Source organism: Manis javanica, chromosome 7 (genome assembly GCF_040802235.1).
Source record: "Manis javanica isolate MJ-LG chromosome 7, MJ_LKY, whole genome shotgun sequence".
In the NCBI taxonomy this organism is placed as follows: Eukaryota; Metazoa; Chordata; class Mammalia; order Pholidota; family Manidae; genus Manis; species Manis javanica.
The window spans coordinates 78563134-78702022 of record NC_133162.1 but is presented as its reverse complement, the minus strand read 5'-3'; the positions used below and the strand labels follow the sequence as shown (position 1 = coordinate 78702022).

The 138889-nt window shown below is 42.5% G+C and overlaps 3 protein-coding genes, 1 non-coding gene and 2 pseudogenes across 7 annotated transcripts; 2 read left to right on the top strand and 4 right to left on the bottom strand.

Annotated features, from left to right (window-relative positions):
* Positions 1–6532: 6532 nt before the first annotated feature.
* Positions 6533–16534, top strand: GDF2 (growth differentiation factor 2). Its single transcript, XM_017658444.3, has 2 exons — positions 6533–7076; positions 9616–16534. Exons 1-2 carry the CDS (start codon positions 6734–6736, stop codon positions 10560–10562), a joined length of 1290 nt encoding a protein of 429 aa, XP_017513933.1. The 5' UTR covers positions 6533–6733; the 3' UTR covers positions 10563–16534.
* A 16589-nt stretch (positions 16535–33123) lies between these two features.
* Positions 33124–48753, top strand: RBP3 (retinol binding protein 3). The gene is made up of 4 exons (XM_017658445.3): positions 33124–36511; positions 38716–38906; positions 40582–40724; positions 42352–48753. The coding sequence occupies exons 1-4, from the start codon at positions 33398–33400 to the stop codon at positions 42786–42788; spliced, it is 3885 nt and encodes a 1294-aa protein (XP_017513934.3). The 5' UTR covers positions 33124–33397; the 3' UTR covers positions 42789–48753.
* A 1924-nt stretch (positions 48754–50677) lies between these two features.
* ZNF488 (zinc finger protein 488) lies at positions 50678–59810 on the bottom strand. Of its 4 annotated transcripts, none has more exons than XM_036999331.2 (3): positions 59678–59810; positions 53461–53599; positions 50678–52953 (listed from the first exon to the last, which is right to left on the bottom strand). In XM_036999331.2, the coding sequence occupies exon 3, from the start codon at positions 52798–52800 to the stop codon at positions 51838–51840; it is 963 nt and encodes a 320-aa protein (XP_036855226.2). In that variant the 5' UTR covers positions 52801–52953; positions 53461–53599; positions 59678–59810; the 3' UTR covers positions 50678–51837. The 4 variants fall into 4 exon arrangements, with proteins under 4 accessions (XP_036855226.2, XP_036855227.2, XP_073097302.1 ...); XM_036999332.2 differs by having other exon boundaries at positions 53520–53599; XM_073241201.1 differs by having other exon boundaries at positions 50678–53599.
* Positions 59811–61364: 1554 nt separating this feature from the next.
* LOC118968580 (U6 spliceosomal RNA) lies at positions 61365–61471 on the bottom strand. Its single transcript, XR_005056314.1, has one exon. It is a non-coding gene; the product is annotated as a U6 spliceosomal RNA (small nuclear RNA).
* A 30687-nt stretch (positions 61472–92158) lies between these two features.
* LOC108396526 (cAMP-regulated phosphoprotein 19 pseudogene) lies at positions 92159–134972 on the bottom strand (annotated as a pseudogene).
* LOC140850443 (CGG triplet repeat-binding protein 1-like) lies at positions 92925–135039 on the bottom strand (annotated as a pseudogene).
* Between the last annotated feature and the right edge of the window lie 3850 nt (positions 135040–138889).

Below are 138889 nucleotides of genomic sequence, written 5' to 3'. Positions count from 1 at the left end.
AGGATGTGAGGTGTCGGGGTTCCCAGGGAGGAGGCACGGAAATGGCTCCCCTAGGATGAAAGAGCTGGAATCAGCTTGTGGCATGAAGACATTACAGGTATTATGCAAAATGTATTTGATGGTAGCACATGCCAAGGAGGGCTGGAGGGGGTTCGGGTGGGGGCACTAGGAGGGCAGAACCGGCTTGCCAGCTTTGGCTATAAATTTTGCACCAAAACACTGAAGTTAGAGTTCAAGGCAATTGCCTTTTACCAAAAGCTGGAAACATAAAATACTTCACCAATAAAGAGATGCTTCTGAGATTTCCATTCCCACTTCCTCTTCTACTCCCTGATACAATGATGCTCATTCAACCTCAGGCACTTTTCCCTCTTACTCAAGTCTAGTCCAATCCTAAATTCCTCTAATCTCTCCCAAGAGTCTTGTTTGTGTGAGTAGATGGGTGAACAGACAAATGGACCTGTTTATGATTCAATTATTTAGCATCTACTGTGTGCCAAATACCATACTAGGCAGTATATAGATACTTTAGCTTCTGGAAGATGCTCATATTAATTTCCTTTTTTATCAAAACCAATGTGCAAACTTGTATGTGTATAAGAATCATCCGGAGACCCTGACAAGATCGTTGCGCTTTTCCCCTAGAGTTTCTGACTCAGGCCAAGACTTTGCATTTCTAACTAGTTCCCAGGTGCTGCTGCTGGTCCCGGGACCCCACATTAAGATCCACTGTCCTAGTAAGTTTGCTGACCACCTGAGCACAGTCCTGAGACAGAAAGCCCACACAGGTTGACAATCTAACCTGTGCCATGTGGAAGCAGGACCTCAGGGAAGGTAGGCCCAGAGCTGGGAAGTGACAAACCTGCTGCTCTGCTGAGCTCATGATGTCTCCATTCAGTCCCAAGGTGGCTCCAGTTTTCACTCCTCTGAGCAGTGTGTGGGTAAGCGTGGAGCTCACAGAGGACAGGTGTCCTCATAGCCATGCCTCTTAGGACAGAAGGGGTTCCTGGCCCCCTGGAGGTAGCAGGACCACTGAAATCCAGGCAGATCCTGCCTGCCTCCATAACTGAAGGCTGAGGTCACTGTCTGTGGGAGAGAGAAGCTTCAGCAATCCTTGAAATAAATGAATGAGTCAGATGTGCCTCTCTGTTCATTAAACTATATTTCTCCTACAGCAATCCATGGGGTGGCTCTATTTCTGTAATTCAAGAGCCCTGGGAGAGATGACGCTACAGAGGCCCTGGTTAAAAATCACCACAGCACAGTAATGCCAAACTGTCTCAGCATCAGGTATAGAAAGGGGGACAAGGCTGAGCTGGTAGCCAGATCAGAGCCAGCCTAACTAACACACCCCCCCAGAGCATCATGAGGTATTCAAGGACATATGCATGGAGGCCTTCCCCGGGAGGGGCTTCAGATATGCTGTGAACATAAGGCCAGCCTGCTGGGTACATCAAATTACCATATCAAAGGAAAGACACTTTTTCCCAAGCCAATAGCAGACAGCAGTCCTAGGGCCCTTTGTAATGGTTGTCAGACAAATCAGACAGGGTGCCACTGCTCAGGGCACAGACACTGCATGGTGGAAGAGAGTCTTAAACTGCTGCTTAAAGGTGGGCAGGATGGGCCTAAGTGGAAGACAGTAGGGAGGAACACGAGGCGTCCCTAACAAAGAGCACTGCCAAAGCATGGGCTCTGTGGAGGGGAAGGGCAGAGCTACCCCAGGCCTGATAGGAACACTGATAGATTAGAGATCAGACACTGTATTGACAAGGACAATAACGAATGCTTGAGTATTTACCATGGGCCAGGCTTTGTGTTAAAGGCATTCAGTGTTCCTAAAGAGCACTCAGGTATCTGTGAATCCATCTGGCTCTGTGCTTCAACACATAGTGTGGTACCGAAGATGATTCCTGATCATGGCCCTGGGCAGGTGCAGGTAAGAGGTGGCTACTGCTATACCTTCTCAAAGACTGAAGTCCAGACACTCGGGTGTGGCTCATCAAAACATAGGAGAAACAATAGTCCAGCTCAGCTAGCAGTACAAATTAACACTTTTTTGTTCATCAAAGTACCAAAGACTAGAAAGAACAACTGGTGAGGAGGTGACCTTAAGCTCTGCTACTGGGAGTGAGTATTTAAAAAGTATTTCTGAAAAGCAACTTCACAATATTTACCAAGAGCTTTAAAAACATGTATACTTTGACTTAGTCCCTTTCTGATGAACCATCTTTAGAAAATAATATAAAATATAGACTGTAATAATATGCCTTGCAACATTATCTTAATAAATAGTCTAATTGTCTTACAGTTGGAAAAATGTTGAATATATTATGATCGGTCCTATAGATGTTTGGTCACTCAAAATAAAGTATATGAAGATACTTACACAATCCTTTAGAGGCATCTCCTGGTAACCAGATCGCAACCCCTTCTGGGGAATCGGCCCAATCTAACTTTCATTTCTTGCTGCCAGCCACAGCACCCCCACTTAAGCCAATCAAGGCATTGCATTCTTCTAGCCACAGTGATTGGCTGGGCAGATGACAAGTCAGGACCAAGGAAACACCCTGAGATTAACTGGGACTTCCTGGAAAAGAGGCTTCTGTTCCTCGCCCACTGTATATGAACTGGATGAAGACCTGCTGTAGCCATCTTGCCAAGATGCAGAGAGGGAACCTGAAGACCACACAGTGGAAGCCAGCTCTGAGAAAGGAGAAAGCATCACTATAGCTTTGTCTGCACCCTGGACTGCCTGGGCTAAAGGGAACCTCTGCTGAACTTGTCAGCTTTCATTAGTCAGCCACACTTCATTTTGCTTGTTTGGAGTCTGCATTTCTGCAACCTGCAAAAAAGGAATTCTAAATGAAACACGTTTCTCAGTTCATTTTGAAACTGTAGTAAAATATGTGTAACATAAAATTTACCAGTTTTAAGTGTGCACTCAGTGGCATTCAGTACATTTACTTTGTTGTGTAACCATCACCACCATCCAGCTCCAGACCTCTTTTCATCTTGCGAAACTGAAATTCTGTGCCCATTGAATAATAACTCCCCATTCTTCCCTTCACCACCACCCACCAGCCCTAACAGCCACCATTCTACTTCCTGTCTCTATGCATTTGACTACTCTTGGTGCCTCATGTAAGTGGAATCATACAATATCTGTCCTTTTATGACTGGTTTATTTCATTTAGCATGTCTTCAAGGTTTAACCATCATTTTGTGGCATATGTTGGAATTTTATTTCTTTTTAAGGCTAAGTATTACTTTGTATGCATATACTACATTTGTTAATCTATTCATCTGTCAGTGGACTCTAGGGTAGGGTGGCTTCTACCCTTCAGCTATTGTGAATAATGCTGCTATGAACATAGCTGTACAAGTATCTTTATGAGCAAGACCTTGTTTTCAATTCTTTTGGGCATATATGAGGAAGTCATGTGATATACTGTTTGGGGAGGAGAAAAAGAGGAAGGAGGGGTGAACAGATCTTTCATAGTTCAACTAAGGCAAGCTCCCCCACTAGAGGTCCCAGCAACAGAGAGCTGCTGGAAGGAGAGGGTGGGAATCCTTTTGCATAAAGACCCCCGTGTCTTCTGAGACAGACAGAACAAGACCCAAACCTCATTCCCTAAGACCCAGAGTTAAGGAGATCTGTCCAAATGAACCAAGGCCCTTGTGTAGAGAAAGGTTTCAAGGTCTCTGAAATCACACCTCCTTCAGGAAAGTGAGTCCAGGCTCTTAGAACCCAGAGATTTCTGAGAGGGCAAGATGGGATCAGAATGTGACCACAGGCGGTTTTTTCTCTAGACCCAGCCACCTGCCTCAGGGACATGCCTTCTGGAGAATGGGTAAGTCTGAAAGGGTGCCTAAGAAAGCTGTTACCCCTAGTGCTCAAAGATGGCATCATGAAGATGTGGGCAGAAACATGGACCAGCTAGGGCCTTCCAGCAGTTGTGCATAAGCAGCTGTGAGATGTGTGGGACCCACCACAACAGCAAAACCTGGTGTCATTGAGGAATCAACAGCAAATAGGACCTGCTAGGACCCCTTTCTCCCATCCCGTTTCCAGCCTTAAGAAGCTGGACCAATCCCTTCCCACCTTCATTTCCTTTGGGCTAAGTCAAAACTGAAAGGGCTCTTGGACAATTCAGAAAAGGAATGCCCTATGAGGGGAAACCCAGACTTCCCAATAGTATGCATTAGGGAGCCTCACGAACTTACTTAAAAACAATAAAGGAGATTCAGACATATGGAAACTCTGAGTTTGTTGGGGGCAGATAATTCCAGAAATACATAGATAGGCATGTTGCATTGCACAGCCCTGGGGGGTGCCATCCACATCATAGCCTACGTGACCAGAGCCACCAGGCGGTGTTCACGTGCAGGTTCCATGGCCAAATGTGGTGACCCCATATGTAAACAGGTCCACAGTCCTTCATCTGAGATCCCCAAATCCAAAATGTCAGAAAACCTGAAGTTCATTTTAACTCCTTTTATGGCAAAACTTGACCCAAATGGATACTTGAGTTTTTATTTGCTTTGTTGCAGAAATATGAATATGTTTGATTAAAGGGTGTTGTCTCCAATCCCATTAGGGATAATACAGTATATACATCATATCAAATTCCAAAATCTGAAGCTTTCTGAATCTCTAAACCCTTCTAGTCACAAAGGTTTTAAATAGGGGATTATGGAGATGAATATATCTCAAAGCTTTAATGGGCATCACTGGATAGTGAGGTTGTAGATTATTTTTATTTCTTTTTCTTACAGTGTCTTGCATTTACCAAATTATCTGCACTATATACTACTGTTATAATCAGGAAAAAAATCTATGATTTTTTAAAGAAAACATCAGGTAGAAGCCGCTTGAGTTCCCCTGAGCACATTCCGGCCACCCCATGTATCCCTTGGTTTTGCCTCTTGAACATGGCAGGTTTCTAGGCTGCCTCCAGGGACTGGAGCATCACGGAGGATGCCTGCCTTGCTCTCCAGCTCTCCCTGCCCCTCCCTGCTGCTCACTGCTGCTCCATTTCCTGGGCTTTGCACCTACTCATCTTTTCCTGCCCCTTGGAGTTCTTGCACTGAGCTGGCTCAGTGCCCAGCATGCTTCCTGCCCTCTCTCCAAGAAGTACTTCTGAAGCTGCCCCCTCCTCTGACAGTGACCTCAGAGGATGAGGACAGCAAGTTCTGTCCAGGCCTAGCCACTCGGGAGCTCCTGGTTTCACCCTGTCCCCAGTAGGGATGGGAAAAACGCTGGGCTGGGTGCACACTGGGTTTGCTGACCCCAGCGTGCCGCAGCCCCTCCTACATCTTTCTGAAGCTGCCCAGCTCACAGCACACCCTCACTGGGAGCCCTGCCAATGTGGAAAACCTTCTTGTTCAAATCCTCCTCCAAGTAGACTGCTATCAGATTCTTACTACTCTCATTCTTTGCCTCGGTTAAACCCACATGTAATGGAAACAGACAAAGTCTAAGTATGGTCATGTTGCTCTTACAATAACACAGACCCTGGGGCCATGCACACCCCTATGGGCCCAGAGCTTGTCAGCTTCCTCAGACCACAGGGATGTCTCCTGGGTATGCAGTGGCCTCAGAGCTCTTCTTCCCCTCTGTTGTCACCCAGATTGCATGGTTCTCCTGAATGATGAATGTGGCCCAGGCAGCCACCCAACTGACATAAGCAAGACCACCCCCACCCCAGTGACAGAGCTCTTCTGGGGTCTCAGGGCCAACAGGCTCAGTGTGTGTGTGTGTGTGTGTGTGTGTGTGTGTGGTGTTCCTAGAAAGCAGATTGAGGAAGTGCAGGGTTTCCTCCCCAGCTCCCAGCTCAGTACGCCCCAGGCGGAGAAGTGACAGCCGGAATGCAGCCATCCGTCTGACCGAGGCTCGCAGTGACAGCCATGACATCTAGCACACAATCATCCTAAATCCTCACAAGTCTCTTCTGAATGGCAGGCTCAAAGAGGTGAAGCAACTTGCTCCAGGTCACATCTGTGGGGAATAAGTGAGGGAGTTGGGATCTGAACCCTTGTCTTGTCTGACCTCAAAGTCTTCATCACATCATTAAATTACAGTTGCCACAGTAACACATGATCTCTAATGCTCAGGAACTTGTTTGACAGATGAGAAACCAAGTCACGGAGTGCGTGCATGCACACGTGCTCTACAGGGAGCCTCTTCCTAACCCCATTGTGGTCCCCACCCCAAACACCCACCCCCAGCCCACAGTTTGCTGGAATATTCTGGGAATTTTGTGTTATTTATTTGGAGGACTTTTTGGTTTTGTTTGTTTCCTGGATTCTTTGTTTCCATGGCCCAGAAGATGGAGTATATGTCACCCTGCCTCAAGATTCTTCTAAACAGAACTGGCTAGGAAATGGAAAAGGACCCTAATTAGGGGGCAATAACCCCCTGGAGAAATTCGGGTTCTTTGCATCAGGCCGTGTCCTTCCCACAAGAGCTGTGTGTCAGATGTTTATAGAGCCTTCATTAACGGAGAGCTCCCTTAGATAAGAGGTCGAGCACTGCATAGAGGGCCAGATAAGAGGAAGTGGAGGACACTCTGGGGACGGTGGCTGAGATTCTGTGAATTGGCCAGGGAGCTCCACGCAGAGTGGTCAGCAGGACAATGCGGGCCCGCTCTTTCCCAGCCCCTAACCACGCCAGCTAACTCACCGGGGGTCATCTGCATTCTACTGTCTTGGACTAGAACACCAACCCAAGATGTGCCTCTGGACGCTATGGGTGGCCCTGTCTGTATTCTCCCTGCTGGCCTGCTCCGGGCAGGGGAAACCACTGGAGAGCCGCGGGCAGATGCCTGCTGGGGCAGACGCTCGCCGCATGCTGGGAGGGCCTGGAGGTGAGCAGGGGGCCACCTTCGACCTGAGGATGTTGCTGGAGAACATGAAGGCGGATTTCCTGTGCAGCCTCAACTTGAGTGGGGTCCCTTCCCAGGACAAAACCCGAGTGGAGCCGCCACAGTACATGATCGACCTGTACAACAGATACACCATGGACAAATCGACCATCCCTGCGTCCAATATCGTGCGCAGCTTCAGCATGGAAGGTAGAGTCGGCCCCAGCAGGGTGCCCTTGGGGGGGACTCAGTGGTCCACAACTGCACTGCCCAATGTGGTGGCCACTGGGCACATAAAGTTCTTTAAGTTTCTATTTAAATTAATGAAATGAAATAAAATTAATACCTTAGTTCTTTAGTTTCACTAGGTTCGATTCAAGTCTCAGCAGTCATGTGTGGTTAAGAGCTTAGGACAGTGCAGCTTATAGAATATTTCCACCATTGCAGAAAGTTCTACAGGATGGCTTTGCTCTAAAAGATTCTTTTTCCTTGGGCCCAGTGCCACATTTAACACAGTAGCTGCTGCAGGAAAGCCAGTTCTCTTTCTTCCATCCTTTCCCTTCCCCCTCTTGGCTTACTGCCCCCTTCCTACTTAGAAACAGACAACCTATTTCGCCTCCAGCCAACTGCTATATTTTTAAACTTAGCGAGAATGTCTATTTCTCTTTTATCTAAATGTGTCTAAAATTCAGATAAATTCTTCTGAGAGAGAAATATTGAAGGAATGTTTAATTATTTTCTAAATATGAAATAATTTCCCTGGTTTAGGAGGAATTGAAGATAAGTATCAACTTAGGGTTTATGTCCATTGATTCTCACAATGTTGGTGAAATGGTTTTGCAAGCAGGGAAGCCAAGGCTTGCTGGTATTGAGGAAACTTGCCCAGGTCATGGATCAGTTAAGCAGCTGGATTCTGACCCAGGCCCACCTGTAGGCTCAGCTCTGGCTTTGTCAGCTGCAAGAGGCCCTTGCTGAAGGCCTGGCCCACAGAGGTCATCCCCCCCTCGGCTTGAGACCTGAAGGCTTTTAACAGGCCCTGATTGAGCAGAGGGGGATGCTATGGTTACGATGCATGCCCAGAAGTGCTGGATTTTCTGAATGTCCAAAAGAAGAAAAATGTGGATTTTGTGTAAACTTGTCTGATTTTTAAAACAGTGGCTTAATTAAAAAAATATAAAAAATCTTCAGGTGACCCAGATGCTGCCAGCATCTAATCGTGCCCACAGGGCATGTCTAACCTTTGCTTTAGGAGAAGATGGGCTTCTTTTGCTGAACCTAATCACCAAATCCCCTGGTCTTGGAGTCCAGTGTTCAGAGTCATCTTGATGGGGGGTCAACATTGTCCATGTCCAAGAAACAAGTGCTTGGATCCAATCCCAGCCCCTCCTGTGGCCAGCACTCCTGTGGAAGCAATTGTGCTCCCCTTTACAGATGGCCTGTGTGTAGCTCAGGGAGAGAGGACACCTGTTTTCTTGATGCCTGAATCAGTCCTATGGCTATTTTCAAGGCATGCCACAGTGAGAGCACAGTAGGTCATTAATGCACAGCTCATTGACCCTACTCACTACTTACATATGCCACAACAGCTCAACATATTCTGAAGAAGCTACAGTGGCTCATCCACACTGGATGAGGAACCACAGAGAACTGTGTGAAAAGCCCCCTGATTTGGGGTGTGTACAGGACAGGAGGAGGGCCTAGGGGGACACAGTAATATTAAGCATCTGCTATGAGCCAGGGACAGTGTTGGTAAGTTCCATGTGCCATCTTGTTGAAGGCTCACACCAATCCTGGAAGGCAGGTAGGATGAGCCCCATTCTACAGATGAGGAAACTGAGGTGCAGAGAAACTCAGAACTTCTCCAAGGTCATAAGCCTAGGAAGGAACCATCAGGATTAGCACTTCAGTTTATCAAACACTGCTGAGTTGCACAACAGCACACAGTCTCCTGTCACATTCGCACATAGTAGGTGTTCAAAAATTGCAACTTCCCTTCCCTCTGTGACTGAGCCATGGTATATTAGATGTGCTAATTGCCTTTTATCAGCCAGGAGAAGTGGGAAACTGAGATAGTTGTGTGGCTAAAAGCCCCATCTGTTCTTGCCTAACATTTTTTTGTCTTCAAACATTACAAATATCCACTTTCACTCTGCTTGGAAGTTACAATTCTGAACAATTTCTACACTATTCAAATGTTGAGATTTTTAGCATTGTCTTAATGTTAGCTTCACCATGCTCTCCCAGGATCTCACCTTTAAAATCATACACTCAGGATCTGCATTTCAAGGCTGAAGTGAGCTTTGCTGTGGTATTTAGTTTTTTTTTTCAAATGAGAATCTTCATAGGATGTGTGCACTTGGTCAGTTAAATACTTTAAATCCAAGTCTCCATATCTGTAAAAGATGTAGCAATATTAATTAGATCCTCCCAGGGTCAGTGTGAAAAGCAAAGTGAAATATAGTATGCAAAGCTCCTAGTACCTTGCTGAACAAATGATAGATGCTCAGTGAACAGTTGGACCTGTCAGCTCCAATTCAAGGCATTTTCTGCCTCTGTTCTCTTTGGAAGATCCTAAATGTACTTTTTAAAAATACTCTTCTACATTAAGGGCTTAAGTGAAACCAAACAGACATTTGGTTGAGACAATGTCATCCCAGATGCCCTGTCCTGCAAGCAATGAGACTCAGCTTTGGTGTGATGAAAACAGACTCTCCCAGCAGATGACCATCATCATGTATTTGCATTGCAGATGTTGTCTCTCTAACTGACACAGAAGACTTCCCCTTCCAGAAATACATCTTGGTCTTCAACATCTCCATTCCCAGGCATGAGCAGATCACCAGGGCTGAGCTCCGACTCTACATCTCCTGTCAAAGTCACATGGACTCTTCTTATGACCTGAAAGGCAACATGGTCATTTATGATGTTCTGGATGGAGCAGACACGTGGGATGCTTCTGTGGGAACCAAGACCTTCCTGGTGTCCCAGGATATTCAGGACGAGGGCTGGGGGACCTTTGAGGTCTCCAGTGCCGTGAAGCGGTGGGTCAGGGCAGACTCCACCAAGAGCAAAAATAAACTGGAAGTGACTGTGGAGAGTCACAAGCAGGGCTGTGATAGGCTGGATATCAGTGTCCTCCCAGGCTCCAAACACCTGCCCTTCTTTGTTGTCTTCTCCAATGACCGCAGCAACGGGACCAAGGAGACCAGGCTGGAGCTCAGGGAGATGATCAGTCATGAGCAGGAGAGTGTGCTCAAGAAGTTGTCCAAGAGCAGCCTGGCAGAGGCAGGTGAGAACAAGGATGAGGAGGAGGACATGGAAGGCCACGTGGCCATGGGGTCATCTTTAGCCAGAAGGAAGAGGAGTGCTGGAGCCAACAACCACTGTCAGAAGACCTCTCTGCGGGTGAACTTTGAGGACATTGGCTGGGACAGCTGGATCATTGCACCCAAGGAGTACGATGCCTACGAATGCAAAGGTGGCTGCTTCTTCCCCCTGGCTGATGACGTGACCCCGACAAAACATGCCATTGTGCAGACACTGGTACATCTCAAGTTCCCCATGAAGGTGGGCAAAGCCTGCTGTGTGCCCACCAAACTGAGCCCCATCTCAATCCTCTACAAGGACGACATGGGGGTCCCCACCCTCAAGTACCACTATGAAGGGATGAGTGTGGCAGAGTGCGGGTGCAGGTAATGCTGGCCCACGGGCGGGAGGCAGGGTAGAGGCATCCTGATGAGAAGTCCTGTGTTCCTGTGGGCATGACCAGGACCAAGCCCATCTGCATGCCAACCTGGAGCAGGAAAGGGAGCCCCCACATCCTGGAGGTAAAGGCCTGCTTTCCCTCTCATGGCCCACCCCAAGCACATAGCACATGTGCAGAGGAAGGTGATGGCAGGGACAGTGGGGGCTCAGGGAGAAGAGGAAAGCCTGGAAGCATTGTTGGACAGGAAGGGGAGATGATGAAAAGGGAACAAGCGAAAAATAATTCAGAGTCAGCAGAAAATTGAGCAGAAGTGAGGCAGAGGGGCATAGACAGTTGATGAGCAGAGATGCATGGATATTAAAGGAGATGAGAAGGATGGGACTCATTCAAACAATCTCAGGGAGAGAGGGGGCCAGGAACAGCTAAATACTCCTCACCCATTATATCATGGGTTCCCTCAGCCCAGAGAGATGGGCGTTAGGACTCCCATATTACATATGCAGGAACCGAAACTCAGTCAGGTCAAATGACACTAGCCATGGTATGATCCCAGCCCACAGGCCTCTGTAGGTCTGCCAACCACCAAAGCCCAGGACCTTCCCAATTACCCCATTGCTATTTAGCAGCACCTTGCAGCTAAAGAACAATTAGACATTGAGAGGTGGGGTGTGTGGGGCAGCTGGGCTCAGACCTGGCCAGTACCCACCAGGAGGGCTGGTCTGCTTGTCACTTCCAGGGCACGTTCTTATTGCTTGGGGCTTGTGCTGATTCAGTGTCCAAATGCTTTTTAAGATGATCCCTGAGTTACTGAAAAACTACCCCCAAAGCCAACTGCAGGATGGAAAGAGCACAAGAAGTCCTCAGGCCCACTGTGCTCTGTGGCAGTACTTTGACCACCTGGCACATTGCTTGTATGGTCAGCAATTCACAAAGGGCCATGCACTGCCCATGGACTCAAACTGCAAGATAGCTTGGGAAGAGCGGGCATAATTTACCATGAGGGAAGGGGCAGTGTATGGCCCACATCTCTCCAGCTACTTACTCAGTGTGATCAGCTCACCAGCATGACACACCTGTGGGCTTCCCTCCCACACGGACTCCACAGGAGACAAGACCTAGGTTTGAATTGGTTGGAATAAATATGGTCTTGCTTTCTTATTTGAAACATTCCTATTTTTATTCCCTGATGACATGTACTCAAGTGACAACAGCCATCCTTCCTGGGCAAGGGCTCCCAGACATGAGGAACTCAGGTCCCTGTTGGGCACAGCCAGCTCTTCCTACATTTGTCAGCTGTCCTGAGAAGTGTGCATTCAGCCCCTGTCCTGGGCATGGACTTCCCAACTGAACTCAGCCCCCATCGTCCCCAAGAAAGGACAGAGTTCCTGTTTTCCTCTGCATTTTCTCTTTTTTTCTTACTCTCGAGATCATACATGGAATGGGCTAGAGTGAGGAAGAGTCTAGAGGTGTTAAAAATTCTACTCTGTGGCCCTTCTGACCACTCGCCAGAGCAGAGCCTATAGGAGGCCTAGAGATACCTGGGCTTTTCACACTAGTTGAAGCTCCCAGTATATTAAAAAAAAAGAGAGAGAGAGTTGGGGAGTGGTTTGTGTTAAATGTTTACATGGAACCAATGAACAGCCAACTGCTCATGGCCAATCATTAACACAAAAATACAAGGGAATATTACTGTTTAATTACTGGAGTTACAGAAAATGTTAATTGCTGGTACAACAATGTTAGTCATAAAGATGGATGGCATTTTAGCCCTGGTAGTATACTTCTGTGCCTGCATCAAAGTTTCACTTGGAAATAAAGTCAAATATCTAATTTGTGGCCTTTCCTGGACATGATGGCCCACCAGCGCCCCACCCATCCCACCCCTCCCTAAAGGGCCTTCTTTTCCCTTGGGGTCTGTGGAGGGGAGGGGCATGGAAGCTGCCACAGAGGTGGGTGAGCAGTGTCTCTGCATATTGAGGTGAGCGGACATGCCTATATGAGGGCCTGTGTGTGGGTGTGTGGATGTGCATGTGCGTGAGTGTAGATATTTGCAAGCGGATGGCAGTTAGCCCCATGCTTTCCTTGACCTCCCTACATGTAAGGGGAGGGAGGCCTAGGCTCTTGCTAAGAGACACATCCGTCCCTAAGTGATCTCTGCCTGGTATCCTGGAGCCTGCACAACCCTACCAGCATCCAACCCCACTACACCCCTGCTCGGACACCCAGCTCCAGCCAATACCCTCAAGGCCACTCCCTGCTCTCAGCCCCCCAGCAATTGCCCTGGCTGCCCCACTCCCAGGTCCACAGGCCGTCTACCTTCCAGGAAGGGACTGCTCCAGGGCCATGCCCTCAGGCCTCTCTCCTGACTTTGTGGTTCTCATCTTCCTGGCACAGAGGAGCACTACCATGCTTCTGTCTCACAATAGTCACAGACCTGGCATGGGGACCTCCTGACCTCTTGACTTAGGTTTCTGGGGACAAGGCTTGTGAGCTGCTGACCTGTCATGCTCAGAGGGCTGACACGGCCTATGGCTCAGGGTAGACTGATTTGGACGGATGTGCTGGGACAGATCATGACAGAGTGTCCCAAGAAATGCTCTCTGGCTTCTGTGTCTCTGGGCTATTCTTCCCACCACATTCTCAGAGCTTGTTTACCCTTGCCAGAGAATGAAATTCAACAGTGCCATCCTCTGGACACCCTGTTATGCAGCCAGTTAGCCCTCTGCCTAACCACCACCACTGCACTTGTAATATTTGTTTCTGTCATATCGGGGCAGTGTTATCACTATCACACATATGAACAAGCTGAAATCCATCAAAGTGACAAGTTAACTGGGTTGACAGACTAGCCTCTCATTGTCATGTGACCTACTCTCTGGGTCAGCAGCCAGGTGAGAGGAGGGCTCAGGGATGCCACACAGAAAGCCACAGGCAGACACAGAGAGACAGTGGGGTGGGGAGTGGCATGGAGTGCCTGTAAGGAGAGTCAGAGGCTTGTGGGGGTGGCAGTGGTCCAAACACCAGGTAAGGCTTGGAACTTGCATTCGGTGGCTCAGACAACAACCAGAGAATGATGGACATTTTTATTCATACTTTTACAAATGAAGGGTAGATGGAGGCCCATGGAGCCTCACATTTTGCTCAGAGACACAAGCCAGCTACTGCTTGAGCCAGGATTTGAACCCCAGCTGTGCTGCCAAGCCCATGCTCTCTCTGTGGGACTGGACTCTGTCCTGATGCCTTCGTCAAGGTGAAAGTGATAGTCACATTAGCAAGAAGAGTCACAGCTGCAGCATGAACCAGGTGACCCACACAGCACCTGTGCTTTCCTGGGCAAAGGCTGCCCCACCATGAGCTCTGCCCTCTTTGGTCACTGCCTCTGGGGCCCCAGTCTGTAGGGGTCTCTGGGCAGCCAGACACCCACTGATGGGGCACTGGGCACTGGTGAAGGTGGAAAATGATGGCTTTCTCCACTTTGATGAATGCCCTATGTCTTGCCAATGGGTTTCAGCTCCAGGCAAGTTCACTAGGGATTCAGTGTGACCAAAGAAATGACAGTAGAACTTCTTGGGGTGAAATGGTTATACCTAACTTTATGTCCACAGTGGCAGGTCAATCACTAAAATCTCATTCACCCAGAGTGAGTCTGCATGCAGAAAGCTGGTTTCTGCCTCTGGGCCTATCTTCCCACACAGCCATCCTCTGGGCCTCTGTCCTCAGCTTTGTCACCACTCTAGCCTCTGCTCTGCTCTCCTGCAGCCTTGCAGCCATGCCACCATATACCCCAGAGCACTGGGCAGAGCTCTTTATATAGAGTCAATAGCAACATATTGCCCACACGTGTGTAGTGAGTTAGCCCACCAGGGCCAGGTGAGAATCCTGACCACAGGAACTGTCATTTTATCCACACCCTATTAATACAGTCACTAAACACTGTGGCTTGTACCTCTTCCAGAATTCTACCACCAGTGCAAGATGGAAGAATCACTGGGTCACTTCTTGCTTGCAGCCTTTTCTTTCCCTAGCCTTATTTAATTCCCATGCAGTCTGGGCCTACACAGGTGGGAGTAGAGGTCTCATCCCTCTGAACTCAGAAACTCTTCCTCCTCTGTGTACTAAGCTTTGTCTCCATGCCCAGCCTGTCTGACCAGCTCTCTCTGCCCCAGGCATCAGTTCTTCCTGGCTCTTCCCTAGACTTCTGCTGTGCCTGCGCATGGGTCTGCTTCATCTGGACCCCTGAGATGAGCCCACATGGCCCTGGGCGGCACTTATACCATCACTTCAGTGGGCGTTAGAGCAGCCCACAGAGGAGGGGTTGTGGAGGCCCAGTGTGGTGAATGTGCTGGGACAGGGCATATAGTGAAGAGCCTGGGGCAGCCCACCTCTGTGGGCACTCCCTCTGCCCGTCAGCTCATGCAGCAGATCCCCCACCCACAGCTTTGACAGCACCAGGCACCATGAGGAGAGGCCGACAGGGCTGTGCGGCTCCTACCCACAGGGCACCTGTCCTCCCTTTGTGCATACAGATGGGGGTGTGGCCTGAGCAGTAGCACACAGCCTGGTTGACTTAATGCCCTGCTGTTGCCATCTTGAGATTCTCAGTTATTTTTTAACAAGGGCTCTGCATTCTCAATCTGAACTTGGACCCACACTTGGTGTAGCTGGTTCTGAATGCATGTGTGTGGCTGGCAACCTGGGTTCCCAAGTCCCAGGGACACTCTGCAGGCTGCTTCAGGCCTCAACTCTGACTTGATCCTGGTGGGACAGAGAGTTGGAGCTTTGCTGCTGAGAGCTTGTCCCAGGGTCTGAGTGAAAGACCCCCCCATCCCCCTCCTCCCTCCCTGGTGCCCACTGAGGAGGCCCAGAAGCTTTTCCAATCTGCTCCCAAAGGCCAGTCTATTACATCCATATGGCAGCTCCTTGGAGGGGCCTGTGTTCCTGGGAAAAGCAGAATCACCTGACCTGAAGGGGTCTGGCTTTTCACAGACTCGACTTAACATAAGAGACAGGAGACTGTGCACCAGGCTTGTAGCACAGCTCGCAGGCAGCTTGTGTCAGAGACTGAATAAGCCTTTGGGGACCTCTTTCCTTTTCAAATCGGAGCATCCACCCCAGGCAGAAGACTCACCTCAGAAGCCACAGCTTTCCTGAATGCTTCCCACTCAGATCAGGGAGGCCATTTCATTAGTGGACAACTCTGCTCATTGGAAAGATGTCCCTGAGCCAAGGCCAAATTCACCTCCTCTCAGCTCCCTCCCCTAAGCTTTTGTCCCACCTGAGAGCCCCCTTCACCCCAGAGAGCCCTGACTCAGGAGCCATCTGGATGGGGCTCCTGTGGGAGGTGTGGCCAGCACAGGCCTACAGTGGCCAGGGATCTTCTCCAGTCTGGATCAAAGTGAACAAAGTAAGGGCGATCGAGTATAATTCACAACAGCCAAATACCACTCTAAAGACAGCTTTGCACATAGGCAGAGAGGCATGCTCAGAGGTTGTGGTGAAATCACGAAAAAGTGGTGATGGCCTTACAGTGTGTGCTGGTGCCTGCCTAGTTCCCCCTTCAGGACTGCCAGCTGGTAGCTTGCCTCTCCCCAGGAGATTCCCTTGACTGCCTACAGGGAGTAACGCACCCAGGTTTGTGCCCTCCTCAGGGACAAACTCCATCCAATGATAGGTATGAAGGCCTGGCCCCTGGCTTCAATTTGGGGTAAGGGACTGGCTGTCCCACTCAGAGTTCCCCTTGAAGTTGGCTGAGGCCCCATTGCAGTTTATAAATGAATTATTAGGACACACAGCACATGGCAGGAAGGCGAGGGATGTCAAAAAGGCACTTTGCTGTATCTATAAAGGTCTTGTTCTCCTTTCTGTGATTTTTTAAAAAAAAAACACATACCCAGGAATAAGAAATAAAAGTGAATAAACTGGTGTTGAGAGTGTCAGTTTGGGGTGGTTAAAATGTGGGTGATTGTTTTGTTTGGGTTTTGGGATAATTTTTAGTATTTTTTAAATTAAAAAAATAAGAAAACACATTCAGTTGTCATGGTTCTGAATGGGCAGAGGACTCCGCTGTTCCCCTCTGAACTGCGGCACCCCCGGGCATGGCCCTATTTGGTGGGCTCGCACAAACTGGGTTTCTCCTCTCCTCTCTTTAAGGCTTCTAAATCCTGGGGTCTCCAGCTTCCCCATAATGAGTCTTCCACGTGCCCTAGCTCTGAAGACGAGGGCTTGAAAAGGCTTTAATTTCCCTAATACACTTACCAGTTAGTAATGTTCTCAGCTCTAGGCTTTAGAAAGCAATACTCAGCTGCTAGGTGACCTGCTTGGCTCCCACGACATGGTTCTGAAAATGGGCAGCCGCTGGTGTCAGGCCGGAGCTAGATGGTGTGAGTGCTGGCACTGCGGCCAGGCTCTGGTGATGGCTCAGGTCTCTCTCCTTGTGGCCACAAGCAACAACCATTGTTCCCACTGATTATGCTGCCATTAGGGCAGAATGTGAGCTACTTTTGAACTCCTTATATATTCTGTCTCTGACTATTCTTCTCTTTTCCTCTCTCTCTTTTTGTTTAAATATACATAATCTGTTAGGAGAGGTAAAACTAAATTATCAAATACATGGGATCTGGAGGAGGCAGGTGGCATCACCAAGAAGACAGCAATCAGGGCCACTGGAGGACGAAAAGGCAGAGGGGTCCCCTGGGGAGACAGACCCAGACTTCAGTGAGAGACCTTGCCTGGGACCCAGAGGACACAGGGTGGAAAGGCTGTTGGCTTTATCTAGTAGCATCTTAGCCCTGTGGTGGGCTGAATATAGGCCCCCAAAACATATGTCTACAACCTAATCCCTAGGACCTGTAAGTGTGACCTTATATGACACAGAGTGACTATTACCTTAAGGACAAAGGATGTGATGAAGGATCATGAGAGGAGGAGAGCATTCTGGATATCCAGGTGGGCTCTAAACACAATTACACATATCCCTATTAGATAGACACACAAAGAAGACGGACAGAAGACAACGAGGCTATCTGAGCGCAGAGGCAGAAATTATAAGGGTGCAGCCACATGCCCACAGCCACCAGAAGCTGGAAAGGGTGAAGAACGGGTTGTCCCCTCGAGCCCCCAGAGGGAATGGGGCCCTATCAACATCTTCTCAGACTTCTGACCTCCAGAGCTGAGAGGAAGTAAATTTCAGTTGTTTTAAACTACCCAGTTTGTGGTAATTTGTAAATGAGCCATGAGAAAAGAACACCTTGCACTGTTCTGCCCTGATGGCCTGTGAGCTGGACTTGTATGGACCAGCTTCCAGATTGTTCCCAGGTCCTAGGGTCAGTCTGTGGGGCAGAAAATGCTCCTGAGCAGGGAGTGTAGGCTCAAATGCACAGTATGGTCTAAAACACACACAAATGTGAGCATACAAATGTACACACATTTCTGTGCTCACACACATATTCTCACTCATAGCACACAGAGCCCAGCACAAACTGGTAGTTTTTATGGAGTTAGCCCAGCCCATGCTCTGGGCTGAACCCCTGAATTTCTGAGTCCCAGAGATGGAGGGTGACAGTATATTGTCAAAAACTGAAGATAGGAGATGATAAAGCAAGCTCTCAAGAGGAGAGGTTATTCTAACCTAAGCAGGATCCCCAGAGGCCCTGGCAGAGCGGATGGAGCAGCAGACTCAAGCCATTCTGGACATCTGCAGAAAGCAGGTTGAGAAAGTTTACATCTCATTTCATATTTTGTGAGAAGCAGGGTACTGTTGTGGCTAAGAGTTCAGAGGCAATGGGATGAAGAATTACATTTTAGAGAAATTCAAGTCATTTATGCATGCGTGTGTTTGTGGGCAATGAAACAATTTTTTCTGGAACCTTTCTGCAGTCCTGAGAACTCATGTATTCTCTGAACCTGGACTATTCTCAGAACAGACAGAAAGGCCTCATGTGGGTGTGAGGACTGAATGCCTTTTGGAGCTAGTTTTCAGTCTGACACAGGGACGGGGCTTAGAGTAGGGTAAGGGCCTCCCCCAAAAAACAAAGCAGGTTAATCAGAGTCAGAACAACATAAAAATGTACAAAGAAACCCCCACCCAAACTGTTAAACATTAAGTCAGAGTCACATTAATTCTCTAGGGTACAAATATCAAACTAGGAATATAGGCATTCTTCAATGAAATTAGTTAAAATTTAAAAAGCCAGGAGTAACCTGGCCTGGAATGTTTGAATATCCCCCAGATAAGAAAATACCTCAGCCTAGCCCATGTCTTTATTGTGTCAGTTGAATCATGCTATTGTGGGATTTGCTTTGGCCTGCTGGGGGGCCCAGCTTATTTTATTATTTTTTTAAATTAAGGTATCATTGATATACACTCTTATGAAGGTTTCACAAGAAAAAAAATGTGGTTATTACATTCACCCTTATTATGGAATTCACCCCCATACCCCATTGCAGTCACTGTCCATCAGTGTAGTAAGATGCCACAGAATCCTTATTTGTCTTCTCTGAGCTACACTGTCTTCCCCATTTCCCCCCACACACCATGTGCACCAATCATGATACCCTACAATCACCTTCTACCTCCCTTCCTACCCACCCTCCCCAACACCTCCCCCTTGGTAACCACTAGTCCCTTCTTGGAGTCTGTGAGTCTGCTGCTATTTTGTTCCTTCAATTTTGTTTCCCCACAAATGAGGGACCAGCTTGTTTATTTGACTTTACCCAGGTGCTGCTTTTCCTCCTCAGCCCTAAGAAGTGATTTGCAACCTGGGCAATTGATTTAGAAAGCAAGTCCAGTCATAAACAACTTTGTAAAAACAGGAAGGATTCCATCTTAAAGATAAGATTGTATTAAAACCCAATTAGTTAAAAAGTAAGTTTCTTCACATACTCTTTAATAAACAGACAATAACTCAGCTCACCTTGGGAGCAAGGCAAGCAGTCTTGATTGATTGAGTTGCCCAGAACAGGAAGCTGCTAACCTGGGAGGGAATTAGAGCAGTAAATTTCTTGTAAATAACCCGGAGGATTTATAAAAAACTTAATGTCTCTTCAAAGATAAACATTTTGACACCACTTAGCAGGTCTGCATCCCTAGCCCTTTGCCTCTCAAACCACCTATAAATGCCCTAGACAACGCACCACCCTGGGGCTCTGTTGTCACCTGGCGTGAGCCAGGAGCTCTGTCCTCTCACTCTCTCTCTAAATAAAAGTCTCTCCCTGGCTCTCCCACGTTGAGCGTTTGCAAAGTTCATTCTTTGACTCCATGAACAAGAACCCTGGCATCAAGTTCAAATCTCAACTCGGCTGCTTACTGTGCCCTTGGAGAAGACTTTTGACCTCTGTAGGCTTCAGTTTCTTTACTTATAAAATGGGAACAAGACCACCTGTGATGATTAATTTTATGTTAACAAAGCTAGGCTATGCTATGGTACCAAGCTGCTCAGCCAAACACGAATCTAGATGTTGCTGTGAGGTATCTGTGGATGTGATTAGCATTTACTATTACTTGACTTGAAGTAGCAGAGGATTCTCTATAATGTGGGTGGGCCTCATCCAATGACTTGAAGGTCTCAAGAGGAAAGACTGAGTTTTCCTAAGGAAGAAATTCAGCCTCAAGACTGCAACATAGAAATGCTGCTTGAATTTCCACCTGCTGGGGCCTGTGCTATGGGTTTCAGACATGCTGTCCCCCACAACTGCATGAGCCAATTCCTTAAAATTAACCATTATCTAGCTAGCTACCCATCCATCTATCTATCTGTCCATCCCTAATTTGGTTCCCTGGATCCACTACTGATTTTGTCATATTATAAAGATTAAATGAGAAAGTGCTAGGACAACTGAATTTCCAAATGCAAAAGGATGATGTTTAACCGTACTGATAAGGAAAATATTCAACACAGCTGTCAAGGTCAGCAAACTGCTCTTCTCCTCCAGGCAAAGCACTCCCAGCTCCTTCCTCCCCTCCTCCAGGCTCCTCTTTTGTCCTGTGCATGCCAAAATGCTACTGTCTTGCCAATGGGTTTCAGCCCCGGGCAAGCTCACTATGGATTCAATGTGACCAAAGAAATTGACAGCAAAATGTTCTTTGGGGTGAAAGGGTTTATTACGTGGCTTGTTCTCTGCCGGTAGATAGAGCACTAGCGTCTCTGCCTCCACCCCTCTATCTGCACAACCATCCTCTGGGCCTCTCTGCCTGCACAGCTGTCCTACACAGCTGTCCTCTGGGCCTCTCTGCACAGTCGTCCCACACAGCCATCCTCTGGGCCTCTATCCTCGGTGCTGCCACCACTCCAGCCTCTGCTCAGCTCTCTTGCAGCCTTGCAGCCCTGCCACCATGTCGCGCCCAGAGCACTGGGTGGAGCTCTTTTTATAGAGTCAACAGCCATGTACTGCCCACAGGTGTGCAGTGAGCTAGTCAGCCAGGGCCAGGTGAGAATCCTGGCCACAGGACCTCTCATTTTATCCACAGCCACTTATCAAAATAATATAAATTGCTCCCCTTGCTTGTGCTCAGGGCTCAGACCTTGGGAGAGTACTCCCCTCTGAGCCCACCAGTGTAAAATAAACCTCAAAACTCCAAGACCTCTGAGTGCCGCTTGGTTCTTCCATCAGTGATCCAGTCTAGGTTTCTCCAGTATTTTCCATAATAGTACCTCACATTATATATAAAAATTAACTTGAAATAGATCAAAGACCTAAATATAGGAACTGTGGGGAAGTTGGGGTTCCTATGGCCAGGATCCTCACTGAACTTAAACCACCTGTAACTGGCCTGTTGCTAAGATACCGCTTCCACACCCTAGGCAATAAGCTATTGCGCTATATAGAGAGCTCAGCTCAGTGCTCTGGGCAGAGGCAGAGATGCTAGTGCTTGACCTACTGCCAGGAGAACAAGCCGGGTAGTAAACCCTTTCATGCCAAATAAACATTCTACTGTCATTTCTTTGGTCACACTGAATGCATAGCGACTCTCCTGGGGGCTGAAACCCATTGGCAAGACAGAGCTCACTATAAACTCTTAGAAGAAGCATAGGTAAGTCTTCATGCTCTTGTACTTGTCAAAGGATCTTAGATATGACACCATAGCAAGAGCAACAAGAGAAAAATTAGGTAAACTGGACATCATAAAAATTAAAATTTTTGTGCTTCAAAGGACACCATCAAGAAAGTAAAGAGACAACCCACTAAGTAGGAGGGACTATTTGCAAATCATATATCTGATAAGGGACTTGTATCTAGAATATAGAAAGAACACTTAATAAAAATGAAATACATGAAAAGGAAAACAACCCAATTTAAAAATGGGCAAAGAATCTGAACAGACATTTCTCTAGGGAGGATATACAAATGGCCAATAAGCACATGAAAGATAGTTGACATTGATAGTCATTAGGGACACGCAAATCAAAACTAATTCACACTCACTAGGATAGCTAGAATCAAATACTCAGGTGATAACCAGTGTGGGTGAGGATGTAGAGAAATCAAAAACCTCATACATTACTGATGGGAATGTAAAATGGTGCAGCCCCTTGGATAATAGTTTGACAGTTCCTCAAAAAATTAAACAGTTACCATATGACCCAACAATTCCCCTAAGCATATACCCAAGAGAAATGAAAATGTACATCTGTACAAAACCTTGTACATTAATGTTAATAGCAGCATTTTTCATAATAGCCAAAAGATTGAAATAACCCAAATGCCCATTAACGAATGAATGGATAAACACAATGTGATAGGTATATACATCCAATGGAATTTTATTCAGCCATAAAAAGAATGAGTACTGATACATACTACAACATAGATGAATCTTGAAAACATTTATGCTGACAGAAGTCCATCAGAAAAGACCACTTATTTCATGTCCAATCATATGAAAGTCCAGAAAAGGGGAATGTATGGAGATAGCAAGTAGATGAGTGGTTTCTTAGGGAAAGCGGGCAGAAATGAAGGGGGAGGGGGAGGGAATAATAGCTAAAGGCAGACTGGGTTTTGTTTCAGGTGATTAAAATGTTCTAAAAATACTGACTGTAATGATAGCTGCACATTTCAGTGAAGACACTAAAAAATGTAGAATTGTGCACTTTAAATGGGTGAATTGTGTGCATATGAATTATATCTCAATAAAGCTGTTTTCAAAACAAAGATTAAATAAGACAGTGTTTGTGATACAACATGGAACAAATGGAGTAGGTGATTATTTTTTCAAATCCATTTTGCATTCAAAAGCCTTTCTGTCTCTATCCCCTTGTGACTCCAAGCATCTTCTCCAATTCCTCCTTATTAGTCTGCCCTCACAACCTAGAGCCGAGCTGTCCCTCTCAGAGCTGGGCCTACCAGCCGAGAACAGATGCCCCTGCAGCCAAGCCTCCCTGAAGCCTGGCTCTGGCCACATAGCTTGAGTGTCCCAAGTGCAGGAATCTCTACTAAGCCACCAGAAGCTCTTTGGAGTGCTGATGGAAGGAGACATATGGGACAAATATGACTTTCAGGGTGCTTTTTGTTTTTAACATTTTTTTTGTTTTTTATCATTAATCTACAATTACATGAAGAACATTAGTTTACTAGGCTCCCCCTTTCAGCAAGTCCCCCCCGACAAACCCCATTACAGTACTGTCCATCAGCATAGTAAGATGCTGCAGAACCACTACTTGTCTTCTCTGTGTTGTACAGCCCTCCCCGTGCCCCACCACCACATTATACATGCTAATCGTAATGCCCCCTTTCTTTTTCCCCACCCTTATCCCTCCTTTCCCACCCATCCTCCCCAGTCCCTTTCCCTTTGGTAACTGTTAGTCCATTCTTGGGTTCTGTGATTCTGCTGCTTTTTTTTTTCCTTCAGTTTTTCTTTGTTCTTATACTCCACAAATGAGTGAAATCATTTGGTACTTGTCTTTCTCCACCTGGCTTATTTCACTGAGCATAATACCCTCTAGCTCCATCCATGTTGTTGCAAATGGTAGGATTTGATTTCTTCTTATGGCTGAATAATATTCCATTGTGTATATGTACCACATCTTCTTTATCCATTCATCTACTGATGGACATTTAGGTTGCTTCCATTTCTTGGCTATTGTAAATAGTGCTGCGATAAACATAGGGGTGCATATGTCTTTTTCAAACTGGGCTCCTGCATTCTTAGGGTAAATTCCTACAAGTGGGATTCCTGGGTCAAATGGTATTTCTATTTTGAGCTTTTTGAGGAACCTCCATATTGCTTTCCACAATGGTTGAACTAATTTACATTCCCACCAGCAGTGTAGGAGGGTTTCCCTTTCTCCACATTCTCGCCAACATTTCTTGTTGTCTGTTTTTTGGATGGTGACGATCCTTCCTGGTGTGAGGTGATATCTCATTGTGGTTTTAATTTGCATTTCTCTGATGACTAGCGATGTGCAGCATCTTTTCATGTGTCTGCTGGCCATCTGAATTACTTCTTTGGAGAACTGTCTGTTCAGCTCCTCTGCCTATTTTTTAATTAGATTATTTGCTTTTTGTTTGTTGAGGTGCATGAGCTCTTTATGTATTTTGGATGTCAACCCTTTATTGGATCTGTCATTTATGAATATATTCTCCCAAACTGTAGGGTACCTTTTTGTTCTATTGATGGTGTCCTTTGCTGTACAGAAGCTTTTCAGCTTGATATAGTCCCACTTGTTCATTTTTGCTTTTGTTTCCCTTGCCCAGGGAGATATGTGCATGAAGAATCACTCACGTTAATGTCCAAGAGATTTTTGCCTATGTTTTTTTCTAAGAGTTTTATGGTTTCATGACTTACATTCAGGTCTTTGATCCATTTCAAATTTACTTTTGTGTATGGGGTTAGACAGTAATCCAGTTTCATTCTCTTACATGTAGCTGTCTAGTTTTGCCAGCACCATCTGTTGAAGAGACTGTCATTTCCCCATTGTATGTCCATGGCTCCTTTATCATATATTAATTGACCATATATGTTTGCGTTTATGTCTGGAGTCTCTATTCTATTCCACTGGTCTGTGGCTCTGTTCTTGTGCCAGTACCAAATTGTCTTGATTACTGTAGCTTTGTAGTAGAGCTTGAAGTTGGGGGGTGAGATCCCCCCCCACCACTTTATTCTTCCTTATCAGGATTGCTTTGGCTATTTAGGGTCTTTGGTGTTTCCATATGAATTTTTGAACTATTTGTTCCAGTTCGTTGAAGAATGCTGTTGGTAATTTGATAGGGATTGCATCAAATCTGTATATTGCTTTGGGCAGGATAGCCATTTTGACGATACTAATTCCTCCTAGCCAAGAGCATGGGATGAGTTTCCATTTGTTAGTGTCCTCTTTAATTTCTCTTAAGAGTGTCTTATAGTTTTCAGGGTACAGGTCTTTCACTTCCTTGGTAAGGTTTATTCCTAAGTATTTTATTCTTTTTGATGTTATTGTGAATAGAATTCTTTTCCTGATTTCTCTTTCTATTAGTTCATAGTTAGTGTATAGGAAAGCCACAGATTTCTGTGTGTTAATTTTGTATCCTGCAACTTTGCTGAATTCCGATATTATTTCTAGTAGCTTCAGGGTGCTTTTTAAGGACCTCCTTATCTTAGACAATCCTGCACCAGCATCCCCACCCACCATGATCAGCCCCACACCAGGCACCCTGGATGAGAGATGGGGGAAGGGCGTACCTCCTACAACCTTCTGGCGCAGCCCCTGTCTCTATGTTTTGGCCTGGAACAGTCTTAACATCAAGCCAGCGTCCTGTTCAGTGGTCCAGCCTTAATCCCTAGACCTGAACCAGCCCTAAGACCCAGGCCTTCTAGGGTCTGCCCTCTACCTGCTTCCTGGCCTCCCAGGTAGACCTGCTCTTAGATTTCTAAGACCTCCCATTAACCATTCCTACCACTCACATCCTCCCTGTATCAGCTCATCTTATCACCTGCATTCCCAGGTTGGGGGTGTTGTCTGCCTACTGTGTTCAGGCTTCACCCTAACATCTAGCAGACTCTTTCCTGGAGTTATCAGAGACACAACCTCACTGGGATTACTAAGCAAGAGGGGATCTAGGTCCTGCTGACACCTGCACCGTCAGCTCCACCACGGGCAGTGCCTGCAGCTGTGAAACAGAAATAGGAAACAAAGCCCAGGTAAGTGTGTATGGTGTCTTCAGCATGTGACAATGGCCTCCCTTCCATCAGTCAGTTAGTTGCTCCTCAGCTCTGGGATATTGGGCAAATTCAAGAACCTCCCTGAGCTTCAGGTTCCTCATCCACAAAACAGGAGGAAGGGTAGCTTAGGACAAATCACCTCAGGTAAGGGGTGTGAATGCGGCCTATGTATGAAGGCATCCCTCATGAACAAATACTACTGCACAAGACCTTGCAGATCCAGACATCAGGGAACTAACATGGCTCTTGGGTACTATTCTTATGGCTTTGCCTAGCTGGCAAAAATTACTTCTTAGACATGAATTCTCGACAGATTCAAATTTTCTTTTCCATCTGTTTGTGAAAATTATGTGTTTCCCAACTGTCTTTAGGTCCTGCGCTCCTGTTCTCTCTCTCTCTAGGCTGGCTCTGTCCACAACTTACTCTCATTGTCCGTAAACTTCAATCTCTGCCCCCACTGCACAGAAAATGTTTGCAAGCAAGGGGCAGGATAGCCATGCGCTTCAGAGAGGTTTCTTTCCTGCAGAGAAAGCTTGTGGGCAATGTTCCCACTGCTCATAGAACTTTGGTTACTATTCTGAACACCTGACATGCCTCAGAACTCTCAGTTCAGACCTCTCTACCACCAGACCCTGCCAGGTTCATTGCCTGGCACACAGCACCCCCTGTAGGTGCTGGTGGGAGTTGCACTCGTCATTGCTCAGTTCCCTTTTGTGTTCACATCACGCAAATGAGGTGATCTTTGGGGCTAGAAACACACCCTGCTATGAGTGATTAACAATTGGAATAATGTATATTCTGGGACCTCAGTTATTGTTTTCCTTTCATGGCACAAAACTGAAAATGCTTGGTTGAGATGTGGGAATAAGGAGAAAATAGAATGAGCCCTCCTCCTTTGCCTAGAGCAATACTTCTTAGCTCCTCAAATAATTAAAACAATATCAATTCTCCATGAACTGTTCAATGAAATAGAAAAATGAAGGAATGATAAGAGGAAAAAAAATACTCCCTAACTAATTTTATGAGGTCAGTATTACCTAGACATTACAGCAAAAAGAAAAGACTGCAGATGGATATCCCCCATGAGCACACAAAAGTCCTCAACAAAATGATAGCAAATTGAATATGACAACATATTAAAAAGGATACTATATTATGACCAAGGAATATTTATCCCACAAATGCAAAGTTGATTAAAAATTAGAAAATCAATCTATGTACTCAACCATATTGATAAACTAAAGGAAAAAAAAGATCATCTCAATAGATGCATTTGACAATATTGAGCATCAATTAATAATTTATTTTACACTCTCTAAATATTAGCAAAAAAAGAGCATTTTCTTAAACTGATAAAAAGTATCTGCCAAAAAACAAAACTACAGCTGACATTATACTTACAGTGAAAGACTGAATTGTTTCCTCCTAAGAACAGGTTCAAGGTCCTAGAGATCTTAACCAGTACAATAAGACAAGAATAAGAAATGAAGTCTGTAGATGGGAATGAAAGAAATATGACATAAATAATATTCCCTTAGAAAATTCCAAGAAATCTACAAAGGCATACTAGGATGAATAAATAAATTTAACAAGGTTGCAGAATATAATATCAATACACAGTGAATAATTGGAAATTAAAAAAATTTTTTAAAGTATCATTTACAGTGGCACCCCCAAAATAATGAGAAATACTTAGGTATAAATGTAACAAAATACTTACGTGATCTATATTGTGAAACCATACAACACTGGAAAATAAATCAGAGAAGACCTAAGTAAATAAAAAGATATACCATTTTCATGGATTTGAAGTCTCAACATAGTTAAGAGGTCAGTTGTCCCCAAGTAATCTGTAGATTCAACTCAATCCCAATCAATTGTCTGATTCTAAGGTTATATCTGAATCCAAAATCAATTATCTGTATCTAAAATGTATATGGATAACCAAAAGAACTAGAAAAGCCAAAATAATTTTGATAAAGAATAACAAGTTGAAGAAATTACACTACATGATTTCAAGACACACTATAAACTGTAGTGACTAAGACAGTGTGGTATTGGTGAAAAAACAGACAAATAGATGAATGCAGCAGAACAGAGTATAGAAATAGATCTGCATGTATGTCGTTAAATGCCAAGGCAAGATAATGGAATAGAAATGTATTTTCAACAATTAGTATTGGATCAAGTGGATAGCCACATGGAGAAAAAACACCTTTGACCCCCTACCTCATAACATATACAAAAATTAAATCCAAAAGATTATAAATGTAAAAACTAAAACTATAGAACTTCTAGAATAAGGCCATTTCTTTGTGACATTGTGATGAGCAAAAATTTCTTAGGTATGGCACCAGAAGTATGAATCATAAAAGAAAAAAAATCAATAAACTAGAATTCATAGAAAAAAATGTCTGATCTTCAAAAGACACAGTCGAAGGCATGAAAGGACAAGTCACAGATGGGGAAAAAATATTTGCAACATTTTTATCAGGCATATGAGGAATATAAAAATAATTTACTTGATCAATAATAAGACAAGCAACAGCCTTCCTCCTCCCAGCCCCAACAAATGGGCAAAAGATTTCAACAGACATTTCACCACAGAATACACATAAATGAAATGTACAAAAAGATGTTTAACACTACTAGTCATCAATTAAAATCACAATGGAAAGGCACTATCTACACATTACAATGGCTAAAATTAAAAAGTCTGATCATACATACCAATTATTGGAATTGATATGGAGGAATTGTAAGTCTCATATATTGCTGGCAGAAATTTAAATTTTGGAAAACAGATTGTTTCTTAAAACATTAAATATACATTCCCATCCTAGCAAATAAAAATATATACATCCACACAGAGACTTAGTCTCCAATAATACAGTAGCTTTATTTGCAATAGTTATATTCTGGAAGCAACCCATAGGACTATAAGTACATGAGTGCACAACAATTTGTGATCTATCTATATAATGAAATATTACTCAGCAATGAAATAAATAATGTACACTCAACAACATAGGTGAATCTCAAAATCAACATGCTGAGTGACAGACAAAAAACAATACATGTGATATAATTCTATTTATACAAAATTCTAGAAAATAGAAACTATAGTGATAACTGAAAGCCTATCAGTGTTTGGAGATGGAGAATCAAGGGGGATTAGATAACAAAGCATGAGGAAAATTTGACGGGTGAGGGAAATATACATAATCTTGATTATGGTGATAGTTTCAAGGGTGCATAAACATGTCAAAACTCACCAAATTGTACACTTCAAATATGGGCTATTTGTTGCATGTCAATTACACATCAATTAAGTTGCAAAATAACCCCCCAAATACACATTTATTACATAATTTAAAAGTTACTGAAAATATGAGAAAGAAAACAAAAAAACAAGTGTACATACTCTTTGATTCAGTCAGGTTTGGGAATTTATTCCACAGAAACAAGAAGCACCTGTCTTAACATTTATCACAATATTGTTTGTAGAAGCAAAAACAGAAACAAAATATCTCTCACTAGGGTAAAAAGTCAGTAAATTATCAAGGACTGTTATGCAGCCATTAAAAACATGAACCCAATGTATATGCTTTAGCTTGAAAGGTTACTTCTGGTATATGTTTGAGTAAAACAAAATGCAAACAATTGTTTATACAACTATGAGATGGCACTACATGGATGGATGGATGGATGGACATCCACCGATAGACAATAGATCTCCTACACATGTGCTTCCATTTATGAACACAGAAATGTGAGAACAGGTACACATCAAACCATTATTATTGTCTGGGAGATTAAAAAGGCTTTTGAAGAAGACTAGTCACACATTCATGAATTATTTAACTTGTAAAAATGAGTATGCTTTACTCTTTTTTATTTAAGTAAAAAGAAAAAGAATTAAAGTAAAATAAAGACAAGATTCAACTTGCTTTCAAATGTATCCAAAAAAATATGTTGGCTTGAGGGTTAGAGAGGGAGCTGGGGAGACAGAGGTGAGATAAAAAAATAGAGGAGGGGCGGGTAATAAAATGTCAGTGGTAGAATCTAGGTAGCTAGTACCTGAATATCTGCAGTACCACCTGACAATGTCATTGAGGGGGAAAATAGCATAAAACAATAGATAGGTAAATGCATGGATGGGTGGGGGGATGGGTGGGTGGAAAAATAGACAGATAAAGTCTCTGGCCACTTCAAAAAGTGAATCTGTAATGTAATAGGTGATTTGCTTCTTCCTGGATTGCCCAGGGCCCAGGCGTGTCCCATTTAGCCAGCCCACAGCACACCTTCTGTGCTTTGTCTCCCTTTTAATCTGGTGCCTGGGTCATTACAAGGTTTGTTCTGGAGTGAACACCAATTCTGGGCATATCTCAGGTGTGCAGACTCTCCAGATACACAGAGGCCTGTGGAAGGTTTGGGCCTCAGAAGCACTTGGTACCCCAGGGTCCTGAGGATAACCACTGCCTATTAGAGTATCTCTGCCCACCCCTACAGAGTTCTGATCACAGGCTGCCATTCACCAACTCCTCCTGCATCTTCAGCTTCTTTGTTGTACCCACTGACACTGTTACAATACTGAGGCTTTTCTCCTTATCCGGATTCCCTTTTGAGGAAGCCAAGACACAGATAAGCACCTAATCAAAGTCTCTATCCTGGAAAACAGTAGGATTTTGTGGGGAGAGGGGGCTACTAAGCCCACATACTTGACACATCTGCCCGGATGGCTGTTGTACAATTGAGAGGGAGGCCAGGGCTTCTGATTCCATCCCAACTCCAAAACTTGATCCCCCAAATCGCAATGGCAACCGCCTGGGCGGACAGCTAGCAGGGACTAGGCAGGAAGAGGGAGCACTCCTCCTGGTTCACACTTTCTCACTATGGGACTTGCCAAGAACATGCTCTCCTTAGCTGCTGCAGCTGCTTATGTTCCCCCTTAACTGGTGGCTAGAATTTGGAGAATTCTGGGGGCAGAATTTCTTCCCCCTGGCCTCAGGCCACGCCACAGGAGAGCATGTCACCTTTCGTTGCAGACACTAACTTAGGAACCCTGCTGATTTGCAACAGACCCCAATTCTTTTTCCTCTGTCTCCTGTGAGGCTCTGAGCCATCACACAAATCAAGGCCCAGCAACAGCTCTAGGCATCCCATCCTGAGACTTTATTTTAATGGAAGTCCAGGGAAGCACTTTCCTTGTAGAGAGATTTATTCCTGGCCCTCTTTACACCCTACTCTTCCTGGTCCACAGGCTTTTCCTGGGCTCAAGTGATGACAGAAACATGCCCTTGGAGGACCAGGATGGCATGCTCTGAGTTGTTATTCCCCAAGTGGAGACGGGGCAGAAGGCCCAGTCTTCCCCAAATAAACTAAGGAGGTCTTATTATAATAAATCAGGCTCATTTCATTGGCTACAAACAATGGCGTGATGTGACCATATGTCACTTGGGCATTAAACAAATCCTAATGAGCTAAAAATATGTTTGTTTTAGCTAACTGACCTCTTTGGCCTTCATAAACCACTTAGTAAACATCCTCAGATAATGATTTCCAGAGAGCAGACTGTGGCTCTCTATCATGCGGAGAAAGCTCCCCTGTCCCCAAGACCGTCCCCCAGCTGCCTGGTGAGGCTCATGTGTGCACCAGCCTGCGGCCAGCACAGCCCAGGAAGTGTGTGCAGGCAATAACAGGGCAGACTGAGGAGAATCGAGCCAGACGCTCTCCCAGCTCTTGTCCTTGGTGATGAACCATGCACTGAGCCATAGTTGCCCAATAAATGAGAGAAATGCCTACCCCCAGAGAAATGTGGAACCAAAGCAGGGGTTCTAGGCTCTATGCAGGAATTTTGGATATCTGTGGCAAGTCAGTTGCAAGCAGGAGCTATGATGCACCCCTGTGAAGGAGCAGGAGCTAGGAGTCCGAGAGTCCAGAGGTTCATCTAGGACTGGCTGTGTGCTCCATGCAGGTGGTGGAAATGAATGAGATATTTGTGAGGCCTGGGGCCACAGAGACCAGATCGAACAATTCAGTTCTCCCTGCAAGCAATGCACTGTGGACCATGCCCTAAGTTGGCAGGCACCGTGTTCATCTTAGAGCTAATTTCATCTAACCTGGAATCACTGTCCTATGGTGTCTGGAAGGTGGGTATCCCTCCTATTCACCACATTCAGTGCTGAGGTCCAGACATTTCATTCCTATCATATGGAAGCTGTTGTGGGCACCACTCATTTTCTAGATGATTTAGCAAGACACAGGAATAGAGTTCAAGCCCTGGAGTTGATGGCCCCCTCAGACTCAGCCTCTGTACTGTCCAAACCAACTTTGGCCCCACACGCTTCTTTGCGATGTCCCCACATCCCCCACCTAGGATCGTGGGCTTCAGTTAGCTACCAACCTCTATTTCTTAAACTATAAAATGGAGATAATATCTAACATGCAGAACTTATTAGTAATTGAGTGCTTCTTTCTTGCTGATACTGTTTCAGTGCTTTACATATATTTTTTCACTTAATTTACATAATAAGAAGTAAAAGATGCTTCCCTCAGGCCACAGACTAGAGAGTAGTAGAACCCAGCCTCCAGTGAGTTCTACCTAAGTCCAGAGGCAGAGATCACCCAGTGTAGTGAGGAAATGCTGTTTACCTGCAGGTTAATAACTCTACTTTGCAAGGCTTTGGTGAAGACACTCTTGAAAAGCATGGAGCACAATGCCTGGCATGTGTCAGAAATTTAAAATAACAGGGACCGTGGGCTTAGACAGAGTTGGGTGAGGGTCTACGGAAAAAAAAACAAAGCAAGATAATCTATTGTAGGATTTGCTTTAGCCTGCTGGGGCCCCCACCGGGCCACCATCCCCTCCACTCCCCCCACCCACGGCTTATTTTTTTTACTTTACCCAGGTGCTGCTTTTCTTCCTCCAGCCCTAGTCAAGTGATTTGCAACCTGGGCAATTTAGCAAGCAAGCCCAAAACAACTAGTAAAAACAGGAAGGATTCCATCTTGAAGATAAGATGGTATTTTAAAACCCAATTAGTTAAAATGTAAATTTCTTAACATGCTCTTTATGAAACAGACAATAACTCAGCCCACCTTGGGAGCAAAGCAGGCAGTCTTGATTGATACCCTCCCAGACCAGGAAGCTGCCATCCTAGGAGGAAATCAGAGCAGTAAATTTCTTATAAATAACCCAGAAGACTAATAAGAAACTTAATGTCTCTTCAAAGATAAACATTTTGGGACTACTTAGCAGGTGTGCATCCCTAGCCCTTTGTCTGTCAACCACCTATAAATCCCCTAGACAATGCACCACCCTGGCTCTCTTGTCCCCTCCTGGTGTGAGCCAGGAATTTTTTCCTCTTTATGTCTAAATAAAAGCCTCTGCCTTGCTCGCCTACCTTGAGTGTTTGTGAAGTTCATTCTTTGACTCTGTGAACAAGAACCCCGGCATCAGGTATTCACGTTATTATATACAAAGGTGGTACAGAAAGATGAGGTCCAGCATACCTTCTGGGTCAAACCATTTCAGCCCCTTCTCCCCAATCCACAGGGCTGATGCACTTGAATTAAACAGGATTAAAGGCTTATCAGAGCTGGAAACCACACCCCAACTGCAGCCTTTAGCTCCAGACCTTCTGTCTGCCCACTGAGGAGGACAAAGGAGGGAGGCAGCGGGACAGGGCAATGCCGCAGCCCTGCACACAGTCAAGAGAGCTTTTGTGTAGAAGCCAGCCGCCCTTCTGGATCTCCATGATGAGAGAATGGGCCCTGCTCATGTTGACACTGCTCTGCGGCCTGGCTGGCCCCACACACCTGTTTCAGCCAAGGCTGGTGCTGGACATGGCCAAGGTCCTCTTGGATAACTACTGTTTCCCAGAGAACCTGATGGGGATGCAAGAAGCCATTGAGCAGGCCATCAAGAGTCGTGAGATTCTAGCCATCTCAGACCCTCAGACTTTGGCCTATGTGCTGACAGCTGGGGTGCAGAGCTCCTTGAACGACCCTCGCCTGGTCATCTCCTATGAGCCCAGCACACTTACGGCTCCCTGGAAAGCTGCAGAAATCACCGATCTGACACAAGAGGAACTTTTTGCCCAGCTGCAGAAAGGCATCCACCATGAGGTTCTGGAAGGCAATGTGGGCTACCTGCGTGTGGACAACATCCCAGGCGAGGAGGTGCTGAGCAAGCTGGGGGGCTACCTGGTGGCCACCATCTGGCAGAAGCTCATGGGCACCTCTGCCTTGGTGCTGGACCTCCGGCACTGCACTAGGGGCCATGTTTCTGGCATCCCCTATGTCATCTCCTACCTGCACCCAGGGAACACAGTCCTGCATGTGGATACCATCTACAACCGCCCCTCCAATACGACCACTGAGATCTGGACCCTGCCCCAGGTTCTGGGAGGGAGGTACAGTCCTGACAAGGATGTGGTGGTCCTCACCAGCAGCCACACTGGGGGTGTGGCTGAGGACATCACTTACATCCTCAAACAGATGCGCAGGGCCATCGTGGTGGGTGAACGTACTGTGGGGGGTGCCCTGGACCTCCAGAAGCTGAGGATAGGCCAGTCCGACTTCTTCCTCACTGTGCCCGTGTCCAGGTCCCTAGGCACCCTGGGCTGGGGCGACCAGACATGGGAGGGCAGTGGGGTGCTGCCCTGTGTGGGAACAACTGCGGAGCAGGCCCTAGAGCAAGCCCTGGCCATCCTCACTCTGCGCCGTGCCCTTCCGGGAGTCATCCAGTGCCTGCAGGAGGCCCTGCAGGACTACTACACACAAGTGGACTGTGTGCCCACCCTGCTGCACCACCTGGCCAGCATGGACTTCTCCTCAGTGGTCTCTGAGGAGGATCTCGTCACTAAGCTCAATGCTGGTCTGCAGGCTGTGTCAGAGGACCCCAGGCTTGTGGTGAGGACTGTGAAGTCCAAAGAAACCTCCTCTGGGCCTGAGGCTAGCACCAAAGATCCCCTGGAGGGGGCCCCAGCAGTGCCCAAGGACGAGAATGCCCAGCGGGCCCTGGTGGACTCTGTGTTCCAGGTGTCAGTGCTGCCAGGCAATGTAGGTTACCTGCGCTTTGACAGGTTTGTGGATGCCTCTGTGCTGGGTGCACTGGCTCCATACATCCTGAACCAGGTGTGGGAGCCCCTGCAGGACACAGAGCACCTCATTATGGACCTGCGCCAGAATCCTGGGGGGCCATCTAATGCTGTGCCCCTGCTGCTGTCCTACTTCCAGGGCCCTGATGCCGGCCCTGTGCACCTCTTCACCACCTACGACCGCCGCAGCAACGTCACGCAGGAGTACTTCAGCCGCAGTGAGCTGCCAGGCGGGTGCTATGGCACTCAGCGTGGAGTATACCTGCTCATCAGCCACCGCACTGCCACTGCTGCTGAGGAGCTGGCCTTCCTCATGCAGTCACTGGGCTGGGCCACACTGGTGGGCGAGATCACCGCAGGCAGCCTACTGCACACCCTCACCGTGCCCCTGCTGGAGATGCCTGGGGGCAGCCTGGCACTCACAGTGCCCGTGCTCACCTTCATTGACAACCATGGGGAGGGCTGGCTGGGGGGTGGTGTGGTGCCCGACGCGATTGTGCTGGCTGAGGAAGCCCTGGATAGAGCCCAGGAATTGCTAGAGTTCCACCGCAGCCTGGGTGCCCTAGTGGAGGGCATAGGGCACCTACTAGAGGCCCACTATGCACGGCCAGAAGTGGTCGGACAGACCAGTGGCCTGCTGCGAGCCAAGCTAGCCCAGGGGGCCTACCGCACAGCTGTGGACCTGGAGTCCCTGGCCTCTCAGCTCACAGCCGACCTGCAGGAGATGTCTGGGGACCACCGTCTGCTGGTGTTTCATAGCCCTGGTGAGCTTGTGGCTGAGGAGTTACCCCCACCATCCCCAGCTGTCCCTTCTCCAGAGGATATCTCCTACCTCACTGAGGCCCTGTTCAAGACAGAGGTGCTGCCTGGTCAGCTGGGCTACCTGCGCTTCGATGCCATGGCCGAACTGGAGACAGTGAGGGCCCTCGGGCCGCAGCTGACGTGGCTGGTGTGGCAGAGACTGGTGGGCACGGCTGCACTGGTGGTCGACCTGCGCTACAACCCTGGCAGCTACTCCTCTGCTGTGCCACTGCTCTGTTCCTACTTCTTTGAGGCAGAGCCCCGCCAACACCTCTACTCCATCTTTGACAGGGCCACCTCAAGGGTCACAGAGGTGTGGACCCTGCCTCAGGTGGCCGGCCAGCGCTATGGCCCCCACAAGGACCTCTACATCCTAACAAGCCACACCAGTGGGTCAGCAGCTGAGGCTTTTGCTCACACAATGCAGGACCTGCAGCGGGCCACAGTTATCGGGGAGCCTACAGCTGGAGGGGCGCTTTCTGTGGGCATCTACCAGGTGGGCAGTAGCCCCTTGTGTGCTTCCATACCCACACAGATGGCCCTGAGTGCCAGCACAGGTAAGGCCTGGGACCTGGCTGGGGTGGAGCCGGACATCACTGTGCCCATGAGTGAGGCCCTTTCTACAGCCCAGGACATAGTGGCCCTGCGTGCCAAGGTGCCCACTGTGCTGCAGACCACTGGGAAGCTGGTAGCTGATAATTATGCCTCTCCTGAGCTGGGAGCCAAGATGGCTGCCAAACTGAGTCGTCTGCAGAGCCGCTATTCAAGGGTGACCTCAGAAGGGGCCTTGGCCGAGATGCTGGGGGCTGACCTACAGCTGCTGTCTGGGGACCCGCACCTGAAGACAGCCCATATCCCCGAGGATGCCAAGGACCGCATTCCTGGGATCGTGCCCATGCAGGTGAGATACAAGGAGATTCAGCCTGCCACAGACCCAGGAATGAGTTGACCATTTGTCTGCACATCCGCGGCTCTGGGCCTGGTGTGACAAGGGCTTCCAGCCTCATTTTCCTGTTCAAGTTCTCACTAGTCACATCTTTTCCTTTCTCTCACCATCACCTCACGCACTTCCTGTGCCCACTGGGCCCCTGAGCACCTCCATAGTACATTGGTACCTACCAGAACTCAGTTTGAAAACCCCTGGTACAGAGGGAGTTTCACTCTTGTTTGCGAGTGTTTTCATGGCTGCTTATTGTAGGTGTTAAGGACAGAGGTCAGTAAGCGCACAGTGTCCCTGAATTTCCTCCTCCAGAAATGCAGGGTTTGTGTTAATTCTCACCACCTGCCTGCCTGAGGATTTGCCATTTGTGTGCCTGAGCACAGAGGATGGAGACAGGGAAGCAGGCAGAGGCCCTGGCCTCACAGTGGCCTCAGAGCTGAAGCATGGAGCTGGACACAGGCCCCAGAGTGGCGGGGTGCTGTGGTGATAACTACAGTGGTGGGCCTTCCTTGGTTAGGCACCGACTGCCCTCTCCTCCCTTCCTTAAATGCAAAGGCCTGCACCCTGAAGGGACTGCCCTTGGTGGGTATGCAGTCTGATCTGAGGGTCAGCGCCACAGGAAGGTCTGAGCGAGAGACTCTTAGGGTCCAATTCGTTAAGCTAGCAGGGAAGCTTTGGAGAACATGGAAAACAGAAATCAACACTGAAGAATTTTGCTTCTGGGTGGATGAGGGAAAAGTTCTCCAGACCAGTGGCCAAGGCTGGCCATAGTATTCACCAAGTGCTCCCATCAGCTGAGAGTTCTATCAAAGCAGCATTTACAGCATCTCTCCAAACTGTCTATCATCTGTGACTTTACTGCATAGCCACACTTCAGCATGGCAGCATTTGTCTTGGGGTTCCTGGAAAGCAGGACCTGACAAGGGCCTGGGTGAAGCAGTTTACTTGGGCAGTGGTAACTGGAGCAGGAGTGAGGGAGGGAGCAAGGAGAGTGAGACAAGAAAGGAGGAAAAGCCAGCTGATGGGCGAGGAGTGAGGCTGTTGCTCCTGAAGATTCCAGCAGGGCCCTGACAAGTGTGGAGAGTGCTTCCCGGAGCCAGCAGCTCCTGTCCTTCAGTGGCTGAAGGTCACCCTGGAACATAAACTCTATCCAACTCTGAGGCAGCTTGGAGAAGGTCCGGAAGTACAGCAGAAAGAGATAGGGGTGTGCCAGGGACAGCGCACTGTTCACGGGGGTCCAGCTGAAGCTGTCATCAGAGTGGGGCTAAGGACACCCAAAGCATTGCCTGCAGAATTGTTACCCCCATTGTACAAAAAGGGAAAGAGAGGCCCAGGGGGGTGCAGAGGAGAGGAGCCTGTGGCTTAAGAGCTTGTAACTGAGGACAGAGCAGGGCTTAGAGGTGCTCCTGCCGACCCTCGGGTCTCAGTCCAGCTCATGGAGCCTGTGGCCTTCCAGAAGCCTTGGAGAGGATGCCCAGGCCTGTTGCAGGAGCCTACTATGTGTCAGCTCTGTTAGGCTCACAGGGTCTTCAGATCCCAAATTCAGGGCTCACTCCTTTCCAGGGCAAGCAGGGTTCATGGTTTGGAGTCAGTTGTGGATTCAGATTCTGGCTCTACCACTTGCTGTCTGTGTGACCTTCAGAAAGTTACTTCATCCCCCTGTGCTTCAGTGTCCTCATTGAAAAGATGGGGATAATGGTGTCTCCTCTACAGGGTGGCTCTGAGGGTGATGGTAAGGTTGGCAATGAGCTCAGCATAGGGCCAGACCCTTGGTAAAGACTCAGGTGCCTGAGAGTTAATATCTCACCTCCCTGCCCCAAGGAAGGAGAGGAAGATGGGCTCAGAGATATAAAGATATGCCCAGTGGGGGCAGAGGGGTGGAGAGGAGATCCATCTGGGCCTTTCAGTCTGGACAGCAGGATGTGGAGTTGGCACATGTGAGCATTCTCAGAAAAGAGGCTGCCAACCACATGTGGGCTCACATTCCAGGTGCACCACCCACGTAACCTCCCAGACACATGGTTGAGAAGATCCTTCAGAAATATTAGTTGCCTTCCATGCCCTGAATATTTCTCATAAGATATAGGAAAACCATGGTGCCCACTTTCCTGAGCCTTAAAATCAACTCCCCTCCTGACACTGAGCCAGACCTCCTAATCTTTCAGATCCCTTCCCCTGAAGTCTTTGAAGACCTGATCAAGTTTTCCTTTCACACTAATGTGCTTGAGGACAACATTGGCTACTTGAGGTTTGACATGTTTGGAGACTGTGAGCTGCTCACCCAGGTCTCAGAGCTGCTGGTGGAGCACGTCTGGAAGAAGATTGTGCACACAGATGCCATGATTATTGACATGAGGTCAGTGCACTGGGGTCAGTGGTTGCTGATCAGGTAGCCCCGGGGATTCCAGCTTAATTGGCCAGGTGAGGCCCCCACACTGGTAATTTTTCTAAGATACTCAGATGATCCCATTGTGCATTCCAGGCTGAGAATCACTGGGCTCTTCTGGTGGCCCCCAAACTTACCTGGCCATAGGATTTAATGGAGATGGAGGGGGAAGAGAGACATTAAAAACATTGATTCCTAGGCCCCACCCCAACCCTACTGAATCCAAAGCTCCAGGGGCGAGGCCCCATAATCCATATAGAGGAAAGTCATCATCCCAGGTGATCCTGATAATCAACCATGTTTGGGACAGCAGGGCTGTCACCTGTAGGTGTGGTTTATGTCATACAAAATCAACCCACAACCACCCTGGTCATGAGACTTGGAAGGCCAGAGTCCCAGAGGAATTTACTAATCAGCCACTGTTGGTGCAAAAAGAATTCTTTGCATCACAAAATTACTTTTAGCTAATGACCTCCCTTCTGCAGGTAGGGTAAGGCAGGGAACACCATCTGGGGGCAGCCAGACCCATGCCTCCCTGGATTGCCCTGGGCATGCTCCATAGGCATGCGGAGGGCCAGTCTGCCCCCACGGGACACGCCCCCCTTGCTCTTGCTGGAGAGAGGCTGCTGAAATTGGATGAGAGGGAGCATTTGGTCCACCTCCATCAGCGGGCACAACTCTTCCAGGGTTCTTAGTCATCACCAGATGTCCCTGGAGGCTGGTTCTCCTCCCTGGAAGATAAAACATTTCCCCAGGTTCCAATGTGTGTGTTCCTAGCACTGGAGGTTGGTGGAGGTTGGAAGCGGTTATCCTATGGCACCACTGAAGATTTTAGCCTTCAAATGCTCTAGTGAACATCTAAGCACCCCTCATGTTAAGTCCCTTTCTGTATAACTATGCCACCCACAATTTTTAAAGAGGAGGTGGCCCAACCTTCAGGTGTGCTTTGCAAAAAACCCTTCCAACCTGAGGTTTGGAGGATCTCAGATTCTGAGATCTCAGGCCCTGAACCCAGGCCATCCATCCTAGTCCATCAATGAAGAGACGCCTAAAACATCGCCAGCTCCACATTCTTCGTTTACAGATGAAAAGACAGGAGCCCAGGGAGTTTGCACAGCAGGGTAAATCCATATAGCCTGGGATGAGTGAAGATTCCCTCATCCTCAATGTAGTTCTACAACTCTGAGCACTCTGCCATACTAAGTGCCACATTAGGACACCTTAACTGAGAGGCCTAGTGGGTTTTGTGCAATTATGGAGAACACAGTTGGGGGAAGACAGTGCTTCCAAAATGTGTCTATTCATAGGCAGCATGGGTGCAGAGGAGCAGTCTGTGGTCAGTAAGTGGAGGAAATTTATCAACAATTTACTGACTGCAGGACTTATCAGAGGCCTTAATGTAATGTATACAGTACGTATCACACAATAATATATATTATGTGATCAGAAGAAGTTGATATGGTATATGGTATTTTCAAAACAAATTTAGCCCCAAAGTCTTGTTCTTTGGGAAATGCCTAACAGGAAATTCTGGAGGAGGAGGAAACACTAGACTGAGCCTGCCTGGATTAGAACCCTCAGCAGGGCAAAGGCCTGGGCCTCATTCTGAACTCTAGTTGAATAGCCTCTACTTTCCTCCCCTCAGGTTCAACCTTGGGGGCCCCACCTCCTCCATCTCCGCCCTATGCTCCTACTTCTTTGATGAAGGGCCTCCAATTCTGCTGGACAAAATCTACAGCCGGCCCAATGACTCTGTCAGTGAGCTCTGGACCCACACCCAGCTTGCAGGTATGTGCAGAAGTCTTCCCCTTCGTGTTCCCATTATAGATACTTCTGGAAAGTCAGAGAAAGACAGGCCTGCTTAACTCTGGTAAGCTTGGGTTGAGGTAAAAGTAATAGTAAATGGAATATAAAGCCCCCTGCCTTATGCTGTGCACTTTGTACATATGATCTTTAATTCCTGCAAAAACATAACATTATGCCCATTTTCTAGAATAGAAAAATGAGTCTCAGCTGGGCAGAAATCTTGTCAGTAACATCACTCAGCTAATAAGTGAAGGCACCAAAATTTGAGCAATGAGTTGTCTAAAACCAAAATGCCCCCCATTCTCATTACTACTACCATCATCCTGCAGGACAAATGCAGAACTAGGACCCTCCTGCCCTTCACCAAACCCCATGAGGGATTTTCAGTGCTCAGGTTTGGAGGATCTCAGATTAGCAAAATTCTCTTAGCAGCCTGTTGGCACACTTGTCTGAAGAAAGTTTGTTACTCTGTCGGGGTTTCTTCCCTGGACCCAGAGCAGCGGCCAGAGGAGCAGTGCAGGCCCTACTCTCAATAGAGCCATGGCTCTCACAACCTGTCCTGAGTGATAGTCTTACTTCATCTATCTTACCCAGCCTGGAAAGCCAATGAACCTGTTCTTCCGTCCAACAAAGGGGGCTGGGAGACCAGCGGTGGGGAGTACATGTGACCAGAAAAGCACCCCACAACTTACATTTGTACATTTCCTTATCACACAAAGATTTGGGGGGAGCTTCCAATACATACATTCATTAATATTTCAAAATGTAAATAAAAATTAGAGCCAGAGGAATTCTAAATTCAAATAGACATTCAAGACCAGGAGTTAAAAACAGACTCAAGTCTGCAGATCATGGGGTCCTAGAATTGTGATGTCCAATATGAAATCCACATGCCACATGTGGTCACTGAGCCCCCATTGAAATGTAGTTCACTGAATTGAGAGGTGAAGTGTAAAATGCACAACCAGATTTGGAAGACTTTTTATTTTTTTAAAAAACGGATGTAAAATAGCTCAGTAAGAATTTATTGATTACATTTTTGAGATGAATATATTTTGGATATACTGAGTTAAAGCATTATTAAAATTCATTTCATTTGTTTCTTTTCACTTGTTTAATGTGGCTATTAGAAAACTTTAAATGACATGGGTGGCTCACATTCTTGCTCACATTGCATTTCTATTGGACATCACTGCCCTAGAGGATTGTTGTCAATAAGTCACAAATTTGGCTTTTCCCAAAGTCTGAAGTGAAAAGGCAGTGTGGTGAGGTTAGGTGTTCTTATTATTCACGAAGAGGAAGCACTCCCTTTTCTCTGGAAAGTCAAGCCTTTTTCCACCACTTGAAGAGAAAAGGGCACGCACCCCAGAAAACCAGAAAAGGAGAAGCTCTCAAGCACTTACATGCCTAGGATTGGGAGCACATCCTTTTCTCCATTTTACAGATGCAGGAACTGGGGCTCAGAAAGGTGAAGGGACTTGCATATAAACACAAGGGCACAGAACTAAATCCCAAGCCCTTCTCTCTATAGATCCAGATAGTATAGAGAAGGCAGGTGCCCTAGGGTGTTGACCTGACTCCCCATCTTGGAGGGCCTTCTATCTTCCAGGTGAACGTTATGGCTCCAAGAAGAGCGTGGTTATTCTGACCAGTGGCTTGACAGCTGGTGCTGCAGAGGAATTTACTTATATCATGAAGAAGCTGGGCCGGGCACAGGTCATCGGGGAAGTGACCAGTGGGGGCTGCCACCCGCCACAAACCTACCATGTGGATGATACCCACCTTTACATCACCATCCCCACAGCCCGCTCAGTGGTGGCTGCAGATGGCAGCCCCTGGGAAGGGGTGGGTTTGATGCCCAATGTGGCTGTTCCTGCTGAAGCAGCCCTCACTAGAGCCAAGGAGATGCTCCAGCCCACTCTGCCGAGGGCAAGGCAAAGTCCAAGCCTGCAGGGCTGCTGGGAGGGCCCCTGTGGGCATAGCCCCATGGTGGGTGGGATCTCAGGTGCGCATGCCACAGGCACTCTAGCACATAGTCCTGCCTGAGACCCAGAGTGGGCTGCAAACAGGCCTGCTTAACTCTGGTTAGAGTTGGAGGCACTCTTGGAGCTCATCCACCCAGTCTTTTCTCTCTTTTTGCACACCTAGGGACAGGAAACTCAGCCCTTCAAAGGAAACCCCTCCAGAGTAGTTATTTTGGGGAAGTGAAGTCCAGATACCCAAGCCATGCTTCTTATTCACTCCCTGGTCCTATTGCTGTCAACCAGAGCAGCTCCAACCAATAAAGCTATGAGTCACAGATGTTCAGCACATGAGTCACTTCACATTTCTAGTAGCCACCATTTTAAAAAGTAAGAAGAAACAGCTGAATTTCATTTTAATAGTATATTTTAATAATATAATTTACTTAACCTACCATACAGTAGTATCACTTCAGCATGTACTTAATATAAAAATGATAATGAATGAGATGTTTGTGTACAGGGTCTTAGAAGTTGGGTATGCAGTCTGCTCCCTGCACCTGCTCTTCCCTGTTCGAGCACCTCTTCCACCCTGCCCTGGGATCATTTCTGTCCCTACCATGCTGGACAGCCCTCAGTGGCAGGAGCCATCCTACTCATTCTCGTCCCCTCCTGCCCGCCACCTAGGTGGTACCTGTTGCAGGCAGTGTTAACACAACGGACACACATCAATATTGGGCACCAAGAAAACAACATCTATGTTTTCCTCCAGGTGGCAGCCACCAGACACTTGGAGACAGGTTGAGGTTCACTTAGAATCCTCTTTTTCCAGCCCCAGTCCAATTCTACCCACATGTTCCTTCCATGGCATATTCTCCAGTTTCTACCAGGGATCCAAAGAGCTCTGATGCTGTGCAGCATCCAATGGAACATGGTCCTGGTGGTGGTCTGGACTCCTGCCCTGACCATCCAAGTGCAGGCTGTCACTGTGCTGGCTCTGGGGACCAAGCCGAGTCCTGATGGGGCAACAAGCTGGCAGCACACAGACCCTGAGACCTCCTCTAGAGCCAAGAAAGTGGGGAGCCCAGGGGTGGCCTGGGAAAGAAGAACCCAGCTGGTGCCCTGGGAGTGCAACCCGGCTCTGCTGGAGGCACCAGGGACCCAAAAATGAGAGACCTCTAGGGTCCCACCCAAAGTTATGTTGGGGGTGAGGCTGGAAGGCCAGGGTACCCCAGTCCCCCACTCAGCACTCCCAGAGCTTCTGGCTCCAAGGTGTCTGAGTGAGGATGAAATGCTGGGGCTGCCTGGCCTTGCCATCTGGTGAGCGTAGGTGCAGCTTCCACAGGTGACCTCCCCCGGGCATGGACTGACTGCACCAGCCCTGTCCGCAGCACCCAGAGTGCTGTGGCATCTGAGCACATCAGCGGGCCACCGCCAATACCTAGGGGTTTCTTCCCTAGAAAACCTTGAATCAACTCTGTCTAAACAGGAAAGCCCTGATGGCAGGCAACATTTCACTCCAGGCCCTTTGCCTTCTGCTAAATTCAGGTAAGACTAAGCGCATGACCACATTTAGTAGTATCATGGACTGTGTGACCCCATCTTTTTCTTTAATTTTCTTTCTATTAATGTTCAGGCAGCTATGTGACCCTCCCTGTATGTTTACATTCTAGGGTTCCTCCCCCCTCCCTGCTCCCTCGTCTCTCACACACACAAACACACACATATACAGCTAACTGATGATCACCTAAATCAAACAATGGTTCCTTCTAGGTGGTAGAATCAGGGGTGATGCTTTAACTTTCTTCTTATATTTTCCTCTTTTTCTTAAATCTTTATAACAAGCATATATCATTATTTTTAAACACAGCAGTCATTATTCCAAAAATAAAATTAGATAAAAACAAATTACATAATTCTGTCACTAACCATACCTTACTGAATAGTTAATTTTTTCACAGGTTTTCCTTTCATAACATTTGGATTTTCCTGACTTACACCACAGACATTTATTGGCAGTTTATTTTGGTCCAGATACCAGGCTAGGTACTGTGGAGTTTGCAGATGGCCAAGGTCCTGGTGGGTCTTAAATCAGGGAAGGGGTGGAGCAGCTTTTAGGATGGGTGTCATACATAGGTCTCTCTCTGAGCAACTCAGATAAGCTCAGTAATTTACAGGAGGTCACACAGCTAGCAGAATGGACCTTTGTCCTCCTTTAGGCCACCCAGCATTTGCACCCACTTCGAGGTTCAATATGAACCTAGGGGAAACAGACTCACTAAGAAGCAGTGAGGTGATTAGGAGCCCAAGTTCTGACTTGAGCTTGCCTGCGTGAGAAGATCAGGCTAGTCACTTCCTAGCTGTGTGACTCTGGGCAAGTTACTTCACCATCTCTGGGCCTCAGTTTTGTTAGCTGTAAAATGGGAGAGATAATAGCGCCTCTGGGGCTGTGAAGATTGATTAAACCAGTGCCCAGCCAAAGTCACCTGTCATTGTTTCTCCACAATGAAGCTGGACACCCTGGCAGCCCACTTTCCCAGCTCCCTGGCAGTAGGGTATGGGCATGTGGTCCTGCCTGGGCCCAGAGACTCCTGGGCAGGATGTTTAATCTGGAGCAAGTGGCCTGGGGAAGCTGGGCAGCAACAGTGACCAGATGCACAGTGTGCAGGGCAGCACAGCCATGCCCCTACTCAACAGGGGCAGCAGCGGTGTCCTTTGCAGGCAAGTCCCCTGAGTAGCTCCTTGTCCCTGTCCACTGTCCAGCCTGAGCCCCAGCCTGCCCACCCAACACAGCGTGCAGCTCTCAAGACATCCTTTTCTGCTTCAATCCATCACAGACTATTTGTGTACAACAAATTAGACTGTGTGGTGCACCTGGGTAAGGCGCAGGCAAGATCTGAACCCACATGTGTCTGGCTCCAAAGCCCCTGCTCTTTTCACCAAAGCATGAAGACGCCCCAGGTCTGGTCTGGGAAGAGGCCTTAATGTGGGGAACCTAGAGTTCTGTGCAGAACGCAGGGAAAGGTCGGCCTTCTTGATGCCATCCTTCCTGCATTATTACCTGCTTGGAGACAGAAGACTGGAGAGAAGGAAAAAGGAAAATGAAATCCCACCAGGCCTCTCTTCTGGTGGCAAAGCCAGGTGACCCACAGCTGCCTAGAAGCCTGTGCTCTGACAGACTGCAGGCCCCTTAAACTCTTGATGCCCCAGTATGAGCTCATCACATCCATCTACCCGTACCCAGCCTGGCCAAATCCTACTTCTGTTCCCAGGTCCCTATCTTATACAAAGTCACATCTCCCTCCAGAAATCAGGGAGGATGCTCCTGGCTCCGCCTCTCTCTCCCTCCCATCCCCAACCCTGTGTCCATACAATCATCAGAACCCAAGATGAGCTATCTGAGTTAATAGCATTCTGCTCTGGGCCCATCCTGCCATCCCCTCTCCTTTGTCTTAGGGTCCTGGTGAGGCATCTAAATCCCCACCACAGCCTCCTGCCCCATTTCTGTGCCTGGGCCTGCAGCAAGGGCCACTGCCCTGCCATACATCCTTCTCAGGTTTCCCCCTGCTTGAGAACCCCTCGAGGCATCCCCTAACCTACATCAAGAAAGGCTGGGCTAGGCTGCCCACCCCTCTCCCGAGGTCTCCCCAGCCCACAGAGAGGCTGGATCTTCACCACCAGGATCCTTGCTGGAGCCTTGCCACAGGCCCTGGTACAGCAGGGGCCAGGGACCATGCTGGAGCACCAGAGGGGAGGAACCCAGCTTTCCTCCCACCTCACTCACCCTGCCCCCTGTGTCCCTGCATCTGCCTGCACACCCATGTTGTGTGACAGTGAGGTCCCTGGCTACCCCCTCCGCATTGATGCAACGGGAGGGCATGGCTCAGAAAGAGAAAGGGTGCTGCTGAAATAACACCGATGGGCAAGGTATCCTGCCTCTAGGTCCCCACTGGAGGGTGCCCATGTTGTACCTCCTGGTTCCTATGGGATTAGCTGCCTAAGGACTCCTTGCTTATTTGATGATCAGGGGGCTGGTAGTGAAAATAGCCTCCTAATCCAAGCAGCTTAGAATTCCAAGGGTATCAGAGGCCACTAGCTTCCTGTCTCCTACCCCAGGAAAACACAGGATGGCTGAGGAAGAAGAAAATTAAACAACCTCAACCCTCTTCCCCAAATTTACTGCTTTCCCAACCCCCATTCAAAATTGGTTTCTGAAAAATTCTTCTCTCCTAGGAAATGGCACAAGTCAAAACATACTGGAGAATGATTCGTTTTTAAAATAAAAGGTTTATTCTATGGTATTCAATTATTACTATGTGATCTTTAGACTTGCATGACTACAAAAAAAAAAAAATCAAAATTAAGCAAATAGCCAAGGTGTGCAAAACTTTCTCTGAAGTGCAAGGGAGGCCTGCAGCCTCCAGGAGGCACCCGCACCATCCAAGGAGGAAGGATGCAAGGTTTGCCTGTGGATAACTCCTGCTGACTTTGACCCCTGTGTAGGAGTCTCTCCCAGATGAATAGGTAGTATGTGTGAGGTTAGCTGGGCCAGACCCAGAACCCAGACTGTTCCAAAGCTGGGAGTATAATAGAGTTATGGGTCTCCAGCCACCGATTCCTGCCTCTCCCCATCACCACCACCACTAATGTGCTTCCTTTTTGGTCACCCGTTTTAAAAAGGCAACTAAAGCTGTTGACTACTAATTTCACATATAGTACTGATTAATAGCCACTTTTGAGGCCTGTGTTCCACCTGACATCAAGGAGACACCCAGGACATCCAAGTATCAGGAGCTCCCCTCCTTTTCCCTTCCCTCCCCACAAGCCCAGGGGACTTCACTCACTTTCATTAACCTAATTATCTAGCCATTTGAGTAGGATCTCTGGTCTAAGATTCAGGAATTGGCCAGAAGTCGAAATTTAGGACCCCAACCTTGTTGAGGTTTTACTTCTCTTCCAGATAAAAACAAACAGAAAAGCAGATCTCGGTTAAAATTGAGAATTACAATGGATCTGAATTCAGAATGTCTTATTTTAGCCTTATTAGCACATTTTGGTGACTTTTATAAATCCTCAAAAGAATGGCTGCTGCCTGGGGGATAATTTATTGAGATGTAAATTGCTATTTTTCCAGCCGCTATAGGTATTTTTTCTTCCCTATTTCAAGAAGTTGGCCAAGCCTTTCTGTTATTGTCTCAGTGGCTTCTGTGCTGCATGACCAACGACAGCATTGCCAGAAAACCACCAGGCCAAGATGCCAGGAGAAGTGGAGGAGAGAAGATAGAGCATGTAGGAGGACAGAGACAAGAACCCCACACAGCGTGGGGAGATCACATAATGCTTTAAAAGGATACCTGCTTAGGTGGGGTATATAGGGGAACTTCCAATAAACTTGAGAGACAGGGGAGAAACTTGAAAATGAGATTGCCTGTCCTAGGAGAACCACAGAGGATTGGAGCAGATTAAATTAGATACAAAGAATATAAGAAATCTGACAACCTTTACCCCAGAATTGCAGAGCAAAATTCATAACTGCTGATGTGATATTTTGTGGCACCACTACCAGCCGACCTCTAGCTGGTGCAGAAGGTGGCAAAGAGGGCTTGGGCAAAGTCATGATTAAAAGTGACTTCTCGCCAGTGACTATAGGACAGGAGAGAAGAAGGGATGAGACAGGATTTGACTGCCTAGGGGACTTGGGAGCTTAGCATGGCGACAAATACGAGCTGCCACATTAATCAACTAAGTCATAACATCCATAAGTCATCTTTGAGCTTGTCAACTTAAATGGCTGCAGAGCAACTTGCATCTACATCCATTTTTAAAAAGATGAGTTGGGAGAAAATGTTTTGCTGTGCTTCTTCATAGCTTAATTAATTTAATTTGATTAACTTTGACTTATTTCATAATGTCTCCCTTCCTTGTGAATGGTGTGACCGTTGCTAGTGATTCCATCTGTGGCCTCAGCAAGGTTCCTAGAGGAGTGTGGACAGGCCAGATGAGATGCACATGTCTAGACATCTCAAGGATCCTAGCCTTGACACCACCACTTCCCCTGTGTCACTTGGCAGGTCAGCTCATCAGTGGCCCTCAGTGTTCACTGCAATGCCAGGGCATGCACTAGAACCCAGCATTTCTTTCCATTCTAAGTTTCTATTTTGCTTAGTATCATGTATTTATGCCTTTCAAAGCAGTTTTGCAGAAGTTACAGGCCAATCCAGTAAGTCAGAGGAGAACAGCTGTGCATACCTTCAACAGATTTCAAGACACCTGTGAAAAGCTAATTTAAGGTTTATTAGGGGCAAGGCTGGAACCAGGCATCTCATTCATTCCCTCAACAAATGTCTGTTGAACACCTGCTATGTGCCTACAATGTTCTAGTTCCTGGGGATATAGCAGAGAACAAAATAGCAAAAATGCCTCACAGAGCTTATGTTCTAGTAATGGGAGACTCAGTAAATAAGGCAAATCAGTAAAATAACATAATGTGCAAGTGAGTGAAAAGTGCTAAAGAGAAGGGTGATAGGAAATGGGGAGGGGGCCAAGCTAAGTTGAAATTTTAGACAGAGAGTCAATGCCTGGTCCCAAGCCCCAGTTTTTAAACCATCCATGATGCCATGTGACCCTACACTGAGCATTTGCGTGGCAGGCTGGAAAGATGTGAATTCAGAGTTGGGCAGTCCTGAGGTCTTATTCTGCACCAGTTCTCCTGAACCCATGGTTTTAGGAAATTCAGTTAACTTCTTGGAGCTTAGTTTCTTCTACAGTAAAATGAGAATTAAATACCTACCTCCTGGGAATGTCATGAAGATTAAATGATGTAAGGGATGTCAGTGCATGGTGTGGAGCCTCAAAGTCAAATCCCCTGAGGTGCCCTTTCCTGACCCACATGTGATAGCCTCAGCCCCCTCTGGGCACAGCCTCTCTGTGGGAAAATTCTGCCCAGGAGGGGGCTGGTTTGCAGAATGGTCCTTGTCTGTCTCAGGAAATGTGGGGCCTCCAAGTCTCCCAGTGAGACTGGGGGTGCTCTGCAGCAATGGCTCCTCCAAGATGCAGAGGAAAATGGCTCAGGGGTCATCTTTTCTCCTCCAGGCCAATATGCTTGCTGCACCCAGAGGCCCCCTCACAGTGCCTCTCAGAGCCACCCTCCCTTGTGCTGGTCAAGCTCCTCTCCTTCAAGGCCTTCCTGTGTCTCCATCTCAGAAGGCCGCCTCCCCCACTCAGTCCTCCTCACACTGGCCTTGTGGCATCTGAGGACAGCCACCACCCTGGCCCACCCCTGGTCCCCTGCTGCCACTCCCTGCCAGAATCACCAGCCCTGCTGGACTTCGAGCCTCTGCTCACACTCACACTCCTCAAAAGGCCTTTGAGGGCATCGTGCTCCCCTCCTCACATTCCTCCCATGTGCCTGACACCCCAGTGCAGGCCTCTGTTCAGTATGTCACAGCACTCTGATCACCTCCCCCTGAACATGGACCATGGGTCAAATTCACTGTGCTGCCCACAAGGCCTGGCCCAGAGCCTGGTACATGGGCACCCAGGGAGGCTGATAAATAAATACAGGACTGGCTATGGGTGAAAAGGATGGGCATGTGGGCAGCAGTGGGGAGAAGGGTGAGGTAGAGGGGTGGATGGGTCTCGGCGGGCCAGGTGACATGCTTCTGACTGGGACATGGTGAGCGTCCTGGACAGAGGTACAAGTGGTGGAGTTTGGGGGTGTTTGGGTGGCTCGTGGCTGCTGACTGAGACCCCCACCAGCTCCTTTCCAACCACAAACCTGAGCTCTGTGACAGGCCCCACCAGAGGGTTGAAAGTTGCAGGTAAAATGAATAAATCCTGAAAGTGAGGTGGAAACCAGCCATAAGACCCCACTGATGGAAATAAACCCAACCTGCATTACATCAGGGTTTATGACCTGAGTTTTGCCAGGACAAACACAGATAAATAGAATATTTACTAAGAGAAATGAGATACAGAGCAGATAAGAATTCTCCCAGTTCTTCCAAAGTTTTGTCTTAAGCTTTCACAAATGTTCACTTCCTGACCTCTAAGGAGTGTGTGCGTGGATGTGTTGCTCCATTTTTCCCTTTTCATATATTCAAAAAGTGGAGAACCGTGGACCTGGTGTTGGTTGCTGAATTACTGGTTCCAGCTCTTCATGCCAGTGTGGTGTGATTACACACACATTCCCTCCTCATGGCTTCACAGTGGGCAGTGTGCACATTTCACCCATGAACTTTGGACTTGCCACTGACTTGTTTTGGCCATGAGGATATTAATGGAAGTGACCCAAGCAGAGACTTGAGATGTGCTTGTGTACTTGGAACTTCAAACCATGAAAAAAGCATGACCTGGCTAGCCAGTCGGTTCCAGGAAAGCAGTATGAACCTAAATACAACCTGCAGCCTAAGGGCAGGTTGTATTACAACTGGCTTAGGCTTACAACCTAAGCCCAGACAAGACAGCTCAACCCAAGCCAACCCACTGACCCTCGAGTAAGAAAAATTGATTTCAGTTGTTTGCCACTGCAATTTTGTGATGTAGTAACAGCTGACTGATCTGGACAATAATAAATATCATTTATTCAATAATGGCACTGTGCCAGGCACTATGCTGACCATTTTCCACACATCTGCCCACCTAACCCTGACAGCATCCCTAAAACACAGGAGTCATCATCTCCATTTTACATCTCCATCTGGGGCTCAGATGGTTAAAGCAGTTTGTCCAAGGTCAGGGCTAGTACATGAAAGGCCCAAGATTTGAATCCAGATTTGTCTGCCTCCCAAGCCTTTGTTGAGTGCTGAACTTGCCTCCATAGAAAGAAAAAGAAATGGTGACACAGCAGGGCCCCATTCTTGAAGCTGTTAGAAACACTTTGTGCCTAGTAGTCCCAACATCCTGGATTAGCAAAGTACATCATTTTATTTCAGGACTTTATTTCCTTCAAAGCACATCATAGCCAAGGGCTGTCTTTTTCAAATTCTGACCAAGCTTTTCATATAAAAACTCAGAGGCAGACGACCCTGCAGACAACTGTGACCAGTCTTTCCCAAGGAAACCCTAGTGAGCCATCTCTGCCTCACTGTCAAATGCTGGGGGCTGTACCTAGAGGTTTGGTGCACAGCCACCTCTTAACTGTGAGAAGTCATGTGTCGGGAGAGATGGTGGCGCTCCCGGAAATACTCATGGCAAATGGGGCATGTGACAGCATCCTCCCTCAGCTTCTTAGAATGCAGGTCAGGCCCCACATGCTCTTTTTTGTGGTGGGAACGCATGTGGAAGACCAGGTCAGAGGTCAGGTGAAAGGAGAGGTTGCACTTCGCACACCAGTTCTGGGTAGATGGGCCCAGGGAAGTGAACGTGGGTGGCAGGAGGGCCCAAGAGGCAGTGGAGGAGGAGGAGGAGGGCATGGGCATTTGGGCCCTGGCATGCTTTAGCCATAGTGTAGGGGCACCCAGGAAGGAGCTGCAGAGAGGAGCATTTTGTGGCAAGGTTTGGAGTTTCCAGAAATGACCCACCAAAACCTTGGAATTTGAAAGTCGACCCCAACAAGGAACATCTACCGTGTTCAGTCCTAACAGCTCCCCCAGGGCATCTGCAGGTCTGCCTGCCTGGGAGACAGAGGTTGTTCGCCCAGGTCTCCCTGCTGGACACCTGGCTGGTTTGCTGAAGGCGCTTCTCTGCTCCCCTTGGCCTTGGCTGGGCCACACAGCAAAGACCATGTTGCCAGCTGGATCCCTGGGGACATCCCGAGTCAGCTGCTGACCTTCAGGGACATCATGCTCTTTCTCCTTTTGCTGCCCATCTTCTAGCCTCTTCTTGAGCTGAGGCACCTCCCTGAAGGCACTCTGTCCCTGTTCTAAGCACACTTTCCGGGCCAGTGGCTTTCCCAGTTTGAGCATGCCTGGGGTTGCTGACAATGCCAGCTCACCATGGGCATCATCCTGGCCACCACTGCCCGTGGCAGCTCCAGAGCTCAGGCAGTTTCTTTTCTCCAGCAGCACCAGCTTGCAGCCCTGACCCTGCTTGGGTTTACCCAGCCGCTGTGTGTTTTCAACTGAAGGGCTCCACAGAGCCCCCTTCCCAGCAGCCATGTTGACTAGGTAGGGCGTGGGCCAGCTGACACAACTCCAGCTGCTGTCAGTCTTCAAGGTTTTGGCGGTCTGCAGGGTTCACTCAGGGAGGAGCCATGAAATTGAAGACCTCTAATGTGACAGATGGGCCAGCCACACCTGGACCCCAGGACTCTGTAGAGGGAGGAAGCAATGTCAGTGAGGCAGGCACTTTTCACTCATTTGCATCTAAAGAATCCTGACTACTACAGAGGCAGCAGCTTGCTCTGACTCAGAGCGCTTTGCCACCGTCTCTCCCCTGCAGGCTGCCCCCAATGCTGCCAGCATCCTAGCAGCAGCCACTACATTAGCAGAGTACACAAGGCGTCCACAGGCCAGTTCTGACTTGGTGGGCAACTCCAACATGTTTGCACCCCAATTTAAGGTAGTTTTCATTTCTTGCTGCTCAGCATACTAATATTTTCCCTAAATTGTCATGAGTGCCAGGACACTTTAAGCAGCTGGAGACAGGAACTCCTGCAGCACAGGTGTTCAGAAGGTAAAAGCTGGACAGCAAACGTGCAGGCATGATAGGCAGCTCTGGGGTTGTGCCTGGCCACCAGTCCCACACCTAGGGGGCAGCCACCTCTCCACCTGGCCCTGCCCCTGGAGCAAGCGAAGGTCTCCCCTGTCTCTACTCACCAGAAGTGCCCCATTTGGTTCTCCTCACACATCAATCCATTTCCTTCTCCTCCGCTCACCTGTCAACTGTCCTCTTGTGCCAACCTGCTGGGCATACTCAGGTGGACCAGCCTCCACTTTGACCTCAAACTGCTCATGGCTTGGAAGGGAGACACAACAGGGCCATATTGTGAGGGTGGCACCAAGAAGAAGAGGGTGCCATCAGCCCTGCTGGGGAGGCATTCACCCCTGCCCTTTTCTAATTGGCTCCACCAATGATTTCTTGAAACTAGGAGGCCCATCTTCAAACATTCCCCTCAGCTGGAGAGCCGTACTGGATGAACTAGACCCTAAGTGGTCTGAGTTTTCATCATTTGAAATACTTGCCCCTAGGGCTCAGGAGGACCCTGGGAAGTGGGCTGCTGAGCTCTTTCCTCTTTGGGCTTGTCATAGATAAACACCATGTGGCTCATGTCAGCTCTTTCCTCTTGCTTTCCTGCAGCCCCAAGGTACCCTGCCCATTCTCTCTGTCTTAGGGGCATGGGACTTGACAGGCACTGTGCATGTCAGCTCTTTGTCTTCACTCCACCTGAAGGGTTACCAACCGCTTCTCAGATGAGGACAACATGGGTTCTAAAAGGCTCAGCACCAGGCCTTATGTCCTCTGCAAGGATGACAAACAGCTGCGATTAAAACCCAAGGGTGTGCCCCAAAGCCCATGTGCCCCCATGCTGCCCCCTGCAGTGAGCACCCAGTCCAATCAGTGTGCCACCAGGGCAATCTGAGCCACTCCTAATGTCCTTTCCAAACAAGTTCCTCGAAGGGGATGTTGCAGCCACCAAAGATTCGTGCTGCCAATGTTTCTTGAAGAGGCAGAGGGCACCACAACAGTCCACCTCTCTCAGCCTCATTTTCCCATCTATAAACAAGTGCTGGACTAAATGATCTCCACAGTCCTTTCCAGATCTACCAGTGTACGTCTCCAATTAGAATGAAGCCATTTTTCCCCTATTCTCAAATAACTGGTCTGCTTGAAGCTCTATTGCTGAGCTTCCATGAGCTCACACAAAGACACATACACACCCAGAAACACTCACACCCTCACCTGCACACAGTCACACATCTTCACACGCATACACACTCACTCAAATACACACATACTTACACACATACACATATACTCACACACACACACACAGAGGCTTACACACACGTCACCTCCACCATTTCTATCAGACAGTTCTTCAGGTAACAGTTTAGAACCACATAATGTCTTCCCAAGCCTGAGCAGGAGCCCGCCCTGCTGTCCACCTGGTTCACTGCACCCCTGCATCCCTTTGCACACAGCCCCACTTGGCCACCTTCACAGCAAAGGCAACTTTTGCCAAACACAGCTGTGTAAGCCCTGCTGTCACTAGTCTCCAGACTGCCCTGAACACAGATATGACAACCCTTTCCTCATCACCACATTTGCTACCAGTATGCTTCACAATATTGACAAAGAAGTCACTGTTTAATGACTTAATACAACATATGTATCTACATTTCAGAGGCTTCATACACTTTATTTCATGGAATTTCACAGCAACCACATGCAGGAAGTTGAATATCTCAACCCAAGTGCACTCATCTCCAACCTGTGGAATGCCACATTATTAAGTGTGGCGCAGCTGTCCAGCTTTCTGAGACCTTTTGGGGCCTGGATTCTGCCAATTGTTGTGTTAGATATCCACCAAAATTCATGCTCCGTCAATGCTATCATCCAAATCTTAATAATAATGATGAAAACAGCAAGAATAGGAGGCACCTACTACTACTAAAGAATAAGAGTAGATGAAGATATAATAATAATGAGGAGGAGAAAGGAGTAAAGGGGATGATATAACAATACTACTAATGATATTGATAATGGAATGAGGAGGAGGAACAAAAAGGAAGAGATAAAGAGAAGAAAAAGGAGGAGGAGGAAGGGGAAGAGGTAGGAGGAAGGAAGGAAGAGGAAGAGGAAGAAATGGAGGAAATGAACATATAGGAAGAAGAAAGGAGGTGGAGGACAAGGGTAGAAAGAGGAAGAGGAGGGTACTGGACTGGCCGGGGACCTCCGGCATGCCACCTAGCCTCCCGAGGGTCCCCGCGCTCACATGCATCAGCACTACTGGGTTAAGGTCGCTCAGGCAAATACAAGGAAAGTCCTACAAAACTGGGATCCCACCTAACTTCAGTGCAGTCTGTCTGTGGCAATCACCAGATCAAAATGACAAATGAAGTGAGTCTGACATGGTGTGTCCCCAGTGAGGCCCTGCCAGCCTAATGCCCATCTCTTCTTGCCAAGGGACTCATAGGCTCTTTCCCAGAGTTAACATCAGACTTTTGAGTCTCATCCAGCACCAGGCTTCACGCACCTCTCCCACGATCCCTGACCTCTCAAATCACCTCTGTAGATGTATGATGCCATTTCTGGGATCACTCCATATCCTGGCCAGTGAGTTCTGGGTCAGGAGACCACATGCACAGCAGTTTGGTGCTCCTTGCCTCACTCTTCCTTCCTCCTGGGACCAACCAAGCCCCTTTACAACTGGAGGTGGTTCTCTGTCCAGACGATCACTGGGAAAAGCAGAGCTTCTCTGTCCTCCTTCCCCTTCTACAGACACCAGCTGCCCTGGCAGTGAGTGGATCTATTCAGCCCTTGTTCTCTGTGCTTCCATGCAATATTAGGGGACACTTTACTGTCCTCCGCTCTCCTCAACAGCCTCAGTTCATTCTGGGCTCTTCCCCGCTGACACCATTTACTCATCTTGGTTGCTCAGTTGTGTGTGTCCTGAAAGGCGTCTTTCTTGTTGTTCTTCATTCTTTTCAGTCTGAGCTCAGCAAGAAAACCCTCTGAATCACACAGACATCTTTCAGTACCACCCCAAGGTCTTGCTGTTGAAAGAACATGATTTAAATCCCAGATTCTCCAACCTTTCCTGAGCCCTTAGATCATGGGAACATGAAGTGATGATCTTTGAAACCTTGTAAAACTGAGCTCCCCAAGTCGACAGGGTGTCTGACCTTCCCTACTGGGAGATATTTCTCCTTCAGGCTGCCAATCTTTTTGGGCCACCAACCAGGGATCTACTGACCAACATGGGAAATGTTACATTTTGAGAGGTGATACCTCACCCCATCACACATTGTTAATAGCACATGTTTCTATAGTACCCATACCCAAGGCTCTGACTGCAGACTCTGAGCATTCCTTCATCTGGGAACCACTGGCCACATTCTCCTACATATATTCTTACCTTTATGTTCATGCCATAACCAAACTGTCCTACGTAACCATTGAAGGTTACATCTTACAGGGGTTTAGTGTACAGGCTCTCAGGTCAGACGCCTGAATCATAACTGGCTCCACTCTTACCAATCCTGTCACCATGGGAAAGGTGCTGATCCTCTCCCTGCCTGTTACTTCATCTGTAAAAAAGGACCACTTTGGTGTCCACTTCATTTGCAGTTGTAAATATTAGATGGATTAATACAGCTAAAGTACTAGAGACAATCTGGCTTAATAAATGTTGGGTAGCATAAATTTATCAATATACTTCCCAGCCAGCCCTCACAACTTATCAACTACCACACTAGCAAAGGAGTCGGACTCAACCTTGTGGTGGCCCTCCCTCTACTTGTGTGCTCTACTTGGATTCCTAGATGGTTGAGATGTTTTTTAGGCACCCTGGAAGATTCTGGAACATAATCCTCTTTCTACCTCTTATACACATGGATTCTGAGTCCCGGGTTTTTCCTAAGAAAGGAAACACACATTTGCTAAGCATCCTCCTAGCCCTGGAACCCTGGAAAATTTAAAAATTGAAGAGTTATCCAGGCTTTCCTGGAGGCTGACTGGTGGCTGGGAGAGGGAAGGCTTCCCAGCCAGCCTCCACAGGCTTTGTGTCTCGCTATGCCTACATCCCTCCAGCAGCAATGCCTGCTGTGTTCAAGCAAAACCAAATGCAGGATTCTCAGGATGCAGCCAGCCACAAGCCCACAATAAGGTTGGCTGGAGTCCTAAAACAACTTGACCATGCAGGCCAATTCTAGTGACAGCCTTTAGGGGAAGAGTCCACGGCACTGACTTTTATCAGATGGCTTGGCCAGACCTCTACCTGATGCCAACAGTAGCATCACCTATTAGGAAGGAGAGATTCTGCCTACTTAAAGAAGAAAAAGAAATTTTAAAGCATTGCAGCTCAAGAATTAGCTCTGAATTTTAAAAATTGGTGTGATTATCTGTTTTAAAGAAAAGTTACCTCCTGGATTTCTGGGGGAAAAAAATCTGCTAAGCAAAGCAAACATAACATTTCAAAATTATGTGCAGAGTATCCCATTCATGCTCACTCCCCCCCCCCCCCGCCCCCGCAATTCGGATACATTGGTAGTAGGTGGTTAAATGACTTCAGACACAACTTAACTCTTCAATCCAGAAAATAGTCTCCCAAATCAAAGTTCCACATACCTATGAATTTGCCAAACATGTTCTTTGAGCTAAAATGAAAAACTTCTTTCACTAAACCCACTGCAATCCTTTTCCACCATGTTTAATTTTTGTTCATTTTTTTCTGTTTGATTTATCTACTGGAATATTTCCTTTCTCATCAAATGAAAAGTAAAATAAGCTAAATTATCATTAAAAATCATAATAAACTAAAAGGATAGATTAAATTATTTATTTGTAAGAACCTAATGCTTTAAGTGTTAGGTGGTAATAGCTTCCACAGTAATCAAGTTTTCTTTTTACAACATAGTATATATAGTATGTATGTGTATTTGTGTGTTTGAATACATAAGTATATGTCATAAAATATTAAATAATGAAATCATGCCTCTAACAAGATTAAATTTTTAACAAGTAAAAATGCTTTAATAGACAATACTTGTATTTTATTCTTCAAAAATGAATGTTTTGTTTTTCTAAACTCCTTCACTTACTATGTGTCTAAGGATTCTTTCATATTAAGATGAAATATTTTCACCTTGGTGGTCCTACCCAATGGACAAAAAAACATTAATTTCAAATGTCTCAACAATTGCTGTAAAATGCCTGTCTTCATTCAACAGTAATTATGTAACTTAATTTCTGCTCATCAGCAGCATTGACAAGTATATATTTTAGAACTGTACAATTCTTATTTCAACTCTCACCCAAGTGGTTCACATGCAAAGCCCTGGCTTCCCTTTTGTCTACTCACAAAGAGTAGACCCAGAGAGACGGAAAGAGAAGTAAAAAGAGAAAGGGGTAGGACAGAGGAAATAGATAATAAAGAGATAGACAAGAAAAAGTGAGAAAGAGAAAAACACGAAGAGATAAGGAGACAGAAAACCGAGGCAAAGGGCAGGGACAGGGGTGGCACGGGGAGAAAAAAAAATAGACGCAGATGGAGCTCTGAATCCGGCCCCCCAACCTTGCACTGACTGCATAGGAGGATGGCATGGGCTCCGCAGTCCCTTAAATGTTCCTGCAGGGTTTAGCTTCCTGGTGTGCTGTCTGTGCCTATTATCAGGCAAATGTCAAGGAACAGATTCAATCAACGCCTTGTCTGTAAAGCCAGGTGTTTTCTTTCAACTCAGCATGAAAACTCAGAGATTTATAAATTGATCATTTATGTACTTTTCCCAAAACAGACACTGAACAAGCTACTTGCCCAAATCTTTGGATACAAACTGTTGGAGAAAGGATCTGAGGCAGATACATCATTATTACTCTAATAACCAGCACAAGCTCTGGTGAGAATAAGGGGGCAACACGGGATGAGTGGATGGGTGCATGGATGAATGAAAAGCACTGCAACCCAAAAATGACCTAGGATGATGAAAAAGAAATCAAAGGCGGAATTATTGATGAAGGAGGGAAGCAGGGAGAAGGGAAGACCCAGAGAGACGGAAAGAGAAGTAAAAAGAGAAAGGGGTAGGACAGGGGAAATAGATGATAAAGAGATAGACAAGAAAAAGTGAGAAAGAGAAAAACACGAAGAGACAAGAAGACAGAAAACTGAGGCAAAGGGCAGGGACAGGGGTGGCACGGGGAGAAAAAAGAAATAGACGCAGATGGAGAAAGCTGGAGGCAGAAGAAAGAAAAGAAATGGTCAGTCAGAGGCAGCCCTGAGAACTCTGTCCTGGGAAAGGCTGGCAGGAGGGAGATGAATCCCGATGCCCACGCCCCCTGGCGGAAGGGTACCGGGGCCAGGACGGCGAGTCTCACCTTCGCTCTCCTTCCGCGCTGGGCGAGGGAGATAGGTTTGCAGCCCCGGCGCTGGCAGGTCTGGCGCCACAAGCCTTGGGTGGGAACTCGGCTCTCGAGCCCTGGGGGCCCGCCGGACCCCGCCTTCCCGGACCGGGGCGGGGCCGCGGGCTCGCCCCACCCAGGGCTACTTCGGGGGCGGGTCTGCGAACAGACGCCGCAGCGAAGACCTGGCTGCTTGCGGGAGATTGATCCTGACGCCCAGGCGCACGCCTTCACTCGGCCCCTGGCAGCCCGGCCCTCCCGCGGACTCAGCTCCGCGCCCGGCCCGCCGATGCAGCGGGTGCCTGCTGCCTCGAGCTGTGGGGCTGAGGAGGACGTCCTGGAGGCCCCGGGCCACAGCGGAGGCTGCGCTTGCCGCAGCTCACTCGCCTTGGGCGCCGCGACTCCTCCTCTCAAGGGTCTTCGGGACCTAGGCGACAGCTGCAATGGCAGCCCCGGTGAACCGCGCCCCGCGTCGACGTATCCTCCGTGCGCCGCCTAGAGACCCCATGGGCGCTCGGGAGAACCCATGGGCGCTGGGGATTCCCCTGCCCCTTCTCGGCCAAGAGGCCCCGCAAGTCGTTTTTTCGCAGCTCCCTGACTCCACTGGAGCTCTCCCTGTGACTCTACCATGCCAGAGCCTCCTCCGTTTCGTGAATGGCAGCGTTGTGCCAGGTAATGGTGAGTTCTGTGACTTCACAGAATGCAAAGGTGCCAGGGAACCTAACTACTCATCGTCAATAGGACAGGCAATGGCAGAAGGGGGCAAGGGGCTGGAGGGAATGGCTTCGGAGTGGGATCCATTCATGCCAGGGCTTGAATGCCCTGGGGCTCTGCCCTATAGTGAGAGGAGAGAGAGATAGGAGTAGAGTCCCAGGTAACCAGAATAGTTGCAGTGCAACCAGGTGTGTGGGTGACATTGCTTGAATTCAATTGGGGGTGCAGAGCAAGTTACACTGAGGAAGAAAGGGAAACCAGCCCTTCCTTCCTTTCCTTCCTTCCATGTCTTGGATGCTCTTGTGGGTAGCGAGCATGGAGACATAAGGTGATAAGGCTCTTTGCTTTTCTTCAAGGCTTTGGAGTGTCTGTTACAGAGATAAGATTGTAAAGGAATAAAATTATGCTAACACTCTGGGAAGCTAATTTAGAACATACATTAAAGCTTTGTGGAATGGTCCCAAAAGCAAAACTTCTGTGGAGAGATCATTAATGAAGGTGGAAATGAGACATCATATCCATGGTCCCAAAAGCAAAACTTCTGTGGAGAGATCATTAATGAAGGTGGAAATGAGACATCATATCCCAAAAACATGAGCCCACACACAGCCATAGTAAAATCACAGAACTTCCAGGACGAACTTGGAAATGAACTGTCCACATAGAATCCTATTTCTCACTGCCTTGTTACTCAGCAGTGAGCACAAAGCAGAGGTATATTCTGATGTACAAAGCTTAGTAAGTTTATCACTCACACAATGTTGGTGAAAGAAGTACTTAAGAATATATTTCAGGATGAAGGAAACTAAGATGACAGGAGTGGAGTTCCAAGAACAAGGGTGCACAGAGGAGTTGAAAAATCCACCAAGTACTGTAAATACCTTTAACAACGTAGATATATACTGATAATCACAAGGACAATCACCAATACAGAGAATTTTTATTGCTAAAAGCCCTGATATGCTTCATGAATTTGTGTGTCATCCTTGCGCAGGAGCCATGCTAATCTTCTCTGTATCGTTCCAATTTTAGTATATGTGCTGCTGAAGCGAGCATGAGATAATTATTTTAAAGGTTGGAGAGAATGAAGTAGGGTTGGGTGTGGCATCTCAGAGGGTAGAAAGCTGCAAGAAGATTTTAACCATGCGCACTGGGGAGCCATCAAAGGAGCCTAGGCTCTTCTAGGCCTGGGCCTGCATCAGTGCCCCTGTGGGCTCAGTTCCTGGCTGGCAGCAGGGGTGTTGCCTCTGTGTGAATATGGGGTGGATTGTGGTGGTAGGTGATGGGCCCCCAGAGCATCCTCCCCACAGTTATACTTCTTGCCATCAGAAATCTGAGTGGTGCATTTTCATGACCTCCACAACATAAATGGACTTGACTTACGAAAGACAGTGCTTGGCACATTGTTGCCTTTTTTGTATGGTAATAATATATACTTTATGAAGGAGACACACCTAATACATAGGATATGAAAAAGTTAACTGTAAAAGAATAAGAAAGATATGTCAGAGATTCTGGGCAAACTAAAAGGCTGGAATCTTCAACACAGAAAAACCATATGAGGGTTAAATAGGGTAAGTTCCTAATGAAAGACTTCATTTTCCAGAAAACCATAAAAATTACAAGCTGGCATGTACCTAAGAAAGTAAAAATGATAAATGATAAGGAGAAAGTTGTCAAATTCACTGTTACACTGAGAAATTTACACATGTCTGTCAAAAAGAAAAGTATTACCTAAAACATAGGAGATTTCACCAACTCAATACATTTGGTCTAATGGGCTTGTAAGAATCCTCTATCCAGTCACATATTAAAACAAGTCTCAATAAAATTCAAAGAAATAATATCAGAAAGATCATGTTCTCAGGTCACAGTGCAATTAGTTTTGACATCAATGACAAAAATAATTTTTGAAAAAGCACATACAGTTAAAAATTTTAAATCACACCTGTTAATAATTATGGACCAAAACAAATCAAAATTAAAATATTCTTAAAATCAGATGGCAATACAATAAAATATGTGAAAATTAAGGATGTACAGTGAGACACCAAGAGGAAAATTTGTGGCCCAAAAGGGTTATTTACAGAAAAGAAAGAGTGAAAATACATGAGCTAATAATTGACCTAAAACTATAGAAAAAGAGTAAGATGGCTAAACCCAAGAAAATAAAGTGGAGGAGATTTTATAAGTGAAAAATATGTGAAAAATGAAGCAAAAGATAGTAATAACATCAAAAGCAAAGTGAAACTACTGATTTAGGTAGTGGTCTAATGAAATTGACTGTAAAGTACAACAGTGCTTCTTTTTTTAAAAATTATAATCTCCCCTAGGAGCTTTTCTAAACACTGTTTTCCTTATAGCCACTCCATGAAATTTTAATAAAAGATTTACTATCAAAAATTTTAAAAGAAGGTATAACTACAGATAGAGCAGAAATACAAAAGTCAAACATACTCTGAAGAAATGTATACCAATATATGTGAATAAATGGCCAAATTGCTGTGAAAAAACAAATTTATTTTCTCACAGTTCTAGTGGCTGTTGCATTTATGTGCACTTCCAGGACACTTTGGTCTGTCTGTCTGGAGCCCTGGGGAGCTGGGCTGTCGGTTAGGCACCTTGTGGCTCTCACAGAAGGAAGTGGGGTGGGGTCTCAGGTCCGGAGAGATGATCTTGCTTCCATTTTCACTTCCTGTGTTGGGCTGAGAATAAATACTACTTATTCAATGGCAACAGTGGTATGACTGTCCCTATATTTGAAGGGCTCTTTGGTTCCCAAAGCCCTTTCTCTCCATTCCTGTCATCCTTAAAATCATCCCTGCATGGAGAGCAGGGAAGGCCTGTGATATGCAGTCTCCTGAAAGGGGGTGGCTTGTAGAGGCTGGAGGAAGCAGCCCAGAGGCTGGAGAGGCCATAGGATGCAGGCTCAGAGCTGCCTCATGCCAGCATCCCAGGTGGGACTGCCCCTGACTCCCCCTAGTCTCCATGGAGACTGCCGATTGAGGGATGCAAGCCCAGCCCACCAGCTTCTAAGATGAACCAGCAGAGCTGGGAGCCTCCCCTGCCAAGGAAGAAAAGTGTCTCCTCACCATCCCATGGAAGGATTCTCAGTTGCCCTGGGCATCTCTTGCCTCACTGATCCTCAGCACAGCCCAGGAGTCTAGTGATTCTCTCCTTGGGCTTGGGTTGGGGTCTGAATGGTCCTCTTGGGGACTGAGTGCCTACCTGGGTCAGTCTTTGCAGAGAGGGCTAGTGAGTCCAAAGGGTCCTCTCAGCTGCCATGTTATAGTGCCCCTGCCCACACCCCAGTCTCTGCTGTCAGGCCTGCTCAGACACATCTAGGCCTTGGGATGGATAGGGAAGGGCTCGGGGTGCAGGTGGGTCATGTGTAATGACAATTTGCCCACCCATTTAGGCCTTCCAAAGCTTAAGGGACTGGATCTCTGTCCTCATTTTAGGATGATGGAACAGAGGCTGAGGTGCAAGTGTCAATCAAGTGTTATTTAAGTGTTGTTATTCAATGTCAATCAAGCTAGTTTGCTTCCAAATGTTGGACAGTGGGAAGATACTCCCCTATCTCTCTCCCAAGTAAGTGTGAGTTGGGGGTATGAGAAAGGCACCAGAGAAATAGCTTAAGAGGGGAACCAGGACCTCCCCACTCCTGTCCCTCTCTTCCCCCTGCCTCCTTTGGCTTCTTAAATGCTGGCAGGCAGCACTCGCCCCTCCGACCACAGCTATCTCTAGCTGTAGCTCAGGGTGAAGAGTACAGGCCTTGCTCTCAAAGTGGAGAAGAAAGGAGAGGAAGGGGAGCAACTTAAGTCCCTTGTACCCCACTCAGGCTCCAGGACAGGCTGTGCCACAGCACTCTGCTACCCCACCCCCACCCCTCGCCACTGGCATCAGTCTTGTCACTTGCTATTTTGGCTGGCCAGGACTAACTCCTGCTGGATTCTGCAAATGGGAGGAGAAGCTGAGGGTGTCTAAGAAAGCCTTTACACACCCACTTCTAGCCCTGGTCCGTTAGTGAGGAATGCGCTGGAGAGGGCCAGGCAAGACCGGAAACCATGGCAACCACAGCCCCAGGGCCAGGAGCTGCACACACCCAGACAGGGCCAGCTTGAGAAGTGCTTGGAGAGTGAGAACATTCTCCTTCTTGTGGCTGCTCCCTGCTCCTCTTGGGGAAAAGGGAGTAGGAGGCAGCCCCAGCCCTACAGTCAGGCAGACTCTAATCACCAGTCAGGGAGCCTTGGGCCAGTTGCTTCATCTCTCTGTGCCTCAGTGTCCCAATCTGTACAACCCAGGTCTTCATACCCATCACACGAAGTTGCAATGAAGATGAAGGAGAGCTTGTAGGTAGTTTCTCTGTACATCAGATGCATTCATGGAAGATGAGTATAAAATGAACTGTCAGGAAAGCCAAAGTCAAAATCATGCATTCGGAGATCTCTCTGCCCGGCAGGGGCCCCTGACCCAGCCCTGCCTTCCTGACTCAGCTTTCTTCCCATGTGCCCTTTAGGGTGGGGGATATGTGAGTCTAATGTCTCTGCTGGTAGCACTCCTGAGGTTCTCTGGGACCTGTCACCCATGTGATAAGTAGTCTTGCTCATTCATTCTAGGCTGGGGCAAGTCAGGTAGGATCCCAAGGTGGGTGTGCCCAGTGAGAAGATAATGGAGAGTCAGAATCCAGGGGAGCACCCACCCACATGTGTGACAAAGGCGGAGGAAGAGGAGATGGCCTAGGGGAGAGAGAAGAGCTTCAAGATCCATCCACTGCAGACATGGAGCCTGTGCACAATGCTCATTGACCAGCACCTTGGTATCAATCCCTGTGTAATGAAATGGGCAGAAGTAGGATTAAGTGGAGCTTCTATGCAGGTCTGACAGCCTCAACTGACCCTCAATGTTGTCCCAAGTTGGACCAAATGATAGGGCCATCTGTCACTGCATGTCTCTAACTTGGGAAAGGCGGGGCGAGAGGTTCTCAGGATGATAGCTGAAGGGGCATCCTCAAAGGAGCATCTGGATGCAGCATTTTTTTGTGTCCTTCACAGCTTCCACCTGGTCCAGGTGAACAGAAGAATAGAGCTATGCAGGGCTTGCTGTTGATCTGTGCTCCCCTTTTGATGGCCATTCCATGTCTTTTGTTTTCTCCTTCTCAGGGCCCCTCACAACTATTCTTCACGGAGCTAGCCATGGCTTATGTACTTTGTCAAGGGCAGAGTTTACTAAAACTTGCATAAACAATAACATCACATTTATCCCTCCCCAACTCCTGGCAACCTCTATTCTGTTTTCTGTATCTATGAATTTGCCTGTTCTTGACACTTCGTATAAATGGAATCACACAACAGTTGGCCTTTCATGTCTGGCTTCTTTTGTGAGGTCCACCCATGTTGTAGCATGTATCAGAATTTCATTCCTTTTTATGGCTGAATAATATTCCATTGTACATATATGCTACATTTTCTGTTCATGTGTTGATGAGCACTTGGGCTGTTTCCTCTTGGGGGCTGTTGTGCTTGATGCTACTATGGACATTGGAATACACGTATTTGTTTGAGTCCCTGCTTTCACTTCTTTTGGGCATATCCCTAGGAGGGTATTTGCTGCTTCATGTTAAATTTTGTGTTTAACTATTTTAACTATGCCATGCTGTTTTCCACACTGACTGCACCATTCTACATTCCCTCAAGTAATATTGCAACTGTTCCAATTTCTCCACATTTTCTTTAATACTTGTTATTTGACAAGTTTCATTTTATTTTACTTTGGTTTTTGTTTTGGCGTCTCACTGTGGTTTTGATTTGCATTTCCCTGATTATTAGTGATGCAGAGCATCTTTTCATGTTTGTTGCCCAATTGTATGTCTTCTTTGAAAAAATGTCTATTCAGGTCCCTGCCCACTTTTTAATTGGATTTTTGGTTTTTTTGGCATGGAGGCATAGGAGTTATTATAATCTTTGGTAAATTAAAGCTAGCTAATTTAAGTTTGGTTTAATTAAGATAGACTGTCTTTGGAGTTAAAAGCATTAGAATTAAAACTTTTATTCTGGCTAGGTTTATTTAAAAGTCATATACATTTTTTACCTGTTAAATCTTTCAGAAAAAATTGTGAGAGTGGCTGACTTTGGTGTCTAATGAAGCCTTTTTATGAATACTCTAAACACATAAACTAAGTACATGTACTAGGTGGACTTTTTAGCAATACTTATGTCTTAACATATGTGTACCTAAAAACAGTTCAAAAATCTTTTTGGTAACCTGAAACCTTAAAGTTTTGGTATGCTAATGAGTTAAGTAAAATTCTTTGAATATCTAGATCATTTCCAAATAAGACAAAATACTGAAACATTAATTACCAATGTATGGGTTTATTCACTTTGGATTCCTTATTACAGAGAAATTAAAGATAACTTGGGTCTGTTAGTAAACATTTTGTGCTTATTGAAAGATTGTTCTATGAAGAAATGTTTCTAGGAATTATGAAATGTATTCATAAATCTGCCAATCTAAAGAATGCTCGTGTACAGGTCACAGTTGCTTAATTCTAAGTTTTCACTGAAAATTAAGGTTCCTAAGGGTTTTAAATTGTAATTAAGACTACTTGGACTAATAAGGGGAATATGCATGAAAAGTTAGGATGTGTGCTTTAGGTAAAAGAAGGTAGGAGAAGTGGAAATGTGGTTTTGTTAAGAAAAGAGAAAATATCTGCCCTAAGGAGTTTGATAAAGAAGGAAAACAGGAGAAAATCTAAAAGTAGAATGGAAAATTGTAGATTTCTGTGAAAGGAATCTCAGAAAAGGAACTTTACATATGGTCATGATGTCTAAGATTAAACCAAATTTTAGTATAAAGCACACAGATTAGAATCTTGTTTTCTGTTTCTTAAAAGGACAAATTATTGGTCTATTCTTAAAATATTAAGACTGTAAAAGACTTTTCTAATTGTTTTGTCAGGATTGCTTGTGCTTCACATCTTGAGAAAACAAAATCTTAATATTAAAAGAGCTAAGTTTTAGTGACAACTATGTAACCTTGTGTATCTGTCTTTAAAATCTTTTACTGTCACTTTAGTTAAATGAATAAGTGTTGATTTCATGATCTATGATCCTATTTTGTTCAAAACTTTTGATATTTTTGACAACTCCCCCAAATCAAATTTTAGAAGTTCTCCTTACCTCTGAGATTTCCCGGTGGGTCCCTCAAAGATGTCAGAAAATTTTCTTACAAAAAAGAGATATTTAACAAAATTTGGTTTATCTACTTGACATCTTAAATTGTATGGGAAGCACTGTCAAATAAGTGATGCTAAGCCTTAGATTTTATTGGTGTGGAAAAAGGTTATTAAAATATGTTCTAGGAATTATATGGAACTCCTAGAAATCTAATATGCCCTGTTTATTATCACTTATAATTATTGAAATGTTTCATATTACAGAAATAACCAAATTTCCTTGTCAATTGATTATAAACTCTCATCAGATCTTTAATTATTGCCATTTCTAAGTCTTTTGTCATTTATAGACAGTTGCTATTTTACTCCTGAACTAGTGGAAAAACTGGATTCAAGCAAAACAAGATTTAATAACCTGGAACCTAAACAAAGTGAATGAGACGATTTTAATTTTTATGATTTGTTTGAAATGTTTTATTTTTCCAGGCTTAAGGAAGCTTTTTGTTAAGACTTTGTGATTTACAGCAATTTGGCAAATTTTGCCTTTGTATACAGAACTGAAACATTTTTTTTTCTCTCTACCTGATCTCTCCAGAATTTGCAAACTCCCAGTATTTTTATATTTTATGGCAATATATTTATTTACATACACTCAATAAGAGTCTGTTTTCCTTAAAATAGGACACAATTGGAAATGGTTATATTACCAAGGCTTTAACTGGAATGATATTTGAGAGAGATGTGCATAAATTCAGATATGACCAGACAGCTTTCAGGAACTAAGGTTGCTTTAAGGAACCAATAAATCCCCTTGGAAAAACTGGCTTGGTACCTTGCTTACAGGTTCCCAGCAGCCTTACAAGATGAGTAAGGAAGGTCACTTTACAGCAGGCACAAAAACCTCAGAATATCATGGGGACATCAGAGAGAGGAATTCATCCAAATCTACAGGCATTTTCAGGAGAAATCTGATGGCAAGTCCTTGGCTGGCTTTCCTGGCCTCAAGAGGCCTTTAAAAGTTTAATCTGAAATTCCTTATGAAAGCTCCAGCAAAGCATTTAAAAGAGCCTGTGTGATCAACTGCAATTCTTAATGAACTCATGTAAATAATCAGGCCAAGTATTTTGAAGATAAACTCTATTTTACAAACAAACAGGTCTTGGGGATCATGGGAAGATGGTGGCATGAGTAGTTCAGAGGAAATCTCCCCCCCAAAACATATATATTTATGAAAATACAATAAATACAACTATTCCTAAAAGAGACACGAGTGGATGCAGTACAAGAGCCAGGATACATCTACATCTGTGAGAACTCAACATCACATGAAGGGGGTAAGATACAAGCCGCTGTCAGGCAGGACCTGAACGCTCCCCCACCCCAGAACCCATCAGGAAGAAAGGAGTCATAATGGGGAGGGAGTGAAAGCCCAGGACTGCTAAACAACTAGCTCTAGAAATCCACACCCAGAGAGCAGACAGAAGGTGCATGGGGGGCTGGATATTAGAGAAACAGAAAAGCAAAACCTGTAGGCAGGTCCCTGCAACCAGGAACCCTGAGACAAAAGAAAAGTGAGTGCTTTCTGCAAGTCTTAAAGAGACAGGGACTCCATAGCTGGATGAAGTCACCCCTGCACACTTAGCTAGCAGCTGGGAATCCCAGGGAACCTTAGGCACCCTAAACCCCAGGGAAGCAGCACAGCTCTGAAGCCCCTCATGGCACTAAGCAGGTTGCCAGTTGTTCCTCCAACCGGCAAGGACCCTGACACACCAGCCCAGTAGCGGGAGAGTGGCAGCGTGCGCTAGGGGCGGAGGCGCCGGAAGGGACCGGGAGCAGATCGCATGCACCAACGATGCCAGACGGGACCAGGAGAGGCTTGTGCGAGCCCGCAGCAGGGGAGACTGAACAGCCCGGGTGCAGCTCGCGTGCACCGGTGGCAGTGGAGCCAGAGGAGCCTGGTAGAGGCCCACGTGGGAGACCCCGCGCACACCTGCTGTGGAGCCAGAGGGAGCAGGTGCGCTCCCAGCAGCTGACCGAAATCCCAGACCAATGCACAGCTGCCCAGGCCAGACCCAAAGGCTGCTGCTGGTACACAGCTGCCCAGCAGGGGCTCCACTATCATGGAGGAGTGCACCTGGTGTGCCTGCCACTCCCCACAGGGCTCCTCACTGCTCTGACAGAGACCCTGCCCACAGCAGCTTAGGGGATTAACCTGGTGGCTGCTCCAGGAATGTGGGTAAGTGACACAGGCAGCGGAGAAGGGCAAGGCATCCAGCAAGCAGGAAAGGACTTTCTTCTCCCAGCTGACATACCTGCAACCTGCCTACAGCCACTGCTATCACCAGGAAAAGGCAAAAAAATTTAGTCCAGTCCAAGATAGTTCAGACAACACCTGAAGAGGATCTGCAGAGACAGACCTAACCAGTCCCTCTGAAAAAGAATTCAAAATAAAAATCATAAGCATGCTGACAGCTGCAGAGGAATATGCAGGAGCTAAGGGATGAAGTCTGGAGGGAGATTACAGAAGTGAAACAAACTCTGGAAGGATTTATAACCAGAATGGATAAGATGCAAGAGACCATTGATGGAATAGAAACCAGAGAACAGGAACGCATAGAAGCTGACGCAGAGAGAGATAAAAGGATCTCAAGGAATGAAACAATATTAAGAGAACTGTGTGACCAATCCAAAAGGAACAATATCCACATTAGGGGTACCAGAAGAAGAAAAGAGAGAAAAAGGGTTAGAAAGTGTCTTTGAAAAAATAATTGCTGAGAACTTCCCCAAACTGTGGGAGGAAATAGTTGCTCAGACTACGGAGGCACACAGAACTCCTGAGAGATGGGACCCAAAGAGGACAACACCAAGACACATAATAATTAAAATGGCAAAGATCAAGGACAAGGACAGAGTATTAAAGGCAGCCAGAGAGAGAAAAAAGTCACCTACAAAGGAAAACCCATCAGGCTATCATCAGACTTCTCAACAGAAACCTTACAGGCCAGAAGAGAATGGCATGATATATTTAATGCAATGAAACAGAAGGGCCTTGAACCAAGGATACTGTATCCAGCACGATTATCATTTAAATATGAAGGAGGGATTAAACAATTCCTAGACAAGCAAAAGTTGAGGGAATTTGCCTACCAAAAACTACCTCTACAGGGTATCTTAGAGTGACTGCTCTAGATGGGAGCAATCCTAAAAAGAGCACAGAACAAAACACCCAACATATGAAGAATGGAGGAGCAGGAATAAGAAGGGAGAGAAATAATCATGAGACTGTGTTTATACTACCTCAAAAAGTGAGTTAAGTTAGACAGCAAGGTAGTAAACAAGCCAACCTTGAACCTTTGGTAACCACGAATCTAAAGCCTGCAATGGCAATAAGTACATATCTTTCAATAATCACCCTAAATGTAAATGGACTGAATGCACCAATCAAAAGACACAGAGTAATAGAATGGATAAAAAAGCAAGACCCATCTATATGCTGCTTACAAGAGACTCACCTCAAACCCAAAGACAAGCACAGATTAAAAGTCAAGGGATGGAAAAAGATATTTCATGCAAACAACAGAGAGAAAAAAGCAGGGGTTGCAATACTAGTATCAGACAAAATAGACTTCAAAATAAAGAAAGTAATAAGAGATAAAGAAGGACATTACACAATGATAAAGGGCTCAGTCCAACGAGAGGATATAACCATTATAAACATATATGCACCCAATACAGGAGCACCAATATATGTGAAACAAATACTAACAGAATTAAAGGAGGAAATAGAATGCAATGCATTCATTTGGGAGACTTTAACACAGCACTCATTCCAAAGGACAGATCTATCAGACAGAAAATAAGTAAGGACACAGAGGCACTGAACAACACACTAGAACAGATGGACCTAATAGACATCTATAGAATTCTACATCCAAAAGCAACAGGATACACATTCTTCTCAAGTGCACATGGAACATTCTCCAGAATAGACCACATAGGCCACAAAAAGAGTCTCAGTAAATTCCAAAAGATTGAAATCCTACCAACCAACTTCTCAGACCACAAAGGTATAAAACTAGAAATAAATTGTACAAAGAAAGAAAAAAGACTCACAAACACATGGAGGCTTAACAACATGCTCCTAAATAATCAATGGATCAACGATCAAATTAAAATTTAGATCCAGCAATATATGGAAACAAATGACAACACCAACAGAAAGCCCAAACTTCTGTGGGACACAGCAAAAGCAGTCTTAAGAGGAAAGTATATAGCAATCCAGGCATATTTAAAGAACGAAGTACAATCCCAAATGAATAGTCTAATGTCACAATTATCGAAATCGGAAAAAGAAGAACAAATGAGGCCTAAGGTCAGCAGATGGAAGGACATAATAAAGATCAGAGAAGAAATAAATAAAATTGAGAAGAATAAAACAATAAAAATATCAATAAAACCAAGAGCTGGTTCTTCAAGAAAATAAACAAAATAGATAAGCCTCTAGCCAGACTTATTAAGAGAAAAAGAGAGTCAACACATCAACAGAATCAGAAATGAGAAAGGAAAATCACGACGGACCCCACAGAAATACAAAGAATTATTAATACTATGAAAACCTATATGCTAATAAGCTGGAAAACCTAGAAGAAATGGACAACCTCCTAGAAAAATACAACCTTTCAAGACTGACCAAGGAAGAAACAGAAAATCTAAACAGACCAATTACCAGCAATGAAATTGATTCAGTAACCAAAAAACTACCCAAGAACAAAACCCCTGGGCCAGATGGATTTACCTCAGAATTTTATCAGACATAGAGAGAAGACATAATACCCATTCTCCTAAAAGTTTTCCAAAAAATAGAAGAGGGAATACTCCCAAACCCATTCAATGAAGCCAATATCACCCTAATACCAAAACCAGGCAAAGACCCCACCAAAAAAGAAAATTACACACCAATATCCCTGATGAACGTAGATGCAAAAATACTCAACAAAATATTAGCAAGCTGAATTCAAAAATACATAAAAAGGATCATACACCATGACCAAGTGGGATTCATCCCAGGGATGCAAGGACGGATGCATTTGAAAATCCATCAACATCATCCACCACATCAACAAAAAGAAAGACAAAAACCACATGATCATCTCCATAGATGCTGAAAAAGTATTTGAAAATTCAACATCCGTTCATGATAAAAAACTCTCAGCAAAATGGGTATAGAGGGCAAGTACCTCAACATAATAAAGGTCATATATGACAAACCCACAGCTAACATCATACTGAACAGCAAGAGGCTGAAAGCTTTTTCTCTGAGATCAGGAACAATACAGGGATGCCCACTCTCCCCACTGTTATTCAACACAGTACTGGAGGTCCTAGCCACGGCAATCAGACAAAACAAAGAAATACAAGGAATCCAGATCAGTAAAGAAGAAGTTAAACTGTCACTATTTGCAGATGACATGATATTGTACATAAAAAACCCTAAAGACTCCACTGCAAAACTACTAGAACTAATATCGGAATTCAGCAAAGGTACAGGATACAAAATTAACACACAGAAATCTGTAGCTTTCCTATACACTAACAATGAAATAATAGAAAGAGAAATCAGGAAAAGAATTCCATTCACAATAGCATCAAAAAGAATAAAATACCTAGGAATAAACCTAACCAAGGAAGTGAAAGACCTATACCCTGAAAACTACAGGATACTCTTAAGAGAAATTAAAGAGGTTACTAACAAATGGAAAGTCATCCCATGCTCCTGGCTAGGAAGAATTAATATCGTCAAAATGGCCATTCTGCCCAAAGCAATATACAGATTCGATGCAATCCCTATCAAATTACCAACAGCATTCTTCAATGAACTGGAACAAATAGTTCAAAAATTCATATGGAACCAGCAAAGACCCTGAATAGCCAAAGCAATCCTGAGAAGGAAGAATAACGTGGGGAGGGGGATTTCGCTCCCCAACTTCAAGCTGTACTACAAAGCCACAGTAATCAAGACAATTTCGTACTGGCACAAGAACAGAGCCACAGACCAGTGAAACAGAATAGAGACTCCAAACATTAACCCAAACATATATGGCCAATTAATGTACGATAAAGGAGCCATGGACATACAATGGAGAAATGAGAGTCTCAACAGATGGTGCTGGCAAAACTGGACAGCTTCATGAAAGAGAATGAAACTGGATCACTGTCTAACCCCATACACAAAAGTAAATTCAAAATGGATCAAAGACCTGAATGTAAGTCATGAAACCACAAATCTCTTAGAAAAAAACATAGGCAAAAATCTCATGGACATAAACATGAGTGACTTCTTCATGAACATATGTCCCTGGGCAAGGGAAACAAAGGCAAAAATGAACAAGTGTGACTATATCAAGCCAAAAAGCTTCTTTACAGCAAAGGACACCATCAGTAGAACAAAAAGGTATCCTACCGTATAAGATAATTTATTCATAAATGACAGATCTGCTAAAGGATTGACATCCAAAATATATAAAGAGCTCACACACCTCAGCAAACAAAAAGCAAATAATCCAATTAAAAAATGGGCACAGGAGGTTAATAGTCAGTTCTCTAAAGAAGAAATCCAGATGGCCAACAGGCACATGAAAAGATGCTCCACATCACTAATCATCAGAGAAATGAAATTAAATCCACAATGAGATATCACCTCACACCAGGAAGGATTGCCATCATTGAAAAGACAAACAACAACAAATGTTGGCGAGGTTGTGGAGAAAGGGGAACCCTCCTACACTGCTGGTGGGAATGTAAATTAGTTCAACCATTGTGGAAAGCAGTATGGAGGTTCCTTAAAACACTCAAAGGAGAAATACCATTTGACCCAGGAATTCCACTCCTAGGAATTTACCCTAAGAATGCAGCACTCAAGTTTGAAAAAGACAGATGCACCCCTATGTTTATCACAGCACTATTTACAATAGCCAAGAATTGGAAGCAACCTAAGTGTCCATCAGTAGATGAATGGATAAAGAAGATGTGGTACATATACACAATGGAATATGATTCAGCCATAAGAAGAAAACAAATCCTACCATTTGCAACAACATGGATGGAGCTAGAGGGTATATGCTCAGTGAAATAAGCCAAGCGGAGAAAGAGAAATACCAAATGATTTCACTCATCTGTGGAGTATAAGAACAAAGGAAAAACTGAAGGAACAAAACAGCAGCAGAATCACAGAACCCAAGAACGGACTGACAGTTACCAAAGGGAAAGGGACTGGGGAGGATGGGTGGGAAGGGAGGGATAAGGGTGGGGAAAAAGAAAGACAGCACTATGATTAGCATGTATAGTGTGTGTGGGGGCACGGGGACGGCTGTGCAACACAGAGAAGACAAGTAGTGATTTTACAGCATCTTACTACGCAGATGAACAGTGACTGTGAAGGGGTATGTGGGGGACACTTAGTGAAGGGGGGAGCCTAGTAAACATAATGTTCTTCATGTATTTGTAGATTAATTATACCAAAAACAAACAAACAAAGAAACAGGTCTTAATGTGGTTACTTCTAATTAAGAATGAGGGTGATTTTAAAAGAAAAATTATTGTAGTAGTGCATCTTTAAGGACATTAGATTCTAATTGTTTGTTGTAAGTTTTCTAGTTTCCTCCAGTGTCTGGCTATTTCCCTCCAAACCAGTGTTTTCAGTTTTTCTCCCAACCTTGTGACTTGGAATCACTGAAAACTAAAACTGCCCCTTTTTCTGAAACTGTTCAAACTGAAGGTGAATATTTTGATATAAACATTTGAGAAATTGTTAGGAAGGAACTCGGCTCAGTGTCACTGGGAATGTCAGATATAGTGAGACGAGAAACCAAAGTCAAGAAAGCAAAGTAAGTTTTAATGCACTCTGCATAGAGTAAGAGTGGGCCAGCCTAAGGTGAGACAGGCCCAAATGAGCATTCTGAGGCTTCTTTTATGGGGTTTGGCAGAACAGAGAGGTCCTTGATTGACAGCTCTTAGCCCTCTAGGCTTGTTCTCATTGGTGAAATGAGGACAGGGACTGTGCTGTTCCTGTGCCTCTAATGTTTCTGATCTGGGGAGACCCTGGACATTTCCTGAGTCCCTCTTGGACCCTGTGGCTACATCTTATTAACTTTCTGAGTCATTTCTGGCTCTCTGTATTTATCTGATCCACTCGCTGAGTCATTTTTGGTGGGCCCCCTCTCCTTTTCATCTCACTCATTTCTGTCTGTGTGTCTAACAAAATCACCACAACAGACCATGTTTAGACAATCTTCTGCCAGCAGCTGTATGGGCCACCCAAGGATCACCAGAGACATTTGAACCACAAACCAGGAAAATCTAAGGTTGCTACAGCCTGCACTCACTCTGCCTGATGGTCTTGAGAGTGTTCTAAGACTGACATCTACAAATCTTCCCACTGGCAGCAACCAGAACTCAGACAGTTGGTTTATAATTTGCTACAACCATTAACCTTATTTTTCTTTTGTGTCCATAGAAATAGCTAATTTAATACCTGATTAACTTGAGCCATAGACCTTAGTTTGGGAACACACCTGCAACAGCACTCAACTGAACTGGCCTAGACTGATTCAATGTCATAGGACATTCATTACCTCAATTTTTAATGTGCACTTACAGGCAAGTTTCAGAGAAGGGAACTGTAGGGATCAAGGGCAGGCTGCCCCAAGATGCACCACTGTAACATGCAGATTATTTCAGAGTTGAGAACAATCAAGGCCCAAAAGATACAGAAACATTGACCTTCCACTCTCCAGACTGCTTAAAAATAATTTAGACAGAGGATTCAAGATGGCAGCCTGAGAGGTGAGACAGAGAACTCCTCCCAAAACCATAAATAGTATGAAAATTTAGTTAAATAATACAACTAATCCTAAAACAGCAACAAGAAATAAGGCTGAACCAGACTACATACAGACCTCATGAACAGAGCAGACCTCATGAAATGGCACCAGCTCTGCTTGACTAAGACCCCCAACCTCACTCTGGGGGTGAGCAGCTCCAGAGACTGGAGCTTCTGGACACTAGTGGGCACCACACAGAAATATGAAACGTCAAAAGAACATGGTTCAGACCAAAATCTAACAAACCTGAGAAAAAGGGCCAAATGAAACTGAACTCACCAATCTTCCTGAGAGTTAAAAATAAAAATTATAAACATGCTTATGGAGGTACAGAAAAATATTCAAGAACTCAAGAACAAATTTTTTTTGGTATCATTAATCTACAATTACATGAAGAACATTATGTTTACTAGGCTCCCCCCTTCACTAAGTACCCCCCCCCCCCCCCGACAAACCCCAGTACAGTCACTGTCCATCAGCATAGTAAGATGCTGTAGAATCACTATTTGTCTTCTCGGTGTTGCACAGCCCTTCCCGTGCCCCACCCCCCATATTATAAATACTAATCGTAAGGCCCCCTTCCTTTTTTCCCCCTTCCCACCCATCCTCCCCAGTCCCTTTCCCTTTGGTAACTGTTAGTCCATTCTTGGGTTCTGTGATTCTGCTGCTGTTTTGTTCCTTCAGTTTTTTCTTTATTCTTATACTCCACATATGAGTGAAATCATTTGGTACTTGACTTTCTCTGCCTGGCTTATTTCACTGAGCATAATACCTTCTACTTCCATCCATGTTGTTGCAAGTGGTAGGCTTTGTTTTCTTCTTATGGATGAATAATATTCCATTGTGTATATGTACCACATCTTCTTTATCCATTCATCTACTTCTGGACACTTAGGTTGCTTCCATTTCTTGGCTATTGTAAATAGTGCTGTGATAAACATAGGGGTACATCTGTCCTTTTCAAACTGGGCAGCTGTATTCTTAGGGTAAATTCCTAGAAGTGGAATTTCTGGGTCAAATGGTATTTCTATTTTGAGCTCTTTGAGGAACCTCCATATTGTTTTCAACAATGGTTGAACTAATTTACATTCCCACCAGTAGTGCAGGAGGGTTCCCCTTTCTCCACAACCTCACCAACATTTCTTGTTTGTCTTTTGAATGGTGGTGATCCTTACTGGTGTGAGGTGATATCTCGTTGTGGTTTTAATTTGCATTTTTCTGATGACAAGTGATGTGGAGCATCTTTTCATGTGCCTGTTGGCCATTTGAATTTGTTCTTTGCAGAACTGCCTGTTCAGCTCCTCTGTCCATTTTTTAATTGGATTATTTGCTTTTTGTTTGTTGAGGTGCATGAGCTCTTTATATATTTTGGATGTCAACCCTTTATTGGATCTGTCATTTATGAATATATTCTCCCATACTGAAGGATGCCTTTTTGTTCTACTGATCGTGTCCTTTGCTGTACAGAAGCTTTTTGGCTTGATACAGTCCCATTTGTTCATTTTTGCCTTTGTTTCCCTTGCCCGGGGAGATATGCTCATGAAGAGGTTGCTCATGTTTATGTCCAAGAGAAGTTTGCCCATGTGTCTTCCTAAGAGTTTTATGGTTTCATGACTTACATTCAGGTCTTTGATCCATTTCGAATTTACTTTTGTGTATGGGGTTAGACAATGATCTAGTTTCATTCTCTTACATGTAGCTGTCCAGTTTTGCCAGCACCAACTGTTGAAGAGACTGTCATTTCCCCATTGTATGTCCATGGCTCCTTTATTGTATATTAATTGGCCATATATGTTTGGGTTAATGTCTGGTGTCTCTATTCTGTTCCACTGGTCTGTGGCTTTGTTCTTGTGCCAGTACCAAATTGTCTTGATTACTGTGGCTGTGCAGTAGAGCTTGAAGTTGTGGAGTGAGATTCCCCCCACTTTTTTCTTCCTTCTCAGGATTGCTTTGGCTGTTCGGGTTCTTTGGTGGTTCCATATGAATTTTTGAATTATTTGAATTATATGTTAGTATTATTTGTTAGTTGAAGAATGCTCTTGGTAATTTGATAGGGATTGCATTGAATCTGCATTGAATACTGCTTTGGGCAGGATGGCCATTTTGAGGATATTAATTCTTCCTAGCCAGGAGCATGGGATGAGTTTCCATTTGTTAGTGTCATCTTTAATTTCTCTTAAGAGTGTCCTGTAGTTATCAGGGTGTAGGTCTTTCACTTCCTTAGTTAGGTTTATTCCTAGGTATTTCATTCTTTTTTATGCCATTGTGAATGGAATTGTTTTCCTGATTCTTTTTCTGCTAGTTTATTGTTAGTGTGTAGGCATGCAACAGATTTCTGTGTATTAATTTTGATTCCCGCAACTTTGCTGAATTCTGATATTAGTTCTAGTAGTGTTGGAGTGGAGTCTTTATGTTTTTTTAATGTACAATATCATGTCATCTGCAAATAGTGACAGTTTAACTTCTTCTTTACCAATCTGGATTCCTTGTATATCTTTGTTTTGTCTGATTGCCGTGGCTAGGACCTCCAGTACTATGTTGAATAACAGTGGGGAGTGTGGGCATCCGTGTCTTGTTCCCGATCTCAGAGGAAAAGCTTTCAGCCTCTTGCTGTTCAGTATGATGTTAGCTGTGGGTTTGTCATATATGACCTTTATTATGTTGAGGTACTTGCCCTCTATACCCATTTTGCTGAGAGTTTTTATCATGAATGGATGTTGAATTTTCAAATACTTTTTCAGCATCTATGGAGATGATCATGTGGTTTTTGTCTTTCTTTTTGTTGATGTGGTGGATGATGTTGATGGATTTTCAAATGCATCCGTCCTTGCATCCCTGGGATGAATCCCACTTGGTCATGGTGTATGATCCTTTTTATGTATTTTTGAATTCAGCTTGCTAATATTTTGTTGAGTATTTTTGCATCTACGTTCATCAGGGATATTGGTGTGTAATTTTCTTTTTTGGTGGGGTCTTTGCCTGGTTTTGGTATTAGGGTGATATTGGCTTCATTGAATGGGTTTGGGAGTATTCCCTCTTCTATTTTTTGGAAAACTTTTAGGAGAATGGGTATTATGTCTTCTCTGTATGTCTGATAAAATTCTGAGGTAAATCCATCTGGCCCAGGGGTTTTGTTCTTGGGTAGTTTTTTGGTTACTGAATCAATTTCATTGCTGGTAATTGGTCTGTTTAGATTTTCTGTTTCTTCCTTGGTCAGTCTTGAAAGGTTGTATTTTTCTAGGAGGTTGTCCATTTCTTCTAGGTTTTCCAGCTTATTAGCATATAGGTTTTCATAGTATTCTCTAATAATTCTTTGTATTTCTGTGGGGTTCATCATGATTTGTTCTTTCTCATTTCTGATTCTGTTGATGTGTGTTGATTCTCTTTTTCTCTTAATAAGTCTGGCTTGAGGCTTATCTATTTTGTTTATTTTCTCAAAGAACCAGCTCTTGTTTTCATTGATTTTTTCTATTTTTTTATTCTTCTCAATTTATTTATTTCTTCTCTGATCTTTATGATGTCCCTCCTTCTGCTGACTTTAGGTCTCATTTGTTCTTCTTTTCCCAATTTCAATAATTTTGACTTTATACTATTCATTTGGGATTGTTGTTCCTTCTTTATATATGCCTGGATTGCTATATACTTTCCTCTTAAGACCACTTTCACTGCATCTCACAGAAGGTGGGGGTCTATGTTGTTGTTGTCATTTGTTTCCATATATTGCTTTATCTGTATTTTAATTTGGTCATTGATCTATTGATTATTTAGGAGTATGTTGTTAAGCCTCCATATGTTTGTGAGTCTTTTTTCTTTCTTTGTACAATTTATTTCTAGTTTTATACCTTTGTGGTCTGAAAAGTTGGTTGGTAGAATTTCAATCTTTTGGAATTTATTGAGGCTCTTTGTATGGCCTAGTATGTGGTCTATTCTGGAGAATGTTCCTTGTGCACTTGAGAAAAATGTGTATCCTGTTGCTTTTGGATATAGAGTTCTATAGATATCTATTAGGTCCATCTATTCTGGTGTATTGTTCAGTGCCTCTGTGTCTTTACTTATTTTCTGTCAGGTGGATCTATCCCATGGAGTGAGTGGTGTGTTGAACTCTCCTAAAATGAATTCATTGCATTCTATTTCCTCCTTTAATTCTGTTAGTATTTGTTTCACATAAGCTGGTGATCCTATATTTGGTGCATATATATTTATAATGGTTATATCCTCTTGTTGGACTGACCCCTTTATCATTGTGTGATGTCCTTTATCTTTCGTTACTTTCTTTGTTTTGAAGTCTATTTTGTCTGATACTAGTACTGCAACACCTACTTTTTTCTCTGTTTTGTTTGCCTGAAATTACTTTTTCCATCCCTTGACTTTTAGTGTGTGCATGTCTTTGGGTTTGAGGTGAGTCTCTTGTAAGCATATAGATGGCTCTTGCTTTTTTATCCATTATATTACTCTTTGTCTTTTGATTGGTGCATTCAGTCCATTTACATTTAGGGTGATCATTGAAATGTATGTACTTATTGCCATTGCAGGCTTTAGATTCATGGTTACCGAAGGTTCAAGGTTAGCTTCTTAGTATCTTGTCTAACTTAACGTGCTTATTGAGCTATTATAAACACTGTCCGATGATTCTTTATTTCTCTCCCTTCTTATTCCTCCTCCTCCATTCTTTATATGTTGGGTGTTTTATTCTGTGCTCTTTTGTGTTTCCTTTGACTGCTTTTGTGGGTAGTTCATTTTATTTTTTTCCTTTAGTTAGTATTTGCTTGGTCTGCTTTCTGTGGTGTGATTTTATTTTCTCTGTTGACATCTATTTAGCCTTAGGAGTTCTCCCTATTAGAGCAGTCCCTCTAAAATACCCTGTAGAGGTGGTTTGTGGGAGGCAAATTCCCTCAACTTTTGCTTGTCTGGGAACTGTTTAATCCCTCCTTCATATTTAAAAGATAATCATGATGAATACAGTATTCTTGGTTCAAGGCCTTTGTGTTTCATTGCATTGAATATATCATGCCATTCTCTTCTGGCCTGTATGGTTTCTGTTGAGAAGTCTGGTGATAGCCTGATGGGTTTTCCTTTGTAGGTGACCTTCTTCCTCTCTCTAACTGTCTTTAAAACTCTGTTCTTGTCCTTGATCTTTGCCATTTTAATTATTATGTGTCTTGGTGTTGTCTTCCTTGGGTCCCTTCTGTTGGAAATTCTGAGTGCTTCCGTGGTCTGAGTGACTATTTCCTCCCCAAGTTTGGGGAAGTTTTCAGCAATTATTTCTTCAAATACACTTTCTATCCCTTTTTCTATCTCTTCTCCTGGTACCCCTATAATGCGGATATTGTTCCTTTTGGGTTGGTCACACAGTTCTCTTAATATTGTTTCATTTCTGGCAATCTTTTTATCTCTCTCTGCCTCAGCTTCTCTGCATTCCTGTTCTCTAGTTTCTATTCCATTAATAGCCTCTTGCATCTCACCCATTCTGCTTTTAAGTCCTTCCAGAGATTGTTTTATTTATGTAGTCTCCCTCCCCACTTTGTCCCTTAGCTCTTGCATTTTTCTCTTCAGGTCCATCAAGCGTGGTTATGACCTTCATTTTGAATTTTTTTCTCAGAAAGATTGGTTAGGTCTATCTCCCCAAGCTCCTTCTTAGGGGTTGTTTCTGTTAGTCTGGTCTGGATCAAATTCTTCTGCCTTTTCATGGTGATAGAGGTAGTTGTCGGGATTTGGCACGTGTGTCATCTGGGAGAATGTGCCTTCTTGGTAGTTTGTGGCTTTCCTCCCCTGTGAGAATGGCGACCCCTAGCAGCTTGTGCTGGGCAGCTGCATGGAGATGGGGCCTCTAAGTTTGGCCCGGGCGGCTGATGTAAGTGTGGCTGGTCTCAGGCTACTGCTCCGCTATGGCGGGGCCGTGCTGGTGTCGGAACAGATGGGAGGCTGTTTATCACCGTGAGGGGCCTCCAAGCTGCACTGCCATCCAGGGGGTTAGGGTGCCCGGAGTTTCCCCAGATTCCCAGCTGCTGGGCTGTGTGCACCAGGATGCTTCCATCCAGCTGTGAAGCCCCTGTCCCTTTAAGACTTTCAAAAAGCACTTGCTTTGCTTTGCTTTTGTCCCTGGGGCGCAGGCTGTGGGGAATTGCTTGCCCATTTTATTGTCCTGTTTCCCTAGTATCCAGCCCACCACACCCTGTGTGTCTGTGCTCCTGGTGTAGATGGCTAGGGCTGGGTATTTAGCAGTCCTGAGCTCCCTCTCCCTCCCCGCTCTGACTCCTCTCCTCCCACCGAGAAGCTGGGGTGAGGGGTGCACTTGGGTCCCGCTGGGCCACGGCTTGTATCTCACTCCTTTCATGAGGTGCTGGATTCTCACAGGTGTAGATGTAGCCTAGCTGTTGTACTATATCTTCTGGTATCTCTTTTAGGAATAGTTGTATTTGTTTTATTTTCAAAAATATATATTGTTTGGGGAGGAGATTTCCACTGCTCTACTCACACCGCCATCTTCTCAAGAACAAATTTAAGATGGAGATTCAATCATTAAGAAATTCTATATCTGAAATGAAACATGCAATGGTGGTATTTAAAAGCAGATTAGATGTAGGAGAAGAAACAGTAAATGGAATAGAAATAAGAGAAGAGGAATACAAAGAAGCGGAGGTAATGAGAGAAAAAAGAATCTCTAACAATGAAAGAATATTGAGAGAACTGTGTGACTAATCCAAACAGAACAATATTCACATTATAGGGGTACCAGAAGAAGAAGAGAGAGAAAAATGGATAGAAAGTGTCACTGAGGAGGTAATTGCTGAAAAATTCCCCAATCTGGGGAAGGAGATAGTCTCTCAGGCCATGGAGGTACAGAGATCTCCCAACACAAGGGACCCAAGGAAGACAACATCAAGACATAATGATAATTAAAATGGCAAAGATCAAGAATAAAGACAGACATTTAAAAGCATCCAGAGAGAGAAAAAAGATCACATACAAAGGAAAACCCATCAGGCTATCATCAGACTTCTCAACAGAAACCTTACAGGCCAGAAGGGAGGGGCATTATATATTTAATGCAATGAAGCAGAAGGGCCTTGAACCAAGAATACCTGGCAAGGTTATTGTTTAAATTTAAAGGAGGGATTAAACTATTTCCAGTTAAGCAAAAGCTGAGAGAATTTACCTCCCACAAACCACATCTACAGTGCATTTTGGAGGGACTCCTATATTTGGAAGTATTCCCAAGGCTAAACAAATGTCACCCAAGGCATAGACAAACAGTACAGAATATGATTCATAACATAAAAAGAATGGAGGAAGAAGAAAAAGGAGGGGGAAAAAAGAACCTTTAGGTTGTGTTTGTAATAGCATATGAAGTGAGTTAAATTAGACTGTTAGATAGTAAGGGAATTACCCTTGCACCTTTGGTAACCTTGAATCTAAAGCCTGCAATGGCAATAAGTACATATCTATCAATAATCACCCTAAATGTAAATGGTCTGAATACACCAATAAAAAGACACAGAGTTACTGAATGGATAAAAAAACAAGACCCATCTATATGCTGCCTACAAGAGACTCACCTCAAACCCAAAGACATGCACAGACTGAAAGTAAAGGGATGGAAAAAAATATTTCATGCAACTAACAGGGAGAAAAAAGCATGAGTTTCAATACTTGTATCAGACAAAATAGACTTCAAAACAAAGAAAGTAACAAGAGACAAAGAAGGACATTACATAATGATAAAAGGGTCAGTACAACAAGACAATAAAACTATTATAAATATATGTGCACCCAACACAGGATCACCTACATATGTGAAACAAATACTAACAGAATTAAAGGGTGAAATAGAATGGAATGCATTCATTTTAGGAGACTTTAACCCATCACTCACCCCAAAGGACAAATCACCCAGACAGAATATAAGTAAACAGACAGACACTCTAAAAAACATATTAGAACAGATGGACCTAACGGACATGTACAGAACACTCCATCCAAAACCAACAGGATACACATTCTTCTCTAGTGCACATGGAACATTTTCAAGAATTGATAATCAGCTAGACCACAAAAAGAACCTCAGTAAATTCAAAAAGACTGAAAGTGCACCAACCATCTTCTCAGATCACAAAGATATGAAACTAGAAATAAATTATACAGAGAAAATGAAAAAACCCACAAACCCATGGAAGCTTAATAACATGCTCCTAAATAATTAATGCATCAATGACCAAATAAAAACAGAGATGAAGCAATATATGGAGACAAATGACAACAATAATTCAACACCACAAAATCTGTAGGATGCAGCCAAGGCTGTGCGATGAGGGAAATATATTGCAATACGGGCCTACCTCAGGAAACAAGAACAATCCCATATAAGCAGTCTAAACTCACAATTAATGAAATTAGGAAAGGAAGAACAAATGAGGCCCAAAGTCAGTAGAAGGAGGGACATAATCAAGATTACAGCAGAAATGAATAAAATCAAGAATAAAACAATAGAAAGAATCAATGAAGCAGGAGCTGGTTCTTAGAGAAGATAAACAAAATAGATAAACCCCTAGCCAGACTTATCAAAAAAAAAAAGAGAATCTGCACACATAAACAGAACCAGAAATGAGATAGGAAAACTCACTACACCACAGAAATTCAAAGAATTCAAAAAAATTCAGACACCACAGAAATACAAAGAATTATGAGAGAATACTATGAAAAATTATATGGTAACGGGATAACCTAGAAGAAATGGACGACTTTCTAGAAAAATACAACCTTCCAAGGCTGACCCAGGAAGAAACAGAAAATGTGAATAGACCAATTACCAGCAGAGAAACTGAATTGGTAATCAAAAACTACCTAAGAACAAAACCCTGTACCAGATGGTTTCACTGCTGAATTTTGTCAAACATTTAGTGAAGACCTAATACCCATCCTCCTTAAAGTTTTCCTATAGGTAGAAGAGGAGGGAATACTCCCAAACTCATTCCACAAGGCCAACATTACTTTATACCAAAACAAGGCAAAGACACCGCAAAAAAAGTAATTTACAGACCAATATCCCCAATGAACATAGGTGCAAAAATACTCAACAAAATATTAGCAAACCAAATTCAAAAATACATCAAAAAGATCGTCCATCATGTCAAGTGGTATTCATCCCAGGGATGCAAGGATGGTATAACATTTGAAAATCCATCAGCATCATCCACTACATCAGCAAAATAAGGACAGAATTCACATGATCATCTCCATAGATTCTGAAAAAGCATTTGACAAAATTCAACATCCATTCATGATAAAAACTCTCAACAAAATGGGTATAGAGGGCAAGTACCTCAACAAAATAAAGGCCATATATGACAAACACACAGCCAACATTATATGTAACAGCAAGAAGCTGAAAGCTTTTCCTTTAAGATTGGGAACAAGACAAGGATGCCCACTCTCCCCATTTTTATTCAGTATAGCTCTGGAGGTCCTAGCCATAGCAATCAGACAATGCAAAGAAATACAGGGCATCCAGATTGCCAAGGAAGAAGTCAAACTGTCCCTGTTTGCAGATGACATGTTATTGTACATAAAAATCCTAAAGAATCCACTGAAAAACTACTAGATCTAATATCTGAATTCAGCAAAGTTGCAGGATACAAAATTAATACACAGAAATCTGTTACATTCCTATATACTGATGATTAACTAGCAGAAAGAGAAATCAGGAAAACAATTCCATTTACAATGGCATCAAAAAGAATAAAATACCTAGGAATAAACCTAACCAAGGAAGTGAAAGACCTATACCCTGAAAACTATAATACACCTTAAGAGAAATTAAAGAGGAAACTAATAAATGGAAATTTATCCCATGCTATTGGCTAGGAAGAATTAATATTGTCAAAATGACCATCCTCCCTAATGCAATTCCTATTAAAATACCTACAGCATTCTTCAATGAACTAGAGCAAATAGCTCTAAAATTCATACGGAATGACAAAAGACCCTGAATAGCCAAAGCAATCCTGAGAAGGAAGAATAAAGCAGGAGGAATTATGCTCCCTGACTTCAGGCTCTACTACAAAGCCACAGTAATCAAGACAATTTGGTACTCCACAAGAACAGAGCCACAGACCAGTGGAACAGAATAGAGAGCCCAGATATAAACCCAGGCCAATTAATATATGATAAAGGAGCCATGTATATACAGTGGGGAAATGACAGCCTCTTCAACAGTTGGTGTTGGCAAAATTGGACAGCTAAATGTAAGAGAATGAAACTGGATTATTGCCTAACCCCATACACAAAAGTAAAGTCAAAATGGATCAAAGACCTGAATGTAAGTCATGAAACCATAAAACTCTTAGAAAAAAACATAGGCAAAAAACTCTTGGACATAAACATGAGCAACTTCTTCATGAACATATCTCCACGGGCAAGGGAAACAAAAGCAAAAATGAGCAAGTGGGACTCTATCAAACTAAAAAGCTTCTGTACAGCAAAGGACACCATCAGTAGAACAAGAAGACATCCTACAGTATGGCAGAATATATTCATAAATGACATATCCAATAAGGGGTTGACATCCCAGTTATATAAAGAGCTCATGCACCTCAACAAACAAAAAGCAAATAAGGCAATTAAAAAATGGGCTGAGGAGCTGAGCAGACACTTCTCCAAAGAAGAATTTCAAATGGCCAACAGGCACATGACAAGATGCTCCACATCACTAATCATCAGAGAAATGTAAATTAAAACCACAATGAGATAATCACCTCACACCAGTTAGGATGGCCAACATCCAAAAGACAAACAACAAATGTTGGTGAGGATGTGGAGAAAGGGGAACTCTATTACACTGCTGGGGGAATGTAAAGCAGTACAGAGGTTCCTCAAAAAACTCAAAATAGAAATGCCATTTGACCCAGAAATTCCACTCATAGGAATTTACCCTAAGAATGCAGGAGCCCAGTTTGAGAAAGATATATGTACCGCTATGTTTATTGCAGGATTATTTACAATAGCCAAGAGATGGAAGCAACCTAAGTGCCCATCAGTAGATAAATGGATAAAGAAGATGTGGTACATATACCTAATCTACTTTTTTTTGTGGATTATCAAATATTATCAAATGATTTCACTCATCTGTGGAGTGTAAGAACAAAGAAAAAACTGAAGGAACAAAACAGCAGCAGACTCACAGAGCCCAAGAATGTACTAACAGTTACCAAAGGGAAAGGGACTGGGGAAGATGGTTGTGAAGGGAGGGATAAGGGGGAAAAAAGGGCATTATGATTAACCCACATAATGTAGCCGGGGTGGGGGCGACACAGGAAAGGCTATACAGAGAAGACAAGTAATGATTCTATAGCATCTTACTACGCTGATGGACAGTGACTGTAATGGGGTATGTGGGGGGACATGATAATAGGGAGAGTCTAGGAACCATAATGTTCAAGTAATTGTACATTAATGATATCAAAATAAAAGTAAAAATAAATAAATAATGGCCTTGTGTTGTGCATTTTTCTTGGTCATGTCCATCAACTCAACTCATTCTGGTAGTTTTTCTGATTAACAATTAATGTATTTATTTCTTATATAAAGTCCTTGTACAAAAACAGTGGATTGGGGCACAAAAGAACTGTCTGTGTTAGTGCAGGTTCTAGTCCTATTTTGCTGTTATTTTGGCAAGTATAATATAATAAGAAATATATATTTGGTTTCTGCTGCAGGTACCTGACACAGTTTCTAAAACCCATGTAATGTATTGAGTGATAAGGGTGCTAAGAGCATCTTTTGTTCTATTCACTGGCTGGGGACCCCTAGATAGTTTCAGGATGGGGGCTGGTCACCAGAAAGACCATACCAGGATTAGGAACTTAGAATTTCCCTCTGGAGAAGAAAGGGGGACTGGAGAATGAATTAATAAATCAATCATGCCTATATGATTTCTCCATGAAAATCCCTAAACTCTGGGCTTTGGAGAGCTTCCAGGTTGGTGAGGGGTCCACATACTGAGAAGGGATACACTCTAGTATCTGTAGGAAAAGACTCCATGCTCAGGACCTTTCTCGACCTCACCCTGTGTATTTCTTCATGTAGCCTTTCATATGTATACTTCATTATATTCTTCGTAATAAACTGGTAAGTCTAAGTAGGTGTTTCCCTGTGCCATTCTAGCAAATTATGGAGCCTGGAGAAGGGCTGTGGAAACCCCTGATTTATAAACCAGTCTGTGAGAAGTACAGGTGACAACCTAGTGCTTTGGAAGCAGTCTTGTGGGACTGAGCCCTTAATCAGCAGGGTCTGCACTAACTCTGGGCAATTAGAATCAAAATGAGTTCATGTGTAGGGCTTCCAGTCCTTGTCTGCCAAGAATCGGAGAATTGCTTGGTGTGGAAAAACACACATCTAGTGTAAGAAGTGTTGCAAGATTAGAGAAAGAAATAGTTTTCCCATAAGTAAGTTATATTTTCCATGAACTTCAGCTTCTTATCTTTACAAGTGAAGTCATTTCTCTCTATGCTTATTAAATAGGGTTCTTGGGACAATCAGGAGACAGTTTGAGCTCTTGACTATGTTGAACAAGAGTTTTACATTAGGGCTCAACTTCTTTTAAAACAGTCTTTTTCTCTTGCCATATGCTCCTGCCCCAACCTCTGGGCAACACTTTTAGCTCTAGCTATACTGGATTTTTTTAGGTTCCCTACACTCGCATACTAGACCTTCACCTTGCATATTTTCTTGTCAAGGTTTACCTCAAATATTATTGCTTCTGTGTGTCTTTTCTTTACACCACCCTGAACAATATTAACTGTCCTCTTATCTGTTACCTTCCCGAACACCTGTACTTACTTTTATTCCAAGATGTATTCTTTATATAATGGCTGCTGGTTTACGTATCTAGCCCTGTTACAAATCTTTGAGGTGTTTTAGGGCAAGAAACTTGTATTTATTTTTATATCCTATTAATTTTTATTCTTTATTATTTACTTATTTCTGTTTTCTGTAGATTTGATTCACTTGTTTTTCTCCCCTGACCATTTTGAGACAGATAAACAATTTCAACCTTCCATCCAGCATATATATTTAATTCTGTAACTTTCTGTCAAAATGCAACCTCTAGCTGCATACCCCAAATTTTGATGTGTAGTATTTTCATTATCATTTTGTTCAAAATATTTTCTAATTTACATTGTGATTTCTTTTTTTGATGCAAGGTAATTTAGAATGATATTGTTTAATTTCTAAGCACGTGAAGATTTTCTAATGAACTTTTGTTATTGAATTCCAGCTGAATTCCACTGTACTCAGAGAACCTACTCTCTGATTTCAGTCCTTTTATTTTTACTTACTTTTTTATTGTGTCAAAATATACATTACATAAAATGTGCATTTTCACATTTTTAGGTGTATAGATCAGTGGCATCAAGTCCACGTTGTGCAGCCATCGTCATCATCCATCTCCATAACATTTCTTTATCTTCCCAAACTGAAACTTCATAGTTATTAAACAATGATCTACCATTCTCTCCTCTCACTAGTCCCTGGATGCCTGTGAATTTGACTATAGTATTTGTCCTTTTGTGGCTGGTTTATGTCAATTAATATAATGTCCTCAAGGTTATCCATGTTGTAGCAGGTGTCAGAATTTCCCGCCTTTGTAAGGCTGAATAACATTCCATTATATGTATATACCACATCAAAAAGAGTAAAGTACTTGGGAATTGACTTAACCAAGGAGATGAAAGACTTGTACAATGAAAAGTATAAAATATTGGAGAAGAATTAAAGAAGACATAAGTGGAAAGACATCCCTTGTTCAGAGATTGGAAGAGGTACATTGTTAAAGTTTCAATACTATTACCCAAAGCAATCTAAACATTAAGGGTAATCTCCATCAAAATTTCAATGTTGGCTTTTGGTGACTCTCTTTTAATCATAACATTGGTCATTGTTTTATCACTTAATTGTTGCTAATTTGTGTTTATATCTACCATTTTACTATTTTTTATTTGTTTTTTTTTATTTTTTTATTTTTTTATTTGTCTTGCCCATGCTCTGTTCTTTTTTCTCTGTATTTCCTTTTGTTAGATTGCTTATTTTTCTTATTTTATTTTTCCTCTATTTAGTTGTTCCATGTTTTTTATTATTTAGTTGTTACCCTAGAAATGAAAACATGCATCTTTGACTTAAAAAAGTCTAATTAGTAATTTTTCCTCTTCCTAGACTAATGCAAAGAACTTAGAACATTTGAAGGCTAATTCCATTTACCCACTTGCTAATGTTGAGTAATTTAATCTTTGTATATTTTAAACCCAAAGATCTGATATTGTTGTTAGTTTATGTTGTCAGTATTAATTTAGACTTATCCATATAGTTACTTTTTGGTTGCCCTTCATTCCCCTCTGTACTTTCAGGCTTCCTTCCATCTGGGATAACAGAAGATTATTACTACTGGTTTTTTCATTGAAGGTTACCCCTATCATTTTTTCTTTGCTGAAACTGTCTCTATGTTGCCTTCATTTTTTTAAAAAATTAAATTGTTATTTTATTAAAGTGACATCTGTAGAAGCAAAATACCTAAATATTTTAATATGAATATGTTCCATCTATCATGTAAATGACTGTAATTGTCATGAGCCTAATTCACTTATTTCATTATAATTATTTAAAATTATTTACCAGAATTCATCTCATCCTGACATAGGTTCTTGGGTCAGTCTTCTCAAATACTTGTTTCATTATAAATTTCCTTTTTTTAGACAATTGTCAAATATTAGTAATGATGCAGGATTAACAATGAGAAATTTTAAGGAAAACACCATTATTGTGTTATAAAACACAGCACTCAGCAGAGCAAATTTCAAAATTAAGGATATAGACACCTATGCTACTGAATAGACTGAACAGCACAGCCCAAAATGATCTGAGTCAAAGAAGCAAAAAATAAAGGGGGGGGGGAGTGGCCACAAGAGTCAGAAAATTGAAGCCTTTTATTCTAGTGTCCCCAAAATTGACTGTGGAAGTAAACATTTCTACATTTAAAAAGTCTATGTAAAGTACATGAGTTGCAATTTTCATAAAAGTCAAAATGAAATGTTCTATATAGGAGAAAAGATAGGCCTAAGCAACGTATCATATTTGCACAAGGCCACTGAATGTCATGGATATTAGTAACAAATGAAAAAGCTTAAGTCTGTCTCAGACTGAGCAAAGATTTCAGTTTGGTATTCTATAAGCCCAAGATTGTAAACTACTCCTAACTATACAGAAGTCCTAATGACATACAGAGTTTTGTGTAGGAACTCTCGGGCTTCTGGTTGGCATATCATCTACTTTCTAATATGTGAAATTAGTAGATTTGTGAGAGGTTGTGCAAAACATTTTGTATTTACAAAAATGGCACAAAAGTGAATTCAACAGTCAATGCATATGCACACTTCATTCACATCTTCAATAACAAAAGGTGCTCAAACACTATAGAACTGAATAGGAATACCAGCTTCAATGACAGCTGTTAGACAGTAGAATCACATAAGTTACACCAGAACGGGCAAATATTGCCCAAGTAAACTTCTGTTGTTAAAGCTGAAACAGGTTTAAGGCCATTCAAGTTCAAGCACATAGATACAAATCTGGAGCCCCATCTATTTGTGTTTGAAATATGTGATGTTTCCTCTAACTCGTGGCCTTAAACTTCTGTTTTGAAAAATCAAAAAAGAAAATACAGAATAAATCAGTAAAATAGAGGTTATTATATTAAATAAGAGTAACATACCGAGCTATAATTAAGGTGAATTAAAGAAAGCCAAAACATTAAAATTGTAAAACTTGCTTGTTACTTGTTGGAACCATTCCCACACTAGGTAATATGTACAAATATTTTCAAGTAGATTATGTTGCTCTAACATGTTCTTTTCATCAGTGCACTGTTAAATAATCAAGAACTTTACACTGTATACCCCCTTAAACAGCAGCACACACCAGCACTCCTTGCAAAGCTGGCATTCTCCAGTGACTTAGTGAAAGGAAAGAAGCAGCAGAGAAATAATGGGAATTAGGAGATTCATGCTGTTCTGCTCTTTTAATCAGCCAGCCAGCTTGCTAGCCACAAAGGATGGTTTCCACTAAGGAAGGTCCTGTGGAGTGGAAATGTGGTCACCAGTGACCTCTGTCTTACTGGGGCTGCAGTAGGAAGTTGCTTGTTCTTCATTTTTGCTTTTGCATTATTGTAATCCCCAGAATCAAAGTATTTTTGCCCTTTCTGCAATAGTTACCTTAAGAAACCTGAACCTCCAGGCTTTTGTCCCAGATGAGGAAATCTCACTTTTAATTTTGCTTCTTCAGCTTTCTCCGGACTAATCACTTTTATCTTCCATTTCCTTCTGCTCCTTGGCAGAGGCTGCCTTGGGGACTTCTGCACACATACTGCTTCCACTTAACCTCAATTCTCTGGCTCTGCCACCTTTGTTTGTTCAAAAAAAAATTAAATTTTGGATACAAATATATAACATAAAATTGCAATTTTAACAATTTATTAAAATTTTTAATTGTAAAATATATATTTACCATTTAAATATTTTAAAAAGACTTTATTTTTTTAGAGTAGTTGGCTCAGCAAAACTGAGTGGAAGATACAGAGATTTGCCATATACCTCCTGAACCAGCACTTCCTCAGCCTTCCCATTACCAGTATCCTCCACCAAGGTGGTACATTTGTTACCACTGATGAACCTACCTCAATACATCTGTATCCCCCAGAGTCTATTGTTTACATTAGAGTTTACTCTTGATGTTGCCTATTCTGTGGGTTTGGACAAATTTATAATAACATGTTCACTGCCATATGCTCCGGCTTTCATTGATTCTTTCTATTGTTTTATTCTCAATTTTATTTATTTATGCTCTAATCTGTATTATGTCCCTCCTTCTACTGACTTTGGGCCTCATTTGTTCTTCTTTTTCTAGTTTTGCTAATTGTGAGTTTAGACTATTCAAATGGGATTGTTTTCCTTTCCTGAGGTAGGCCTGTATTGCAATATATTTCGCTCTTAGCATGGCCTTTGCTGTGTCCCACAGATTTAGGGGTGTTGAATTAATGGTGTCATTTGTCTCCACATATAGCTTGATCTCTGTTTTTATTTGGTGATTGATCCATTGGTTATTTAGGAGCATGTTGTTAAGCCTCCATGTGTTTGTGCGCTTTTTTGTTTTCTTTGTGTAATTATTTCCAGTTTCAACCTTGGTGGTCTGAGAAGCTGGTTAGGTACAATTTCAATATTTTTGAATTTACTGAGACTCTTTTTGTGGCCTAGTATATGATCTATTCTTGAAAATGTTCCATATGCACTTGAGAAGAATGTGTACCCTGCTGCTTTTGGGTGGAGTGTTCTGTAGATGTCTGTTAGGTCCGTCTGTTCTAATGTGTTGTTCAGTGCCTCTGTCTCCTTACTTATTATCTGTTTGGTTGATCTGTCTGTTGGAGTGAGTGGAGCGTGAAAGTCTCCTAGAATGAATTTATTGCATTCTATTTCCCCTTTTAATTCTATTAGTATCTGTTTCACATATGTAGGTGCTCCTGTTTTGGGTGCATAGATATTTATAATGGTTGTATCTTCTTGTTGGATTGACCCCTTTATCATTATGTAATGTCCTTCTTTGTCTCTTGTAACTTTCTTTGTTTTGAAGTCTATTTTGTCTGATACAAGTACTGCAAAATCTGATTTTCTCCCTATTAGTTGCATGAAATATCTTTTTCCATCCCTTCACTTTTAGTCTGTGTATGTCTTTGGGTTTGAAGTGACTCTAGTGTAGGCATTATATAGACGTGTCTTGTTTTTTCGTCCATTCAGTGACTCTATGTCTTTTGATTGGTGCATTCAGACCATTTACATTTAGGGTGACTATCGATAGGTATGTACTTATTGCCATTGCAGGCTTTAGATTCATGGTTACCAAAGGTTCAAGGGTAACTTCCTTACTATCTGACAGTCTAATTTAGATCATTCAGTATGCTATTACAAACACAATCTAAAGGTTCATTTTTCCTCCTTTTTCTTCCACCTCCATTCTTTGTATATTAGGTATCATATTCTGTACTCTTTGTCTACCCCTTGACTGACTTTAGGGATAGTTGATTTGATTTTGCATCTGCTTAGTAATTAATTGTTCAACTTTCTTAACTATGATTTATTTCCTCTGGTGACAGCTATTTAGCTTTAGGAACACTTCCATCTATAGCAGTCCCTCCAAAATACACTGTAGAGATGGTTTGTGGGAGGTAAATTCTCTCAGCTTTTGTTTATCTGAAAATTGTTTAATCCCTCCTTCAAATTTAAATGATAATCTTGCCGGATAGAGTATTCTTGGTTCAAGGTCCTTCTGCTTCATTGCATTATATATATTTTGCAACTGTAAGGTTTCTGTTGAGAAGTCTGATGACAGCCTGATGGGTTTACCTTTGTCTGTGATCTTTTTTCTCTCTCTGTCTGCTTTGAAAAGTCTGTCCTTACCCTTGATCTTTGCCATCTTAATTATCATATAGCTTAGTGTTGTCTTCCTTGGGTCCCTTGTGTTGGGAGATCTGTGCACCTCCATGGCCTGAGAGACTATCTCCTTCCCCAGATTGGGAAGTTTTTATCAGTTACATCCCATCCTCAAAGACACTTTCTATCCCTTTTTTTCTCTCTTCTTCTGGTACCCCTACAATGCAAATATTGTTCTGTTTGGATTGATTGCACAGTTCCCTCAATATTATTTCATTCCTAGAGATCCTTTTTCTCTCTGTGCCTCAGCTTTTTTGTATTCCTCTTCTATAACTTCTATTCCATTTACCATCTGCTCTACTACATCTAATCTGCATTTAAATCTCTCCATTGTATGTTTCATTTCAGATATTGAATTCCTTAATGATTGGATCTCAGTCCTGAATTTGTACCTGAGTTCTTGAACATTTTTCTGTACGTTCATGAGAATGTTTATGATTTTTATTTTCAAATCTCTTTCGGGAAGATTGATGAATTCAGTTTTGCTTGGCTTTTTCTGGTGTTTGTGGGGTTTTGGTTTCATCCAGGTTCCTTTGACATCTCATATTTGTGTGTGGTGCCATCTAGTGCCCGGAAGCTCTACTCTTGAGCTGCTTAGTCCCTGAAGCTATGTCTTGGGTTACAGGGGAGGGCACTGTTGCTTGGGGGCAGGAAAGAGCTGTTTCCTGCTTCCCAGCTGCTCTGCCTTTCTCCACTGCCAGAACCAGTGGGCTGAGCGCACAGGTGTAAACCTCTATGCTTTGTGTTTGTAGCTGCCATCGGTGGGGCCTTCCTCTAGCTGGCCTGATGCCAGGGCAGGGGTTGCCAGTTTCCAAGCTGGTACCAACCAGGAGGAAGGTGCAGCAGACCATGTATCATGGTGGGAGGCCTCAGAGCTGCATCTCCAGCCAGGGGGATGGAGCGCCTAAAGCTCCTTTTATGTTCCCAACCTGCTGGACAGATTTCACCCAATTTTGTTCACCTGTCCTTTCTCCTGAGCAGCAAGCTGTCTGCAATCCTTGCTCCTTTAGGAGCCCTCTCGCTGTTAGGAGGTCTCTCAGACTGCCTGCCTTTATTTTGTCCCAGAGCAGCCTGATGTGGATCCCTGTTTTCCACAAGTAGCTGGAATGCATGTCTCTGAGTATTCTGCTTCTCTTAGCTTTCCAACTCCACTAATCTCCAGAGCATCATGCAGTGTAGGTTTGTGCTCCCAGAGCAGATCTCCAGGGCTAGGTGTTTAGCAGTCCTGGGCACCCCCTCCCCACTCTATTTTTCTTCCTCCCACCACTGAACTGGGGTGAAGTAAGGGCTTGGGTCCTGCAAGATCACAGCTCTGGTACATTACCCTGTTCCATGAGGTCTGTTCTTTTCTCCAGGTGTATGCAGTCTGGTGTAGCTTTCTTTCCTGTTGCTCTTTCAGGATTAGTTGTATTAACTATATTTCTGTATTATATGTGGTTTTGGGAGGAGGCCTCTGTCTCACTTCTCACACCACCATCTTTAATCTTGCAGTCTCCATTTCTTCTTATGGCTGAATGCTATTCCACTGTATATATATCACATTTTGTCTGTTCATGTCTTGATGGACATTTGCACTATTTCTACCTTTTGGCTATTGTAAATAATGCTGCATTGAACACTGGTATACAAGTATCTGTTTGAATTTCTATTTTCAATGCTTTGGGTTATAATCCCTACAAGTAGAATTACTGGATCATATAGTAATTCTACATTTCACTTTTTGAGGAACCACCAAACTGTAGCAACACCATTTTACATTCCTACCAGCAATGTATAAAGGTTCCAATTTCTCCACATCCTTGCTAATACTTGTTTACTTTCCATTGGTTTGATTACAACCATCCTATTAAAGTGTGAAGTGGTATCTCATTGTGGTTTTGATTTGCATTTCCCTAATGACTAATGATGTTGATCATGTTTTTACATGCTTATTGACCATTTGTATATCTCTTTGAAGAAATGTCTCTTCAAGTCTTCTGCCCACTTTCCAACTGATTTGTCTTTATATTGTTGTGCTTTAGGAGTTTTTTGTGTATTTTAGATATTAAGTCTGTCAGATTTGTGACTTGCAAATATTTTCTCCCATTCTGTAGGTTGTGTTTTCACATTATTGAAAATGTCCTTTGTATAAAAGTGTATAATTTTTATGAAGTCCAATTTATCTATTTTTTCTTTCATTGCTTGTATTTTGGTGTCATATCTAAGAATCCATTGCCAAATTCATGCTCATGAAAGGTTATCTTTAAGTTTTCCTCTTAAGAGTTTTATGATTTTAGCTCTTATATTTAGGATGTAGATTTGTGTTATTAATTTTTATATATAAGATAGGGTAATAAATTATTTCCTTTGCATTTGGTTATCTAGTTGTCTAGCACCATTTGTTGAAGAGAGTATCCTATCCCCATTGAGTGGAGTTGGCACCTTTGTAAAAAATCAATTGACTATGTGTGGTTTTATTTTTGGACTCTCAATTCTATTCCTTTTATATGTGTATCCTTATGCCAGTACCACACTGTTTTGATTATAGTAGCTTTGGGATAACTTTTGAATTTGGAAAGTGTGAATCCTCTTCAAGTTTGTTGTAGCTTTACAGGGCCTCTTGCTTGCCTTCACTTTTTTGAAGGATAGTTGCACCAATTACAGTGTTCCAGATGACCAGTTATTTTCTTTCAGTATTTTGAAGATATGCATTTGTCTTCTGGCTTTTACTCTTTCTATGGAGAAGTCAGCAATTGGTATGGTTCACCTTTGAAAGTTATGTTTCCTCTCCCTCACCCATACTGGTTTTAAGATTTTTCTCTTTGTCTTTGGTATATGGCAGTTTTACTATAATGTGCTTAGGTGTGGTTTTCTTTGCATTTGTACTGTTTGGTATATTGGTTGGCTTCTTGACTCTGTGGGTTGGTGGTGGCTTTCTTTAGTTTTGTAATATTCTCCATTACTTCTTCAAAGATTGCTTCTTCCACAATATCTCTCTTTTTGGGACTCCAGTTAAATATATATGGTAGACCTTTTCATTGTATCCTGTATGTCTCTTACATTCTGTGTTTTTTACCCCTTGTCATTATATTACATTCTATTTTTTCTGTCCTGCTTTTTTCTTCATCATGTATAATCTATTGTAAGACTGTATGTATTAGATTATTATTTCAATTATTGCATGTTTCATTTCCAGAATTTCCATTTAGGATTAAAAAAATAGTTTAAAATTTTTCTTCTGAAATTGTCAAGCTCATTTTTATTTTACTGAAAATATTAAACATAGTTCAAATGCTATTATGCAGATACCCAATGGGTCTGTTTGCATTGGCTGTTGTTTTTCTTGGTTCTCAAGTCACATGGTCTTGTCTTTCTCTATGTTTGGTTGTTTTTTATTTGAATGTCAGATACTGATTATTAAAAACTATAATTTGAGCTTTGCAATGTTGTTATTTTCCTCCAGAGAGGACTAACATTTACTTTGGCAGATAGCCAGAGTTAGTAGTAACCACAGACCACTTTAAATAAATTTGACAATGATAATATTTGAAGTTGGCCTTTAATCCCAACAATGGCTAGTTTATGTAGAGTTGGTTTCTCCTCATTCTTATTATGAAGACTTTCTGAGCCCAGAACAAAACCAGAGAGTTGTGGGTTTCCTCATCTCCCAGATATTGTCCTTGTAATTCTTTACTGCCTTATTAGCTCTCTGGGGCTTTCAAAGAGATTTCTTATAGGTATACATATTTTTTTGAATTGTAGTAGATACACATAGCTAAATTGACCATTTTTAACCATTAAGTGTATAGTTTAGGGGTATTAAATACATTACCATTGTTGTGCAATCATCACCACTGTCCATCTTGAGAACTCTTTTCATTTTGTGTAACTGACACTGTATACCTACTAAACACTAACTCTCCATTCTCCCCTTCTCTCGGCCTCTGACAACCACCATCCAGCTTTAATACTTCATGTTTATCTTGGTCACAGTAGTGGTATCCTCCTTGCAACATTCTTGTGAGTTGAGGAGTTCATTCTCATTCTCATATTCATCAGGCAGATATGCTGTCCTCAGCTGTTCTGACTTAGGTATGGAGTCTCTATTCATCATGTGGTGTGGCAGGAAACATGGAATGCTGGGTGATCAGCCTTCTCAAGTTGGATGTTGGCTTCCAGGCACATTTTCACAAAATCCTGGATAACACTTTCTCTGCACAGTACTGTTGCAGGGAAGGGATGAAGTTAGGAGCCTCTGCTTCTTTCTCACATTCTGATCTTCAGAGTATTCCTTCCTTTTGGTATGAATCTTTGACTTAAGGTGGTCACTAATGGCAGACTTACAAACATGATTCAGAATCACAGCGCAAGGAATGCAGAAGAGTTTTCCTCCATATTAACACAGCTTACCTCCAAACTCAGTGACTCAGTCTGAGGAGTCACATACACAGCAATCTTAGACAGGTTTCTAGCAGGTGGTGCTGTCATTAGAAAGCTTCCCATGCTGACTTTGAATAAGGTTTGGATTAGTTTCCAGTTCTTTTGTCTCAATGCTTAGTAGTGAAGGGTGTCCAGCAAAAAAGCAGAAATACATGAAATCCTGGCACTTTGTTCTAACCTGGAGATGCTTTCAAATCAGATTTTCAGCAAGTGGTGGTGGGAAATATTGTCTGGGTTTGAGCCCTATTTCCCTGTACTGCTAGGAAGTCATGTCTTTTTGTAGGATTGGGTCTGTAGCTAGGGAAGTGGGTGAAACCTGTCCTGGGTAGGGATCTATTTTCTGTCCCTATGAATTTGTCTACTGTATGTGTCATATATGTAGAATCATATGCTGTTTGTGTTTTTTGTCTGCCTTATTTCACTTAACATAATCCCTTGAGGTTCACCTGTGTTGTAGCATATGTCAGAATTTCATTCCTTTTTAAACCTAATCTATTATATATCACATTTTGTTCATCCATTCTTCTATCAATAGATACTTGGATTGCTTCTACCTTTTGGGTTTTGTGAATAATGCTGCTATGATCATGGGTATACAGATATTTATTTGAAACCTGCTTTCAGTTATTTTGGGTGTATAACCAGAAGCGGAATTGCTAGATCATATGGTGATCCTATGTTTAGCTTTTGAGAACCACCATACTGTTTTCCCCAGTGGCTGCACCATTTTAAATTCCCATAGCAGCGTACAAGAGGTCTAGGTTCCCCACATCCTCACCAACATTTGTTATTTCCTGATTTGTTTTGTTTTTTGACATTGGTCATCCTAATTTGTGTAAAGTGATTGGAAAAATAGTTTGTTGAAGAGAACCAGACAAAAAACAAGTACACAGACAGAGGCACTGAACAACATAATAGAACAGATGGACCTAATAGACCTCTATAGAACTCTACACCCAAAAGCAACAGGATACACTTTCTTCTCAAGTGCACATGGAACATTCTCCAGAATAGACCACGTACTAGGCCACAAAAAGAGCCTCAGTAAATTCAGAAAAATTGAAATTCTACCAACCAACTTCTCAGACCACAAAGGTATAAAACTAGAAATAAATTGTACAAAGAAAACAAAAAGGCTCACGAACACAAGGAGGCTTAACAACATATTCCTAAATAAACAATGGATCAATGACCAAATAAAAACAGAGATCAAGCAATATATGAAGACAAATGAAAACAACAGCACAATGCCTCAAATTCTCTGGGACACAGCGAAGGCAGTTCTAAGAGGAACGTATATAGCAATCCAGGCTTATTTAAAGGAGGAAGAACAATCCGAAATGAACAGTCTAAATTCACAATTATTGAAATGGGAAAGAACAGATGAGGCCCAAAGTCAGCAGAAGGAGGGACATAATAAAGATCATAGAAGAAGTAAATAAAATAGAGAAGAATAACACAATAGAAAAAATAAATGAAATGGGGCTGGTTCTTTGAGAAAAGTAAACAAAATAGATAAACCCCTAGTCAGAATTATCAAGGAAAAAAGAGAATCTACACACATAAACAGAATCAGAAATGAAAAAGGAAGAATCACTAGACATGACAGAAATGCAAATAATTATTGTAGAATACTATGAAAAATTATATGCTAACTGGATAACCTAGAAGGAATGGACAACTTTCTAGTAAAATACAACCTTGCAAGACTGACCCAGGAAGAAACAAAAAATCTGAACAGAACAATTACCAGCAATGAAATTGAATCAGTAATCAAAAAACTACCCAAGAACAAAACCCCTTGACAAGATGGATTCACCACTGAATTTTATCAGACATTCAGAGAGGACATAATACCCATTCTCCTTAAAGTTTTCCAAAAAATAGAAGAGGATGGAATACTTCCAAACTCATTATATGAAGCCAGCATCACTCTAATACCAAAATCAGGCAAAGACCCCACAACAAAAGAAAATTACAGACCAATATCCCTGATGAACATAGATGCAAAGACACTCAACAAAATATTAGCAAAACAAATTCAAAAATACATCAAGAGGATCATACATCAAGATCAAGTGGGATTCATCCCAGGGATGCAAGCATGGTACAATATTCGAAAATTCATCACCATCACACACCACATCAACAAAAAGAAGGGCAAAATGGCATGATCATCTCCATAGATGCTGAAAAATGATTTGACAAAATTCAACACCCACTCATGAAAAAACTCTCAACAAAATGGGTATAGAGGTCAAGAAACTAAACATAATAAAGGCCATATATGACAAAACCACAGCCAACATCATACTTGATAGTGAGAAGCTGAGAGCTTTTCCTCTAAGACTGGGAACAAGACAAGGAGGCCCCCTATCCCTGCTTTAAATTAAACACAGTACTGAAGGTCCTAAACATGGCAATCTGACAACACCAAGAAATAAAAGGCATTCATATAGGTAAGGAAGAAGTTAAATAGTAACTGTTTGTGGACAACATCATATTGTATATAATAAAAAAAACTTTAAAGAATCTTCTCTGAAACTGCTTGATCTAATATCTGAATTCAGCAAAGTTGCAGGATACAAAATTAATGCACAGAAATCTGTTGCATTCCTATACACTAATGATGAACTAGCAGAAAGAGAAATCAGGAAAACAATTTCATTCACAATAGCATCAAAAAGAATAAAATACCTAGGCATAAACCTAACCAAGGAAGTGAAATACCTATACCCTGAAAACTACAAGACACTCTTTTAAGAGAAATTAAATAGGACACTAATAAATGGCAATTCATCCCATGCTCTTGGGTAGGAAGAATTAATATTGTCAAAATGGCCATCCTGCCTAAAGCAATCTACAGATTCAGTGAAATCCTTATCAAAATACTGACAGCATTCTTCAATGACCTGGAACAAATAGGTCTAAAATTCATATGGAACCACAAAAGACCCCAAATAGCCAAGGCGGTCCTGAGAAGGATGAATAAAGCAGGAGGGATTTTCTCCACAACTTCAAGCTCTATGAAAAGCCACAGTAATCAAGTCAATTTGTTACTGGCACAAGAACAGATCCATAGACCAATGGAACAGAATAGAGAGTCCAAATATAAACCCAAGCATATATGGTCAATTAATATACGATAAAGGAGCCATGGATATAAATGGGGAAATGACAGCCTCTTCACCAACTGCTGTAGTCAAAACTGGACAGCTACATGTAAGAGAATGAAACTGGATTCCTGTCTAACTCCATACACAAAAGTAGATTCGAAATGGATCAAACCCCTGAATGTAAGTCAAGAAATCATAAAATTCTTAGAAGAAAACATAGGCAAAACTCTCTTGAATATAAACATGAGCAGCTTCTTCATAAACATATCTCCACAGGCAAGGGAAACAAAAGCAAAAATGAACAAGTGGAAATATATCAAACTAAAAAACTTCTGTAAAGCAAAGGACACCATCAGTAGGACAAAAAGTTATCCTATAGTATGGGAGAATATATTCATAAATGACGTATCTGATAAGGGGCTGATATCCAAAATACACAAAGAGTTCATTAACCTCAACAAACAAAAAGCAAATAACCTAATTAAAAAATGGGCAGAGGCTCTGAACAGACACTTCTCCAAAGAAGAAATTGAGATGGCCAACACACATATGAAAAGATGCTCCACATCCCTAATCATCAGATAAATGCAAATTAAAAACCATAATGAGCTATCACCTCACACCAGTTAGGATGGCCACCATCCAAAACACATAACAACAGCAAACATTGGCGAGGATGTGGAGAAAGGGGAACCCTACTGCACTGCTGGTGGGAATATAAATTAGTTCAACCTTTGTGGAAAGCAGTATGGAGGATCCTCAAAAAACTAAAAATAGAAATACCATTTGACCCAGGAATTCCACTCCTAGGAATTTATCCTAAGAATGCAGGATCCCAGTTTGAAAAAGACAGATGCACCCCTATGTTTATCACAGCACTATTTACAACATCTAAGACCTGGAAGCAACCTAAGTGTTCATCAGTAGATGAATGGATAAAGAAGATGTGGTACATATGCACAATGGAATATTACTCAGCCATAAGAAAAAAACAGATCCTACCATTTGCAACAACATGGATGGAGCTAGAGGGTATTATGCTCAGTGAAATAAGCCGGGCGGAGAAAGACAAGTACCAAATGATTTCACTCATATGTGGAATATAAGAACAAAGCAAAAACTGAAGGAACAAAACAGCAGCAGACTCACAGAACCCAAGAATGTACTAACAGTTACCAAAGGGAAAGGGACTGGGGAGAATGTGTGGGAAGGGAGGGATAAGGGGAAAATGGGACATAGCACATGTACTGTAAAGGGAGCACTGGTAAGGCAGTATAGCAACCACAATGTTGTTCACATTAAGTGTATATTAATGATGCCAGAAAAAGAACAAAACATGAGAATCCTCAAGCTGGAGGATTCAGCAAGTTTAAAAGTCTTATGCCTATTAAGTCCATAGCTCATCCATTCCATAGGCAGGCAGCAGCTGAGGGTTCAGAGCAATCATCATGTGGCAGCTGCAGCGAGGGGCACATTCAGGCCACAAGGACTGTAGGAGAAAATAACCTTAAGGGCGATAAGATACATGTTTTTATGACACCAGCATAAGGCAAATGTTGTCCATCAGGTAGGATATATGCAAGAGAGTGGTCCTGTTATAAAACAGTGGCAGGAATGGGATCTTGTCCTGGTCTAGTATATCAGACTTTCAGCCCCCTCCCTGTGGAAGTTACAGATGGGTTGATATATAGGGCTATGGGAGGTACATGCACTGGCCATAAAGATAAAACAAAACTTCCCTGCAAGATGCTCTTACCTTCTAGACGTTTGGGTACACTACCGTGATCATTGGGGACCATTCAGCTGTTAATCCAGGAATACAGATGAGGCCAGCTTCCAGGCCTTTTCCCCAAGGAGGCAGAAGGTTCAGCCATTGCTGGTCTATGGGTCAAAATGTCCAGGGCCAGGTCCATTCAACAGAATCTCCAGGGCTTAAGGCAGTAGGGGCTAGCAGCAGGATGTTGCTCTGCTGGCCATATCCTGGCTTGAATAGCTCATCTTTGGTTTGGACCTACAATTGTAGAGGAGAGGCATGAAGGTGTGTGAGCATATCCAAAGGGCTCAAATCAAATATAGCAGCACTGTCCATAGGTGAACTGACCAACCCCGAAGACTACTGGTGTCCGACTTCAGGCGAGATTTCAACAAACCATTGTACCTCTCTATCATGCCTGCCCCAGTAGGATTATATGGTACATGAAATTTCCACTTTATTTCTAATTGCTCTACACATTCTTGTGAAGCATGTCCAGTAAAGTGGGTGCCTTGATCACTCTCAATCACCTGCAGCTGGCCATAGGCTGCAAAGATGCTCCAGGCCCCTCTTGGTGGTTTGCTGCTCTGCATGATGTGCAGGAAAAGCAACCTATAGTCCAGTAGCTGTGTCCACACATGTCATGGCATACCGATATCCTTCTGATATGGGCAGAGGCCCAATATAGTCTATTTGCCACCTGACAAGGGGTATTGGCCCCTTACTATTGTCTCATGTTGCTGTGGGACTCAGTGTAAGTCCCTCTTAGAGCACACAAGGCACTCCTTCCGGGCTCTACTGACTTCTTCAAAGGTCAGTGGCAAACCCCACCTATGGGCTACAGCCCACATTGTCTTTTGCCCCATGTGAAACAAACGCTGGTGCAGCCTTTGGGACACATCAGAGGCAGGCTTTCCTTGTAGCCAGCTCACCTGGGCCTATGTGTCTGCTTCATCATTCCCCTGGGATGCCAAAGGCAAATGGCCAGTCACATGACATATAGTAACAGTCTTAGTCTAACCAGAGGCCCATAGTCTTGCCATAATTTTTTCCCCAAAGGGGCTGGTGACCAACTATCCAGTTGGCATGATGCCATGTCGGTAGCCACAGGGTCAAGCCCCGATAGCCCAGCTGTCAGTGCAGGCAACTATGGGGGAGGGCTCCTGGGTGATCATGAGCCATACTGCCCACAACTCAGCCCATTGACTGCTCTTCCCCTCTCCATCCTCCACCCATATTGTCTCAGTCTTAGTATGAAAAGCCACAGCCCTCCACTTCGGGAGCTGCCCATGACTGGAGCTGTCTGTGTACCAAGCATCTTCAAGTATTGGGGTTTTTCCCTCCTGATAAGGAATATCGGCTACCAAGGGCTGAAAAGCAAATTCTTCCTGCTTTCCACTGGTATAGGTCACGGGCCCCAATAAGCATTGAAGTTCTCAACTTAAGGGGCTAGTAGAGAGGGCGCTGCTGATGCACTGCTATAAATATGCACCCCATTTGGCCAGTGTATGTGTCTGTGCCACGGTACTCCATGGCCTTTGGCTCCAGTCTTGCATCCACCCTGCAATGGGATAGGTGGTAATTACCTTGGTCGGAGCTGTTCCAGCAATGGGCTCCGTAGCCAGCAAGGTGTGGTACACAGCAGCCACTAGCTTCTCCATCAAGGTGTACCAGACCTCTGCTCCTTTCCATAGTTGTGACCAGAATCCAATAGGTTGGCATGTCCATTTAAGCTGCTGCCAAAGACCCCATCCATAACCATCTTCAGTTACATGAACATATAGTTCACAGGGCCTTGATGAGCCCATTATATGCAAGGCTTGTACAGCCTTGACTGCCTGCTTGGCATGAATAAAAGCAGCTGCACATGTCTCACCACAGTCCCACCTGATGCCTTTTCATACCAACTGGTATAAGGGCTTCAGAATTTGTGCCAAGTGTGGGATAAACAGTCTCCAGTAACCCCAAACACCCAAAAACTCTTGGAATACTGCAACAGTGGTTGGGGTGGAGAAAGCCTAGACATTGTCTATAACTGCTTCAGGAACAATTGCTTCAGGACAACCCCCAAGAATTTAACAAGCCAGGCCCCTGAACCTTGGTGCTGTTCACAGCCCATCCTTTTCCTATAGATATTGCAACAGTCTAGGAACTGCCCCTTCTAAATCTGCAACAGAATCAGACGTGAGCATAATATCAATGTAGTGCTACAACTGCACTGTTTGCGGTTTCCTTCATGTGGCCAAGTCCTGGGCTACAAGTCCATCACAGATGGTGGGACTGTGGAGATGTAGAAGGACAGTGAATGTCCACTGCCGGCCTTCCCACGTGAAGGTAAACTGTTCCTGGCTTTCCTGTGCTATGTCAATAGAGAAGAAAGCATTAGCAAGGTCTACTACATAATGATACGTTCCCAGTTCATGACTGAGGATGTCCAGAATGTCTGCTACAGAGGGGACAGCAGCATGCAAAGGGGGTGTGACTTTATTAAATTCCCTGTAGTCTACAGTCATACACCAAGAGCTGTCTGGCTTTCTCACTGGCCACTGGGGGATTCAAAGGACTATCAGTGGGCTTTATGATGCTCACCCTCCCCAACTCCTGTAGAGTTTCTCCAATTTCCTTATACTCCCCTGGAAATTTATACTGCTTAATATTTGTCACCCAACAAGGTACAGGGAAAGATACAGAAGGGTGCTTAGCATGTCCCCTCAGAACTGCCTTTGTCAAACATACCCTCAGTCTGAACTCACCTGCACTGGTCTGTAACCGCAGGACCTGCAGGATTATCTATCGGCTGCCTGAGTTTACCTAGAGTCATTTGAGTCATGTTATCTGCTAAATCTTTTAAGAATAGAATGCTTAGAAGCTTGGCTTTGTCTAATGTTCAGTGGGGGTCTTGTGAGTAGGCTAGCATAGTTGTTGCAGGTAGGAGAACTGGATAAGTGTGGCAAGTGAACACCTTTTTAATTGTGTGTTGCAGTGTGTATGCCTACCTGCAGCCTGAGAATCTTTGTAGTAACTTAAAGCCTTAGAGTTTTGTTAAGTTGAGAAGATGTGCTCTGTGTTTGCTGGGAGATTGTGCTGTGAAGCTCATGGTTGCAGAAATTGTAGAATGTGTTCGTAAGTTTGTCAGTCTAGGAAATGTTGGTTTGACAGTTTGCAGTGTCCTGCTTCTCAGTGTTCACTGGAGCTTGAAGTTTCTAATAGTTTTGAGTTCTGGTTAGAACTGCTTAAAGTGATAGAGAGGGCATTTCTCTATGTTGAAAGATCACAGCAGTTTCTCATGCTTAAAGTCTCAGTGAGTTGCCATGAAATCGTAATGTTAAAGGGACTAAAAGCTAAAGTTTGTTAACAACTGTATAACCTTTATTTGCCTTTGAAATATTTTGTTATTAAAAATGATTGCATGGCCTGAAAAATTGAATTACTAAGCAGAATAGTAACAAAGCTTTTTTCAGCTGATTAAATGCACTTAGTTAACAAACCAAAATTTATTAAACTGTAGAATCTGGACAAGATTATGTTTCTCCCAGAAAAACAGGTTTCACTGTAAAGGTTTAGATAGACGAACGTGTGACCACTTTTGAGAAAAGTTGTAATAGATTTTTTGAGAACCACCAGGTCTTCTTGTTTAATTTATATGCTGTATGTTTTAAAAAAAAACATGGGGGACTCTCCATATTTTTTAATGCAAATAATCTTAGAGCTTTTAATAGAATTTGCATAGCAGCTTATATCTACTATTAAAGAGTAAAACATTCTTGAAGCTTTCAGGGAAGACCTGTAAACTTAAGCACTTTCTCTGCTTTTTTGTATCTGGTCTTAGACACTTATGCTGAGTTATGTTCTTATTATTTTCACTGTTTGTAAGCTATTGATTGTAAGCCAAAGGTCATCATTTCTCAGTCCCTAAATGAAGAAGTAAAATGCCTGATCTCTTTCATCTCAAATCATATTTCTGGTCATATCTGAATATCTGTGTGAAAGAAAGAGACATTTAAATTTGAGATTCTGCTTAAACTTTTAAGTTGAATTTGACTATAGCCATATTCATTCTTTGTATGTATCTCTAACAGGTCTTTTGTATGCCTGGTGATATTATACTCTGCCTTGAGTTTAGACAGTTCTTTCAGCTAAATATGAATTCTTATTGTAGCTTTTTTCCCCTCCTGAAGATGAAAGCAGAAGAATCTACCATCTGCTACCATTCTCTCAAGAATGCTTAGTAACCTAGAATTAGTTTGACTTTCTGTATGTTGTCTTTAAAAATTGACAGCAGCAGTCTCCCCTGCTGCCCCACTTTTTAAGATATCTCGTTTACTGTGCTGAGTATATAGACAATAAATGTGTAATGATAGTTCTAAAAAAATTAAATGCAAAAAGGTGCTTTTACCTCTAGTTAACTCTGATATTTTCCAGAGGGCCCCTGGAACATGTCAGAAGAATTTTTTCTCACTAGAGAAAGTATTTGACTAATTTGGCTTATTTATCTGATATATATATATTTATTTACCAAGAAAGCACTGTCAAAGAGAATGATGCTAAACTTTGTTACTAAATGTTTTGTATTACAGAAATATCAGAATTTCCTTATGTCAACTGTTTTACAGTAAGCTCTCATCAGATCTTTAACCATTGTCATTTGTAAGTCTTTTGTCATTTATAGTATTATCCCTAAACTGGTAAAGAACTAGATTTCAGCAGAACAGGTATTAGTTACATAAGATTACATAAACTAAAGAAAATGATTTTGTGTCTTTTTGTTTCAAATGTTGCTGGTAAAATGTTTTAACCTTGTTCTCTTAAACTGACAACAGTTTAGTAAATGACTATCTTTATGAGACTGGAGTGACCCCATGTGTCTCTACTTCTGCCTTCAACTCCTCCCGTGATTTCTGTATCATGGTCCAGTTAGTACCCAGACTAATGTATCATGATGACTTATCATTCGTGGCAGAATTAGAACCTAAACTAAGGTATAAAAGAGAGCCAGTCTCACTCACTCTAGCTGTATTACTAAGAGTAGGAGTCGCAGCCGGAGTAGGACCAGGGGCAGCTGATCTTGCCTAGAAGCCACAAACTCTAAAAGAAGAATGTTGCTTCTATGCAGACCATACTGGAGTAGTAAGAGACTCAATGTCTAAACTGAGAGAAAGATTAGATCAGCGAAAGCGAGAACGAGAAGCTAACCAGAGCCTGTTTGAATCCTGGTTCTCTAGATCCCCATGGCTTACAACTCTAATATCCACCTTGGCAGGACCCCTGCTTATTTTTATATTGCTCCTCACCTTAGGTCCCTGCATTTTAAATCGAGTAATAACCTTTATTAGAGAAAGAGTAAGTGCTGTGCAGGTGCTAATGCTGAGATAACAGTATCATACCCTCACACATCAAGAAGACACCAACATTCCATGATTAGAATGTTCAGAAAAAGAAGTGGGGAATGTAGGACCCCAACCTCCCTGAGAAATAAGTTAGCCTAAGAGTAGCCATCTTGAAGCCCAAAAAGCCATTCTGATATATGACTCAGAGGGAACAACTGAAACCAGGTAACTCCTCTGGAAAAACAAGTTAATCAATCATGACTGCTGGCAGCGCTAACCTTTCGGTTAGTTAAGCATAAAAGCTGACCCTACCTTGCTACACCCCCAGGACGTGGCACTAACCCAGAAATCGTAGGTTTGAAAAATTACTGCCTTTGTAGTATTGTTATCTTGCTATGTAGTATTGTTATCTTGTTACTACAACATAATCTGTAACCATGGTAATTCTCTAGGGCTGAATGCCTCACCCCCAAAATAAATTCAGGGATGAGAGAAATATACATGGTATACTCCTTTGGGGGTTAATGCCCTATCCCCAATGAGATTTGGGCTTTCTTCACTCTAATTGCCTTACCCATTCCCATGGTCATCTGTCACAGCAGAGGTCCTGGAAAACCGCTCAGGGTTTCTGTGAATGAAAGAACACTCAGCTCCTGTTCATCAGTGCCAGGACACATTGTACATTCACAGGGGACCAATGAATCGCTAATTCTACATGCGGCCTCTGGTCCCCACCATCTCCCCCAAGGTGGGGACTTTGATGCCCCCTCAGTTGAACTGCAATGCCCAATCATCTTCCTGTGGGGGTGAGGGCTCAGGTGAATCCTGAGTACTGTCTCCCATGAAGTTCTGCAGGGACACATGCCTGGCATGAGGCCTCTCTGGTTTCCGTGTCCTGGACCTCATAGCTGGAACTGCTGCTCTGACTTTAATTAGTATCACAGTTCTAACAATATTCTATTGGGCTGCCCATCGAGTTTTCCTTTCACTACCCAGCCTTTATCAAATCAACCCACATCTGGGTCCTCAAGACCTTCATGGGGCTTTTTGCACTTCTCCTTTCCATCATGGCCCATACTTCCCTCCATGCCCTTATTGTTTCAATCACTGCCAGATCTGCTAAAGTACGAGTAGCCTCTCTTACAGGTTGCCTAGGTGGGGGGGGCAAGAGTATTCACTAGGGACCCAAAGAGAGATGTAGGAGCTGTATGCAGCACAAGGTTTCTCATTCCTACAGTGAACACCTCCTCATCAGGGCCCTGGGGGTCCATATTATAGATGATGTTTTTTATACCCAATTCCCACAGTAACTGTTGGAGCTCTGCATACATTTTCCAACTACTGTGAAAATATGGTAAATCACCCTGATTAGGCCAAACTGTCCTGATAGCAGCTGTTAGTCATTCCAGGAGCATCTGATTTCCTGAGGCATGATGGGCATTTTGCAACTGCTGCCAGAGGGAAGGGTGAGTCATCAGGAAAGCTATTCTACTCATCTCAGTACCCAACACAACAATGTTTTCTACCCCCTTATCTCAGAGATGTAAAAGCTATGTAGGCAGAGATTCTGATGGCCTCTGCCTATACCAGACACTCATGTCTACCAGTTAATTCTGGATATAGGGGTGGAGCATGGAGTGCTTCACAACCTGGGGAGGTGGATGATTCTCCCCATGAGGAACCCACAGTTGTTTCATATTTATTTTCTTAATTACAGCTGGGTGGGCCTTTAAAACAGGAGAAGATAGTACCTCCGACAGTGGCCTGGGTAGCAGATCTGCCGATAGAAAGTGTCTTTGAGGAGGTCATTGCTAAAAACTTCCCCAATCTGGGGAGGGAGATAGTCTCTCAGGATATGGAGGTGCACAGATCTCCCAACACAAGAGGCCCAAGGAAGACAACACCAAGACATATAATAATTAAAATGCCAAAGATCAAGTTTAAGGATAGACCATTAAAAGCAGTCAGAGAAATAAGATCACATACAGAGAAAAGCCCATCAGGCTATCATCGGACTTCTCAGCAGAAACCTTACAGGTCAGAGGGAGTGGCATAACATATTTAATGCAATGAAGCAGAAGGGCTTCAAACCAATAATACTTTATCTAGCAAGATTATCATTTAAATTTGAAGGAGGGATTAAACAATTTCCAGATAAGCAAAGCTGAGAGAATTTACCTCCCACAAACCATCTCTACAGTGTACTTTGGAGGGACTTCTATAGATGGAAGTGTTCCTAAGGTTAAATAGCTGTCACTGGATGTAATAAAAAGGGATAGACAAAGAATACAGAATATGATACCTAATATATAAAGAATGGAGGAGGAAGAAAAGGAGGGAGAAAAAAAGAACCTTTAGACTGTTTGTAATAGCATACTAAGTGAGTTAAATTAGACTCTTAGATAGTAAGGAAGTTAACCTTGAACCTTTGGTAACCATGAATCTAAAGCCTGTAATGGCAAAAGTACATATCTATCGATAATCACCCTAAATGTAAATGGTCTGAATGCACCAATCAAAAGACACAGAGTCAATGAATGGATAAAAAAAAAAACCCAACTATATGCTGTGTACAAGAGACTCACTTCAAACCCAAAGACATATACAAACCAAAAGTGAAGGGATGGAAAAAGATATTTCATGCAACTAATAGTGAGAGAAAAGCGGGAATTGCAATACTTGTATTAGACCAAATAGACTTCAAAGCAAAGAATGTCTCAAGAGACAAAGAAGGACATTACATAATGATAAAGGGGTCAATCCAACAAGAAGATATAACCATTATAAATATCTTTGCACCCAACACAGGAGCACCTAAATATGTGAAATGAATACTAACAGAACTAAAAGGGAAAATAGAATGTAATGCATTCATTCTAGGAGACTTCAACACTCTATTCACTCCAAAGGACAGATCGACCAGACAGAAAATAAGTAAGGAGACAGAGGCACTAACAAAACATTAGAACAGATGGACCTAACAGACATTCTGCAGAACTCTACACCCAAAAGCAGCAGAACACACATTATTCTCAAGCGCACATGGAACATTTTCAAGAATAGATCATATACTAGGCCACAAAAAAAGCCTCGGTAAATTAAAAAAGATTGAAATTGTACCAACCAGTTTCTCAGAGCACAAAGGTATGAAACTAGAAATAAATTACACAAAGAAAATGAGAAATCTCACAAGCACATGGAGACGTCACAACATGCTCCTAAATAACCAATGGATCAATGACCAAATAAAAACAGAGATCAAGCAATATGTGGAGACAAATGACAACAACAATTCAACACCACAAAATCTGTGGGATGCAGTGAATGCCATGTAAGAGGGAAGTATATTGTAATACAGGCCTACCTCAGGAAAGAATAGCAATCCCATATGAACAGTCTAAACTCACAATTAATGAAACTAGAAAAGGAGAAAAAATGGGGCCCAAAGATAGTAGGAGGTACAGAATAAAGATCAGAGTGGAAATAAGTACAACTGAGAAGAATAAAACAATAGAAAGAATCAATGAAAGCAAGAGGTGGTTCTTCAAGAAAATATACAAAATAGATAAACCCCTAGCAAGACTTATCAAGAAAAAAAGAAGAGAATCTACTCACATAAACCAAATCAGAAATGAGAAAGGAAAAATCGTGACAGATACCACAGAAATACAAAGAATTATTATAGAATACTATGAAAATCTATATGCTAACAAACTGGATAACCTAGAAGAAATGGACAACTTCTAGAAAAATACAACCTTCCAAGACTGACCAAGGAAGAAACAGAAAATCTAAACAGACAAATTACCAGCAATGAAATTGAATCGGCAATCAAAAAATTACCCAAGAACAAAACTCCCAGACCAGATGGATTAACCACTGAATTTTATGAGACATTTAGAGAAGACATAATACCCATTTTCCTTAAAGTTTTCCAAAAAACAGAAGGAGGGAATACTTCCAAACTCATTCTATGAGGCCAGCACCACTCTAATATCAAAATCAGGCAAATACACCACACAAAAAAAAGAAAACTACAGACCAATATCCCTGATGAACATAGAAGCAAAAATACTCAACAAAATATTAGCAAACCGAATTCAAAAATATATCGAGGATCATACAATATAATCAAGTGGGATTCCTACCAGGGATGCAAGGATGGTATGACATTTGAAAATCCATCAACATCATCCACCACATCAACAAAAAGAAGAAGAGAAACCACATGATCATTTACATAGATGCTGAAAAAGCATTCAACAAAATTCAACATCCATTCATGATAAAAGCTCTCAACAAAATGGGTACAGAGGGCAATTACCTCAACATAATAAAGGCCATAAATGACAAACCCACAGCCAACATCATACTTAACAGTGAGAAGCTGAAAGCTTTTCCTCTAAGATTGGGAACAAGATGAAGATGCCCACTCTCCCTGCTTTTATTCAACATAGTACTGGAGGTCCTAGCCATGGCAATCAGACAACATAAAGAAATAAAAGGCATCCAGATTGGTAAGGAAGAAGTTAAACTGTCCGTTTCCAGATGACATGATATTGTATATAAAAATCCCTAAAGGCTCCATTCCAAAACTACTAGAACTAATAACTGAATTCAGTGAAGTTGCAGGATACAAAATTAATACACAGAAATCTGTTGTATTCCTATATATTCACAACAAACTAGCAGAAAGAGAAATCAGGAAAACAACTCCATTTACAGTTGCATCAAAAAGAATAAAATATCTAGAATATAAACAACCAAGGAAGTGAACGACCTATACTCTGAAAACTACAAGAGACTCATGAAAGAAATTAAAGAAGACACCAGTAAATGAAAATCTACCCACACTAAAAGATTGGAAGAATTAATATTGTCAAAATGGCTATCCTGTTGAGCAATCTACAGAATCAATGCAATCCCTATCAAAGTACCAACAGCATTTGTCAATGAGCTAGAACAAATAGTTCTAAACTTCATATGGAGAAGGAGCCCAGGACTCCTAAACACCCAGCCCTAGCCACCCGCACTGGAGCACAGACACACAGTGCATGGGGTGCTGGATACTAGGGGAACAGGACAGTAAAACCTGTGAGTGGATCCCCGCAGCTGGCTCCCCTGGGACAAAGAAAAGCGAGTGCTTTTTGAAAGTCTTAAAGGGACAGGGACCCCACAGCTGGACAGAGGCATCCCAGCACAAACAGCTCAGCAGCTGGGAACCCAGGGAACTCCGGGCACCCCAACCACCTGGGCGGCAGAGCAGCTCCGAGGCCCCTCATGGAGATAAACAGCCTCTTTCCTGTTCCCTCTCTGGTGGGACTCTGCCATAGAAGCAGTGGCCATGCCCACAGCAACTGAGCGTGGAGCTTCCTTCACAGCAGCCAGGCAAGAATCAGATATCCCGTCTGTGCACAGCTTCCCAGCACAGGCCGCTAGAGGTCGCCATTCTCCCAGGAGAGGAAGGCCACAAACTAGCAAGAAGGGACGTTCTCCCAGCCAACACACGCATCAGCTCCCCACAACTACCTCTACCGTCATGAAAAGGCAGAAGAATTTGATACAGATCAGATTAACCCACACAGTCTCCCCTGAAAAGTAACCTGGGGAGATAGATTTAACCAATCTTCCTGAAAAAGAATTTAAAAGTAAGGTCATAACCATGCTGATGGACTTGCAGAGAAATATGCAAGAGCTAAGGAGGGAGAATACAGAAATAAAATAATCTCTGGAAGGATTTAAAAGAAGAATAGATGAGATGCAGAAGGCCATTGATGGATTAGAAACCAAAGAACAGGAATTCATAGAAGCTGATGCAGAGAGATAAAAGGATCTCCAGGATTGAAACAACTTAACGTGTGACCAATCCAAAAGGAGTAACATCTGCATTATAGGGGTACCAGAAGAAGAAAAGAGAGAAAAAGGGATAGAAAGTGTATTTGAAGAAATAATTGCTGAAAACTTCCCCAAACTGGGTGAGAAATGGTTGCTCAGACCACAGAAATACACAGAACCCCCAACAGAAGGTACCCAAAGAGGACAACACAAGACACATAATAATTAAAATGGCAAAGATCAAGGACAAGGACAGAGTATTAAAGGAAGCCAGAGAGAGAAAAAACGTCACCTACAAAGGAAAACCCATCAGGCTATCATCAGACTTCTCAACAGAAACCTTACAGGCCAGAAGAGAATGGCATGATATATTTAATGCAATGAAACAGAAGGGCCTTGAACCAAGAATACTGTATCCAGCACAATTATCATTTAAATATGAAGGGGGGATTAAACAATTCCCAGACAAGCAAAAGTTGAGGGAATTTGCCTCCCACATACCACCTCTACAGGGTATTTTAGAGGGGCTGCTCCAGATGGGAGCACTCTTAAGGCTAAATAGATGTCACCAGAGAAAATAAAATCACAGCAAAGAAAGTAGACCAACCAAATACTAACTACAGGCAAAAAATAAAATCAACTACTCACAAAAGCAGTCAAAGAAAACACAAAAGAGCACAGAATTAAACACCCAGCATATAAAGAATGGAGGAGGAGGAATAAGAAGGGAGAGAAAAAAAGAATCATCAGACAGTGTTTATAATAGCTCAGTAAGCTAGTTAAATTACACAGGAAGATATTAAAGAAGCTAACCTTGAACTCTTGGTAACCACGAATCTAAAGCCTGTAATGCCAAAAAGTATATATCTTTCAATAATCACCCTAAATGTAAATGGACTGAATGCACCAATCAAAAGTCGCAGAGTACCAGAATGGATAAAAAAGCAAGACCCATCCCTATACTGCCTACAAGAGACTCGCCTCAAACCCAAAGACAGGCACAGACTAAAAGTCAAGGAATGGAAAAAGATATTTCATGAAAACAACAAGGAGAAAAAAACAGGTGTTACAGTACTAGTATCAGACAAAATAGATTTCAAAACAAAGAAAGTAACAAGAGATAAAGAAGGACATTACATAATGATAAAGGGCTCAGTCCAACAAGAGGATATAACCATTATGAATATATATGCACCCAACACAGGAGCACCAGTATATGTGAGATAAATACTAACAGAATGAAAGGAGGAAATAGAATGCAATGCACTCATTTTAGGAGACTTTAACACACCACTAACTCCAAAGAATAGATCCACCTGACAGAAAATAAGTAAGGACACAGAGGCACTGAACAACACACTAGAACAGATGGAGCTAATAGACATCTGTAGGACTCTACATACAAAAGCAACAGGATACACATTCTTCTCAAGTGCACATGGAACATTCTCCAGAATAGACCATATACTAGGCCACAAAAAAAGCCTCAGTAAATTCAAAAGGATTGAAATTCTACCAACCAACTTTTCAGACTGCAAAGGTATAAAACTAGAAATAAATTGTACAAAGAAAGCAAAAAGACTCACAAACATATAGAGGCTTAACAACATGCTCCTAAATAATCAATGGATCAATGACCAAATTAAAATAGAGATCAAGCAATATATGGAAATAAATGACAACAACAACACAAAGCCCTTCTGTGGGACGCAGCAAAAGCAGTCTTAAGAGGAAAGTATATACAATCCAGGCATATTTAAAGAAGGAAGAACAATCCCAAATGAATAGTCTAAAGTCAAAATTATTGAAATTGGAAAAAGAAGAACAAATGAGGCCTAAAGTCAGCAGAAGGTGGAACATCATAAAGACCAGAGAAGAAATAAATAAAATTGAGAAGAATAAAACAATAGAAAAAATCAATGAAACCAAGAGCTGGTTCTCTGAGAAAATAAACAAAATAGATAAGCCTCAAGCCAGACTTATTAAGAGAAAAAGAGAATCAAAACACATCAACAGAATCAGAAACAAGGAAGGAAAAATCACGATGGACCCTACAGAAATACAAAGAATTATTATAGAATACTATGAAAACCTATATGCTAACAAGCTGGAAAACCTAAAAGAAATGAAAAACGTCCTAGAAAAATACAACCTTTCAAGACTGACCAAGAAAGAAACAGAAAATCTAAACAAACCAATTACCAGCAAAGAAATCGAATCGGTAATCAAAAAACTACCCGAGAACTAAACCCCTGGACCAGATGGATTTACCTCAGAATTTTATCAGACATAAAGAGAACATATAATACCTATTCTTCTTAAAGTTTTCCAAAAAATAGAAGTGGAGGGAATACTTCCAAACTCATTCGATGAAGCCAACATCACCCTAATACCAAAACCAGGTAAAGACCCCACCAAAAAAGAAAATTACAGACCAATATCCCTGAGGAACATAGATGCAAAAATACTCAACAAAATATTAGCAAACCGAATTCAAAAATACATCAAAAGGATCATACACCATGACCAAGGGGAATCATCCCAGGGATGCAAGGAGGGTACAACATTCGAAAATCCATCAACATCATCCACCACATCAACAAAAAGAAGTACAAAAACCAGATGATCAACTCCAGAGATGCTGAAAAAGCATTTGACAAAATTCAACATCCATTCATGATAAAAACTCTCAGCAAAATGGGAATAGAGGGCAAGTACCTCAACATAATAAAGGCCATATATCATAAACCCACCGCCAACATTATACTGAACAGCGAGAAGCTGAAAGCTTTTCCTCTGAGATAGGGAACTAGACAGGGATGCCCACTCTCCCCACTGTTATTCAACATAGTACTGGAGGTCCTAGCCAAGGCAATTAGACAAAACAAAGATATACAAGGAATCCAGATTGGTAAAGAAGAAGTTAACTGTCCCTGTTTGCAGATGACATGATATTGTACATAAAAACCCCTAAAGACTCCAATCCCAAACTACTAGAGCTAATATCGGAATTCAGCAAAGTTGCAGGATACAAAATTAACACACAGAAATCTGTGGCTCTCCTATACACTAACTATGAACTAATAGAAAGAGAAATCAGGAAAACAATTCCATTCACAATTGCATCAAAAAGAATAAAATACCTAGGAATAAACCTAACCAAGGAAGTGAAAGACCTATACCCTGAAAACTACAAGACACTCTTAAGAGAAATTAAAGAGGACACTAACAAATGGAAACTCATCCCATGCTCCTGGCTAGGAAGAAGTAATATCCTCAAAATGGCCATCCTGCCCAAAGCAATATACAGATTCGACGCAATTCCTATCAAATTACCAACAGCATTCTTCAACGAACTGGAACAGATAGTTCTAAAATTCATATGGAACCACCAAAGACCCCGAATAGCCAAAGCAATCCTGAGAAGGAAGAATAAAGTTGGGGGTGGATCTCACTCCCCAACTTCAAGGTCTACTACAAAGCCACAGTAATCAAGACAGTCTGGTACTGGCACAAGAACAGAGCCACAGACCAGTGGAACAGAATAGCGACTCCAAACATTAACCCAAATGTACATGGTCAATTAATATATGATAAAGTAGCCATGGACATACAATGGGGAAATGACAGTCTCTTCAACAGATGGTGCTGGCAGAACTGGACAGCTACATGTAAGAGAATGAAACTGGATCATTGTCTAACCCCATACACAAAAGTAAATTCGAAATGGATCAAGGACCTGAATGTAAGTCATGAAACCATAAAACTCTTAGAAAAAAACATAGGCAAAAATCTCTTGGACATAAATATGAGTGACTTCTTCATGAACATATCTTCCAGGCAATGGAAATAATAGCAAAAATGAACAAGTGGGACTGTATCAAGCTGAAAATCTTCTGTACAGCGAAAGACACTATCAGTAGAACATAAAGGTATCCTACAGTATGGGAGACTATATTCATAAATGACAGATCCGACAAAGAGTTGACATCCAAAATATATAAAGAGCTCACACACCTCAACAAACAAAAAGCAAATAATCCAATTAAAAAATGGGCAGAGGAGCTGAACAGACAGTTCTCCAATGAAGAAATTCAGATGGCCAATGGACACATGAAAAGATGCTCCACATCGTTAATCATCAGAGAAATGCAAATTAAAACCACAATGATAGATCACCTCACACCAGTAAGGATCGCCTCCATCCAAAAGGGAAAGGGACTGAGGATGATGGGTGGGAAGGGAGGAATAAGGGTGGGGAAAAACAAAGGGGGCACTACAATTAGCATGTGTAATGTGTGTGGGGCATGGGAGGGCTGTACAACAGAGAGATGAGTAGGGATTCTGCAGCATCTTATTACGCTGATGGACAGTGACTGTAATGGGGTTTGTGGGGCGGGATTTGGTGAAGGGGGGAGCCTTGTGAACATAATGTTCTTCATGTTATTGCAGGTGAATGATACCAAAACAAAAACAGTAGGACAGCTTTGTGGCATATCTGTTGGCCCCTGCCACCACAGCCCTCCCTAGCTTGGTGGCAGTCCTGAATATGGTATCCCATGTTCCCAATGTGGGACCCTGGTCTCTGGTTCTGAAGGAGCAGAGTATATCTTATTCACAAATTACTGTTTGTTCATATCTGGTGCTACCTGAGGACTGAAGCAAAGTGCTTATCTCTGTTTCATATAAATCAAAACTCTCTCAAGGGAGAAAAACAGTGGGCGTTACTCAAAAACATTGTAAGACAAAAGAAAAACTGATAGCCACCTGGGATAATGGGATACAGTAAAGACATATAAAAGACTGATTAAAACCTGGAGGAAAAAAGCTAGGGAGAGAGTTTCTTTGACAAATGAGGATAATCAAAACACCTATGTACACTAGGAAATTAGAAAGCCTTACACATACCCTGGACAGGATAAATTCCTGGAAAAGATTTCACAAGACCCTAGGCTTTCCCATCTTTGTGCTCAGTGCAAGCAAGAGTCAAGAGTAAGGCAGATCTGTATGTGCGCACACTAAGTCCTAAAGAAGTGCCAGCACATACCCAATTGGCAAATACTGGGAAAGGTCCTGGCTGTTGTTTTATTTGGGGAGAGGGGCTTACCCTGACCTTGAAGGAAAAGTCTGACAAAACATTAACTGAATACAAGCTGAAGGAATAGATAATTCAGTGACCATAAATGTCAAAAAAAAGTCTTTGTAAAAAATGAAACAGTTCAGAAAAGTCATTAAAAAAGTGGATAACTGTAGCTATCAACAATAAAGAGCAGCAAAGCCTGGAGAAAGGCAAGAAAGTGATTTCTAAAAATTACATCATCATATACAAATTCCCAGCTTCAATGACAACGAAAGAAATCACAAAGCATACAGAGAAATAGGAAAGTATGTCCCAATCAGAGGAAAAATATAAATTGATAGAAATGTTTCTGAGGAAGAACAGATATTGAACTTCCTAAAGATACTTCAAATCAACTACAAAATATGCTCAAAAAGTTAAAGGAAATCAAATAGAAAAAAAACTGACAGCAGGAACAAAATTATGAACCAAATAAGAATTCAGCAAAGAGACAAATTATAATAAAGAACCAAACAAATTTTAGAACTGGAAAATACTATAAATGAAATAAAATATTCACTAGGGCGATTTAACAACAGATTTGATAATGAAGGAAAGAATAAGATAGGACAATTGAAGTTACCATGTCTGAGGAGCAGAGAAAAAAAGTAAAAGTAAACAGAACCTAAGAGACCTATGGGACAGCATCAAGCCAACCAAAATAAATATTACAGGAACAATAGTTTTACAATTGTAGGTGGACACTTTACTATCCCCCTTAAATTAATGATAGAACATCTAGATAAAAGATCAATAAGAAAACAGTACTTGAACAACACAATAAAGTAGACATAAGAAGTATGGAGAACACTTCACCTACCAATAGCAGAGTATATATTCTTCCCAAGTGCACAAGAAACATGTACAACATAGACCAGAGGTTGAACCATAAGACAGATCTCAGTACACTCTAAAAGGCCAAAATCATAAGAACCTTGACTATAATAGAATGAAACTAGAAACCAATAATAAAATGAAAATAGGAAAATAAAAAATTTGTGGATGTTAACACACTGTTAATTGAACAAAGAAGAAATCACAAAGGAAATTAGAAAAAACTTAGAAATAAAAGAAAAAGACAATACAACATATCATAACTTATGGGATACAGCCAAGGCATATATAGGGATATTTATAGTAGTAAATAACTGTTTCAAAGAAAAATGATCTTACATCAATAACATTACTTTACAGCTTCAGAAACAAGAAAGATAAGCAAATGAAACTCAAAAGTAGCAAAAGGAAGGAAATAATATTACAGAAAAGATAGAGAATAGAAAGGATAGAAACAGAAAATCCAAAACTATTCCTTTAAGAGAATAAAATTAAATAAGGCTTTAGCTATAATAAAGAAAAGAGAGAAGACACAAGGAACTAAAATCAGAAATGAAAGTGGGGACATTAAATAAAGAATAGAGGATATAAGAGTGTACTCTGAATGATTGTACCCAATAATTTAGATAACTGGGTGAAACAAATTTCTAGAAAATACAAATGATCAAAACTGACAAGAAGAAATACAAAATGTCAGCAGACATACAAGCAGAGATGATATCAATAACAAAGAAGAAAAGTCCAGGACAAGATGGCTTCATTGGTGAATTCTACCAATCAATTAAGGGATAATTAATACCAATGCTTCTGAAACTCATCCAAAATATGTAAGTGGAGAGATTATGTCCTAACTCATTCTGTAGGGCCAGCATTTTATTGATACCAAAGTCAGATAAAGACACAAGAAAATTACAGACTAATATCCTTTAAGGATATGGATGCAAAAATCCTCAACAAAATACTAGCAAACTAAATCAAGAATTAGATTAAATATAATTTAATAATGCCAAGTAGGATTTATCACAGGAATACAAAGGTGGTTCAATATAAGACAATCAGTGGAATATACCACACTAGTAAAACAAAAGAAAAACATCAAGTGACCATTTTAATTGATGCAGAAAAAAAGAAGACAAAATCCAACACCATTTGTTGACAAAAGGCTAAGAAAATTAAGATGGAGGGAAACTTCCTCAAAACGATTAACTGCATGTATGGAAAACCTACAGTTCACACAATGATGATGAAGGACTGAAAGCTTCCTCACTAAGATTAGAAATAAGACAAAGATGCTCACTTTTGCCACTGCTATTCACCACTATACTAAAAGTTCTAGGCAGAGCAATTAGGTAAGTAAAAGAAAGAAAAGACCCCCACATTTCAAAGGCAGAAGTAAAACTCTCATTGCATATGACACTATCCTATATATAGAAAACCCCAATGAATCCACATAAAAGCTACAAGAGCTAATAAATGAATTCAACAAAGTTACAGAATACAAAATCAACACAAAATAATCAGATTTTCTATACCAGCAATGAACAGTCCAAAATAGAAATTATGAAAATGATTCTATTTACAATATTATCCAGTAGAATAAAATACGTAGTAATAAACCTAACAAAGGATAAACAAAACTACAAAAGATTGCTAAAATAAATTAAAGAACACCTAAATAAATGGAAAGACATCCTGTGCCCAGGGACTGGAGGACCTTACATTATTAAAATTGCAATACCACTCAAAGTGATGGGTAGACTCAATGCAATTCCTATTAAAATCCCAACAGCCTTTCTTCCAGAAACAGAAAAGCTTAGTTTTTGAAGTGATAGAATTGCAAACAGTCCTGAAATAGCCCAATCTAAAACAAACAAAAAGAACAAATTAGAAGGCACACTTCCCAGATTTCAAAAATTACTACAAGGTACAGTAATCAAAACAGTATGGTACTGGCATAAGAAAAAACATGAAGACCAATGGAATAGTTTGAGTCCAGAAATAAACCCATACATCTATGGTCAACCTGATTTTCAACAGGGGGGCTGATACCACTCAATAGGGAAAAAACCAGTTTGGTCATGGAACAACTGGATGTATGTCCTAGTGAAATGATGTTGGATAACCACCTCAACATGATATTTAACACAAATATTCAAAATGGAGCTAGTAAAAGCTAAAAACCATAAAACTCTTAGAGGAAAATATAGGAGTAAACCTTCCAAACCTTGGACTTGGTAGTGTATTCTTAAATATGACACCAACAATGTAATTAAAGTAAAAACATAAATTAGACTTCATTAAAATAAAATTTTCTCTGCATTAAAGGACATTATCAAGGAAGAGAAAAGACAGTCTCCAAAATGGATGAAAATATTTGCCATCATGTAGCTGATAAAGGTATGACAGCCAGAATATATAAAGAAATTTTACAGCTCAACAACAAAGACTAGCAGCCAAAATTTTTAAATGGGCAAAGGACTTGAGCATTTCTCCAGACTTTTAAAAAAAAGAACATGTAAAAATATGCTCAACATCATTAGTCTTTTGGGAAATGCATATCAAAATCACAGTGAGGAATTGCTACACACACACTAGGATAACACTCATCAAAACTTGGAAAACATTTTGGGACAAATAAGAGAATCTGAAACTATCATACATTTCTTATGCAATAAGAAATGATTCAAGATGCTGAGGAAAAGTTTGGCCATTCCTCAAAAAGTTAAACATAGAATCGCCATGCAAGACAGCAATACACTCATTATGTATATAACATATACATCAAACAGAACTGAAAATAGATAGTCAACAAAGTACATGCACACAGATGTTCATAAAAGCCAAAAGGCAGAAATAGCCCAAATGTCAATCAATGGATAAATGGATAAAGAAACTGTAGTATTTACATACAAAGGAGTGTTATTCAGCCATAAAAAGGAATAATTTGAGAAAATTCTGGGAAGATGGTGGAGCAAGCACCAAAGATTTGTCTCCCCACCTAGACAACAAATACACTGGCAGGATCAGTCTGATGTAGACTTTGGAACTCTGGAATCTGTTTAAGGCTTGCAACTTCCAGGAAAAGGTTTGGATGGCATATTTTGGTTAATTTTGGTCAATTTCTGCCTATACCACAGTATCAGCCACTATAGTTTGCAGGTGCTATGGTCAGTAAAAAAACGCATCCTCCACAAATGTTAGGGATCTGTGCTCTGATTGCTAACAGATGCTTCTGATCACAAAAACCTACTTGTCAAAGTGATAGAACTGCAAGGAGTCCTGAAATAGCAGAGGTATAAAGAAGCAGACAGACATTACTGTTGCACTTCCCTTCATTGTCCCCCTTTTTTGGCTTTTACCCCTTCATTTCCCGCCCTTCATGTTTTGCTTTTCCCCTTTCAGGAACCAGAAATTAAAGACTAGGATATTCAAAAGCAACTGCATATGGTAGGAAAATTAGAAAGTGTGCATACCGATAAAAAGGCTCAGAAAAGACCTAAGAAGGCATCAAATTCACACATCAGGCTGATCCTTGGCACAATCACAGCCCACAACACTCAAAAACAAAAACAAGAACAATCAACTAAAAGAGAAGGAAAATACAGCAACTCCTGTGGAAGAGGAGAACCTGATTTCCAGAGTTGCCACATTACTAGATTCAACTGTCCAGTGTTCAACAAATAAAATAACAGGCATACAAAGAGTAAATAAGACTTTCAAATGAAAAATAAATAAACATAATTTGCCCATGAAGAAGACTTAATGACAGTTACATTAGACAAAGACTTTATGTCTAGACAGTTATCTAGATATACCTAGACAAAACAACTGTCTTACAGATACTAAAAAAAAACTAAAAGGAAGACATGGAAAAAATAAATAACACATGTGCAAACAAAATGGGAATATCCATGAGATGGAAACACTAAAAAGAAACCAGAAATTCTGAAGGTGAAAAGTACAGTAACTGAGATGAAAAGTTCATATATTCAAAGGCATATTTGAGCAGGTAGAAAAAAGAATCAGTGAGGTTGAGGAAAGGCAATGAAAATGATCAAGACTGAGGAACAGAAAGAAAAAGACTGAAAAAAGTGAAAAGGACCTGTGAGACACCATCAATTGGAATAAACTTTGCATTGCACAAGTCCCAGAAGGAGAGAGAGAAAAGAGCAGAGAGAATATTCAGAGAAATATTTGAGATGTAATCAATGAAATAGTATTCAAATGAAAACTTCTCAAGTTTGATGAAAGTCATTAACATCCAAGAAGCTCAACAAACTCCAAATAAGATGAACTCAAAGAGACCCACACCAAGACACACTACAATCAGAGTTTCAAAAGATGAGTGAATCTTGAAAGCAGCAAGAGCAAAGCAAACCACCACATTCAAGGGATCCTCAATAAGATTATCTTTAGATTTCTTATCAGAATCTTTGGAAGTCAGAAGAGAGTGGGCAGATTTATCAAAGTGCTAGAAGAAAAAAATCTGTCAACCAAGAATCCTATACCTGACAAAACTGTTATTCAAAAATGAGGAAGAAACAAAGACATTCCCAGATAAACAAAAGCTGAGGGAGTTCATGACCAACAGACTTGCCCTGAAAGAAATGTTTAAGGGAGCTCTGCAAGGTGAAATGAAAGGATTCTAGGTAGTAACTCAAAGCTGTACAAAGATCTCAGTAAATGCATATATACTGGCAATTAAGGCTAGCATTATTGTAGCAGTGGTGTATAACTTTACTTTGTTTTCTACATGAATTAAGAAAGTTATACATTTAAAGAAAACATTTATTAGAATTAAAGCTAGTATTAATGTAACTTTGGTTTCTAATGCCAAATCATGTTTTTCCACATATTTTAGAAATTGATGCATTTAAAAGAATAATTAACTTGTAAATGGGGACACACAATGTATAAAGGTATAATTCTGTGACATAAACAACTGAAGGGTGAGGACAGAGCTCTAAAGGAGCATTTTTGTAGGTTATTGAAGTTAAGCAGCTATGAATTCAAATTAAAATAATGTTAAGATGTTAAGTGTGATCTGCATGGTAACCACAAAGAAAACAGCTATCAAATATACATAACAGAAAATGAGAAAGGCATTTAAACATTTCACTAAAACAAATGAATGAAGTACAAAAAACAGTAATGCAGGAAATAGACAAAAAAGCCACGGGACATATTGAAAACAGCAAAATGACAGAAACTATTCTTTATCAGTAATTAAGTGGAAATTAAACCCTCCATTCAAAAGACATAATAAAGACACAACTGAACTATATTCTGTCTATAATAAAGTATGCACTTGAGATCCAAGCAAACATTAACCAAAAGAGAGATGAAGTAGCTACACTAATACCAGAAAAAATAAACTTTAAAACAAAAAAGTTTAGGAGAGACAGAGGTAATTATATATTTTTTAAAGTTCAACAGAGCAAGATACAATTACAAATATTTATGCAGCTAATGACAGAACATCAAAATTTATAAATCAAAAACTGACAGAATTGAAAGGAGAAATAGTTCTACAATAATAATAGTTGGAGACATCAATACCCATCTCACAATAATTGAAAGAACTAGACAGAAGATAAATAGGAAATAGAGGACTTAAAACAACACAATAAACCAGAACTCAACTAGATTTAACTGACATGCACAGAACACATCACTGAACAGCAGCAGGCATTCTTGAGTGCACATGGAACATTTTCCAGAACCATGTAGTAGTCTACAAATTAAGTCACAATACATGTTAGTAGATAGATATTATACAAAGTATCTCCTCTGACCATAACAGAATGAAGTCAGAAGACAACAGAAAGAAAACAGGAAAATAACAAAATTTTGGAAACTAAGCAACACACTTTTAAACCAATGAATCAAAGAAAAAAATCACAATGGAAATTATAAAATACTTACAAATGAAAAAAAAAACACAACATACCAAATCTTATGGGGTATAGTGAAATTGGAGCTTAGGGGGAAATCTGTAGCTATAAATGCTTATGTTAAAATATAAGAAATATCTCAAATCAACAACCTAATCCTAGAACTTAAGGAGGTAGAAAAAGAATAAACTAAACCCAAAGCTAGCAAAAGGACAGAAATACTAAAGATAAGAGCAAAAATAAATGAAATAGAGAAGAGAAAGTAAATGAAACCAAAAGTCGGTTCTTCAAAAAGATCAACAAAATTGACAGAACACTAGCTAGAGGGACAAGAAAAAAAAAGAAGACTCAAATTACTAGAACAGAAATGAAATGGGGTACTGACTACCAATTCTACAAAAATCGACATTACAAGAGAGTACTATGACCAACTGTACACCAAAAAAAAAAAAAAAAGAAATTGGTTAACCTGGATGAAATGGAGAAATTCCTGGAAACACAAAACCTACAAAGAAATAGAAATCTGAACAGATTAATAACTACTAAGGAGTCTGAATCAGTAATCAAAAATCTCCCAACAAAGAAAAGCCTTGGCCAAATATTTAAAGAATGCCAATCCTTCTCAAACTTCTCCGAAAAAATAAGAGGACAGAACACTTCCTAATTCATTATTTGAGACCAGCATATTTCTGTTAACAAAGCCAGAAACTGCAAGAAAATAAACCTTATTAAGCTGAAAAGGATGCTAATTAGTGATAAGAAAACATATGAAAGAATAAATCTCACTAAAAAAGAAATATATAGTAAAAGTAGTAAAATGATCATTTATAAAACTAGTATAAAGGTTAAAAGACAAAAGTAATAAAAAGCTGATTGCAATGATTAGCTAAGGGATACACAGATAAAAAGATACAAAATGTGCTATCAAAAACAAGAGCAATCAGACAAGAAAAGGAAATGAAATGCACCAAAATATTGGAAAGGTAGAAGTAAAACCATCACTATTTGAAGATTAAATATTATATATAGAAAACACTAAAAACTCCATCAAAAAATGTTAAAAAATCATAAATGAATTCCATAGTTGCAGATACAAAATACACAAAAATAAGCTTTATTTTCATACATTAATATTGAACTATCATAAAGAGAATAAAGAAAACAATCCCACTTACAATTGTATAAAGATTAAAATACCTAGGAATAATTTTAAACAAGGAGGTAAAAGACCTGAATATTGAAAACTGCAAGACATTAATGAAAGTGAAGAATACAAAAATAAATGGAAAGATACACCATGCACATGGACATGAAGAATCAATATTATTAAAATCTTCATAGTACCAAAGCAATCTCCAGATTCAATGTAATCCCTTCCAAAATTCCAACAACATTTTTCAAAGAAATAGAATAACCCTAAAATTTGTATGGAACCACCAAAAGAACCAAATAACCAAAGCAATCTTGAGAGAGAACAAAGCTAGAAACATGACACTTTTTTAATTACAACCATATAGCAAAGCTACAGTAATTAAAAGAGTATTGTACTGGCATAAAAACACAAAGATCAATGTAAGAAAATAGAGAACATAGAAATAAACCCATGCATATATGATCAATTAATTTACAATAAAGGAGCCAAAGTGTACACTGGGGAAAAGACAGTCTCTTCAACAAATTGTGTTGGGAAAATTGGACACCCACAGTCAAAACAATGAAACTTAATCACTTTCTTACACCATATATAAAAATGAACTGAATTTGGGTTTAAGACCTGAAACCATAAAACTCCTATAAGAAAACACAGGAAGACAACACAAAGAAATACAAGGCATCCAGGAAGAAGTTAAACTGTCCCTGTTTGCAGATGACATGGTACTGTACATAAAAAATCCCAAAGAATCCACTCCAAAACTACTAGCTCTAATATCTGAATTCAGCAAAGTTGCAGGATACAAAATTAATACACAGAAATCTGTGGCATTCCTATACACTAATGATGAACTAGAAGAAAGAGAAATCAGGAAAACAATTCCATTCACAATTGCATCAAAAAGAATAAAATACCTAGGAATACACCTAACCAAGAAAGTGAAAGACATATACTCTGGAAACTACAAGACACTCATGATAGAAATTAAAGAAGATACCAATAAATGAAAACACATCCCGTGCTCATGGACTGGAAGAATTAATATTGTCAAAATGGCCATCCTGCCTAAAGCAATATACCAGTTACCTAAAGCAGACCAGTGAAACAGAATAGAGACTCCAAACATTAACCCAAACGTATATGGTCAATTAATATATGATAAAGTAGCCATGGACATACAATGGAGAAATGACAGCCTCTTCAACAGCTGGTGTTGGCAGAACTGGACAGCTACATGCAAGAGAATGAAATTGGATTATAGTCTAACCCCATACACAAAAGTAAACTCGAAATGGATCAAGGACCTGAATGTAAGTCATGAAACAATAAAACTCTTAGAAGACAACATAGGCAAAAAATTCCTGAAAATAAACATGAGCAACTTCTTCCTGAATGCATCTCCTTGGGCAAGGGAAACAAAAGCAAAAATGAACGCATGGGATTACATCAAACTAAAAAGCTTCTGTACAGTTAAAGACACCACGAGAACAAAAAGGAATCCTATAATATGGGAGAATATATTTGTAAATGACATATCCAACAAGGGGTTAACATTCAAACTATATAAAAAAACTCACAAGCCTCAACATACAAAAAGCACTTGACTTAAAAATGGATGGAGGATATGAACAGACACTTCTCCAAAAAAGAAATTCAGATAGCCAGCAGGCACATGAAAAGATGCTCCACAACACTAATTATCAGGGAAATGCAAATTAAAACCACAATGAGATATCACCTCACATCAGTTAGGATGGCCAACATAGGAAAGACTAGGAACAACAAAACTGGTGAGGATACAGAGAAAGGGGAACCCTCCTACACTGCTGGTAGGAATGTAAACTAGTTCAACCATTGTGGAAAGCGCTATGGAGGTTCCTCAAAAATTCAAAATAGAAATGTCATTTGACCCAGGAATTCCATGCCTAGGAATTTACCCTAAGAATGAAGGATCCCAGTTTCAAAAAGTCATATGCACCCCTATGTTTATCACAGCACTATTTACAATAGCCAAGAGACGGAAGCAACCCAAGTGTCCATCAGTAGATGAATGCATAAAGAAGATGTGGTACATATACACAATGGAACAATATTCACCCATAAGAAGAAAACAAACCCTACTATTTGCAACAACATGGATGGAGCTAGAGGGTATTATGCTCAGTGAAATAAGCCAGGTGGAGAAAGACAAGTACCATATGATTTCACTCATCTGTGGAACATAAGAACAAAGCAAAAACTGAAGGAACAAAACAGCAGCAGACTCACAGAACCCAAGAACAGACTAACAGTTGTCAGAGGGAAAGGGACTAGGGAGGGTGGGTAAGAAGGGGAATAGGAGCATTACAATTAGTACACATAATGTAGGGGAGGGACACAGGAAGGCACTATAGCACAGAGAAGACAAGCAGTGACTCTATAGCTTCTAGTATACTACGCTGATGGACAGTGACTGTAATGGGGTATGTGGTGGGGACTTGATAATGCGGGCAATCTAGTAATCACAATGTTGCTCATGTGACTGTATATTAATGATACCAAAATAAAAAATAAGAAAAAGAAAACACAGACAGTAAACTCTTGACCATCGATCGGCATTAGAAATTTTTTTCTGGATATTTCTCCCCGGGAAAGGGAAACAAAAGCAAAAATAAATAAGTGGGACATCAAACTTAAAAACTTCTACATAGCAAAGGAAATCAGCAACAGAGCACAAGGCAACTTACTGAATAGGAAAATATAACTGCAAATGAGGTATCTGTTAAGGGGTTAATATCCAAAATATAAAGACATACAACACAACAGCAAAGATATCAAATAATCCAATTTAAAGATGGGCAGAGAACCTGAATAGAAATTTTTCCAAAGACTCACAGGTCTTCAACAGGCACATGAAAAAGGTTCAACACCACTAAACATCAGAGAAGGGCAAGTCAAAAACACAATGAGATTTCACCTCACATCAGTCAGAATGGCTAATATCAAAAAGACAAGAATTAAGTATTGGTGAGGATGTGGAGAAAAGGGAACACTTGTGCACTGTAGGAAAAGTATTGTGGTTCATCAAAAAAGTAAAAACAGAACTACTGCATAACCCAGTAATTACACTTTTGGGTATGTACCTGAAAAAAACCTCACTAATTTGAACAGATATGTGCATGTCTCTGTTTATTGCAGCATTATTTACAACAGCTAAAATATGGAAGCAACCTAAGGGTCCATCAGTAGATTAACTATAAAAAATAATGAGATTTTGTCATACAACATGAATGGACATAGAAGATATTATACAAAGTGAAATAAGTCAGAGAAAGACAAATATCATATGATTTTACTTATATGTGTAATCTAAAAAAATTAATAAATGAAACAGAAATAAAGTCATAAATACAGAGTACAAACTTGTGGTTACCATAGGGGAGGAGTGGGAGGATGGAAAAAAATAGGTGACAGGGATAAAGAGGTACAAACTTCCAATTATAAAATAAGTCACAGGAATGAGAACTACAGCATAAGAAATACAGTTAATAATAATAATGTAATAACTGTTGACAGATGGTAACTACACTTATGAACATTTAGTAATGTATATAATTGTCTATCACTATGTAGTACACCTGAAATTAGTATAATAATGTGTATCAACTGTACTTCAATTTTAAAAAAGGATCTACAAAGAAACTAAAAAAACCAATTCTATTCCTATATACTATCAATAAGCAATCAAAAAAGCAATTACGAAAATAATTGATTTACAACAGCATAAAATACTTAAGAATAAACTTTAGTAAGGATATATGATTTGCACACTGAAAATTCCAAAACAGTAATGAAAGAAATTTAAAAAGACCTAAATAAATAGAAAAACATCTCACATTCATGGATTGCAAGACTTAATACTGTTAATATGTCAATACTCTCCCAAAATGGTGTACAGATTCCATGCAATCTTTATTAAAATCTCAATAGTGCTTTTTGCAGAAATAGAAAGGCTAACCTAACAGTCACAGGGACTTTCAAGGGATTGCTATAAAAACACAGCTTGGTGATTTCATAGTAAGTTAAACATAGAATTGTTGCATGGCCCATCAATTTCACTCCTCAGAAAATGAAAATAGGTGTTCAAACAAAAATTTGTTCATGAATGCTCATAGCAGCAGTGTTTCCATTAACCAAAGATGCTCCAAAATATCCATCAATTCATAGATAAATAAAAGGTAGTATACATACAGTAGAATATTATGCAGTCATAAAAGGGATGAAGTAGAGATATATGCTACAACATGGATGGGTCTTGCAACATTAAGTGAAAGAAGCCACGCACAAAAGGCTACCTATGATTCCATTTGTATGAGATATCCAGAATAGGTAATCCATAAACAGAAAGCATATTAGCGCTTGCTAGGGACTGGGAGGGGATGGGCAGCAATGGCTTATCAAGTTACAGTACTGCATATTAAGGGTAGAGGGTTTCCTTTGGTGTGATAAAAATATTCTGGAGGTAGATGACATTGTGAATGTAGTAAACAACCCTGAATTTTACACTTTAAAATGGTTAAAGTATGAATTTCATGTTATACATATCTTACCACTATTTTTAAAAAGTGCAATACCTCACCAGACAACAAAGATTTAGATTCTGCCTGGTCACTAGGGCTTTCACCGAACCTGCCTCATCTGACTAACCACCCTGCATCACCCTGGTTTACCCAGACATGTCTCTTCTTTGAACAACACTGGCATGGTTCACTTGCATAGTCACATATTTTCTTTTAACTTTTCCTCTGAAATGGCCAAGAATCACTTTATTCCTACCACTTCTTTATATAATTGCAGGATTGTTGTTGGAAGATTCACAATGTCACCTAATGAAGCCTATCAAAAAATGTTTATGCCCCAGTTTCACAGCACAATTCTTATTGTCTCATAATATCATTTCTCATAAGATCACAAGATTATTTTCTCACAATGCATTTCTCACCAGATCTACACTAACTTACATGGTATCTTTGCCCTACCATTGATTTGCTGCTCTCTATCAGAGGTCAGCAAACATTTTGGTAAAAGGCCAGGTAATAAATATTTTAGGCTTGTAAATCATACAGCGGCTATCACAACCACCTAACTCTGCTCTTGAAATGTAAAAATAGCCATAGCCATAAATGATTGAGAAAGGCTGTGTCCTAATAAAACTTTAGATGCTGTAATTTGAATTTCATACAATTTTCAATCACAAAATGTTACTTTGGATTTTTATCAACCAACTAAAAATTTCTAGTTTGCAGGCCTTAAAAAAAAAAAAGGCAGCAGACTGCATTTGGCACATGGCCAGCAATTTGCTGACAACTCTTTATTTTCCCTGATGTTAACATATTCATTTCTACTATCTTCTATGAATGTATAAATATTTTACAAACCTCACATAATCATCGTTAAGCAAAACTGAATAAATGAACAACTTACCTGGATGTTTTCATTTTCTGCTAGTCCTTGAAGATTGTAGAGAACTGTGAGGGTAAGATGAGAAAGAAAGATCATGAGATATATTACCTGCCCCAAATCTCCACATAGCTGCTGGCAAAACACCTGCAAATAGAATGGGGGCATCTGCACATCTCTAGATGTGCTGCGAGTGTGCAAGCAGCTGGGAATCCAGAGAGCAGACACATGAAGAAGGGAGGGATGAAGAAGGCACTTCCTTCCCCTGTGGCTGGTTAAGTAACTCCTTCCACATGATGCCTGCACAGGTCCCCAAGGAGCAGTCTTCTGTTCCTTTTGCTTGCTCTCCTCTCCCAGCCACAGTTTATATCTCTGAAAGTTGGCACAAAGCTTCCACCATCAGCCAGTCTGTGAGGCTCTGGATGTGGCGGTGGTTCTGGCAGGAGGACCTGAATTGCTTCTGGTTGAGCAATAGAGCCTCTGCTTCCTCCACTTCCACACTCTCTCTTCTGAGTTCTCAGGCCAACTGACTGTCCTAAGAGGGTTTCCTGCTTCTGGAATACCCCTTCTCACCTCACAGGAGCTGTTTTGTTCCAAGACAGCTGGGCATAGTAAGCCAGTTAGAATGCTCATCCAGGGTCTACAGCTCTTGGCTCTTCCTGTCACCCTCAGTCACTTCGGGAAATGAGAACTGGTGCTGAGGACGGAAGCTGAAGGGTGCCAAAGGGACCTGGGCGCCTCCAGGTATGTGCCAGGTTAACAGCTGCCTTAGAAACAAGAGGGAGTTCCCAGTTCACTTGCAATCACTTCCTTGAGGGGCCAGGGTCACAAGGCTGCTCCCTGTCTCCTGACCGCGCCCTGGCTACTGCGTGGGCCGGACCGTTCTCGCTCCCGCCCTGCTTCGTTGGCCACCTGGGGCTCCCGTCACGATTTGGAGCCTGGTTCACTAAGTCAGGGGCGCGACGCGGGCCACAGATGGCTGGGAAGGCTGAGCGAGAATCTGAGGGGAGAACAAGGTTCTCCCGAGGCGAGAAGCGGCCAGCCTGCGCGCAGTCTTACCGAGGCCTCGGGCGACCCTCCACCACGGATGGCAAACGAAGTTTCCCCAGGTAACGAGCGCTGAGCCGTGATGGGTCTTGTCGGGCGCACGAGATTGAGCAAAATTCCTACCGGGGTCAGGCACAGAGCCGCCTCCCGCACACGCCCCTCCGGCGCGGCATCCCAGACCACCTGTGCTCCGCGGGCTCCGCCGCTGCTGCCCTGCCCCCGCGCCCGCCCGGCCTCCGAAGGCTCCAGTACCGTCTCCTCGCGAGGCCGCAGCAGACGAAAGCTGTATAAATATACAGCATTTATAAATGTTACAAGGCAGACATCCTAGTATCACCACCAGGTCAAGAAAAAGAACTTCACCAGATACCCGAAAGTCTTTCCCATGCCCCATTCCAGGATCAACCTCTTACCTTTCCCCATAGTAATACATCTTGAAATCGGTCTGGAGTTTCTGGATTGGATTCTGTAATCTGATTAGATTTAGATTTGAAATTAATGGCCCTGTTTCAGTGGTAAAGGGGCACTGATAGTCTTTGGTGTGCAGTGGCAATTCGTTTAGGTACCTGTAGAAAGCAAGGTTCTCAGGAATCAAATATTTGCTCCTAGATATTTTAGTGAACATAAAGAGTGTAAGAGGATCAACTCCTTACTTCTAAATGTGTGGAGAACTTGGGAAAACATGAGAAACTCAGGGGGTTAAATTCCCAGCTCAAGATCCCCACCAGGGACCTTAAAATATTCTATGTCTACTCTGAAAGAAGCTCTTACCCCTAAAGCTTGCAGGGCTGAGACTTATGAAAACCAGACACAGTGACAAATTCTTTGGACAGCTTAATTACAATGCAAATTGAGTTCCCAACCTTACAGGGTCTCTTATTAAAGTTAGTGCATGGTGGGACAAGATCCTAAAAACTGGGTTGGGAAAACATAAGTGGGTTTCAGTGCAGCTGAGTATCTTCAATGCCTACAATACCTTTGATGTATCTAGTGATCCTTCTTTCCAATAAAACCAGCCCCTCCACTTGTACCTGATGAGTTGAGTCGCCCTTGGCTTTAAGAACCTAATATGGCCTTCTATGTCATAGTTGTCTTGCAAAGAACTGATCCTCTTCCGGACCTACCGCACCACCTCTCTTTGCTTCTGGACCTATAACCAGACATAAATCTCAATAGATGTCCAACAGTACAAATTGTGATCCATGGAGAAGTGTGACATACCCAAGGAAGTGTATAATTTTATAACTTTATATTAACAGAAAACTGGGAAATATTTTGGAATCAGAGTGGAAAGAATATAAAGTTGAATCAGGCTGACTTTATTGACATGGGGCCACTAAGTATTTATCTCAAGGGGCTAGTAATGGCTCTAATTGTTTGCTTCATTTGGTTGACCAAAATATAAACCTATACGAAAGAAGTTGAAATGCCAAAACTTCCTTGGTATACTATAGAGGCAAGTATTCCAAGGTTTAGGAGTATTAGAATTTAGAGGGGATTTATGTAAGAGTTGCTTACCAATCTCAAAAGGTCCAAAGGTCAATGCCTTTTATCAGGGAAGCCTCAGAATCCTTGAACAGCACAGTGAGCCCAGCATGTCCCAAACCTGCAGTGTGGTTGCTCTTCTCTGTAAACCATAAATTACAGGGGAAACTGCTACCTTCAAATGGGGATATGTTAGTCCAATGAGGATGCCGATATCCTAGGGTGGCTGGGCCAAACTGTGTCAATTAACCATCAAAAACATGGATATGGTTACTGTAATGGACAGTGGAGCTGAAGTAGTAATCAGAATAGTTTGGCTTACAGAGATATTTGATGTTGATCATTGCATAACCAGAACTACAATATATGGGAAGTCCACAAAAGTCTTCATTTAAGTGGAAAAATCTCCAGGTATAATGAACAGAAGTATGACTTGAATCACCAATGAGTCATGCCCCTTCAATAAGGTGCAGGCCTTGAGCCAGTGTATAGACCCAGAGAATCACCAGAAGAGGCAAGTGTCCAGGTCTCCTTGTGGAAGAATCCACTGCCAAAAACATATACTGCTAATCTTCCCAGTGTTCCCCGAAAGGGACATAGAGCCACTTACCAATGTGACTGTGCACTGGGCAGGGGGAAACAGACTTTTCAGGGATTCCCCAAACACTGGTCCTGAACTGATGCTATTTCCCAATTACCCAAAAGTCACTGCAGTATACCATTCAGAGGAGGGGCTCATGGAGGTCAAGCAATCAATGAAGTTTTAGCTCAAGGTCCATCTCACAATGAGTCCAGTGTATCCCAAACTTATACTGTGGTTCTTTTCTCAATCGTGGAATGCAAACATGAAATAGAGACCAGATATTTTCAGAATTCATGCATTGGTTCCTTGCCCTATCAAGTGAGAGCTAGTATGGTAGGAAAGGCCATGTGAAAGTCACTAAAACTGCCTCTACCTGTGAAGATAATGAACCAAAAGCAATGCTGCATTCCTGGAGTGAGTGCAGGTATTAGTGCCTCCATCATGGTCTGGACAGATCCAGGGATAGTGATTCCCACCACATCTCCCTTCAAATGACTTATCTGGCCTGTGCAGAAGATATGTGGATCTTAAATAATGATGGTGGATTATGAATTTAATCAGGTGGCACACTCCATTCATTGCTTTTTTTTGGATTTTGAAGATAGCGTATGTCACATTTGGGCCTGCTAGTCCAAGCCGTATACTGAGTGACCAGAAAACCTACCAATTGGAGAGTCTAGAACAAAACTGTTCTGCAACAGATCCAAGTTGCCACGCTACTGTGCCATTTGGGCTATATTATCCAGCAGATCCATGAACCATGTTACTTGAAGTACTGGTAGTGAATGAGGATCCTGTTTAGAGCCTTTGGCAGGACCCTATATGTGAATCAGAGTGCATACCCTTAGGGTTCTTTAAGCAAAGACACACCATCCCCTGTGAACATCTACCCTCCTTTTGAGAAATAGCTTTTGTCTTGCTTGTTAATGGGTTTTAGTAGAGATTAAACACTTAACCATGGACTACTAAATTACTGTGTAATCCAGGCGGCTCTGATGTGTTGTCTGATGCGTCAAGTCATACAACTGGGTGTTCACAGTGGCACTTCATCACTTAATGGAAATGGCACATACAAGATTAGGCTCCAGCAGGTCCTGAGTGCATAAGTATGCCAAGATCCCTACAAATGCTGTACTCCATTCCCCTGTCTCTCTCTCTCTCTCTCAATCTACAGCTATGGCCTCATGAGTTCTTTGACTAGTTTACTGAGAAATAAAAAACTTGGGCTTGGTTAGATAATTCTTCATGGTATCTAGCACGACAGCCCTACTCTGAGATGGTCCTGAAAGTCAGTGGTGAAAGAAAAACATCCAGGTGAGCAAAAATTTGAGCAAGGCATCTGGTTATTTCTTTTGCCTGGAAAAAGAGATGCCACACTTATGAGCCTACCCCGATCCACACACAGGGGCTAATGGTTTTGATGGATGGTCAAGGACTTAAAAGGAGTCCTCTGGAAAACTGTGACAAGAAGACTGGGTAAGAGGTGTGGGCACAGACCTTTCCAGATGGGCAGTGTGAAAATACTGGTTTGCCCACATATATGCTCACCAAAGGGTGACTCACCAGAGAAAGGTTTAAAAATTAGGTGGATAGGACACATTCTGTGGATATCAATCTCCTGTGAGTCAGCCCTCTCCCCAGCCACTTCTGTCACTGAGAAGTGGGCTCATGAACAGGTATCTGTGGCAGCAGTGAGGCTTGTACACAGGCTCAGCAATGTAGACTTCCACTCACCAAGGCCAATCTGGCAAAAGTCATTGTTAAGTGCCCAGTATTCCAATGGCAGAAACCAATGGTTAATAACTAACTTGGCACAATTCCCTGGATAAGTTGAATACTTGGTATTGGGTTGATCACATCAGACCATTTTCATCAGGAAAGGGACAG

What these genes read in the sequence shown, in the direction of transcription:
- ZNF488 (XM_073241201.1), bottom strand. Translation starts at nt 52,800, where the DNA reads ATGGCTGCTGGGAAGGGGGCTCTGTGGAGCCCTTCAGTTGAAAACACA.
- GDF2 (XM_017658444.3), top strand. Translation starts at nt 6,734, where the DNA reads ATGTGCCTCTGGACGCTATGGGTGGCCCTGTCTGTATTCTCCCTGCTG. An exon ending in GCGCAGCTTCAGCATGGAAG is followed by an intron (nt 7,077 to 9,615) that starts GTAGAGTCGGCC and finishes TTTGCATTGCAG; the next exon opens with ATGTTGTCTCTCTAACTGAC.
- RBP3 (XM_017658445.3), top strand. Translation starts at nt 33,398, where the DNA reads ATGCCGCAGCCCTGCACACAGTCAAGAGAGCTTTTGTGTAGAAGCCAG. An exon ending in GCCATGATTATTGACATGAG is followed by an intron (nt 38,907 to 40,581) that starts GTCAGTGCACTG and finishes TCCTCCCCTCAG; the next exon opens with GTTCAACCTTGGGGGCCCCA. An exon ending in GACCCACACCCAGCTTGCAG is followed by an intron (nt 40,725 to 42,351) that starts GTATGTGCAGAA and finishes TCTATCTTCCAG; the next exon opens with GTGAACGTTATGGCTCCAAG.